This window comes from Salminus brasiliensis, chromosome 1, assembly GCF_030463535.1.
Source record: "Salminus brasiliensis chromosome 1, fSalBra1.hap2, whole genome shotgun sequence".
NCBI classification, from domain to species: Eukaryota; Metazoa; Chordata; class Actinopteri; order Characiformes; family Bryconidae; genus Salminus; species Salminus brasiliensis.
In genome coordinates, this window is record NC_132878.1 from 54,391,643 (window position 1) to 54,509,609 (window position 117,967).

Here is a 117,967-nt window from a genome sequence, read left to right on the forward strand (position 1 = left end):
ATGCATAAGCCAGTTTATACTGCATTTCCAACACTGCTATGCTGGACTGCCAGCACCACACCATTGTAAATCAGCGTAGGTTGCGTTTTGAACACTGCTGCGCTGCTCAACAAGCACCATGCCACCATCAGACCATTACAAATGGTCAAAAAACATCTTTTGCTAGAGCCATCCAGTGGTTGACGTCATGATATGTTAGCGCCAAGCTAGCAGTACATTTACTCTCCCACACTGGGTTCAGCACTGCCTGTATTTATGGCAACAGGTTGATCATGCTGACCGAGCTGCTTTGCCAGGTTGGTTATGCTGGTTAACCAGCGTGCTCATCTGTTCCATCACTTATGAAACATTTTATGTCCCAGTGATACAATTCCAGGTAAAGTTTTTCAGTGCAGATTTTTAAGGATGCACGCTGATCAGCCATGACATTGACACCACTTTCTTGTCTCTACCTTCGTTGTGCATTTTGTCAGCTTATCATATAAGGGCACTTTGTAGTTCTACAGTTACAGGTTGTAGTTCATCTGTTGATCTGCATACATTGTTAGCCTCATTTCACCCTGATCTCCAATGGTCAGGATGCCACAGGACCACTTCAGAGCAGTAATTATGTGGGTGGGGGTCATTCTCAGCACTGCGATGACACTGACCCGGTGGTGGCACGCCAGTGTGTGCTGCGCTGGCGAAGGCACGCTGCCAGAAAGTTTGGGACCCATGAAGAGATATTACACTGGGCTCCACAACTATATCCTCGGTTAATACATTTTTAGAGCCCCTGTCGCTCACAGGCCGTTAGAATCGTTCTCACTGTTTCCTTCCCCAGTGCGCTGGTATGAGTGGACCAGGCAAGGCAGTGCTTCAGGAGAGTTCCAACACTGACAGCAGTGCACCAACCAGAAATATTCAGCCAACGGTGTCCTGTGGGCAGCCTCCTGTGACCGCTGATGAAGGACTAATGCATGATCAAAACAAAATGTGCAACAACAGATGAGCTCTCTATCTGCCACGAAGCTAGGAGCATACTTTTTTTCTGACATAATTTAGTGGCACTAACCAGATTTCAACTAACATTTAATATGATCTGTCACACAAACACTTTAGATAGGGAGTTCACTAGCCTGTTGGCCATAGCTAACCATACACTACAAGATAAAAAAAAAATCTGAAAATACCTTTACAAGATTAAAGTCTGATGCCCTCTCGCATCTAAAGACATCATTTTGTTACTCACAGTGATAGACTATAATGTTGTAGACTGAGAATCTTGCAGTGTTCCTCTTTGCAAGACTGCAACTAGATTCCTTTTGAGATTATTTCCTTTCATGGTCCCTTTGAAAATTTACAAGGAGAGAGCAGTTAAAACTTGTGAAAAGCTCTGAAATATTCAAAAACGTTCCAGAAAATATTACAACGTTGGACACCAGGTGGTGATAATAGACTGTATATGGGAATGTACAGCGGGTAGTGCAGTTGGACATTTGGTGGTTGACGCTGGTATTGCAGATGGAGTTGGAGTTTTGCGTTGAGATATTGTGAACAATTTCTCAGGTGCGTTTGTTCTTAGATTGAAGCTGCGTGGACTTTAGCTGTTGCCCTACCTGCTCGGTTAGATGTATTTCTCCTATAGAAGTGCTGTCAAAGCGTCAGACTTGTTTTAGGCTGAGGGTCTTATTTAGTTTAGTAGAAGACACAGCTGTGACCAGTGTAAAAAGCGAGTGTGGAGTTCGTTATGAGTTGAACTGTCATAAGTTTTCGAACATGCTTTGGAACCTGAAGTATTAGCGATGAAGACATGACGATGGAAAGAAAGCTTAGTTGCGGAGGAAGTAAGTGGTCAGAGAAGAGCTGTCGTCTTTAAGCAGCAGAGTGCTCATTGACGTGTTTGGAAGATTCTGACCAATCACAAACAATCCTTCAAGACGAGTTCTTAAATAGGTTGCGAAATGACTATTTACCGCGATCATGGTGAGGAGTCCAAAAAAATCTTTTTTTCTTCCTCGCGGGTACAAACACAAGTCCAAAGAATTACATTCAACTACAGAGACATGATAGATTTTTTTTTTTTTCATGGACGGGAGCCCAAACAAGAAAGTTATTAACAAACTCTCCCTCATTCACTTACGAGACCTCCGCCCTCTGCCGCGCATGCGTGGTGCTGTGCTGGTCGACAAACATACAGCGCCGAACATGCATAAGCCAGTTTATACTGCATTTCCAACACTGCTATGCTGGACTGCCAGCACCACACCATTGTAAATCAGCGTAGGTTGCGTTTTGAACACTGCTGCGCTGCTCAACAAGCACCATGCCACCATCAGACCATTACAAATGGTCAAAAAACATCTTTTGCTAGAGCCATCCAGTGGTTGACGTCATGATATGTTAGCGCCAAGCTAGCAGTACATTTACTCTCCCACACTGGGTTCAGCACTGCCTGTATTTATGGCAACAGGTTGATCATGCTGACCGAGCTGCTTTGCCAGGTTGGTTATGCTGGTTAACCAGCGTGCTCATCTGTTCCATCACTTATGAAACATTTTATGTCCCAGTGATACAATTCCAGGTAAAGTTTTTCAGTGCAGATTTTTAAGGATGCACGCTGATCAGCCATGACATTGACACCACTTTCTTGTCTCTACCTTCGTTGTGCATTTTGTCAGCTTATCATATAAGGGCACTTTGTAGTTCTACAGTTACAGGTTGTAGTTCATCTGTTGATCTGCATACATTGTTAGCCTCATTTCACCCTGATCTCCAATGGTCAGGATGCCACAGGACCACTTCAGAGCAGTAATTATGTGGGTGGGGGTCATTCTCAGCACTGCGATGACACTGACCCGGTGGTGGCACGCCAGTGTGTGCTGCGCTGGCGAAGGCACGCTGCCAGAAAGTTTGGGACCCATGAAGAGATATTACACTGGGCTCCACAACTATATCCTCGGTTAATACATTTTTAGAGCCCCTGTCGCTCACAGGCCGTTAGAATCGTTCTCACTGTTTCCTTCCCCAGTGCGCTGGTATGAGTGGACCAGGCAAGGCAGTGCTTCAGGAGAGTTCCAACACTGACAGCAGTGCACCAACCAGAAATATTCAGCCAACGGTGTCCTGTGGGCAGCCTCCTGTGACCGCTGATGAAGGACTAATGCATGATCAAAACAAAATGTGCAACAACAGATGAGCTCTCTATCTGCCACGAAGCTAGGAGCATACTTTTTTTCTGACATAATTTAGTGGCACTAATCAGATTTCAACTAACATTTAATATGATCTGTCACACAAACACTTTAGATAGGGAGTTCACTAGCCTGTTGGCCATAGCTAACCATACACTACAAGATAAAAAAAAAATCTGAAAATACCTTTACAAGATTAAAGTCTGATGCCCTCTCGCATCTAAAGACATCATTTTGTTACTCACAGTGATAGACTATAATGTTGTAGACTGAGAATCTTGCAGTGTTCCTCTTTGCAAGACTGCAACTAGATTCCTTTTGAGATTATTTCCTTTCATGGTCCCTTTGAAAATTTACAAGGAGAGAGCAGTTAAAACTTGTGAAAAGCTCTGAAATATTCAAAAACGTTCCAGAAAATATTACAACGTTGGACACCAGGTGGTGATAATAGACTGTATATGGGAATGTACAGCGGGTAGTGCAGTTGGACACTTGGTGGTTGACGCTGGTATTGCAGATGGAGTTGGAGTTTTGCGTTGAGATATTGTGAACAATTTCTCAGGTGCGTTTGTTCTTAGATTGAAGCTGCGTGGACTTTAGCTGTTGCCCTACCTGCTCGGTTAGATGTATTTCTCCTATAGAAGTGCTGTCAAAGCGTCAGACTTCTTTTAGGCTGAGGGTCTTATTTAGTTTAGTAGAAGACACAGCTGTGACCAGTGTAAAAAGCGAGTGTGGAGTTCGTTATGAGTTGAACTGTCATAAGTTTTCGAACATGCTTTGGAACCTGAAGTATTAGCGATGAAGACATGACGATGGAAAGAAAGCTTAGTTGCGGCGGAAGTAAGTGGTCAGAGGAGGAGAGCTGTCGTCTTTAAGCAGCAGAGTGCTCATTGACGTGTTTGGAAGATTCTGACCAATCACAAACAAGCCTTCAAGACGAGTTCTTAAATAGGTTGCGAAATGACTATTTACCGCGATCATGGTGAGGAGTCCAAAAAATTCTTTTTTTCTTCCTCTCGGGTGCAAAGACAAGTCCAATAAATTATATTCAACTACAGAGACATGATAGATTTTTTTTTTTTTCATGGACGGGAGCCCAAACAAGAAAGTTATTAACAAACTCTCCCTCATTCACTTACGAGACCTCCGCCCTCTGCCGCGCATGCGTGGTGCTGTGCTGGTCGACAAACATACAGCGCCGAACATGCATAAACCAGTTTATACTGCATTTCCAACACTGCTATGCTGGACTGCCAGCACCACACCATTGTAAATCAGCGTAGGTTGCGTTTTGAACACTGCTGCGCTGCTCAACAAGCACCATGCCACCATCAGACCATTACAAATGGTCAAAAAACATCTTTTGCTAGAGCCATCCAGTGGTTGACGTCATGATATGTTAGCGCCAAGCTAGCAGTACATTTACTCTCCCACACTGGGTTCAGCACTGCCTGTATTTATGGCAACAGGTTGATCATGCTGACCGAGCTGCTTTGCCAGGTTGGTTATGCTGGTTAACCAGCGTGCTCATCTGTTCCATCACTTATGAAACATTTTATGTCCCAGTGATACAATTCCAGGTAAAGTTTTTCAGTGCAGATTTTTAAGGATGCACGCTGATCAGCCATGACATTGACACCACTTTCTTGTCTCTACCTTCGTTGTGCATTTTGTCAGCTTATCATATAAGGGCACTTTGTAGTTCTACAGTTACAGGTTGTAGTTCATCTGTTGATCTGCATACATTGTTAGCCTCATTTCACCCTGATCTCCAATGGTCAGGATGCCACAGGACCACTTCAGAGCAGTAATTATGTGGGTGGGGGTCATTCTCAGCACTGCGATGACACTGACCCGGTGGTGGCACGCCAGTGTGTGCTGCGCTGGCGAAGGCACGCTGCCAGAAAGTTTGGGACCCATGAAGAGATATTACACTGGGCTCCACAACTATATCCTCGGTTAATACATTTTTAGAGCCCCTGTCGCTCACAGGCCGTTAGAATCGTTCTCACTGTTTCCTTCCCCAGTGCGCTGGTATGAGTGGACCAGGCAAGGCAGTGCTTCAGGAGAGTTCAAAAACACACACAGCAGCGCACCAACCAGAAATATTCAGCCAACGGTGTCCTGTGGGCAGCCTCCTGTGACCGCTGATGAAGGACTAATGCATGATCAAAACAAAATGTGCAACAACAGATGAGCTCTCTATCTGCCACGAAGCTAGGAGCATGCTTTTTTTCTGACATAATTTAGTGGCACTAACCAAATTTCAACTAACATTTAATATGATCTGTCACACAAACACTTTAGATAGGGAGTTCACTAGCCTGTTGGCCATAGCTAACCATACACTACAAGATAAAAAAAAAATCTGAAAATACCTTTACAAGATTAAAGTCTGATGCCCTCTCGCATCTAAAGACATCATTTTGTTACTCACAGTGATAGACTATAATGTTGTAGACTGAGAATCTTGCAGTGTTCCTCTTTGCAAGACTGCAACTAGATTCCTTTTGAGATTATTTCCTTTCATGGTCCCTTTGAAAATTTACAAGGAGAGAGCAGTTAAAACTTGTGAAAAGCTCTGAAATATTCAAAAACGTTCCAGAAAATATTACAACGTTGGACACCAGGTGGTGATAATAGACTGTATATGGGAATGTACAGCGGGTAGTGCAGTTGGACACTTGGTGGTTGACGCTGGTATTGCAGATGGAGTTGGAGTTTTGCGTTGAGATATTGTGAACAATTTCTCAGGTGCGTTTGTTCTTAGATTGAAGCTGCGTGGACTTTAGCTGTTGCCCTACCTGCTCGGTTAGATGTATTTCTCCTATAGAAGTGCTGTCAAAGCGTCAGACTTCTTTTAGGCTGAGGGTCTTATTTAGTTTAGTAGAAGACACAGCTGTGACCAGTGTAAAAAGCGAGTGTGGAGTTCGTTATGAGTTGAACTGTCATAAGTTTTCGAACATGCTTTGGAACCTGAAGTATTAGCGATGAAGACATGACGATGGAAAGAAAGCTTAGTTGCGGCGGAAGTAAGTGGTCAGAGGAGGAGAGCTGTCGTCTTTAAGCAGCAGAGTGCTCATTGACGTGTTTGGAAGATTCTGACCAATCACAAACAAGCCTTCAAGACGAGTTCTTAAATAGGTTGCGAAATGACTATTTACCGCGATCATGGTGAGGAGTCCAAAAAATTCTTTTTTTCTTCCTCTCGGGTGCAAAGACAAGTCCAATAAATTATATTCAACTACAGAGACATGATAGATTTTTTTTTTTTCATGGACGGGAGCCCAAACAAGAAAGTTATTAACAAACTCTCCCTCATTCACTTACGAGACCTCCGCCCTCTGCCGCGCATGCGTGGTGCTGTGCTGGTCGACAAACATACAGCGCCGAACATGCATAAACCAGTTTATACTGCATTTCCAACACTGCTATGCTGGACTGCCAGCACCACACCATTGTAAATCAGCGTAGGTTGCGTTTTGAACACTGCTGCGCTGCTCAACAAGCACCATGCCACCATCAGACCATTACAAATGGTCAAAAAACATCTTTTGCTAGAGCCATCCAGTGGTTGACGTCATGATATGTTAGCGCCAAGCTAGCAGTACATTTACTCTCCCACACTGGGTTCAGCACTGCCTGTATTTATGGCAACAGGTTGATCATGCTGACCGAGCTGCTTTGCCAGGTTGGTTATGCTGGTTAACCAGCGTGCTCATCTGTTCCATCACTTATGAAACATTTTATGTCCCAGTGATACAATTCCAGGTAAAGTTTTTCAGTGCAGATTTTTAAGGATGCACGCTGATCAGCCATGACATTGACACCACTTTCTTGTCTCTACCTTCGTTGTGCATTTTGTCAGCTTATCATATAAGGGCACTTTGTAGTTCTACAGTTACAGGTTGTAGTTCATCTGTTGATCTGCATACATTGTTAGCCTCATTTCACCCTGATCTCCAATGGTCAGGATGCCACAGGACCACTTCAGAGCAGTAATTATGTGGGTGGGGGTCATTCTCAGCACTGCGATGACACTGACCCGGTGGTGGCACGCCAGTGTGTGCTGCGCTGGCGAAGGCACGCTGCCAGAAAGTTTGGGACCCATGAAGAGATATTACACTGGGCTCCACAACTATATCCTCGGTTAATACATTTTTAGAGCCCCTGTCGCTCACAGGCCGTTAGAATCGTTCTCACTGTTTCCTTCCCCAGTGCGCTGGTATGAGTGGACCAGGCAAGGCAGTGCTTCAGGAGAGTTCAAAAACACACACAGCAGCGCACCAACCAGAAATATTCAGCCAACGGTGTCCTGTGGGCAGCCTCCTGTGACCGCTGATGAAGGACTAATGCATGATCAAAACAAAATGTGCAACAACAGATGAGCTCTCTATCTGCCATGAAGCTAGGAGCATGCTTTTTTTCTGACATAATATAGTGGCACTAACCAAATTTCAACTAACATTTAATATGATCTGTCACACAAACACTTTAGATAGGGAGTTCACTAGCCTGTTGGCCATAGCTAACCATACACTACAAGATTAAAAAAAAATCTGAAAATACCTTTACAAGATTAAAGTCTGATGCCCTCTCGCATCTAAAGACAACATTTTGTTACTCACAGTGACAGACTATAATGTTGTAGACTGAGAATCTTGCAGTGTTCCTCTTTGCAAGACTGCAACTAGATTCCTTTTGAGATTATTTCCTTTCATGGTCCCTTTGAAAATTTACAAGGAGAGAGCAGTTAAAACTTGTGAAAAGCTCTGAAATATTCAAAAACGTTCCAGAAAATATTACAACGTTGGACACCAGGTGGTGATAATAGACTGTATATGGGAATGTACAGCGGGTAGTGCAGTTGGACACTTGGTGGTTGACGCTGGTATTGCAGATGGAGTTGGAGTTTTGCGTTGAGATATTGTGAACAATTTCTCAGGTGCGTTTGTTCTTAGATTGAAGCTGCGTGGACTTTAGCTGTTGCCCTACCTGCTCGGTTAGATGTATTTCTCCTATAGAAGTGCTGTCAAAGCGTCAGACTTCTTTTAGGCTGAGGGTCTTATTTAGTTTAGTAGAAGACACAGCTGTGACCAGTGTAAAAAGCGAGTGTGGAGTTCGTTATGAGTTGAACTGTCATAAGTTTTCGAACATGCTTTGGAACCTGAAGTATTAGCGATGAAGACATGACGATGGAAAGAAAGCTTAGTTGCGGCGGAAGTAAGTGGTCAGAGGAGGAGAGCTGTCGTCTTTAAGCAGCAGAGTGCTCATTGACGTGTTTGGAAGATTCTGACCAATCACAAACAAGCCTTCAAGACGAGTTCTTAAATAGGTTGCGAAATGACTATTTACCGCGATCATGGTGAGGAGTCCAAAAAATTCTTTTTTTCTTCCTCTCGGGTGCAAAGACACGTCCAATAAATTATATTCAACTACAGAGACATGATAGATTTTTTTTTTTTTCATAGACGGGAGCCCAAACAAGAAAGTTATTAACAAACTCTCCCTCATTCACTTACGAGACCTCCGCCCTCTGCCGCGCATGCGTGGTGCTGTGCTGATCGACAAACATACAGCGCCGAACATGCATAAACCAGTTTATACTGCATTTCCAACACTGCTATGCTGGACTGCCAGCACCACACCATTGTAAATCAGCGTAGGTTGCGTTTTGAACACTGCTGCGCTGCTCAACAAGCACCATGCCACCATCAGACCATTACAAATGGTCAAAAAACATCTTTTGCTAGAGCCATCCAGTGGTTGACGTCATGATATGTTAGCCCCAAGCTAGCAGTACATTTACTCTCCCACACTGGGTTCAGCACTGCCTGTATTTATGGCAACAGGTTGATCATGCTGACCGAGCTGCTTTGCCAGGTTGGTTATGCTGGTTAACCAGCGTGCTCATCTGTTCCATCACTTATGAAACATTTTATGTCCCAGTGATACAATTCCAGGTAAAGTTTTTCAGTGCAGATTTTTAAGGATGCACGCTGATCAGCCATGACATTGACACCACTTTCTTGTCTCTACCTTCGTTGTGCATTTTGTCAGCTTATCATATAAGGGCACTTTGTAGTTCTACAGTTACAGGTTGTAGTTCATCTGTTGATCTGCATACATTGTTAGCCTCATTTCACCCTGATCTCCAATGGTCAGGATGCCACAGGACCACTTCAGAGCAGTAATTATGTGGGTGGGGGTCATTCTCAGCACTGCGATGACACTGACCCGGTGGTGGCACGCCAGTGTGTGCTGCGCTGGCGAAGGCACGCTGCCAGAAAGTTTGGGACCCATGAAGAGATATTACACTGGGCTCCACAACTATATCCTCGGTTAATACATTTTTAGAGCCCCTGTCGCTCACAGGCCGTTAGAATCGTTCTCACTGTTTCCTTCCCCAGTGCGCTGGTATGAGTGGACCAGGCAAGGCAGTGCTTCAGGAGAGTTCAAAAACACACACAGCAGCGCACCAACCAGAAATATTCAGCCAACGGTGTCCTGTGGGCAGCCTCCTGTGACCGCTGATGAAGGACTAATGCATGATCAAAACAAAATGTGCAACAACAGATGAGCTCTCTATCTGCCACGAAGCTAGGAGCATGCTTTTTTTCTGACATAATTTAGTGGCACTAACCAAATTTCAACTAACATTTAATATGATCTGTCACACAAACACTTTAGATAGGGAGTTCACTAGCCTGTTGGCCATAGCTAACCATACACTACAAGATAAAAAAAAAAATCTGAAAATACCTTTACAAGATTAAAGTCTGATGCCCTCTCGCATCTAAAGACATCATTTTGTTACTCACAGTGACAGACTATAATGTTGTAGACTGAGAATCTTGCAGTGTTCCTCTTTGCAAGACTGCAACTAGATTCCTTTTGAGATTATTTCCTTTCATGGTCCCTTTGAAAATTTACAAGGAGAGAGCAGTTAAAACTTGTGAAAAGCTCTGAAATATTCAAAAACGTTCCAGAAAATATTACAACGTTGGACACCAGGTGGTGATAATAGACTGTATATGGGAATGTACAGCGGGTAGTGCAGTTGGACACTTGGTGGTTGACGCTGGTATTGCAGATGGAGTTGGAGTTTTGCGTTGAGATATTGTGAACAATTTCTCAGGTGCGTTTGTTCTTAGATTGAAGCTGCGTGGACTTTAGCTGTTGCCCTACCTGCTCGGTTAGATGTATTTCTCCTATAGAAGTGCTGTCAAAGCGTCAGACTTGTTTTAGGCTGAGGGTCTTATTTAGTTTAGTAGAAGACACAGCTGTGACCAGTGTAAAAAGCGAGTGTGGAGTTCGTTATGAGTTGAACTGTCATAAGTTTTCGAACATGCTTTGGAACCTGAAGTATTAGCGATGAAGACATGACGATGGAAAGAAAGCTTAGTTGCGGCGGAAGTAAGTGGTCAGAGGAGGAGAGCTGTCGTCTTTAAGCAGCAGAGTGCTCATTGACGTGTTTGGAAGATTCTGACCAATCACAAACAAGCCTTCAAGACGAGTTCTTAAATAGGTTGCGAAATGACTATTTACCGCGATCATGGTGAGGAGTCCAAAAAATTCTTTTTTTCTTCCTCTCGGGTGCAAAGACAAGTCCAATAAATTATATTCAACTACAGAGACATGATAGATTTTTTTTTTTTCATGGACGGGAGCCCAAACAAGAAAGTTATTAACAAACTCTCCCTCATTCACTTACGAGACCTCCGCCCTCTGCCGCGCATGCGTGGTGCTGTGCTGGTCGACAAACATACAGCGCCGAACATGCATAAACCAGTTTATACTGCATTTCCAACACTGCTATGCTGGACTGCCAGCACCACACCATTGTAAATCAGCGTAGGTTGCGTTTTGAACACTGCTGCGCTGCTCAACAAGCACCATGCCACCATCAGACCATTACAAATGGTCAAAAAACATCTTTTGCTAGAGCCATCCAGTGGTTGACGTCATGATATGTTAGCGCCAAGCTAGCAGTACATTTACTCTCCCACACTGGGTTCAGCACTGCCTGTATTTATGGCAACAGGTTGATCATGCTGACCGAGCTGCTTTGCCAGGTTGGTTATGCTGGTTAACCAGCGTGCTCATCTGTTCCATCACTTATGAAACATTTTATGTCCCAGTGATACAATTCCAGGTAAAGTTTTTCAGTGCAGATTTTTAAGGATGCACGCTGATCAGAAATGACATTGACACCACTTTCTTGTCTCTACCTTCGTTGTGCATTTTGTCAGCTTATCATATAAGGGCACTTTGTAGTTCTACAGTTACAGGTTGTAGTTCATCTGTTGATCTGCATACATTGTTAGCCTCATTTCACCCTGATCTCCAATGGTCAGGACGCCACAGGACCACTTCAGAGCAGTAATTATGTGGGTGGGGGTCATTCTCAGCACTGCGATGACACTGACCCGGTGGTGGCACGCCAGTGTGTGCTGCGCTGGCGAAGGCACGCTGCCAGAAAGTTTGGGACCCATGAAGAGATATTACACTGGGCTCCACAACTATATCCTCGGTTAATACATTTTTAGAGCCCCTGTCGCTCACAGGCCGTTAGAATCGTTCTCACTGTTTCCTTCCCCAGTGCGCTGGTATGAGTGGACCAGGCAAGGCAGTGCTTCAGGAGAGTTCAAAAACACACACAGCAGCGCACCAACCAGAAATATTCAGCCAACGGTGTCCTGTGGGCAGCCTCCTGTGACCGCTGATGAAGGACTAATGCATGATCAAAACAAAATGTGCAACAACAGATGAGCTCTCTATCTGCCACGAAGCTAGGAGCATGCTTTTTTTCTGACATAATTTAGTGGCACTAACCAAATTTCAACTAACATTTAATATGATCTGTCACACAAACACTTTAGATAGGGAGTTCACTAGCCTGTTGGCCATAGCTAACCATACACTACAAGATAAAAAAAAAAATCTGAAAATACCTTTACAAGATTAAAGTCTGATGCCCTCTCGCATCTAAAGACATCATTTTGTTACTCACAGTGACAGACTATAATGTTGTAGACTGAGAATCTTGCAGTGTTCCTCTTTGCAAGACTGCAACTAGATTCCTTTTGAGATTATTTCCTTTCATGGTCCCTTTGAAAATTTACAAGGAGAGAGCAGTTAAAACTTGTGAAAAGCTCTGAAATATTCAAAAACGTTCCAGAAAATATTACAACGTTGGACACCAGGTGGTGATAATAGACTGTATATGGGAATGTACAGCGGGTAGTGCAGTTGGACACTTGGTGGTTGACGCTGGTATTGCAGATGGAGTTGGAGTTTTGCGTTGAGATATTGTGAACAATTTCTCAGGTGCGTTTGTTCTTAGATTGAAGCTGCGTGGACTTTAGCTGTTGCCCTACCTGCTCGGTTAGATGTATTTCTCCTATAGAAGTGCTGTCAAAGCGTCAGACTTCTTTTAGGCTGAGGGTCTTATTTAGTTTAGTAGAAGACACAGCTGTGACCAGTGTAAAAAGCGAGTGTGGAGTTCGTTATGAGTTGAACTGTCATAAGTTTTCGAACATGCTTTGGAACCTGAAGTATTAGCGATGAAGACATGACGATGGAAAGAAAGCTTAGTTGCGGCGGAAGTAAGTGGTCAGAGGAGGAGAGCTGTCGTCTTTAAGCAGCAGAGTGCTCATTGACGTGTTTGGAAGATTCTGACCAATCACAAACAAGCCTTCAAGACGAGTTCTTAAATAGGTTGCGAAATGACTATTTACCGCGATCATGGTGAGGAGTCCAAAAAATTCTTTTTTTCTTCCTCTCGGGTGCAAAGACAAGTCCAATAAATTATATTCAACTACAGAGACATGATAGATTTTTTTTTTTTTCATGGACGGGAGCCCAAACAAGAAAGTTATTAACAAACTCTCCCTCATTCACTTACGAGACCTCCGCCCTCTGCCGCGCATGCGTGGTGCTGTGCTGGTCGACAAACATACAGCGCCGAACATGCATAAACCAGTTTATACTGCATTTCCAACACTGCTATGCTGGACTGCCAGCACCACACCATTGTAAATCAGCGTAGGTTGCGTTTTGAACACTGCTGCGCTGCTCAACAAGCACCATGCCACCATCAGACCATTACAAATGGTCAAAAAACATCTTTTGCTAGAGCCATCCAGTGGTTGACGTCATGATATGTTAGCGCCAAGCTAGCAGTACATTTACTCTCCCACACTGGGTTCAGCACTGCCTGTATTTATGGCAACAGGTTGATCATGCTGACCGAGCTGCTTTGCCAGGTTGGTTATGCTGGTTAACCAGCGTGCTCATCTGTTCCATCACTTATGAAACATTTTATGTCCCAGTGATACAATTCCAGGTAAAGTTTTTCAGTGCAGATTTTTAAGGATGCACGCTGATCAGAAATGACATTGACACCACTTTCTTGTCTCTACCTTCGTTGTGCATTTTGTCAGCTTATCATATAAGGGCACTTTGTAGTTCTACAGTTACAGGTTGTAGTTCATCTGTTGATCTGCATACATTGTTAGCCTCATTTCACCCTGATCTCCAATGGTCAGGACGCCACAGGACCACTTCAGAGCAGTAATTATGTGGGTGGGGGTCATTCTCAGCACTGCGATGACACTGACCCGGTGGTGGCACGCCAGTGTGTGCTGCGCTGGCGAAGGCACGCTGCCAGAAAGTTTGGGACCCATGAAGAGATATTACACTGGGCTCCACAACTATATCCTCGGTTAATACATTTTTAGAGCCCCTGTCGCTCACAGGCCGTTAGAATCGTTCTCACTGTTTCCTTCCCAGTGCGCTGGTATGAGTGGATCAGGCAAGGCAGTGCTTCAGGAGAGTTCAAAAACACACACAGCAGCGCACCAACCAGAAATATTCAGCCAACGGTGTCCTGTGGGCAGCCTCCTGTGACCGCTGATGAAGGACTAATGCATGATCAAAACAAAATGTGCAACAACAGATGAGCTCTCTATCTGCCACGAAGCTAGGAGCATGCTTTTTTTCTGACATAATTTAGTGGCACTAACCAAATTTCAACTAACATTTAATATGATCTGTCACACAAACACTTTAGATAGGGAGTTCACTAGCCTGTTGGCCATAGCTAACCATACACTACAAGATAAAAAACAAAATCTGAAAATACCTTTACAAGATTAAAGTCTGATGCCCTCTCGCATCTAAAGACATCATTTTGTTACTCACAGTGATAGACTATAATGTTGTAGACTGAGAATCTTGCAGTGTTCCTCTTTGCAAGACTGCAACTAGATTCCTTTTGAGATTATTTCCTTTCATGGTCCCTTTGAAAATTTACAAGGAGAGAGCAGTTAAAACTTGTGAAAAGCTCTGAAATATTCAAAAACGTTCCAGAAAATATTACAACGTTGGACACCAGGTGGTGATAATAGACTGTATATGGGAATGTACAGCGGGTAGTGCAGTTGGACACTTGGTGGTTGACGCTGGTATTGCAGATGGAGTTGGAGTTTTGCGTTGAGATATTGTGAACAATTTCTCAGGTGCGTTTGTTCTTAGATTGAAGCTGCGTGGACTTTAGCTGTTGCCCTACCTGCTCGGTTAGATGTATTTCTCCTATAGAAGTGCTGTCAAAGCGTCAGACTTCTTTTAGGCTGAGGGTCTTATTTAGTTTAGTAGAAGACACAGCTGTGACCAGTGTAAAAAGCGAGTGTGGAGTTCGTTATGAGTTGAACTGTCATAAGTTTTCGAACATGCTTTGGAACCTGAAGTATTAGCGATGAAGACATGACGATGGAAAGAAAGCTTAGTTGCGGCGGAAGTAAGTGGTCAGAGGAGGAGAGCTGTCGTCTTTAAGCAGCAGAGTGCTCATTGACGTGTTTGGAAGATTCTGACCAATCACAAACAAGCCTTCAAGACGAGTTCTTAAATAGGTTGCGAAATGACTATTTACCGCGATCATGGTGAGGAGTCCAAAAAATTCTTATTTTCTTCCTCTCGGGTGCAAAGACAAGTCCAATAAATTATATTCAACTACAGAGACATGATAGATTTTTTTTTTTCATGGACGGGAGCCCAAACAAGAAAGTTATTAACAAACTCTCCCTCATTCACTTACGAGACCTCCGCCCTCTGCCGCGCATGCGTGGTGCTGTGCTGGTCGACAAACATACAGCGCCAACATGCATAAACCAGTTTATACTGCATTTCCAACACTGCTATGCTGGACTGCCAGCACCACACCATTGTAAATCAGCGTAGGTTGCGTTTTGAACACTGCTGCGCTGCTCAACAAGCACCATGCCACCATCAGACCATTACAAATGGTCAAAAAACATCTTTTGCTAGAGCCATCCAGTGGTTGACGTCATGATATGTTAGCGCCAAGCTAGCAGTACATTTACTCTCCCACACTGGGTTCAGCACTGCCTGTATTTATGGCAACAGGTTGATCATGCTGACCGAGCTGCTTTGCCAGGTTGGTTATACTGGTTAACCAGCGTGCTCATCTGTTCCATCACTTATGAAACATTTTATGTCCCAGTGATACAATTCCAGGTAAAGTTTTTCAGTGCAGATTTTTAAGGATGCACGCTGATCAGAAATGACATTGACACCACTTTCTTGTCTCTACCTTCGTTGTGCATTTTGTCAGCTTATCATATAAGGGCACTTTGTAGTTCTACAGTTACAGGTTGTAGTTCATCTGTTGATCTGCATACATTGTTAGCCTCATTTCACCCTGATCTCCAATGGTCAGGATGCCACAGGACCACTTCAGAGCAGTAATTATGTGGGTGGGGGTCATTCTCAGCACTGCGATGACACTGACCCGGTGGTGGCACGCCAGTGTGTGCTGCGCTGGCGAAGGCATGCTGCCAGAAAGTTTGGGACCCATGAAGAGATATTACACTGGGCTCCACAACTATATCCTCGGTTAATACATTTTTAGAGCCCCTGTCGCTCACAGGCCGTTAGAATCGTTCTCACTGTTTCCTTCCCCAGTGCGCTGGTATGAGTGGACCAGGCAAGGCAGTGCTTCAGGAGAGTTCAAAAACACACACAGCAGTGCACCAACCAGAAATATTCAGCCAACGGTGTCCTGTGGGCAGCCTCCTGTGACCGCTGATGAAGGACTAATGCATGATCAAAACAAAATGTGCAACAACAGATGAGCTCTCTATCTGCCACGAAGCTAGGAGCATGCTTTTTTTCTGACATAATTTAGTGGCACTAACCAAATTTCAACTAACATTTAATATGATCTGTCACACAAACACTTTAGATAGGGAGTTCACTAGCCTGTTGGCCATAGCTAACCATACACTACAAGATAAAAAAAAAAATCTGAAAATACCTTTACAAGATTAAAGTCTGATGCCCTCTCGCATCTAAAGACATCATTTTGTTACTCACAGTGACAGACTATAATGTTGTAGACTGAGAATCTTGCAGTGTTCCTCTTTGCAAGACTGCAACTAGATTCCTTTTGAGATTATTTCCTTTCATGGTCCCTTTGAAAATTTACAAGGAGAGAGCAGTTAAAACTTGTGAAAAGCTCTGAAATATTCAAAAACGTTCCAGAAAATATTACAACGTTGGACACCAGGTGGTGATAATAGACTGTATATGGGAATGTACAGCGGGTAGTGCAGTTGGACACTTGGTGGTTGACGCTGGTATTGCAGATGGAGTTGGAGTTTTGCGTTGAGATATTGTGAACAATTTCTCAGGTGCGTTTGTTCTTAGATTGAAGCTGCGTGGACTTTAGCTGTTGCCCTACCTGCTCGGTTAGATGTATTTCTCCTATAGAAGTGCTGTCAGAGCGTCAGACTTGTTTTAGGCTGAGGGTCTTATTTAGTTTAGTAGAAGACACAGCTGTGACCAGTGTAAAAAGCGAGTGTGGAGTTCGTTATGAGTTGAACTGTCATAAGTTTTCGAACATGCTTTGGAACCTGAAGTATTAGCGATGAAGACATGACGATGGAAAGAAAGCTTAGTTGCGGCGGAAGTAAGTGGTCAGAGGAGGAGAGCTGTCGTCTTTAAGCAGCAGAGTGCTCATTGACGTGTTTGGAAGATTCTGACCAATCACAAACAAGCCTTCAAGACGAGTTCTTAAATAGGTTGCGAAATGACTATTTACCGCGATCATGGTGAGGAGTCCAAAAAATTCTTTTTTTCTTCCTCTCGGGTGCAAAGACAAGTCCAATAAATTATATTCAACTACAGAGACATGATAGATTTTTTTTTTTTCATGGACGGGAGCCCAAACAAGAAAGTTATTAACAAACTCTCCCTCATTCACTTACGAGACCTCCGCCCTCTGCCGCGCATGCGTGGTGCTGTGCTGGTCGACAAACATACAGCGCCAACATGCATAAACCAGTTTATACTGCATTTCCAACACTGCTATGCTGGACTGCCAGCACCACACCATTGTAAATCAGCGTAGGTTGCGTTTTGAACACTGCTGCGCTGCTCAACAAGCACCATGCCACCATCAGACCATTACAAATGGTCAAAAAACATCTTTTGCTAGAGCCATCCAGTGGTTGACGTCATGATATGTTAGCGCCAAGCTAGCAGTACATTTACTCTCCCACACTGGGTTCAGCACTGCCTGTATTTATGGCAACAGGTTGATCATGCTGACCGAGCTGCTTTGCCAGGTTGGTTATACTGGTTAACCAGCGTGCTCATCTGTTCCATCACTTATGAAACATTTTATGTCCCAGTGATACAATTCCAGGTAAAGTTTTTCAGTGCAGATTTTTAAGGATGCACGCTGATCAGCCATGACATTGACACCACTTTCTTGTCTCTACCTTCGTTGTGCATTTTGTCAGCTTATCATATAAGGGCACTTTGTAGTTCTACAGTTACAGGTTGTAGTTCATCTGTTGATCTGCATACATTGTTAGCCTCATTTCACCCTGATCTCCAATGGTCAGGATGCCATAGGACCACCACAGAGCAGTTATTATGTGGGTGGGGGTCATTCTCAGCACTGCGATGACACTGACCCGGTGGTGGCACGCCAGTTTGTGCTGTGCTGGCGAAGGCGCGCTGCCAGAAAGTTTGGGACCCATGAAGAGATATTACACTGGGCTCCACAACTGTATCCTCGGTTAATACATTTTTAGAGCCCCTGTCGCTCACAGGCCGTTAGAATCGTTCTCACTGTTTCCTTCCCCAGTGCGCTGGTATGAGTGGACCAGGCAAGGCAGTGCTTCAGGAGAGTTCAAAAACACACACAGCAGTGCACCAACCAGAAATATTCAGCCAACGGTGTCCTGTGGGCAGCCTCCTGTGACCGTTGATGAAGGACTAATGCATGATCAAAACAAAATAAATGACATCATGAGGAAAGTTTAAAAAACTTTATGTAAAAATACTAAAGCAATATCTCAAGACATCATTGAAATGTATTTAAACTTTTGATTTTGACAAAAGTAATAAAAATGACCTTAAAATCCCCTCTTTCATTATTCTGGCATTTAGTAAATAGAAGTAATTTTGTATTTGTAATCCTAATTTGGTAAGCCCCTCACAAAGCTCTGGATCACCTGAAAAGACTATGGGACATGGTGATTGGGCTGGGAGAACTGAAACCACAAGCCTAGCTTGGGACACAGGGGAAACTCGAACTGAAAACCAGAGCCGCTCTCTGGGTAAAAAATGGGAGAACCAGCTGCCAGACTAGAAAGCAAAGCAAGCCCAACCTGAGTATGCCGGTGAGCTGGGATCACCAAGGAGCATGAGCAAGAAGAGACAGGACAGACTGCGGAAAGTGCAACGTGCAAGACAGTAGTCCAGTCTAATGATTTAGTGTAGGTTAGATTAGCTTTAGTGTAATTTAGCTTCTTAGCCAGCTAACAAATTAGCGCCCATTCCACCAGTAGAGAAGTATGTAAATATAAAATTAAGAACTATCTGTCTATAAGGCAATTTTTTTTGGCTTTGCAGCTAACAAGTTAGCTCCTGTTCCACCAGCAGAAAACTTCCATACCCGATTCACCTTCCAGCTTTTGCCAAAATGACAGTTTTTAACCCCAAGTACCCTTGTGTTTCTGGGATGTGTGCTTTGCGGTGCGCTCTGCTAAACCTGTAAATAAGCCTTCAGTAACAGTGTAGGCATATAAAGAGCCATGTGGCTAGCCGTTTTAATCAAAAGTCTATATGCTATTTGCATGTTCTGTCTGCTTGAGCAGTGGGCGCTAACTTGTTAGCTGGGTAGCTGCTAAGCCTGCCTACATAAATAGATAGCATATATGTTAATTGTTTATAATTATATATTTATGTACTACTCTACTGGTGGAATACTTAGCTGAGTAGCTGCTAAGCTAAAAGAAACAGCCATATGGCAAACCATGTCAAAACGTGCTACTAGAGTGTATATTTGTAGATAAAGCTGCTTAAATAAAACACTAGGTCGGATATTTTTCATAGAAAATGGTTCCACCAGAGCTACAGCCAGACTATTTGGACTAGCTAAATCACTGTATCAGGGCAATTATAAGCTAATAGAGGTACTAAAAATGCTTATTATTTTTATTCAATTTGATTCTCCAAACGCACTTGTGTAACAAACAATTCTAGCTTTAAGATATTTGTCATTTAAAAAGAACTTTCGGCTTAAGCGTAAATTCAAAACATCTAATGTGTTCAACTCATACAATCACGTCCAAAAACCCTAATTTTTCTGTTCCAAAGTCTTATGGAGACTTTGACTGATTCTGCACTCAGGGCCCGATAATAAGGAAGTGAAAACAATTTTAGAAATGTTTGCATTGACATAAGTATTCAGGCGCTTTACTCAGTACTTATTTAAAGCACCACTGGCAGTGATTACAGCCTTCTGTCTTCTTAGGTTTGCACACCTGAATGTGGGGATTTTTTTGCCATTCTTCACTGCAGATCCTCTCAAGCTCTGTCTGGATGATGGGGACTATTGTTTGACAGCCATTTTCAGGTCTCTCCAGAAATGTTTGATTGGGTTCAAGTTAGGGCTCTGGCTGGGCCAGTCAAGGACATTCACAGAATTGTCCCTAAGCCAGTCCCTGTGTTGTCTTGTCTGAGTACTTTGAGGTCATTGTTTTGTTGGAAGGTGTACCTTCGGTCCAGTCCGTGGTCCAGAGCACTCTGGATCAGGTTTTCATTAAAAAAAATTTATTCAGTTTTTTTTTATTTTAGCACTTTCACGACAAATGTTGTCACAAAGCAGCTTTATAGAGATCCGGGTCTGAGCCTTTTCTGAGCAGGCCAAAAGGGACAGTGGCTTGGAAAAGCTCCCTCAGATCGAGAGGAACCTTGAGAGGAACCTTGAGAGAAACCAAGACTCAAAAAGAGGAGCCCATTCTGCTCTGGTCAACACAACAAATGACAAAACAAGAATAAAAATGGACAATAGTGAATTAAGAGCTGTAGCTAATGTGACATCAAGCCATAAATGCCACAAGAATGGAGCCTTTCATGGTCATCTAAGCTAAACAACTAGATGTTAGACACTGCTGATGTACTCATGTTGAGGTACAATTGCCCAAAGATGCTCTCATCCCCAACCTTGCTTTTCTCTATCTCTCCCCCCGTGTTTATGTGAAAGTGTTGACATGTTGAGATCATTTGTATCTTCTATCTTTCTTTATATGTGTCTGTAATGGTGAAACTTTTCTATGTGAAATGTTGACTCATGATCATCTTTTTTAATTGTGAGATTTAAACAGTCCTTCATTAGGACTGAATGTTTTTCTTATGGTTCCAGTTTTAATCTTGGTCTTCCTGTGGTATATTACCCAACAGTTTACCTAACATATAAACCCATTTTCTCAAAGAGGAAATTCATGTATTAATAATTCATGTATTATTTAGTGGAGAAAGGCTGTGATGGTAGCTTCTTCTTCTGAAATGTTGCCGTTTTCACTCTTTCCTCTGCTTCTCCATCTGTCCTGTTGTCTTCTCTCTTTCTTCCTTTGTCTCGCACTGCTCCACGGCTTTAGTTTGCAGCAACAACCTGTCAAACACACACAAGTACAACCTAAAGAGTTGTTCTACTTTTCAAAGGAAGCAGTGCTGTGTTTTGTAGCGTTTATAACATCATAAACTCAATTACAGTGAGGGCACAAACTGTACATACCTTCATGTGCTATTAATGACTGTACAGCATCGACATGCTGTTCACCCAAGCCTAGACCGAGTTCAGTCATGCCTCTTCTCTCCACGCAGTCGTCTTATAGTCCAGCAGATGTCCTGCCCTTTCTGTCTATGTCTCCCTGCATCTCCAGAAACTGCAGCCTGTGTGATCTGGTGTGATCCTGCCAGGCTTTATATAGTCGTGAAAGCCTGTCAAACACACACGCACACACACACACACAGTAATAATGAAAACTGAGAACATCTGGTCTGAGTATGTCTATTATGTGGTATTAACAAACGTGCAGCATCACCCAAGCCTAGACCAAGTTCAGTGTGGCTTCTCCATGCTGGTCTCAGCTTAAGACACTTACCTACTTCTTGTCCTGATGGAGAATCCAACTAGGCCTGCAGCTCTGTCAGTGTCTTGCATTGTGAGAGAGGCAACGTCTACTGAGGGCAGTGTGGAGTTTTCACCCTTTCCTCTGCTTCTCCATCTGTCCTGTTGTCTTCTCTCTTTCTTCCTTTGTCTCGCACTGCTCCACGGCTTTAGTTTGCAGCAACAACCTGTCAAACACACACAAGTACAACCTAAAGAGCTGTTTACTTCTCAAAGGAAGCAGTGCTGTGTTTTCTAGAGTTTATAACATCATAAACTGAATTACAGTGAGGGCACAAACTGTACATACCTTCATGTGTTATGAATGAATGTACAGCATCGACATACGGTTCACCCAAGCCTAGACCGAGTTCAGTCATGCCTCTTCTCTCCATGCAGTCATCTGATAGTCCAGCAGATGTCCTGTCCATCACTGTCTATGTCTCGCTGCATTTGAGAGTGATCGTTCACTGAGGCCAGTGTGGAAGGGGTCACCACATTTCTGAGAGACACAGAGACAGAGAGATTGGTCAATGTGTCCATGTTGATCTTCCAGGTCAAACATTAAAGGAAGAGTTATTGAAATTATTATGGAAGTGAATGGGTGAATGAAGCAGTGAAGGAAGCAGGATTTCTCCAGCAGATTCTTCACACTTCTTCCAGCAGGTTTTATCTATAGAGAGAGAAATTACAACACTCATTATCATTATCATCATCATCATCATCATCATCACAACACTTCTACAGATAGCAGTATGATCTTCATCTTTTCTGAACACCAACCTGGTAAGAATATCCATAGTCCAGGTTTCCATCGCTGAACACCAGATCTGCCTCCAACACTCAGACCTTCTGAAAACAGAAGAAGTCAGTCACACATCTCCTTCTTTGTCTTCCACACAGTGTCTCTACCAAAATGTGGCTGAACGGTTAGATGCTCCACCACTTTCAAAGAGCAGCCTGAAACATATTCCAGGAATAACTAACGGGTCACATTTATGGCATTTTGCTGACACTCTTGTCCTCAGGGAGGACAGTGTTGTTACTGCAGGTTGGGATGGTGGAGCTCTGAACCGGGCCAGGTATGTTTTTTTTTCCTTCTTCATTTTTGGTGTTGCACTGCCTCTCTGTCTTCTCTGGTGTTCTTGCTTCTCCCCTCTCCCTCTTACTTAGACAGACTCTGTCACATACAATATATCACCTTGCTTTAAACACAGTACACAACACCACAAAACACCACACAATCACCAGAATACACAAAAGCTGCAAGCATGTCCATCACCAATCCCACACACCTTCTTCAGGATCAAATTCTCCAGAAACTGCAGCCTGTGTGATCTGGTGTGATCCTGCCAGGCTTTATGTAGTCGTGAAAGCCTGTCAAACACACACACACACACACGCACACACACACACACACACACACACACACACAGTAATAATGAAAACTGAGAACATCTAATCTGAGTGTGTCTATTATGTGGTATTAACGAACGAGCAGCATCACGCGGCTTCTCCATGCTGGTCTCAGCTTAAGACACTTACCTGCCTCTCGTCCTGATGGAGAAATCCACTAGGCCTGCAGCTCTATCGGTGTCTTGCCTTGTGAGAGAGACAACGTCTACTGAGGGCAGTGTGGAAGGGGTCACAACATTACTGAGAGAGAAAGAGGGTGGTGGAGATGGAGGTGGAGAGATTCGTCAGTTTGTCAGTGTTGAAATTATAAAACAAACATGAAGAGAAGCTTCATTCTCATTATAATTGAAATCAATGGCTGAATGTCTCACTAGTCTGGATCTTTCTGGTCCTCAGGTGGAGGGCAGCGGAGGAAGCAGGATTTCTCCACCAAACTTTCCATCGTTTTTCCAGCGTGTTTTATCTGTAGAGAGAAACAACACAACAAACTCAGCATCATCTTCATCTTCATCACTACTACTCTTCTACAGATAGCAGTATGATCTTCATCTGTTCTTAACACCAACCTGGTGAGAATATCCGTAGCCCAGGAATCCATAGCTGAACACCAGATCTGCGTCCAGCGTGCAGACTTTCTGAAAATAGAAGAAAGAAGTCATACCTCTCTGTCTGTCTTTCACATAAGCAGAAAATAAAAGAATTCAATGTAATGTACAAATGTAAGCTTTACTTGATCTTTGAGCCTCAGATCAAACTGGTGAGAAACTGATGCTTTCTTTGGAAAAAGAACAAAAGAATGTTGACATTCTCATTACTGGTGATTGACAGGTGACAATGACTGGCTTAAAAGAAGACTGTGTACAGCTGTGAGAAGGAAGTGGGTCTTACGTTAAGGATTTCCAGCAGCTTGATGGTGGCTCTGCCCATGACTGTGGAGGCACCTGTATGAATATCAATGCAGATCAACTCCACCATCAGAAAACTGGAGCTCTCGTGCCCAATAGCATCTGTTTCGCTGATCTGCAAACACAAACACACAAGAAGACGAGCAGGATTTCAGATATCTTGGCATTTGTCAATGTACATTTGGCCCTCATTTTGGCCATGCAGTACCTGGCTGAGATTCAGTAAGGTAGGATTCATGTAGGTCTTGTGTTGTCTTTGTCATGTTCTACCAGTCGTCTGTTTGCACTAAGACAAACACACTGAATAGTAATGTTTACCTGGACGGAGATGTGAGTCCTCTCATCGATCAGCATGGGGTCATTGAAGGGCTGCAGCTTTGTGCTCCTCGTTACTTTCCCAAAAGTGACCCTCACAGTTCCTCGAGTGCCTTTCTTTATACGAGCTGGTGCACTGCTCAGGAAAACAGCCAAAGCAGAACCAGCACTATTGATCTATGCAAAAAAAAAAAACTGACATCCATACAAACACAAACCCAAACACTAGTCTCGCAACACTGAGATTGTCACACACTTCAAGGATACTGAATTTAGGGAAGTCTCTGCAACTCTTGAGGGTCACTGTCAGCACCCCTGCCTGTAGAAGCGAGAAGAACAAAGACCTGTATTGGCATCATTCTCTTATATTTCCACTAACCAGATAACTGTACTCCTCCATATGGAGAAGGACGCAGGCTAAGTGGGGAACGCTGAAGGGGAGAGGGATTTAAAGGAAGTCAATGAGACAAACCGGACGTCCGAGTGGCACCAGTGGATGTGGTGGGAAAGTTCTCTCCTCCTGTTCTTCTTCTTCTGAACCATGCAGAGATGAGGACCTGCAGATCTGCAGAGTAGAGACAGAAAGTGTAGCATAAGTACATACAGAACATCACTGAATGATGTTGCCTTGGCTTTATTAAACAGGTAAAACAGGTATTACTCAGTAAGAAGCAATAGGGCTCAAAGAGGATCCACAAGTTCAGCAGACTGGTTTTAACCCAGACCACTCTTTACCCCTAAATTCTCCTGAAGCTCACCTCCTCCACCTCGATGACCACTGCTGAGCCTCTGTCATGGCCAATCGGAGACTCCGAGGTCTGCTCTGCTTTTGCCTCACTCAGAGCCTGAGGCTGTGGGCCGTCCTCCTCAGGGTCTTCTCTCAGCGTCTCCATTTCCTGGAGGAGCTCCTCTTCTTTCTGCTCTCTCTCTCTCTGTGTTTCCATCTCTTCCATTCTCTCTTTTATTTCCTCCACCTGTCTTTTCAGCACTTCCTCTCTCTCTATGAATCCCTTAATCTCCATCTCTAACTCTCTCACTGCCTCTTCCAGATCTCTCAGCTCTTTCTCCCACTGAATCTCATCTACACGGGGGAGCTCTGTGCCACTCTCTGTCATACACTCCTGTCCCAACACACAATAAACAGCATTAATGAGAAACACTGTTTGAAGAGAGCTGTAAAAATCCAGAATCTGACTGTAGTCCAGTGTGAATCTGCAGTGTTTACAGTTTGGGCTAGTTCAATAACTGCAGAGGGAATGATCTTCTGTAACTGGCTGAACTGAGGAACAACAAAAGCTGCTACGAGACACAGCCGTGTGCTGTGTTGTCATTAAGTTTAGCGTCAGCTGGGTAATGCTGACATGTACGTTCGGGCTCTCTGTGGTGATCTGGGGAAATTATACAGATTCATTATCCAGTCAAGCCCCTGATATCCCAGAATCTCCTCTGGAAAAACGAATGCAGCTCCAATCGTGCTAAAGCCCCATGAAGCGTCTCCCTGACCAGTAACATTGTGATGAGTGAGGTCATGTTCCTTACCTTTTTAGTGGATTTCTGATCCTTATCCACTCTCTTCTCCTTCTTCTCCATCTTCTTCTTCTCTTTCTCATTCTTGTCCTTCTTCTCCATCTTCTTTGCCTTCTTATTTGTCTTCTCCTTCTTATTCTCCTTCTCCTTTTTCTCCTTTTTCTCCTTTTCCTCCTTTTTCTCTTTCTCCTTCTTCTCCTTCAGCTCCATTTCTGTCATTCTTTCTCTCCTCTCTGACTGAAGCTGCACGTCCTCTCTCTGGCTGTCCTGGACTCTAACCCTCCTACGGAAGAGGGTGAATCTGGGAAAGCAAGAGCTCCAGCACCCACAGGTTGTGGGACTGGGGGAGAGGTGCAGCTCTCTCTCCTGCTTCATCTTCTTCACAGCTGTTGATTTACTGTTCTCTTGTTATCTTCACAATCCTTATGCGCTGATGGGGAAAACCATAGGTTAGCAAATCCAGAGTCCTACAGGCTAATTTACAGCTACTGGTATATAGCCTCTTTCAAACAGTTGGGCCGCTAGCAGGAATTAGCATTGTGCTCCTGAATAAACTCAGGCTAATTATGAAGCACATTAAAAGATTCCTTTCTGCACAGCTAGCTCCTCACTTTATTCATTTATTTATTAAAACACAGAACTGAGCAAGAGCTGAACTGCACTAGATGGGCTTTCTACACACAGCTGCTGAACTGCTGATCTTGCTCCTACAATCAGAAGTGCAGAGACGGGAATAGTCACACTTACCTTTCAGTGTTTCTCCTTCGAGTGAAAACACCACTGTCAGAGAATCACGTGACGTCACCTCCTTGAAACTGACGTGACGTGTGCGTTCGGTGTTCTTCACAATGGAACGAGTCTCTCTATGACGACATCCAGCCAGAAAGGCGCCCGATTGGCTGAGCTGAGCAGCTCATTGTTTGTCCTGCAGTTTAAAGTGTTCAGAAACACGGAAACAGTGCGGAAGTGTTTTAGACAGCTCTGTCTCCAGAAAACGATCACAGGTGTCTGGATTAAAGACATGAATAAAAATCAGAGTAGGATTTTGAACAACAACTCCATGTGAAGCCATTCATTTAGGATTCGCTCTGAGGCGCCCTCTAGCGTCTGAACAAACCGGAAGACATCAGCAAGTGCAGTTCTCCTCACAAGCTCTCTGTCCGAGTTTGTCCCTCTGATCAGACCAAACAGCTAAATTACGATGAGTTTATTCAAACTGATGTAGTCTTGGTCAGTCTGGATAAGTGCTGAGGAGCCGGACACAACAGCACTGACCAGACCTTTAGAAGAACGGCCAGAAGAGGGCTGTAGAGTCCAGTGTTGTCCCATGTTTCTTATCAGGATGAGTTGTACATGTATTCTGAATATGCTACTTTTTTTTTTTTAAGTTTATTCAGTATTCCATATATTCAGTACAACTCTGAATGGCGTGGGGCTGCTTTGCTGTTCCAGGATCTTGGTGACAAATTCCTTGTATATTGTATGTATGTGTAACAAACTTGATTCTGATTCTGACTTGCCATAACTAACAGAACCACAAATTCATGGTGATCAGTCCATATTTTGAAGCTCAAGCGTAATTGGGTTATGCAGAAAGACAATAACCCAAAGCACAAAAGCCCCCCCCCCCCTCCAAAGAACAGTGGGCTGAAGGACTGATCTCTGATTATGGGAAACATTTTGTTGTAGTTTAGATAAAGATAAAAGTTTCAGATAAAGTAGAGACTAGTGATTAAGTTAGGGGAGGCATGAGTAATACACACCAGGTACTGCAGCGAAACCTTTCTCACTCAATTTACGAATTATTCATTTGAATTAATCAATATTTTAAAAAATAAATTGTTTCCTCATGATTCCCTATATTAGGTCATGTATGAGCATCTGAAAGTATATTTAGCATGACAAAAATAGTGGGACAGGGCATATGCTTTTTTCACAGCACTGTATTTACTGTGTGAGTTACTAAGTGCAATGTGGGAAGTTCCTGTTTGTGTGTGCACAGATGAAAATAAAGAACTGGATGTGCAGCATTGTGCAATGTGTGATGACACTAGAAACTCAAAGTGAATGATTCACTGTTATTGATCTGGTCAGAATCCACATTACAAAAACCTCTAAGGGTCACACAAATGCACTTTTTGGTGAGTTTTAATGGGTTACATGTCAAGCTGTGTGTTCATTTATTTTAATTTCTTATCACCTGAGTAATAGTTTCCTTCCTCGAGTCAGGGACTAATGGACTAAATGTTCTGTGTTATTTACTTAGTGACAGATTCAGTGTCCCTGAATGATATTCCAGTGATATAAGCCTGTGGAAAGGGCATTTAAAAGTGGACCAGGGACTGAAGTAACCGAATTTGAGAAAACTTCATATAACGGAGAGGTAAGGGCTCCTTTCAATGTTAGTTGACCATGGTCATATTGTATTGATCAAGAAAGATAAATATTAAGGATGTATGTGTTACATATGATGTGCAGACACAGAAGTAATACACCTTTGAATGTTAAGGGATTAAATTATAAAACTATAATTTTTAAGTAGCAAATGGATTGTGTGCTGGTGGTTGGTGTAGCCTACCTGGCTACAAACGGTACAAGGCATTTGGCTGACGGATTAAGAGATATGCTATCATGTACACTTAGAAACTACCATCATCTTTGTCCACTCACCTACTGCTTTATGAGTTTCATGTTTACTTCAAAAATGGATAATTACAGTGTCACTGCTAGGTTGAGAGTGTCCTCTTATTTCCAGCAGGCTTGTCAAAATGGGATTGTGGGTCCTCATTGTGCTCACCATAGTCATCTCCTCCAGCAATCATGGCGTCTTCTCGTGTCCACAACGGTGCACCTGCCACTTCAGCAGTAAAACCACTGAAGTGGTGTGTCCCGATGCCGCTCTCTCCCATTTCCCTAATGACAGTCTCCCAGGTAACACTACCTCCCTGACCATCCAGTACACCAACCTGGATAGCATCACTGCCCATGAGCTGAGAGCCACACCGCTCCTGCAGGAGCTTCATCTACCAGGGAACAGACTGTCCAGCCTCCCTGCAGATATGCTTATGGGCCTGCCTTACCTCCATACCATAGACCTCACAGGTGAGAGACTGTGTGTTAAAGCCTCACCACCACACCTCTTAAGTGTGTATAAGTTATACCTTCTAAACACTAAATAATACATCAGTGTTTCCCTATTCCAATATTTGGAGATGCTCAGATGGACCATTTTTTGTTGCTGGATTCCAGCTCCCAGCACATCTGCATCAGTTATTCAGTGTACTTAATTCAGGTGGGTCAGGTGAGCTGTAGCTGGGGTATACCAAACAGGTGGACAGACTGAAACATGCTACCAATAAAGCTGCCAGTTCACTGCCAGTGTACAAGTACACCCCATCATCATACTTCCAGTTATTTATCACATGGACTACGAATCAGGAAGAGCATAGTTTAGCATGAGATATTGTTCATGCCATGCAATCCTTTCCACGTCTGGCAGTTCCCATTACGTGGCAAGATGCTAATTCTTTACTCATTGGATATTTCAGAGTGGATGCTGTACACAGCTGGTAGAAATTCTGAATATGTTTCTGGGGCAGGAAGGCTCAATGTTTACAAAATTAAATATATGCTGGTACTGGTACTGTAACACAAACTCAATGGAACAGATAATTGCCCAGATAGCAGAGATTACTCTTAGAAGTATTCACAAAAAATGATTAATGTGTATAGATTGTTTTCTCCTCACTATGTATTCTCCTCTACTCATAGGAAATCAGCTACAGGACTTGCCCCCTCAGGTATTCTACCATGCCCCATTGCTCAACCTGGTACTCAAAGACAATCTGCTCACAAATGCCAATGCAGACTGGCTGCCCAGCAACAGCAGCCTCACCTGGCTAGACCTGTCGGGAAACAGACTCATGAAAGCACCCGTTGCTTTACTGAAGAACCTGGGCAGCCTAGAGACTCTGCACCTCTCGCAGAACCTCCTGGAGGAGCTCCCAGCCGACAGCCTCCACTCACTCACTGGCCTGGAGAGACTTCACCTGGAAAGCAATAAACTTCAGTCCCTGGATACCAAGGCCTTCAGCCACAACGCTAATCTAACTCACCTGTTCCTGCAGAAGAACAAGCTGGAGAGTCTCCCTGCCACGGTCTTCCATGGGCTTGAACGTCTGCAGTACTTGGACTTGAGTGAGAACAAGCTGCGGTTCCTGGCCCCAGAGACCCTCGGCTTGGGGATCAGCTGGGTGGAACTGAACCTGAACCCCTGGCACTGTGACGCTAAGATGGAATACTTGTGGAAAAGGCTGAACAAGCAGCCAGTGCAATCCGAGCCAACTTGCGCCTCACCTGAAAGTCTGAAGGACAGAGCCATCGCTACCCTCACAAGCAAAGAGCTGGGACTGGGAGATTAAAGAAGGAAGGAAGAAGGGATGAATGAAGAAGTGGGATGACAATGGAAGAAACGTGGCAGTGAAAGCTGAGGAACAAGCAGGCAAAACAGCAATTCACTACATAGATATTAAAGAAAAACCAATGTTTCTTGTTTGGAAGAATAGTTTTACATGATGATTTTTTATGACATATGAATTAAAATATATATTAATACACTAGAGTTGATTAGTCTGCACCAACTGATTGGATTATTTATTAGTTCTCCTTCTGTAAAGAGTGCTCTAGTTGTGTTTGTAGAAGCTGCTCTTTGTCCTAATTTAGCTTCAGGTTTGTTGTACTTCTGTTGGTGAAGGTCATGGTTTGGTTAGGGTCGTGGTCTCGCACAACTAGACACTGCCTACTGTTTACCTGGGGAGCAAAGTTATCTCTGTGTCAACAAGGCTCCAACTGCGGGGTGCCTGGGCAAGCATATACTTATGTACTCTGTGGATGACCAAAGAATTTACATGTTCAAGTTTTCTCCCAGTTGTCTCAAACGTAGACCAAGCATTTATGTTTGTGGCAGTATGTTCTAAATTGCAGAAATGTGAACTGGCTATTAACACCACTTTTATTTGATATAAGTAATAAAAACAAGCAGAATTTGCACTGTATAATCCACATAATATACACATTTAATATTTTGCACTCCAGTTGTTCTTTGCTGGTTTTGAGCACTCTACCCATTAAAATTGATATAATACAGAGGTTCTTCAATCCAACCCCAGGGCCCCCAGCTAGTAATATTTTGAAGCAACAGCAGGTTATCCTTGGAAATGGTTTGGTTCAGGTGTCTGTCGGAGGGATTTTGGCTTGGTGCCCTTGGTCAGCATGTAAAAGACCCCCCTCTCCCACCGTCTGCTGTTGTTGTGCAGTTTGTGTGATATGTGGTCGGATTGAGAAGCAGGGTGTGTAAATATAAAGGGTAGGAGGATGGAGAGGAGTAGTTTGAGGCGTGGTTAGGACACAACTCCACGGACAGAGAGTAGAACTGGTGATAGTTGACCTTAAGTAGAGTGAGGCAGTCCACTAACACATTTAGCAGACTGAGAGATGAGGCATTTTTCGACATTTTATTTGAAATGTTGAATTAACACAGGGGAAACTGAGCATCATGTTTGTGGAGATATAAAAGTTTTTAACAAAACTGTCCACAAAATGGCGTGGCACGACCGTCCTCATGTCTATACAAGGCTCGGGCATACCACTAACGCTGCCTCACACCGTGCAGAGGCATCACTCTGTTCAATAAATAAGCCTCTCATCAGATCAGAGCATTGAGTCATAAATATCAAGGCGTTTATAACATACTTTTTTTTGTTCCAAAAAGCAAATATAAATGTTATCAAAATCAAATAATACATTAGCCAAAAAAAAAAAAGATCAAGCAAGAAATGCAGAGACCCCTGAAGCAAATGATATTGGCAAAACAATGAAATTGGCACCAAATTAAATGTAGAAGGAAACAAAAATAAATGAAGACATGAAAGCAATCATGTGACTTTATAAATTATAGGCACTCATGTTTAAAACGAACGGTCGCAGTCTTACTAACGCATCATCATGCGTCGCAAGTGCCAATGCCATTCAAGCACTGGCAAGCACTGTTCTATTTATCGTCTCATCTGCGACTCTTTCACTGGGAAAACAGTGTGGCTTCTTCTTCGCTCAAAGTAGATGATGGTTGAAGCTCTGCCTTTAAGGCATCATTTCTTTGTGCTGTTGCTGGACCATGGACCTTAACGTACATGCATTTCAGCATTGAAAGGCTTTTCATTACTCTTCTTCGCATGTTTGTTTTTTTTAAATCAAATCCATAAAAGACCTGATGATGGGGACAACCACGAAAAGATAACACTCCATGATCAGCTTTTCATTAGATATTTTCAGTTACTTTTACGACCACGCTACACGTCACAATGTCATCTTATGACCCCTTCCCCTGAGCCAGAAACAGACCGATGGACTGGCCATCCATCACAATTTGAGTATGCACAAAAAAAATCTTTCTTTTCCACCAAATTGAACAATTAATGTTTAACATCTAACGGTCTACCATATTTCAACTGCCGAATGGGTATACAACTGCCGATACGATACACACACAATTTGGAAAGGGTTGCTTTGATTTGACAGAGAGCACTACCTATGATCCTCCTGTATTTCAAAAGAACACTTCATTATTCTACAACAAGTTTACACCTGAAACTTAGGGAAAAAAAAAACTTTTTTTGATTTGATCCTTTTGAATTGAAACACAGTGATGAAACAAAATGACAAGATGCTCTCAAACTGTGAAACAAATCCAGTCGCTTCATTAAGAATGCACTGAAAAATGCTTTGGAGACTTAGCTTTAAAAGTTGAGGTTTAAATATTAACATTCAGAACTTAGGAAAAGGAAGAAAATACTGAGACTGAATATTCATACTTTGGAAAGATGATTTTTAAATAGTGATTCTAAATAAATAATTGTCACAAAGATATGACAAGACATTCTGGGAGAAGGACACTGTCATGGATTCAGTCCATGCAGTCACTTTTTTTTGTTTTAAGGGTGTCCAGCAAACTCAGCATTACGGACAACCATTATAGAACTTTTAAAAGACTCTTCCACTCACACAGGATTGCAACAGGCCCGTTACAGAGAAAACGCATGTAACGATAGTCAAGGGTCTCTTTTTCAGGGTGCTGAAGCAGAGAGGAACAATAAAGTGTCAAAACACAGGTTCAAGGAGAGAGAGAGTAGGCATTCAGGCAAAGATAGCAGGTATTGGGTTTTAATCTGGTCTCTGTATAGGCTCTGTTTAGTTGGTGAGAGTGCCTCCTGGTGGCAGTAGGTTTCTTTGGCATTCTCGGATCTCCAGCCAGCCGTGTTTCTATCCCACTGAGATGAGAGTTTCCTTAGATGATGCTGATTGTATGGAGATGCTAAGAGTAACTCTCTTGTGAATATTCTGTCACCTAAAAAAACAAATAACAAACAAACAAAAAAACATGGGTTGGTAAAGTGCCAGATTTGACAGTCCATCTCTGTTCTGCAGGCTTCTAGGCATGCTCAGTAGCAGCCCTCCCTCCAGCTCTCATCTCTGATGCCGCTGTAGGTACGGGGAGCTGGTAGAGACCTGTAGGGCAGAAAGAAGGGGAAGGGAGACAAAAAACTCACATAATTAAGAATTAAAACACAATACAGTATGAAATCTACCTCAACATGCTCATATTTCCAAATTCAGTTTAATAGAGCATTAAGCATTATTTAGGTGGTTCTTTACAGAGGAGGGATGTTATGTCCTTATTGTGAGCCTGCTTTTATAAACTACATTACATTTATTACACTATAATCAGTAAAAAAAAAAAAATAGTCCCAGTTTTTTTGGAATGTACAGTTCCGTGTTTGTGCATACTGAATTCAGAGGCTTATAATAAACAATACATTAATAGTTAAGTTGATTGGTAGACACATGTACCATTAAATTGTTTTTAATAATCTATTAGTTTTATAATTCATTGCATTTTTTAATGTTGGTCTCGGACCACCGATTTGCCAGGTGTTTTCACAGAAACATTGAACCTTTCTTTCTGAAATCTACCAACTACCAGCTAAAACAACCAAACCAAGTAGGCTTAACCAGGTTAGCAGCTATTTTTTAGATAATGCTATTGAGCCCCCCAAAGTTGTGGGCTCAATCTTCTGTTGTATCTAAAAGATGAATTCTACAATAATCTTATTTTTAATTAAATCAATTATTTATTTATTTATTTGGTAATACTTTTGCTTGCAAGCAAATCCCAGACACCAAAATGCCCAATGTGGACCACTTTACTAACACTTATGCAGAGTGTGTGTGTGAGTGTGTACCTGCGCACTGGCTGCACCAGTTTGCTGCGAGGCACAGGTAAACCCCCGCCAACTGAGGCACTGGGGCGGGGCAGAGCACTGCGGGGCGGGGCTAGAGATCGAGTGGGTGTGGTTGTGCCTGAACCTGGATTAGACACAACCTTTACAGGCTGCCGCAGGGCCAAGGGCGAGGGGGCGGCAGGAGTCCGCAATTTACTACTGGAGGGCACTGCGGAGGAAAGAAAGAAAAGAGATGAGACAAAAAGAGACACAAAAAAAAACACACAAAAATAACAACGAACAAACAAACAGACAAACAAACAAAAAAAATGACAAAACATGCAGCCAAAAATGCAAAGATTCGGCTTGCAGTCAAAAGACAACAATGACAAAGTAGAAATATCATAAATGTGAATTCTGAACACCCAGCAGTCAAGCACTGTATGAAAACATAAAAGGCCAGCCAGAATTAATCAAATAATTGCACTACAAAATATATAAATGATTAAATACACACACAGAAAAAAAAATCTAATAAAAATAGATTGATGGTCTGTGACCTGAAAGCCCAAACTGATTGACACTGGATGGACATGAAAACTGAACCACAGGGAAATATAATCATCATCTAAGTGTAAGAAGTATGAACAGTTCATGTTCACGGATTCACGCACCAGACCAGTGTATACAAGCTCATCATTATAAACAAACAAGTAAATAAATAAATACAAAAACTCACAAGGATTCAACAAACAATGGATTCAAATAATACATGGGCGGATGGGTGGGCTGCAATGATCTTAGTCGGCGCATTTTACTAGCATACACTTCCCAGTAGACACACTGAGGGTGGAGCATGCAGCTCCTACTCCCTCTAGTGGCATCATACAAAATAATATTCATGTCACAAAACAAGCACAATCACAATCACACCAACCACGCCGCACACACACATACACACGCACAATAAAATATCACAACATGGAAAACAGCTGGATCCTCAGTGAATACTCACTGAAATCTCCCTCCTCTCCAAAGCAACACGAGAGATGAACTAAAGATAGAAACAGGAGATTCTTGGGGTTCAAATGCATTCACAGACATTCCTCAGCCCTCTCTTTCTCTCTTCCTCATAAAACGAACCTCAAAAAGGACCAGGGGTGTATGTGGGACGTAGATTAAGAAATACTGTAAATACAGACTTGGACTGAAACACACTAATCCCCTGTTAAAAGGTAAATTCTTGTATGATTAATTCACCTGAAATGCGAGTGACTAAACACTACAGAAGACATCAGTATTGGGTCGATATCAGCAGCAAAAGCTGGATGGGATGCCAGAGTGTGGGCAAATACATAAATAAATAAACAATTCTGCAATTAAAAAAAGTTTTAAATATTTAAAAGAAAACCTTTAAAAAATATATATATATAAAAAATAAGAAAAGTTATTGGATCAGTGTTGAGCTATACTCAAGCTCTGCCCATTGCAATCAGAAAAAAAGCACAGAATTCCCATCAGTGATTATGTCTAACTGATCCACTATTAATCCATCCAGACATTGCGTTGAAGTCATGCATCAGTCTTAAACAAGTAGAATGTCCTAATTGTGTGAAGTCACTGACTGTACATAATGGAATAAGATGGGTGTGGCTTACACATTTACACAAACAGACCAACATGATAGAGGAGGAATGGTGTAGTAAACAGGATCACAGCGCCACACATGACCTTCTCAAAACAAAAGCAGTATTGCTTATGGACATGTCAAAGATCATCTCCAGATCATCTACACAAAGCACTCCACACTCAACAAATCTCTCTGAGATGAGACACATTGGCTTTCGACAGCATCTAGAGCAAATTATATCTAGATCTTTTATACCGAAGCAGAACGGCTCAGTCACCTTACTTATACACAGTTATATAGGGTGTTATGAAAATTACCCTATGCTTAAGCATCGACAAAAAAGGTATATGGGAGTCCTCCATTATTATTGTTAGAGTTCCCTTTTACACAAAGACCTGAGAACCTTTAAGCAAACAATGACCTCTCGAGACCATGTGAACATGTGACCTCCATTCAGGATGTCCTATGGTAAAGCTCTTTTTTATTGTTTCTGTCAGCAGTGAAGATCCTAGAACTGTATAAATGAGGAGGCAAAGGCAATTGTAGGGGGTTATTGTGAACAAAAAGTCTAACAGTGAATGGGTTGCTTAACAGAAGTCTATTTTTACACAGACATTTAATACAACATTTAGTGCAACAGCTGGAGACAGTCAATTCTACATCTTTTAAGCTGGAAATTTTGAAAAAGAATTGATCCTTAAGGCATATGAATTTTACATGCACTCTCAGTAATTGTACCTCCACACACAGCTATAAATGTCTAAAAAGGCTCTGATGAACACTCAAAATGCTTGATAAATATCTCTGTATTGACAGAGCTTCTTTACTCATCGCTAGCTAAATAGGCTCGTCAGTTTGTTCACATATCAGCAAAGGTTAGCTAACTACAAAAGGTTAGATTAAAAAAAAAAAACCTTGGGAAATGCTGTAATGGTTTGACATAATAGGCAGATGAATCAGAACAGAGTAACTGTTTGAAATATTAATGTAGCTAAATAAATGAGAACAAATATTATATATGTGGATTCCTGGAAGTTGATGCAAGTGAAACATAATGCTACCTGGCTCAAGGAGGAGGGCTTATTTGTATTGCACACAGAATGCATTACAACAACATGTCTGTGTGTTAATTAGAAGCTCGACTTAGAGGTGGGCAATATGACCATCCTTTTTTTAATTGGATCTTGATACATTTTATTGTGGTATACAATATGCTGCAATATGGAGAATATTAACTGTGCAGTTAACTGATTAACTGCACATTGCAATACAGTGTAATTAGTCACTTTTATTAGGATGATGTGCAGCATATTTTGAATAACCATAACCAGACAATTATTTCACAAGACTTATTTAGCAAGGCTTATTGCGATACATGCAATGAGCCAAAATAGCTGTTTTGACCAGGTGTGGCCATTTATGATAAAAACTTGGCTAAAAACATTTCTTCCGTTCTTCACACTGAAAAAAAAGGATATATACATCTATGCACGCATTTCCCGTATTTAAAGTTTTACAACTCGACTGATCTGTCCAGACACTTAAGGTATGAAAAATGCTGAGAATTTACCTCAGACAGTGTCGCATTACCCAGCAGAGAAGGTGCTACATTTACTCGACCACATCAGCTTATTACTGCCTTGTGCTGCTCCACTATTACAGTTAAAGAAAGTAAAATATCACATGCACATTCTGATTAGAACAATATAAAAAAAATATTACAATAACAGAGGTCTGCATTAGCACTCCATCAGTTCTGTTTTCCCAACATGTCTATATGTCAAGTAATTCTCAACCTTGCCAACCCTCAACAAGGTTTTGAAAATGTGGTGGCAAGAAACCTGGACGATCACTAGGAGGCAGTGCCGGGCATGGCTGTGAGGGCTATAGTATCTGTGTTCAGCAGTACAACCAGCCTAGGGCTGTCTGTGTGCGTTACCTCGTAGAGACGTGGGGCTCTGCAGCCGCTCTTTGGGTTTGGGGGAGGCGCGAGCCGGCCCGGAGAGCCTTTGGTGCTGCGCTGCTGAGAAACAAGCAGACATCACTGTCTGATTCAGACTGGCCTAAGGTCAGCCATTACCTCAGCACCATCCACAGGCCTTCAGCAATTAATGAGACACTGATCCAGGATCAGCATATGACTAAAAGGTTAAAAGAGGCAGCCAAATGAGGGACAGCCAGCCAGGGTGGGGTCTTTCAAGGAAGCAAAGATCAATGTGTGAGCCAGCCATTTACTGTTATCCAGCCAAGGTATCACCAGCCACTAGAGGGTGCCACGGAAAAGGGAATGACCGAACCCAGAAAGAAAGCACCATGGCAAGTCCAGCACCAGTAATCAGCCAAACTACCATTACCTCAGCCAAGAGAGAGGAAGGTTCGGGATGGAGACAGCACTAACATGCAAAAAAACAAGAATAGAGTAAAGACATAAGAGCAAGACAGGGAGAGACAGAGAAACAAAAGAAAAAAAAAGAAGTTGCGATAATGCCAATAAGAACAGGAAGAATGCAATCTCTCTTCTAAATATCACAAATTCTACTTGTGCTCTTTCACAAATTCACCTTCCAAAATGCTAATCTGAAAATGAATGTCATTAGTTTAATGTTCACACAATGGCGTTCATTCATCACCAGCAACGTTAGCATTTTAGGTTTTTTTTTTCCTTTTTTTTCTTTCTCTTTTTTTTATTTTTTTATAAACAGACGCAAATTCAAATGTCTAATGCTTACTAGGTATTTAAAAAATCCTCACTAGGGATGAGACTCTAAAAATAAAGTGAATGCCAAGAGTGAGTAAATCAAAATGGAGAACACAGAAAAAAGAAAATCCCATTCCACCAAAGCCAAGGCACCGAGAATGCAGCAGTGTGCGAGACAGATCGCTTAAAGTGCTCTTTACTGTCTATTACAATACTGCAAAACTCAAACAGGAAAAAGGATTTGCAAGACAGACAAGGTCTGTTGAGTAAGCATATATGTATATACGTCTGACCACTACCAGACTGAGTGTGTACATGCATTCACTTGCACTGGCTAGAAAAGGGTAGCGTGTATGCCTCCATACTCACTAGCAGCCTGCAGTAAGTTGTGCATTTCTATCCAGCAACTGGTGTACAATTCTTTACAGGCTCACAAACCATAGACATGTGAGAGTGTGTACTCACTGGCTGACTGGCTCTGGTGTCGTGGGGATCCGTTTGGCACTTGCAGGTTGGACTCACAGCTGCGGCTGTTTTTGACCGGTTCAGCAGCAGGGCCGGAGCTGGAGCGCGTCAGGTTGGGAAGACTCCGCCGCAATTTTTCTGCAAGCGCACACAGACACACGATAAACATTTCACATAGGCTCCTAAAACAACACTCCTTATTTTGACACTGTTAGTAAGACGCATGTAATGGATGAGGTTACGGTGTCCAGAGAATATAGGTGTAAAAGTTTCCATTCCAATGCCAAAAGTGGCACAGATGCCCTAACAGGCTGCATACAGACTAAGAAGCCCCTCTTTCAATATTCACGGCACCTGTTGCCCACTTGTAACCCAGTCAAGCAAATTAACCCTTTAATGCCCCAGAGAACACTGCTTATATTTGAGAACATAAACAAGCTAGAACTTCTGCTGAAAAACCTGCTGATTTGCTAGTTTGGTTTGGTTTCACAGGCTATAACAGCTACAGCTTACTGTGTAAAATTCCCCTGCATGCTGCTACTACTAATTACAAGCCACATGTACTTTTATTTTGTGAGCCTTAAAGCCACAGACTACACTTATTTTTAACCATCCAACCTGACAGAGGCAAACTATTGCAGATTCCAGTCAACTCAAGACTGGTAAGGTCCATCATCAGACATCATTTGGCCCCATTTGGCCTACCTTCGTTCTTAATTGCGTTAGTCGGCTCGTGGGCATGGCCCTGCAGGGAGAGGCGGGGCTGCTGAAGTCGGCTGATCATTGGTTGAGGAGAGGAGCGGGTGTACTCCAGTGAGCGGGCTGGGGAACGCGATCGCGGAGAGTGGCGGGGGGAGACGCGGGGTGAGGGGCGAGGAGAAGGGCTGAAGCGGGTCGCAGGTGCGTGGTGCAGCGCTGGGTGAAGGGCCTCTTCCTCATCCTCCAAGCTTTGAGCATCCAGCTCCTGGTCACTGAGCGTTCCCCGTCGGAGCGACTGGCAGGAAGAGCCGGAGCTGCGCCGTGATGCTGTAGCAGCATAGTCCTGTCTTAGACCTGGAAAAAGAAAGTAGGAGGCTTACTACAGAACACTAACATGGAGATTGAGTAGGAGTTATGCGAAGACAACTATATGACAAAGAAGCACCAAAAGCTATTTAAAACAAAATCCAGATATATGACAACTACCAAACATATTTATGTTATAAAGTACAGTAAGCTACTAATCCTACAGGGATTTATTAGAGTAAAGTAACCTAGCAGCAATGCTAAAATACTGCATCCAGCTGCGACAGATTCTTTCTTCTAAAGTGTTTTCATTGCAGCAAATTTCAAAACAAAGGTTTTTCATTTCTACACCCAGCTGACAAATACAGCTCGTCGTTCTCCATTTAGATCAATTGATCAATCTGCAATATCGATCAAGGGCAGGGCTGGATGCTACATTAATCTTTCCAGGCAAACTTGTTGTCTCTAAAGATATGTACTGTACTTTTTTCGAACCAACCACACCAAAGGGGTTGTGGAATTCAGAGCAACTGAATTCATTGGGGAGCAAAAAGTGGAAACACAACTGAAAAGGCTGCTTATCTAGTGATTGTGGTGTTTGTTAGCTCTGCTGTGTTCTGATACTCAATATACTGAGTTGGATAATGGACTCTTACAAAAAAGCACTGAGACAACTAGTTCTCAACTGACCTCAGAACATCTGGGGTTTAACAGAATAAACTGCCAGCTGTTTATTTCTGCATGAGACTGCCATCTCAGAGTGACTTTTTCTACAGAAGTACGTGTCTGCAATGTCTACTAGAGGCTTATATAGAATGTGCAGTCATCTCTAAAACACCACAGAAGGCCTTATATCAAAGACTATAACAGACGACCACAGAGAAATCAATGAAACAGAGCATATGAACTGACCACAGAAGAGACTGCTGCAAAGCCACAAGCACACAGACATGTACAAGAGGCAGACAGCAGGTCTTGGCAATGAGCCATGCCTTTTCATGCCAGAGGGGAAATCCCTCTACATAATCTTAAAAAAAAAAAAAAAAAAGAGGCGTGTCCCAAAAATATGCTGCTCAAGGCATAGCTAATGGATCTGTATTGGCTACATTACCTTTGATCCAATTGTAATGCTTTGCTAAAGTCTAATTCATCCTCCATATCACCGTCATACAAATGGCAAAACCGAGAATTAGTCACAACAGGGGGAGAATAATACACGCTAAAACTACTTGAAATATGAAACTCAGAACAAATAACCAAACAGATCAGTTCAGACCCACAGTGAAAGAACACACTACAAACATTCTATTTAACATCATAGTTATTTAACTGTAGCTTTTTAAGTAATTGGTGGCCTAACCTCTAGTCTTCTCTAAATTGTTTAGTTTTCACTACTTGTTAACTAATGCTAATGTAGTAATTATGTAACTAGTTAGTATATGCCTGACTCTGACTCAGGACTGACAATACTCAATACACAAATGAGTCATTAAATGAGTCAGAATGGGATTTGGGACAAAAACTGATCAGGAGGTCTCTATTTAAAACACATGACATGAAGTGGCACTAAAGCCAAGACCTCTTAAGCAAACACCAGATGGCTGAATTCTCTCAGGCTGAATTCTCTCAGCCTGAAGCCTTGGATACACTACACAACTTTTACAGATTATAAACAGACTGGGTGTCTCACTAACCCACTAGTTCCTGCTAGGGCTGCACAATGTATTGTTTCAGCATTGACATTGTGAAGCGTGATTTTTTTTTTATTTTTTTTTTTTTATATATATATATATATATATAAACATGGAAAATGTTCTCATACATACACAGAGAGCATTATTAATACCATGACATGTTGGATCACTGACTCTTAAAATTGTGTTTTCTTTGGCTGCTGCTGACTAATTCACATGATAAGATCACATCCCAAGTCAGGTCAGTAAAAATCAGACGTTTTTCTATACTTCGACCACTTCAGCAAAAATCCTAAACTTCTCTACCCACTCTCTACCTCGACTGCCTCAAAATCAGCAGACTACTGCCAACCGTTGTCAGCCACACTGAGCAAAAATCATGCAAAAGCCCTGCTGTTGAGATACTTACTCTCCTCCTGCATGCGGGCGAGGATCTGCACATCAGTGACGTCATTGAGCTTGTAGGTGGTAGAGGAACCCACAGAGTCCTCGTCCATCTCTGATGTGCTCAGCTCACTGTCTACTGATGACTGGGGGCTTACTGCTGGAGGGTTTCTGTCTGATGAGCCCCGCTGATGGCCTGCAACTACAGAGACACACCCAAAAAGATGAAGACAAACACACACAAAGACACACAGTACAGAAGAGAAATACTTTCTGAATACACTTTCTGAACAAAGAATGCAACACCACTCATTAGTGCAGCAATTATTTCAAAATCAAAAATTAAAAACAAAATGGGCTGTGACTTTTCTACTGCTTAACAGCAAAGTAAGAGGTTACTACTGAGACAGGTTCCAACCTGCATTGCCAGGCAGTACTAGTTGCTTGATGACAGGCACTCTGGAGGGAGTGGAGCAGGGGGAGTTGAAGCCGCTGCTGTACGGGCTGTTGGCTGCATTTGGACTGTACTGGCTTCCGTAGCCCACCTGAGGGCTGTAAGTGCTGCCATACAGACTCCTCCTCTTATTCGCTACAGACAGAAAAAGAGGGATATTCAGTGTGAGTGAGACCTCAAATATTACTTTCTAATAATTTATTTGATTTAATATAAATGATTTAATGAAAAAACATAACCAAATAGATGGTTACACCGCTATTCTTCAACAAAAACTTTGCAGGCACAGTGAGGCAGTGTGTAATGTTGTCGTCAATTAAACAGAGTCTATTTTAGCATATGGCAATGGCACGTCTCACACAGAAAGCCTTTATTGGTCAGCACAGAGAGATAACAATACAATCTATTCAGCCTGTATGAGCACACTGCTACTTCTCTTTCGGCCTCTCGCTCTTTCTCTTTCTCTCTCTCTCTCTCTCTCTCTCTCTCTCTCTCTCTCACACACACACACACACACACACACACAAACATACACAAACATACGCCTTGTTCAACAGTCATTTAGCAGCACACACACGCAGTCCAGTGTCCGCTTCAAATGTAGCCATTCAGTATATAAGAACGCTCCATAAAGCCATGGTTACCTACTCTGCAGTTTGTAGGTAAAACTCCAACTACAAAAGCCGCTGATAACCCTCAGTTCTGTGGTGTGTGTGATTGACAGCACACGGGCTCTACCAATACACAGTGTGGCTGATTAAGTTTTACACTGGAATGAGCATACAACCCATGAAAAGTTCAAACTTTCCCACTTGCAAATGCCAAACTGTACAGTAAGACAAGAAAAACGTCAAAAGCCAACAAAACTATCAAATATTCAGAGACGCTCCATCCACCTTGAATGGCAATATAGATCCAGAACTTAACAGTTACATGGGTGGAAGTTAAGCCTAGCAAAGTTGGCATGGCTAAAACAACTATAAGGCTATAAGTAAAGCCAGGATTTATTTGGAAATGCAGCAGTTATCGGTTACAGATAAGAAAAAAAACACCTTGCTTTTTACCCTGCTTGTGTGTGCATTTGTGCAAAATGGGATGTACCAATAACGTTCCACTGGCACATCACTACATTATATATTTCAAAACAAACACTTTTTCTATCAGGTTATCCCCATTTCCACAGTTCCTTGTCCTGCCATTTTGCAGCCTTGATAATCTACTACTGAGACCAGAGCTGGTTGATTGGGGCTGGTTGTTGTGTGTTGCGACCGCATGAAATATCATTACAAACAGAATTCCCATCCTCAGCAATGTTCGTTTTCTCCTAAATGATCAAACATTCACATTAACGCTAGGCCCGTCACGATTACTAGCTTTTGTGGACGATATATTGTTCCAGAAGTAACTGTGACAGTGGCAGAAAATTGTCTTAAAAGGACTACAATGACAATGTAATAGCATAGTAATGTAAATGACACCCTTTTAAAAAGGACAAACCTTTAAGAATACAGAACATTCAGATATTGGAAATGGAATATAATAAATATTTAAATATCGCACATAAACAAAACTCACCATTCAGAATGTAAAAAAAGGGATTGCCATACAAAGATAGATGATTTTTTTGTGTTTTGTGTTGTTAGTGGTGTTCCGCCCCTTACTGTTCTGAGTGGGCTGAAACCTCTCTGTGTGCATCAGGTTAGTTGTGTTAAAAGTCTTTACTCTGCTTCCCAAAAGCTTTGTTGGTTTTCACTGCATGGTCCCAAAATATTTTACTTCAACTCGCTAAAGCTGCTGTAAAATGTGTAAAACTAACACTGTGGTTCTGCAGGTGTGCACGAGGTCTGATGCGGGACACACAGTGGTCCGCAACCCTTCTGCAATGCTCGTTTTACACCGGATGCAATACACGCACCACAAGGCGAGGTTTTTGTTGGTCTTGCATTGGAAAACAAGCTGTGAGAAAGACTCCAGCAGCAGTAAAACTGTGTCCTACACTTTATGGTTAAACCTTAGCAGGTAATCTGGGGTTCCTAAGGTTATTGCGACAAGCCTAATTAATGCACATGGTCACATTTTCACATTGCAGTGTCAACATTCTGAAGCACTGCTATACACCTAGATTCCTAGATTTGACAGGAGCACATTTCTCTACATGATTTATAACTAAATGAGCCAAGTTCATGGTGAGGAAATCATGTCTCTGAAGTGACTTTCATGGCACTAACTGTAAAGTCCCATGTTAGCCTATAAACTGTTGGCGTAGAGAATCTGAGCTCTCTAATGATGAATATCTGTGGTGCTGGGCAGGCTGATATTTAGAGCACTACTCTATCCCGCGGGAGCACTGAGAGGATAATGGAACAAGCTCCCTGTGGATACAAACTCACATGATCATCTGTGTCTATGCACACAGCTGGATATTCAAGAGGCCATTAGAGTCCGCTGCTCCCTGACCTTGTTTTCCTTTCCTCTCCATCTTTCACGCTCCGCCTTCTTCCTCTGGTCTGCTGTTCACCCTCTCAAGCCACCTCTTTGTCTGTCTGCATTATTTAGGAAAAAACACCATGCATTTTCCATCGCATTCCCTTAAAGTCTACCACAGAGGAAAACGTCAACACCACACCTAAGCATGCTCGCTCACTCTCTCTCACACACACACACACACACACACACACACACACAAACACACACACACACACACACACACACACACACACACACACACACACACACACACACAAATCCCCTGTAGGCCCAGCTTTGCTGAATAGCAGGAATGGCTGGCTCACATAACCACGTTATTTATAGAGGTCAGCATTTAGGATGAGCTATACATTCTACAGCTAGAACAGACACCTTCACTAAACTTTAGGGTCAGTTTGTGTCTTGGACTATTGAATGCTTGTCGTCATAGGTAGAGCCCAGCTGATCCTGGATCAGCAGTTTGGCTGCCAGAAGTCTAATACACTAATACATTCGCATTTGGATGTGCTTCTTAAGTATATCCTTGATTTTCACACCAATTAAAACAACCCAGAAGCACACTCCGCAACCCTAAAGCAGAGCCACATCAGCCTGCACTGCAGAGTATTTCAGGACATGACCTTCCACCCCCAGCTTAATGACAGGAGTGTGTGTTGGGGTGTTTTCAAAAGCAGCCAAAAGGAAAGTCTGTTCTGATTCAATCAGACACTGACAGATATTAGGACTGACAAAAAGAGACCCTATCTGCTACATGAGAGAAGGTCTGAAGGTACTAACTGAAAACTACAGCACACTCAAAGAGATGCAGCATTAAAGTTGATAGAACACCGTAGAAGCGAGGCGTTGAGGTGAGAACATAAGCTTGCGATAGAGGACAAATGAACTGAAGAGATGGGTCAGTGCACATGTGCTGCTGTACATTAGAAAGGTACAGATGAAAATAGACTCGTCCTTAAAACCTGGCCTAAAACAATCTACTAATAGCATGCTTATACCATCCCACCTTTCCTCGAGGCTGCTGCCTTCTAGTTTGTTCACTACAGGGTCTGCCAGTTTGTTCACTTAAATGATAAACCCTGATAAAGGTGCAATCTATGAGGGAGATAGCAGAAACATTGTGAGTGGTCAACTAAACTATATGATTGAGTAGCAACTAAACCACTGGTAACACTCAAAAACAGGAAACTACTAGAAACCATCTAAAAGTCTACCTTGTCCTCGAACAAAAGATTCCTTAGACAGATGAAACATATATTAACTTAAATGGAATAGAAAGAAGGAAAGGAATGGTTCATTATTTTACTTTCAAAAGCGTACCATGTCATCTATCAACCGCGGTGGAGGCACTGTAAAGGGTATGCGCGTGACAACATAGGTGACGGGAGTCACTGCGGGCACGTCCCCTGAATGGCAGTGTTAGCACTCAGTGTGAATGGCGCCAACACAAGAGCTGCTGTGCCATTGACTAACAAACCTGGATGAACCACTATATTAAATGAGCCTGAAAACAGTTTAAAAACAGTTGAAAACAAGACCATTCACTTCACTTTGTGGAAGGAATGTTCACAAAAGCATCAGTCACCAGAACTCAAATGATAGTTCAGACTTCAAACAGTCCGGGACCTACATCCAAGATTTAAAAACTCATTTAATAATAAAATAAAATGGACAAATATAGAGAGACTGGGTAAAACATGTCTACAATGCCTTAACTGTTAATGCAATGTTTTTGTTAAGCAGTTGTTATTATAGTTATAAGTCTGCACTCCAATCCTCACCCTGAATACTTTATATATACAATACTTCAAGGGGGTGTAAAGAAGCCAAATACTAAAAAATTCTGTCACTGTTCAAATATGGATCTGACTGTATACAGAAAATGGCTAAAATCCTTAACAAAAACTAAATGCAGCCAACATCAAGTGCAAGCCAAATTCCTATAAGAAAAATGGCTACAGAGAGACCACAGATGTAGAAGGGCAGAATTAATGGCCTTTCCATTCCAGTGCAGCTGATGGTTTGGCTCATGAAGGGACATTTTTCCATAGACAGTACAATACACTGACTCAGCCTATTCATCACGCTGTGTGCGCATGCAATAAGGAAAGGACAAAAACATGGAAGAAGCAGTGAGCCTTCTTATATTACTACCATATCTCTACCAACACTGGCTAGAATCATTTGTCCGATTGTTATCTGAATAACTAACGTCAACTAACTGGAGCTGTTCCCTGGTTAGCTGTAGTACGGCACAGCCCTGAATGTGGGCTAATAAGTCTGCCGAGCTCTTTAGACGATAATAGCCTGGCCTTCTTCCGCTACCTTCCGTCTGTCAATCCCTCCATTAAAGCACTACCTACATAATGTACGACAGACAAATGCACAGATATGCTAGCCATTAGGCTCGGTTTAGCTCTGGCATCACAATTAGGTTAGTTGCATAAACAGGAGAGCATCATTTTGAAAATTCAGCAGTCACTGGGACTTGATAAGTTGTGCTGTGGAGGTTATTTTGGGGGTAGAACTGACAGTGACTGCAAAGAGCAAAGAAACCCACAAGCACAAACAAGGCTGAGGGCAGTTCACATGAGTAGAGGAACGGGAAAGGGGGCAGACTGTGTGAGAAACAGAGGAGCAGGAGAGGAAACCGAGGGTATGAGGCAATGCAGAAGCAATGGGGAAAAAGAAGGAGAGTGGAACAGATGAAGAGAGGAAAAACAATCGAAATTGGAACAAGTGCAATAAAAAAGGGACAGAAAGAGCGAGAGAGCATACATTTTTTGCCCCACAGTGCAGCAGATGCTCAGTATTCTTAGTAAACGTGATTCTATATGACCTGTCTGTCTGTCTGACATTTTACAAAACTACTGCACTTTTAAATTGAGGCTCTTGAGATGAAAATCGAAAAATTACAGATATCAAAGTCCTGAACACTGTTTTTATATAACGGTGTCAAACTGACAATAATTTCTGCCAACAAAGTAGTTACACCACATGGGGCAACTACGGTTGTTACTTAGCAACTGGTGGTCAGCAGAATGGCAAAAAAAAAAAAATCTAATGTATTTGGGCCACTTTTACCTGCAGTGTGGACATAGCCTTTCACAGGAAGGGCCCATTTCATAGATATGCACAATGACCACCAGTATACATTTTGGGCAGGGGATTAATAATAATAATAATAATAATAATAATAAAAAGAGCTGTCACACACAGACATGCGGACAGCCCGCATAAGAGCATTTTTTCAAAACTATGTCTTAGAAATTTCTTCTCTAATAAATCTGCTGGATTTTTACCAGAATTGCTCTCCTCTCTATGGGGAATAGGCATTCCAAAGAGTCCATCAGCACACCCCTGACCAATGGCTAACATGGCTGGACCCTATCTTTGAGTCTGAGCACCCTGGAATGCTAAAGCTAAAGCTAAAACATGACTGAGAGAGCGGCTGTCCGCATGCCCCGTAGTCCCTCGCGTCCCAATGTAACTATATACGGGCTGGCAATGCAGTTACAGATATTAGAACCTCAGTAAACCCTAAAGACCTGTAAAATCCCAGCAGCAATCTCCCCCCTCCCCCCCCCCCTCCCTCAAAAAAAACCCATCATCATCAAAATGTGTTCACAGGGGCTTCAAGTGAGGCTCTCAAAATCTAGGCTTCAGTTGAGAAAAGATGCATCCTCGGTAGCACTGTCCTATGAATTCTCCTTCTTACAGGCCTGCTAGGCTGAGTTTAATGACTACAAGATGACACCATTGGAAAGATGATGTTTAGTTCCTGAATAGTAGCATCCTGAATAAGAGCAACCTCAATGTCAAAACATAGATTAACAAATGCATAAAGAAATGAACGACTCTCCAATCACTACATAAGGTGAAGTTACTAAGCAAGCACAGTTGTTGCACAGCACAGTGCACTCAAAGAAGACCGCTTAAACACTGGGAGCAATATCCTGTAATGGTAAAAACAAACAATGAATAATTCATATTAAGCTCAAGGTCCAAAAACATGGAGGAATCATGTAGTGCACTAGTAAGCTCTAGGGCTTGGTTTCTGTCTCTGTTCTGTCCATCTCCAGTGAGTTATGCAACCATGGTGCTTGGAATAGCACTGTGCTATTGTTTACATTTCAGACAGAAGTGTAAAGAGAAGGGATTGGTTACCATGGACAGACAACCAGAAACAAACACACACACACACACACACACACACATACACATACACATACACATACACACACACATACACACACACATACACACACACATACACACACACATACACACACACACACACACACACACACACACACACACACACACACACCTCCCTTATTGTTTTGCACTCCCTCCTGGGACTTCATAGCAAGTTTATAGCACAACTGTCCGGTAAAGTTCAATTTAGATGAATCTGCTTCTGCTGTTTTTCGCCCTCTTGTTCAGCTGTGTTGGAACCGCTGCACTGAAACTGCCGGATCCCCTGCTGTCAATACTTCAAAATGTCTGTTGTCAAGTGAACTGCGCAAGATCTGCAAAGTCACAGCGAAAGAGCTCATGAACGATTCCTGAAAATGACAGGAGTAGGACAGATCCTTCTCTCGCCTTTCACCTGTCTCTTGTATTTCTCTCATGCATGCACAGCCACTCTCTCCTGCCCTATTCACATTTCAAAAAGATGGAAGAGATAGAGAGTGCACAAAAAAAGGCACAGGACAAAACAGAACTCACTGAAGGGTGTGTCCCTGAGGACGCAAGACAGAACATGCAGCCCACACGTCAAGCACACGCCTTTGAGAGTTCTCCTGGATGCCCTGGAGGTCCTCCTGGGAGCTGGCGTGACTCAGGCAACTTGCAGGCCTCCCTCCAGACCTAGCACAACCAGGCTACCCAGAGCCTTTGCATTAAGCTAGCTTTACTGTTACGCTGTCAGGGACACTTAGTAATCCATTGTTTGCGATTTCTCTCTTACTGCTAAATCAATAAAGGGTCTGTTAAAGTGGGTAACATGTTTAATCATCAAGTAACAAAGATTTCATCAGTTCATCAGAGGTTTCATCATGCCTTAACCCTATTACCTTGCACATACATACATACATTATCTGCAAGCCAGCTGTTGCTTGGTAGCCACGTTGGAAACAAACACAGACAGGCCTTGAACTGACCATGATGTTGTGGATGCACCCATGATGATGACTTTATATCCAGATCATGTCAGACTAGAACATGGATCTGCAATTGGACCAGCCTCAAACATGCCCCATTCCTGGCTGGGCTTTAGAATTACAGAAGTCTGATCCAACAAGCCCAAATAGAGTGTCTGTGCAATATCATGAATCACCTGGAACGCTTCCGAGGTTGGTCAAGGTGATGTCATGGGCCAGCTATCTGCAGAGCAGAGAGTAGGCACAGTGCCAGCACTTGGCTTTTGAGAAAGGGATCTGCTTTTTTCACAAGCCTACAGTGCAAACGTGGCCCTCTGCAGTGCAGTGAGATAGTAATGGCTAGTAGTCACCTGCCCTGACTTTTATTCATGCGACCATGCACTGTTTAACTGGCTTGGAAAGTGATATCACCATACCACCAGTGCTGGGAGGGTGACGGCACTCACTCTGACTAGCATCACACTGAGTAATGGGGGGAGAGGGAGGGCCATCCTACCCACCTAGAGAGAGCAAGGCCAATTGTGCTCTCTGTGACCCCCGGACATGGACGGCAATGAAAGCCTATGTACCTTTCTGCAACAACTGTCCACATCACCTCCAAGCTGAGAACAGCTGGTTTGAAACAGCGTGCTTTAAGGGATTCTGGATGTGCTCACATGTATTTTAATAGTGTGTGAACACACAGGGTGAAGAGCTCTGATGCTGGCTGGTAACCACAGTGTTGCTCAATTTGAAGCTGAAGTCATATGAGCATACCTGAGCAAAAATGGCACTGACCCCTCAATATAAATCCCACTGATCTGAGCCTTTCCGGAAAGCTTTCCCTATAATTAGCATGAGGGCACAAGCGTGCACACACACACACACACACTTGAAGACACGCATTCCCGGATGTACAGCCCAGCCTCTCAAAGTCAAAGACAGGGCCCAGAGAGCTGCCAGCCCACATGCTGAACACACACACACAAACCCAGTGACAGCCGGATCACAGTGTGGAGAACAGGAGGAGAGAGTAGGAAAAAGCCAGATCGGAGGGGATAAAGAAAGAGTGGAGAAGGGACAAGAGACTATACTCTGTGGAGGAATGTGAAGACAGCCAGGAGAAGAAGAAGAAGAAGAAGAAGGGAAAAAAAAGAAAAGAAAAGAAAATGGAATGAAAGTAATGGGAGCTGAAGGAGCTGGGGCAAATCACTGCGAAAGAGAGCGAGATGATGAAAGCAGAGTGTACGTGTGTGTGCATGCATAGATGGGTGGGTTTAATACCGGACATGGTGAGGTCGAGTCTGTGGAGGAGGGAGCGTTTGGCCGACTCCATGTCAGGACTGGGGTTGTCCAGGGCTTGTCTGCACCACACAATGGGGCTGAGTGCTTTTTGCAGAGGACTGTTCAGCTTGGCCTCATACAACCTGCAAAAACACGCACATACACAAGAAACACAGGATGTTACAGGATGTACACCTGCAATACATGATTTTAATGCCCACAAGCTTTGTCCCACTACAGATGTAAGATTAAAGCCATGTTAAACAACAAATGGTTTTAAAGCAAACTGATTAAATAAGGAGAGATAGTTTAACCCCTTAAAAAAATGGTCCACCGATGGGCTGAAAATGTTATTACAAACTTGTATTACCAAATAATAGTCCCACCAGTTTATACAGATGTCCCTGTAGTGTGTAATAAGCTTTGCTGCATTAAGGGGTTAATAAATAAGGCAGGCAAAAAATAAAAAAGAACAACATTTATTATTATATATAAAATACAATATATATATTCATGGTATACTCAGACAACGCACGTTGTGGTGTTCTGTGATTAAATCTGTGAACACACATTTTGCCTGGCATCTGAATCTGATTACTCTTCTTGCCAGGGCATCAACTAAAACACATGGGTGGAACCAGAGAGGGGGCGTACTGTACTGTGCAAAAGTCCCATTACCAAAGGCCTGATGACCAAGTGTTCTAGTTTATCTACCATCAGCCACAAGCTACACAGAAAGACCACCAATCATGGAGAGCTGCAAATAAACAAGTGAAGTAAAGATGGAACTAATGGAAATGGAAATAATAAATAGCATGAATAAACCCTGAGTCAGCAACTGTGAGGTAGCGTGAGGTAGAGAGCGAGCGAGCCAGAGAGTGAGGGGAAGAGAGAGCAAGGTAGAAAGAGCAAGGCAGAGAATAGACAGAATAAATGGCATTAAAGAGAGAGAAAGAGAAACGGGGAATAAGTGAGTGACTATGGCATGACTATGAGAATGGCATGACTATGAGAGAAAGAGAGGAAGTGACAGAGAGGTAGAGAGAGAGACAGAGAGAGAGAGAGAGAGAGAGAGAGAGAGAGAGGGAGAGACAGAGAGAGAGAGAGGGAGAGACAGAGAGAGAGAAAGTGTGAGTGACAGTGAGCAAGGTTTCCATTTTCTCCAGAAAACAGCGCTGATGATTGTCTGTATGGCTCGGGTAGGAACTGTAGGAACTGAGAACCTGCTGCTGCTCGACACCCACAGGTGCTCCAACAGGTCTGGAAAAATCAAACAAGTACCATGACTGTTTGTAACGGAAGCCCTGTGGGATATTTCAAGTTTCGCTGCACACACAGAGACACTTCCTCAAAAACGGTTTCACAACTAAACCAGCACTCCTGCCTTGTGGTGCATTTCATCTACAAAAGGCTTCAAGCTGTCATCACTGCTACATCTCACTAGCCAGACAGCAGCACAACAAAACTGGCTAGTTTCAGAACCTCAACTACAGCTAGAAAGAGGTACTTCTGATTACAGGAGCTTTTCTGCCTTCTGGACAGCAGCCACCTGTCTGTTAATCCAGCCTGGTGGTATAATTCAGGATTACGCCAGGACTCAGTGACAGAGACTGCCACTTAGGGTAATCCCACTACTCCGAGAGCATGTGTAAAACAGAGAGTGATAACACTGAGATTAACGTGTAGAGCTGTCGCAATCGCTTCATTTACCTTCTCAGTTACCTAGTAATGACTCACCAGCAATTTCTATGCTAGAAACACACCGCAGTGAACAATGCAGTGCTGACCACATGGCTTTTTAAGGCCTCATCATTGCAGCAATACACCATCCCATATTAGTGACTGCTAATCTCATTCACAGGGTCGGTCCCGACAGCTTGCTGGAATGAACAACCATGCCATTGGTGTTGGCCACACGCTGGGTCACAAAGAAGTGACCTGAAGGACGGGCTGTGGAACTAAAACACTCAAATCCATTGCAAGATGATCTGGCTCTATTCTCAGTGCAAAATCATTACCATCTACACTCTCCTAAGCGTATTACACTGTTTACCAGCGTCCTTTACTGGTTTCATTTAACGACAAGTGATCATTGATTGTGCTTTAACTGATAAGATCACCGATTGTCTCATTCTCGGTTAGAGAACTCATCACGTCACACTGATAGCAGCCTTGAGGTTTTAAATTTCATCACTGATCTCATCGGTGATCTCATCGCAGAGTCTACTGCTTCATCAGCTCTGACCACAGCAGTCCAGCTGCTGCAGGGATTCCCCAGAGCTCCCTGACGTTCCATGCCGTTTCAGCCCAAATCCACCCAGACAAGCTCAAGTTTCAGGATTACTGCTTTCTAGAGGGAAGAATCTGTGTAAAGTGTGCTAAGCCTCAAATCCTTGCAAATACAGCCAATGGAAAACACATAGCAGTAATGCAGGCTAGGGCTGCACAATCCAGATGAACGACCTCATACTGCTATATACACTGACTGTGATATTGGAAAAAATATGTCCAAAACAACAACTTATTCATTATCTTTACAGAAACTAAATGCCCACAGCTGCATATTCAGCCTACAGCAGATTAGATCCATACATTTAATGAAGCATTACACAGGGCCTCTAACCAAAACAGAGCTCATTTACATGCCAATCAGACCTGAAGGCACAGTAGCAGAAACAGCTTATTTAGAGCTAAAAAAAAATATGGGCATGTAAAAATGACCAAAACGGTGAATAAAACCTCACACATGTGTTAAGGGGCATGTGGGAAATGGGAGAAATATAACATCCAATACAAATGCAGAACACTGGCTCTTTACTTGGGTATATCAGCACTTTCAGAACAGGCAGACCCCTCAAACCATCTGAAGCCCACTAGTGAACGTTTTGTTGGCCCCACTTTTGCATGCATGTGTTTTGAGCACAGTCATCTCTGAAAATGTCACATGCTGGAGGACCTGGTGACCACAAAGAGCACCTGCTGTGCTCCTGACCTATCCCTGCCCTCTGTGGCAGCACACCCACGGCCAGCTCCAGGACAGGACTGTCACAGGTGCTGCCATCACAACAAGAGGGTCCCTGAAGAAGCTCCCCCTGTTCTTTGTGAACAGGTGCTACTGTGAACTCTGGCCCACACACTTTCAGAGACCATATGCGGACACACACACACACACAAGCTTGGGCACAAGCAATTGTGCAACAGGCCATGCAACAACAGTCTCCTGAAAATAGCAAAAGGGGTGCTGCCAGTTTAGGACGGGGTTGAGCTGATAAAGGGGGAGGGGGTGAGAGCAAGCAAGATTCAAATGGTGTGTTAGTGGTGCATAACACAGCTATTACTGCTTTCTAGAGGGAAGAATCTGTGTAAAGTGTGCTAAGCCTCAAATCCTTGCAAATACAGCCAATGGAAAACACATAGCAGTAATGCAGGCTAGGGCTGCACAATCCAGATGAACGACCTCATACTGCTATATACACTGACTGTGATATTGGAAAAAATATGTCCAAAACAACAACTTATTCATTATCTTTACAGAAACTAAATGCCCACAGCTGCATATTCAGCCTACAGCAGATTAGATCCATACATTTAATGAAGCATTACACAGGGCCTCTAACCAAAACAGAGCTCATTTACATGCCAATCAGACCTGAAGGCACAGTAGCAGAAACAGCTTATTTAGAGCTAAAAAAAAATATGGGCATGTAAAAATGACCAAAACGGTGAATAAAACCTCACACATGTGTTAAGGGGCATGTGGGAAATGGGAGAAATATAACATCCAATACAAATGCAGAACACTGGCTCTTTACTTGGGTATATCAGCACTTTCAGAACAGGCAGACCCCTCAAACCATCTGAAGCCCACTAGTGAACGTTTTGTTGGCCCCACTTTTGCATGCATGTGTTTTGAGCACAGTCATCTCTGAAAATGTCACATGCTGGAGGACCTGGTGACCACAAAGAGCACCTGCTGTGCTCCTGACCTATCCCTGCCCTCTGTGGCAGCACACCCACGGCCAGCTCCAGGACAGGACTGTCACAGGTGCTGCCATCACAACAAGAGGGTCCCTGAAGAAGCTCCCCCTGTTCTTTGTGAACAGGTGCTACTGTGAACTCTGGCCCACACACTTTCAGAGACCATATGCGGACACACACACACACACAAGCTTGGGCACAAGCAATTGTGCAACAGGCCATGCAACAACAGTCTCCTGAAAATAGCAAAAGGGGTGCTGCCAGTTTAGGACGGGGTTGAGCTGATAAAGGGGGAGGGGGTGAGAGCAAGCAAGATTCAAATGGTGTGTTAGTGGTGCATAACACAGCTAGCCCATCAACAACACTCACAAGATCTCATGATCATCATGATCAACACAGGCTGCTAAAACTTGAGAACAGGGCTGTCTGAGGTCAGACCTGGACCACCAGCGCTGGGTGCTGGTTCAGACCCCGTTCAAAAAGTATCTAACAGTCCTGACGTCCGTTAGACAGCAGCAAACGGCTAGCGGCTAACAGCAAGCCGAAAGGTGGAGTAGAGGGTCTTACACCCTCTCAAACTGACAGTGCCCCCCCCCCCCCAGTATAACCCAGCGTTTTGTCGCATATGTCCTCATGTTTTAGTAAACAGTGGCACTAAGCGCATTCCTCCGCGGGGCCACGAACACCACTCACTCCGACCGGCCTGTCAAACTTCAACCCTCTAGCACTAGCTTCCACACGGCCCACAACCTCCAGCTTCCCCCGCAGCCCCGTGACACAAACACGGCCGTCCTCACTCACCAACTGTCCTCGTCCTCGTTCAGACAATCCATATCCTCCAGGTCGAGGATCTCCACCTCGTCCAGCACCGAAGTTTCTCCGTCCTCGATGAAATCCACCACCGCGTCTCGGTAACGCGAAGTGACGCCGATGTTGTTAGCGGTTGAGGCGGTGTCGCTGTCGTAGCCCCCGTAGGATCCATGGTAGGAGCGCCGGGGACTCATGCAGCGCGAGTTTTCCAGCAGCGCCCCGAAACCGAAGCCCCTCGACCCGCCAAAGCCAGAGAGAGCAGACGCCGCGCCCGTAGACAGGGATGACTCGTAGCCTGCGCTCAGCGGTCTGCCGTTGGCCCCCGGTGTGGCCCCGGACGAGGAGAGCAGCGCCGAGCGGGTCCGGAGCTGCTCGTTCTGCTGTTCGAGTTTCTTGACCAGGTCCTGAAGCTTACGGACCTCCAGATCCGCGTTTATGTTAGAGTTGATGTCCTCCATGGCCAAAGACCCACGGACCGATTCCAGCGGCGGCAGAGGAAAGAGCGAGGGGGGGGGGGGAACGAACAGCCAGCCGATTCCTGTGGACTTCCACCGAGCTGACAACTTCTCGAGTGCTTCTCTGGGCGTCTCCGGAGTCTACGCTGTCAGCGCGGCGGCTGTAAAGTAAGTTGCTCGGCTTGTCGTCATCGTCATCTTCGCCGGACTCGCGTACACACGGGCGGCTCCGCCGCCATCTTTACCAAACACCACCAGGGGGAATGGAAGAAAGGCAAGGTGCGCTACGTCATCACGCGGGCCGGCGGGCACGAGCACGTTATGGGAGCGACCACTCTCGCGAACGCGCATTCTTTTGACCACGAATAACTTCGTGCGACTTTGCGGCGGGGTGTTGTGCTATTAGCATTACTGAACCCAGTCAAAATAATTTACAAATAAATTGGAATCGCACACTACTGACAGTTTTATCACTGGATATCGGTGTCAAACATTATATTTTAATTATTTTTATGCGTGTATTTATTGCGTATTTTTGCTGTATTAGCTACATAAACTGTAACCAATACACTGGTCCATATTCGTATTATAATGTTACCGGCCATAAACACAGAAAGGCTACTCATTTACATCACTTTCTACTTTTTTTATTTATTTATTTATTTTTTATAAATCTACTGCAAGGGTACAAGTAATCAAGACCACAGATACTGCTTTTAGGACCGTTTCCCAAAAGCTCCATCATTTCTTCTTCTTCTTTGTCTTGCGATACTTCAGCGATCCGGCTTCTTGTGGGAGGAACATGTGAAGAATTGGGGCAGATACCTGAGCGCAGGCTGTTAGCTATCTAGCTCAACGCAGATGGAAACCACACAGCTAACCACGTCTTTGTTTCTTAGCCTCTAGAAAAGTGACCAAGCCAGCTGTCCCCCTATATCTGTGCTAAACTGTTGTCAATATATATTCTACATGCATTTTGTGTTAAATGGCATACCTGTATTACATAAACTATAACCAATACCCAGTGGAAGCGTTTGTCAACCCTGGTCCTGGAGGCACCATGCCCTGTACATTTATTGCCCTCCCTTTTCCATTCTCTTAACTAATCAATTCATTCACTTTGAGTCTTTTCAGGGCTGCAGTGGGTGTGTTAAAGCAGGAAAACCACCAAAATGTGCAGGACAGTGTCCCCTTGACCTCTCCTGGAAACACTGACTGGTGGAGGGGATTTCAGATGGTTGTATGGCACGCTGGCTTAAGGCATGCTGGGTGTTGTAGTGAGAGAACACTAATCGATGAAGGCATAAAAAAAGAGGGAAAATGGTAAATTCTGTCAAACCGATGAGTTTGAGGATGTCATGCCGCAATGCTGAATATTATAGCATAAACAAAAAAAACATACGTTGGTTTCAGGCCAGAATCTCCCGGAATAATTTAAGTCAAACTGTGTGTAATGATTTGTTAGAATGCCATAAAAAACAACAAAAACAAAAACAACCTCATCTATGCCTTGCTGTGGTCCTCTGCTGTGACCACTCCATACTGCAACAAATACACTAAAAGCACAAACCACGAGAACCAAGCATGTTCAAAACCGCACTTTATTCTCAAAGGTAGGGCACTCGATTTCAGTCAGATTTCAGTACAATTGTTACAAAATACTTGCAATACTTTACTTGATCTCAACTGGTCATCGCTGAGTAAGATGTTGGTATGTTTAAAGTCCAGTGGGAGTGAAAGGTCATAGTGTATCAGACGCTGACGTCTGTTCCAGGGTGACCCATGACCCCTCCCCCGTTTCCCCACATGCCTCTGCCTTTCTGTCTCCATCTGCTCCTGTCGCTCTCTGATTGGCTGGGGGCTCCTCCAGCCCATCCTGATCTGAGCTGATGTCCTGCGACTCGTCTGCCCGCTCTTCATCCTCCTCGTCCTCCACGTCCATCTCAAACACGCGGATGTGCCGCAGGTTTGAGCTCAACTGGTTAAAAGAAGTTAAAAACGCAAAGCATTCGTTTGAGATATCAATATGAAAAGCAGCAAATAGGTGCCAAAAACAGGACCACACTGTAACCATACCAACACCAGAACATAACACAGCTTTCCAAAACAAGAGGAAATTATGTCTTGGCTACAGAACAGACAGGAAAAAAATTTGTGTTCAAGCTCACTCTAATAGCGGTAATGGATTCATGACGGATTTGTAGAAATCCTTTGTTCTCAACTAATCCTTTCAATAAGATTAGCAAACAGATTAACTAAATAGGCTTGAGTAAACTTAACAACCAACCACAATGTCTCCATGATTCTAATGTCAAATTCTCTTTGAATTAAAGGAAACAGAAGAACTCAAAACCAACTCAAATTCATGCTTTCTTTGTTCTATATAAACAAGAACTGTAACCAATGAACACGTCAGTAATCTCCATTCTCAACACGGAGATGGCAGAGATGCCTGCAACATGTCCTTTTTTAAATGGAAACACTGATAGAAAATGCATGTCTCTGTAGTCCCTTTATGGTTCGTAAGATCCCCAGTAACTATGCATTTCTCCTCCTACACTTTCATTCTTGTTTATAATGGTTTCCTTGACTTTCAGTGGCACAACTTTGGTCCTTGTATTAACAGCAGATGCACTCTCCAAAGGCTCCAAAGAATTAAGACTAGATGCTGAAAACCTTACTATACCTGCACTAATTCAGACCCCAAATGTAGTAAATTTAAGTGCAATGCTAAAGATACCTTGCTATATACATTTTGGTAGAGTCCTCTTACTCTGCCTTTTTGGAAATACATGATTGACAGCTTAAGAGACATTACTGGTATAACCCTAAACCTAGATCCTTGCTTACTCCTATTAAATGACGATTTAGCCTACCAGTATTCCTTAACCCCAAAAAGATTACTGATGGCTGGCTTTACTGCTGCAAGGAAAGCCATGTTGCAGATCTGGATATACAATTAAAAAATTATTTTGAATGGCCTATAACATATCCTATTATCCTATAACATTGCCTGCCTTGAATGTAGTATAGGAAGGATAAATAAGGTCAGAGCCAGAGGGTTGCTGCTTAGTGTGATGTACTTCAGGCATTTAAACAACTCCTTTAACTGTAGATCAGTTAATATAATCATTGTTCGTCTATATGCAGTTACCTACAGCTGCCATTTATATATATATATATATATATATATATATATATATATATATATATATATATATATATAATGTTTATTTAGTTTTTGCCCCCCCCCCCATATAACCATATAATAAAAGAAATACCTGCACTACTGTAGCATTTAAACACATGCGAAGACCTATGAGTAAAATGTAAATGTGTAGTTTACATTCAGACATGCTTAAAACTGTAAAGTACAGAAGTAATGGGAATATTAGACGGACACATTTTACAAAGACAGTAAAATTGCAAATGTGCAAGTATGCAAATGTCAATAAGATGTCGCAGATGACTTTATAAAGTGTGTACAACATGAAGCATCAAAATCTGACCTGCAAAATTGTAACTGTGAAATTGCACAGAAACTGGCATGCAACACCACATCACCATGTAAAACCAGCCTAAAATGCAGAAGCGCATGCTTAACAAGAAGACTGCTCTTACCACACATGCTACTTTGCGGATGCCATTCACAGCCACAAACTGGGCCTTCATGTTCTCCAGATCTCGGCTCTGGTTTCCCCAGGTAAGCCCTTGTGCAGGGATCCCCTCACTCTGCTGGTCCAGCCTGAGCCAGAATACAAGAGACAAACAGAGTAAGTCTGGGTGTCAGTGTTTCTTCAGCTTCAGTCTATTTAAAGTTGCTGCAACCCAACAGAATGAAAAACCATCACTGTTGTCTAAAGTAGTCCCTGTCACAGACAAAAATAAAAAGACATTCTGTTTTTTTGGGTGGTACCTGAGGGTGGGGTCCCATGTAAACACTTCCTCACATCTGAGGGCAGAGCTGAGGGGAAGCTGGGCAAGAAGGCGGAGCCTGCTCTCATCATCCTCTTGGCCTTGCAACACCACTGTCAAGGTCTCGTCGTCATAGAGACGGGCATCAAGACAACTATAGGAGCGGTCACTACAACACAGTAACATTGATCAAAAAAATCAATTTATTTTGAACACATTAGTGTTATTATTTCATTCCATTCCTTTCACTCCTTGTCTGCAAGATGTTGAAGAAACTTACACAGACTCTGCTTCTGGTGCTTCATCATCAATAGTAGTGCTCAGAGGAGTGTTCAGGTCTATGGCCACCAAGCAGTTAGAGACAGATCTAAACACGCACATACACACAAATATGTAAGACACACCCCTCATACACCATTCCTCTTCTTTTCTCACAAATATTGTCAATGCCATTTCACACCCACTAGCTTTGTCACACCCTATCATACAATGACATGTAAAGCCAGCCAAGCACATCTTTCTGAAAGGCCAACGGGTCATCATTGGACAGCTCAAGATGCTTGGAGGAGAACATTAACTGCCAATTCTATTATGTCTCCTAGCCATCCCCGGGAATCAAACTCTCAATCTTCCGGTCACAGCTAAATGGTTTGGCCACAGATTAACTAGGAGAACCAGAAGTGTGCTTGACCATTCACTGGTATATAGGTTTCTTTTTCATTATTCAAACTGCATATGACCTGAAGATAAAACCATGAAAAACTCTCCTGTCTAGTTATCTTTGGTTAGAGTCGTATTTATTAAAAAGAGAGTAATTATTTAAAAAACATTTAAAAAACAAATACCTGTTTGGGTCTGTTGCTCTTCTTAGGATGTAGATTTTGGAGGGTAAGATTTCTGGCATGCAGAACACTACATAGTGCATACCAGCATTCTTATCATTCCATCTGCAGGATGAGGGAAAAAGAACAGACCATTTCCCACTGACTTCTCATTTACTGGGACTTTTTTCAGCTTAAATTTATTTTTGTTTTTATTAAAGTAATATTTAATTAATTATTTCAATTAACAATCAGAGGACAAACATACAACATAATTTAATTAAATCTATGTTGAATAACCTTGAATGAGTTTTGTGTGTTCAGGCATTTGTTAAGGGGTTTAGGTGATACGCCTCTACTCACAGTGAAGGAAGCTCAAACAGCCGAGGTGTGTCCTCCGAACTGTCAAAACCAAACATTAACAACTGAGTGAGCACCCTACCTGAAACACTTATTCAGCACTCTGAAATCACTCAGTACTCTTCAGTGGTGCAGTTTACCTCTTAGACACTGAGTACAGGGGTAAACATACAGCCTGCTGTACTGAACTCCCGATTACCCCCTGAAAAAGAAGACACATGCACACAGTGGATTAACATAAAACACATACATGCAGGAATGTGTGTACACACACACACACACACACACACACACACACACACAAACACACACAAACACACACAAACACACACAAACACACACAAACACACACACACAGCCACAGTGACCACAGGAGTGGCAGCGAGAACCAAATGGCTGTAGGTAAGTGCTCTACTGTTTGAAACTATTTGAAATGATTTGGGCAGCAGGAGAGCCACAATGTGTGTAAGGAGAAAATGTACTACACATTAATGACTGGCTGGTGCTACATAGGGAAGGATTTTTTTTGGGGGGGGATCTAAATCAGGACTGTCAAGAGCTCACACAGCAGCGAACCCGATTTATTAGTGTGGTTCTGCTAGAATTCAAAGAGTGGATTTATACATACACACACCCCTGACTCAGCAATAAGCAACTAAACTCTAATAACAAGACTGAAGACAAGAGTATGTCTGTAACTTGGGTCTTTAACAAGAAAAATAAGCAGAATGACAACCTCTTTATGAATAATTATTATATTAATAAATTCTTGGATTTAACCAATCCAGAATTTATGAATAAAAATTACAGAGATTACAGAGAGCAGGTGAGAAAAGCTGGGTGTGTTTTTGTACTACAATCTCGGACAGACATGTTCTCACAACAATAGGACAACGTGAAACATTCGCTTCTGAAACAGGCTGGTTTTAACTCCTTTAGGTAAAACTAAAAGACCAGAAAGATTACAATTAAGGTAAGCATGTTAGAGTTAAGATTAGCATCACTAAGGCTATGGTTAGAGTTAAGAATAGCATCGGTAAGGCTATGGTTAGGATTAGATTTAAGATTAACATCAGTAAAGCTATGGTTAATCTTAAGATTATGGTTAGAGTAGCATTATTTGTCTACAATAATACACAAATTAATGGCAGTCCTCAACAAACAAACATGTTTGTTGTGCGTGTGCATATTACAGACTCACAGCCGGTTTCTGCAGACAGAGGTCGATAGTGCTCTCCATCATCCTCTTGACAAAGTGCAGAGATTTTTGCGGGTAGGTGGGGAACAGCAATGGACTCTCTGCATCACATCACATAAATATACCAGTATTTCCAGTTTATTATCTTGTACCTAGCTGGCTATTTTATTAGATACACCTGACATGTAATCCATATTTAGCGTGTACAACTCTTACACCAACCCATTAAGGGAAAAGAGGCTACCATAGGACCACCAATGGCCAGATTACTTTGTTCAGGCATATGGAAATGGCATGCTAGCGTGTGGTGTGGTTTATGTAGGTCACAGCAGTATTTTGTTAAAACACTGTGTAAACACACTGGTCATTTTATTAGACATTTCATCTGGTCAGTTGTTTACACATTTTCCATCCCCTGTTACCACTGGTCAGTTTATGACCACAGGACTGCTGACTATCGATATGTGTGACTATCAATATAGAGCTGGTGACTGTGGATGAAAGAAAGCTCTACCTTTGAGGTGTGTACTCTGCTGGACAAATGTCACCCAGTGGTTTCCCTCCATATTGGGTGGAGACACCAAGTCTTCATCTTCATCTTTCAGGTACTGGAAGGACCAGGATGGAAAGCATTATATTTGGTGCACACAGACAAACAAGAGACAGACACAAACAAACAACAAACAACCCCTTACCTGTCCCACTCGTTCCACATTGAAGTACTTCCCTTTCCTATCAAACAGCTCCTCATTCTGTCAGAACACATGGTTAACAATGTGTTGGAAAGAAGTTGCATCATTTCATCAGCATTTGATTTGATATTAGTTACATTTACTCACAGCACTGAAATGCTCAGAGAGGAAATCTGCGACAAAGGCGAGGTCCTTCTGGGTCATCTGGGAACACAATCACCATAATGAGAAAGTCAAAACATACATTAAACCCCCTGAATCAAACACTTCACACTAATGCGTACACTAATACATGTTTTTTACCATCCCATTAATATCCAATATATATTTTTGTACCTATAGCCTTCACCCTCCAACCCGCATATAGACACCCTCCAACCCGCATGTGTATACCAAAAAAAACAGCAGTCAAGCCAAAAGGAACGCAAAAGGATATTCCATCGTATCCATGTCCAGTCAATACGGTATATGTATTTATTTATTATTTTATTTCCTGTAAACTCTCTCACCTTGTTCAGCTCTGGTGGAACATGGTCCTCTGACATGCGAAGCATCGCTTACAAGGAAAAACAAAATCACTATTACAGTGAGGCCAAGCTCCTTTTAAATGTCACTCAAGCAAGAGTACAAAAAGACCCAGTCTCACCAACATACAGCCATCGGAAAAAGGCTTTAAAATTCTTCATACTTTTATCAATCACTCTGAGGAGGGGGGCACAAAAGACAGATCAGTGCTGAAAGATCTCGGACACATTATGCACAGCAGATGTTCATGTGGTGGCCATATGTTTAGACTTACTGTAAGAGTTCACTAGCCTTTAGCGTGAAGGAACCAACTGCTGTGATGGCATCTACAAGAAACACAAAGTCAGCAACATTACAACCTCTAGAATAAAAACAAACACTCACAGATACTCCCCTTATTATGCACATTTATGTTTAAATGTCCTGGTTCTGTAGCCATTTCAAAAAGCAAGGTTTCTCAATTAGATCGTTGCAGTCTAAAGCCAAGTCTGTCCAATAAAAGGAGAGATAACCTTACTGGACAGCCCTGACATTGGCCACCCCACAGAAACACATTTACATGGGCCTGATTGAATAAAGGATTAGGAAACACCGTATTAAATCACTATATTAAATTACTACAGAAACACAAGCCTAGATTAATGCCAATACGTCTGAGGTGTCAAGGATGCTATGAGGATGCTAATATCTCCTTTACCTTCTATAGCTGAAGGGTCCAGACCCAGGGGCTGAAATTTCTGCTTCCACAAAGCCATGCCCTTCACCTCACTCAGATGATACAGCAGAGCTTCTGAACCACTAAGAGAGAACGACTTTTAGTAATTAACTTAAATAAATAAATAAATAAATAAAAACAACATGCAGGCACTTTCACTGCAAAGTGGAAACAAGTTTCTAATAAATGGACTAAAATTTTGGTGATTGCTTACTTGCAGTCAACCCTGAATAATTTGTACTGATGCTGAAGTGCTTGTACACTCACTTAAGCAATAAACATTTTTCACTTTGCACTTTAAGTGCTCCTCTGTTACTTGAAGATGCAGAGAAAGAAAAAGAGAGAGAGAGCAATCCCATCATACCTCTGTAAGTGACTGATTACCAATTTCTGGATGCTTGAGTAGGATGACTCAATGGACTGGCCCAACATCTTTAAGCCCTATAAGCAGAACACAAATGAATGAAGTAAGATGAGGCTTTATCAACCCTAACCCAAGATGACTTAGTATCTACAGCTACTAGAACTAGTAAATCAGTGAAAAGGTATTGTGACTAATTCAGAAAAGGAACTGAAAACAATACAGACTTACTTTGACTGTCAGCTGATTCATGAGAAGAGCTTGCAGTTCAGGGCTGGAAGCACAAAAAGCAGTTCAGCGGCTAGACATTTTAACCACTGAAAACTATTGGTTGCATGGAGCCCCCTGCTGTATACCTAAAGCTAATGCAAGCTATGAGCCCAACATTAACAACAGATTAGAAGTGATTGTGATTACGTTTTGTACCATATCTGATGTCCACTGTAATCCAAGTTCAATAAAATGCATCAGATCTATGATGCTAGTCTGATTTTCGCGAATTGGCACAATCTGCAATGGGAATCTAGCCTATTGCGTAGGCAATTCTTTTTTCAGTAAGTCTGTTTTGCTTGTAAGAACACCATATATCATTGAAATAGATCATAGATCAGAAGTAAACATAAATATACCAAAAAGTAATACAAATTTCAAATAGATTCTTCCTTGACGCACCCTGCTAGCACATGGATTTGTTCTCTTCCATCACCAGCTCACCCGATTTAACATCATTAAGCATTGATTTACCAAACCAGGTGTTTGATGATAACTACAAATAATATTACACACTCACGAGGACCGCTTCGGAGGTGTTTTAGCATTAACACAAAAACCTTGTAGCTCGGGTTTTCACTTTTTTTTTTAATGTACGTTTTCGTTACATTGTATTAACATTTTATGATGAATGGATCAATCAAACTGATCCAAAAGATTTTGAAATAAAATATTTAACATTTAAAGTTGGTTTTCCTCTATTGTAAAGTTGGAGACAGTGATGATATATAGATAGCAAAGTGCATCTGGATTATGTACTTCACACACCTTGCATGTCCCCACAGCAGCAGCTCCAAGAACTCATCCTGGACCTGAGTGCTAGTATTCTTCTCCTGCAAAATGACAGCAAGAAACCTCTTCATACCAAATGCCCTTAATCTGCCCTAAACATGCATCAACTTCAACAAAATGACTTGCGCACACCTAGCTTTCAAGCTACTTATACGAACCAGTCATGCCTAATTATCTATGACTAATCAAATATCAATCACAGCAGCAAGGAAACAAGCTGTTATCACTGCATCAGAGAGCACATCTGAGGTGGGCCGTGTGTGACTAATGAAGATTATAATGACCTCTAACCTGGACAAACTTGGTGAGGCGGAGATCCATCTGCATGAGTATGTCCTCCCAGGCCTCACACATGCATGTGAGAGAGAGACGCAGGTACTAAAAACAACACAGACACGCTTAAGCACAACAAGCAAGTACATCTCATCTAGTGTCTCAAACACATGTGTGCAAGAACTATTGCCATGGAGACCTGTAGCAGGGTGGAGATGTGTGTGAATTTCCGAGCCATTCTGGTTAACTCCGGAAGACAGGAAGAGAGCAGTCCTGTGTCCAACTATAGGTGAAGAAAAAAAAAGACTATGGCATTAAACAGCCTCTAATAGCTTTTCCATGAGGGTTGGCTTAAAGACACAGAAGACAGAAACGCTCACATACACATGCGTTTTTTGTCTTACAATCTCTAGAAAGTGCTTCAGCTTAGCTATGGTATATTAAGTATGTTTAGCTAATAGACCATGTGGTAATTACACTAAGCCTGTTATAAAATGAGCTCTCTGGACTCTTTTCTAAATTAATAATCAGAGTAAAAACGGAAAACAGGTAAAATGCTGGTAGACATCAATAAAGAACTTCCATTCTTCATCTAATTCCAGAAAAGTATTTTTGAGAATTTCAGGAAATCTGTTTTCAGGATCAAATGGAATTGAATTTGATTGTCTTATTGTCTCCTCTTATCTACTACACAAGTAGTTTGTAAGCAAACACCACCTACCTGGACATAGTGGATCTCAGCATTATCTTCTGGAGATCTTACTTCTGTGATAACGGACAGGGACTTCAGGTCACTGGAGAGGCAGAGACTGCGACAAATCCCTGTAATCTAAGAGTGAGGGAGAGAGAAAGATGTAGTACTAGTATTTACATGATACACCAGTGCCACACCTGTCTCATCAAAAACAAGTCAGTGGAAGTGAGATATAGATGTGAGAAAGATAAACACTGACAGACCAAGAGGGTCTTTACTGTAGAAGCAAATACTATCCAAACGGTCGGGGGAAGCTTTTTATTGGTCTATTAATTATAATATTTTGACACAGTATAAAAATATCAACTGCCAGATTGACCTATTTCATGCATCTTGAATATCAGGATTATATCTAGATAAGGCCAAAGCACATTAAAATGCAAGTGTAAACACACCAAAGACTCATTTAAACCAGTTATAAATTCAATCACTCGAACAACTTCAGGAGGTGGTCTGAGATGCATTTGCGCCAAGTTACAGCAGTGTAAACAACCGTCTCTCCAAGACGCAATCGACAATCAAAACACCTGTACCAACTGCCATGCATCGAGCAAATTTGCATATTCTGTCCCACACAGCGGTCAGATTTCAGTCTGACTAACTGACAGATGCACCAGGAGTGAAAGAGGTCAAAGAGATACAAGGTTTTTACACAACAGCAACAGTATATACAAAGAGAACCCTATTAGGCTAATATTGCTCTTGTGGGCACACATTACCCACCATGTACAAAGTATGAACCTTAAATTACTTTCCAATTACCAAAAAATTACATATTTCACCATACTTCATCAATGTAAACTAGGAGTTCTTACAATTGCGTACTGTTTACATAAAGAGTACAGTCACCAATCACAAGTTCTGCTTATACAGCTTAAACTACACTATGTGTTCAGCACTATTTCAGCATCAGAGAAATCTGGAGGCCAAAAGCTAACTACAGCCCTAAAAGACCTCATTCTATGGTTCTTCAGTAATGTGGTGGTTCTATAAAGAAGCATTTAAATGCATTAAGGGTTTGAATGCATCTTTGCTGGTAAAACAGTTCTTCAAATACAAGGATAAACCTCTTCGTGTTTCTTTACAGAGCTGTTTTAAAAGGGCTGTCTATATGGGACTAAAGAGGGTTCCACTATTGTTATGACTCAAAGAACACTTTCTTTGTAGAGAGCTTAAGGTAACCAGTATAACAAAATTAACAAATCAGATCCCTGTCTGGCTCTTCCACTCATTGGTCTTTCGTTCATTCTTTCTTCTATCGGTTCGTCCATAGCTAAAGAGATTTTGCCCTTTGTGAAAGCAGCAATTTAGAGAAAATTAGAATATTAGGTCACACCTGTCATCCAGACATTTCTCAGACAGACTGCATTTTGTAAGTAGCATGATCGCACTTCTACACTGATGTCTCTATACAACCCACCCCCCACTCTCCCCCCATGTGCCACTACTGTTTTGCTGGTGCATGTCATCTATTACCACTTGTTTGTAAACCTCAGAAAACATTAATACTGTAATGCCCGTTGACGACCCTTAAAAGAGGGAAAATGAAAGTCTTACCTTGTTTAGTGTGGCTATCTTGTACAGGCCATATGCATACAGCTCCACAAAACCAGACTGCCCCCCTACCACCAGGATATTAAGCCTGTAGTGAACATGGAAGACACCAATCAAAACATGTAATCTGACTGCGATCTGACCCATCTATCAGGTGTACTCCTCAAGTTTGAGATGAATGGATACTGTAGCCAGGTGTTAACCTGGTATATTGCCCAGATAATTACAGATAACTACAGCTATGAACAAGTGCTGTCTCTGTTGTTGCCCCATGTTAAACTGTGCAGAGATATGCACTAGTCCAGAACACAGGACCAACCTCCTGAATTTACTTTCTTGCTCCCACCCCACACAGGTCTGACCAATAAGCAAAGAATCACATGGCTTGTTGTGGCACATTTTAGTTTGGTCGAATTTGTGTGGAAAAAAAAACAAACAAGGGGTATAGGTGTGAAAATACCCAAAGACCAAAATTTAGTTTACCCACTGACCTCACTTCCCCCAAGAGGTTGGTGACTTCATCTGATTTTTCTTCACTGCAACGCAAGAGAATACACATACACATAGGAAAACTGTCAGAAATGACAAATGAACACACACATGAAATACTTCTGTAGCAACATTACTCACACCTACCTGAATATCTTTGATGTGGAGCTGTAGCTGAAAACACACACACAACACTTTGAGTGATGATCACACAACCAACAAAACAATGCTTCAGTTCAGTCTGCCAACTCTCGACGTAAACTTCATATTTAAAAGCTTTCAGACAGCAGGGGATGAGGCGGGTATGCTGCACACAACACGTCCATTACCTCCTATGCTGCAGTTTGCTATGCTGACTTGTTCAGAGAATATTTCAATTTTAAACCTGTGTGTTAAACCTAGCCGAGGAACCTGTTAGCCTTCTTCTGAGAATGTGTCAATTACATTCTGTAATGTTTTACAAAACTATGGTAATAAAACCTGTAATAGTATAAAACCACCATTAGGTGTGTGAAATCTGACAAAATCAGGACAAAGGGATCTGAAGACAACTGCTATCTAGTGGTCAGAGTTTAAACACAACACTGAGTGGTCTGCCACCAATTTTTAATTAGTAAATCATCTTTATCACACACCTATCTTTACTAGGCTTGACCTAGACCGGGTCGTAACAGTAAAACAATCATTATAAATCAATACCGTGTTTTTGAGAACTGATACAGTATCACAAAACCTATCAAAATACATTAAAATACTGATATTTTCTTACACTCCTATGTTCTACACTATACGCTTACCATGTAAACAAACAATCTGCTAAAAACTGGAGAAGCCAACTTCAGGCTTGTGTTAGACTTTCATTAAAAAATGTTAGTTATTGTATTGGCAAAGACTATAAACAACATCTGAAGATGAATCAGAACTGTCCATAAAAATAAATGATAAGTGCATCTCTAGTTGACCAATCCTTATTCCAGCATTTCCAGAGTTCGAGGGTATTAATAAAAGGTTTGTCAGTCTCTGCTGCAGTAAAAGCTTCTGCTTTTCTGGAAAGACTTTACACTAGACATTAAATAAATAAACATTGCTGTGTGGTTTTGAGTGCATTCATCCACAGGAGCATTAGTGAGGTACTGATGTACAATAATCCGTTCACAATCAGGATCACAAACTCCACTCCAACTCGTCCCAAAGGTATTAGCTGGAGCTCCATGACTCCAGAGAGCAGTGCTTCACAGCTCCACTGTCTCACAGCCAAATGCTGGGAGCAATATATCCCTCTGGCTGATTGGTTGGGCGTTCGGCACAGTGACCTTAGGCTCATGGGTTTGGCTACTCCACAGCAGCCCATAAGGACAGGGAATAGAAGTGTTCGGTTGTAATAGTAATTATGCAGAACTGGATCATTACTGATAAATGTAGCTGTTTTTCTGTCCCTCCCTGTATGCACATACTCTAGTCCCGGTTTTATTTGTTTTTTGTTTTTTTTTAACATAACAGACAGCAGGGAGTGGCCTGTGCCCATCCTATTCTATTACACATATCTACATAAAATGTGTCAGCAATGTTTTTTGCCTTAAAGAAGCTAAACTGACTGATTAGAATGCCTGTAATAAATATATGAAAAATGAAACACCACTGACATTATATGCAAGATTACCGACAGCAGACTGAGCTGTAGGATTTAGGATGTAGGTACTAACTGACCTTTTTGGTAATGTTGGCAACTTGGGCAGGAAACGGTTGGACTCATCCTCAGAGTCAGTGAAAGATGATGATGATGCGCTTTAAATCAAGAGTGAAAGCAATGAAACAAACATACAGAAAAAAAAACAACCTCTCTTGTGAGTTGAATAAATGAAATTAAACATACCTGCTGTCGCTCTGCACCTCCATCCAGTGCATGCAAGACACAGGGTAGTCCACAGGAAACAGGTGGAGGATCTCTGCCTTCTCAGCATCACACAGAACCACCTGCTTTGTGTCCCCCAGACTAAATGCCAACACTGCCAACAAGACAAGTCCATCATTTATAGGTTTGCATGAGTAGGTATTCTCAGATGTTAATAGCATGATTTGGCTTACTTTTGCCATCAGGCCTCCAGGCCAAAGATGTGATTTCTTTTCCTGTATTTTCATTGGGAGCTAAGGTCCACACACGCTGGAAATTGGCAAGGCGGTGCAGCAAGAGCTGAAATTGAGGTTTTTAACACAAAACATTAGCATATCAAATTGGTGCTTATCCAGCATTTCCCAAATGTTCTGCAGGATTGCAATAGTCGAGAAAGTCCTTGATAATAAGTGGTTTAGGGTAAAATTGGTGCATTATAGACTAACTAATGAGTACATTGTAAATGTACATAAATGGCAGTAGTAGGTATTTCCTAAATACACTGTATGCCAAAAGCAAAAACCAATGTCTCAGATGTTAGTCAGCACATTAATTATCATTAGTATAATAGCTTTCCATGGGTTATCTTTAACACCACCTCATCCCACCATCCACTGTCTAGCCTCTACTATCCTGTGCTGAATTCATGCTATATATATATATATATATATATATATATATATATATATATATATATATAATAAATCACTGTTATTGTCTTTTTTAAAGAATTTGTAGCCTTTATAGATTATATTTAATGTAAACTTGTTTTTTTTTTTTCACCTCGCCAGCACTGTTGACCAAAGCGATGAGGTCCCTTTTTGGAGACCAGGCCATGTACAGAACCGGGTTAGGCAGCTGCTTCTCCCCCACTTGTCGGAAAGCAGGCATTGTGAAGGCCTGTCCTGTCTAAGCCTGAGGATGGAAAGAAAGACTACAGAGATTATGTTAGCCTTGCAGCTCTGAACAAAAACAAGAAGCAATCTCCAGACACCAAATGAGTTGGATGATCACATATGCTTCAGCTTTTGGTGAACCATTTCTTTAAATAGATACATAGATACTACAATAGATACTAAAACAATAATAGTATACAATCACCATTAGGTGTGTGAAATCTGAGTAAAAGAACATCAGGACAAAGGGATCTGAAGACAACACCAAGTAAAACACTGCTATCTAGCGATCAGAGTTTAAACACAACACTGAGTGGTCTGCCACCAATCTTTACATAGTAAATCATCTATCTAACACTTATCTTTACTAGGCTTGACCTAGACCGGGTCTTAACAGTAAAACATTCATTATAAATCAATACCATGTTTTTGAGAACTGATCCAGTATCACAAAACTTATTGCAATACATTAAAATATCGATTTTTTTTTATAAACATTACGTTCTACACTATACGCTTAACATGCAAACAAACAAAAAACACTAAGCTGAAGTTAGCTAGTATTGGCAAAGACTATAAACAACATCTGGCCAATCTGCAGTTGAATCAGAACTGTCCATAAAATAAATGGACAATAAAAAAGACTATAGAGATTATGTTAGTCTTGCAGATCAGAGCAAATCAAGAAGCAATCTCCAGACACCAAAATGAGTTGGATGATCACAGATGCTTCAGCTTTTGGTGAACCATTTCTTTAGATAGATAGATAGATAGATAGACAGATAGACAGATAGATAGATAGATAGATAGACAGATAGATAGATAGATAGATAGATAGATAGATAGACAGATAGATAGACAGATAGATAGACAGATAGACAGATAGATAGATAGATAGACAGATAGATAGATAGATAGATAGACAGATAGATAGACAGATAGATAGACAGATAGACAGATAGATAGATAGATAGATAGACAGATAGATAGATAGATAGATAGATAGATAGACAGATAGATAGACAGATAGATAGACAGATAGACAGATAGATAGACAGATAGATAGATAGATAGATAGACAGATAGATAGATAGATAGACAGATAGATAGATAGACAGATAGACAGATAGATAGATAGATAGATAGATAGATAGACAGATAGATATTTTATTGATCCCAAAGGAAATTTAGCTACTGCTAGACTAAACAGAATCAGAAGCCCATGACAGCTCATCACTCCTCTCACACTGAAGAAAAGTGCTCACCCACCCTTCATCCCAAATAACAGACGTGTGTTGATGCTGCTACTGCTGAATACTAACTTGTATTCATTGCCTTTAAAACCTTGTTTACATTAGCAATGCAAATGTGTGACTGGTAACCAATCCATTAAAAACGTTAGGTTAGAAAAGCTGTCAAGAATATTAGACATTATATCTGTGATAGCTACCAGTGTTGTTTTTCTGACATTAGGTCTTACCAGAGAGCTCTCTCAAACTGACAGCGTTTCAACAAGCAAGCTAGCCTGACACAAAAACACACAGCATCTGAAAAAGCAAGAATTTTCTACCAGTACAAAAAGAGGAGAATGGAGAAATTGAGAATTTTGAAGCCAGGCAAGCTGAGTTGTGTAAATAAACAGTGCAGCTAAATAACGTAGCTATCTATCCTAGACACCTGTACAACTAGCCAGCTAGCTCTGTGCGAGTGCTATAAAGACTCCGACTAGCTACTTACTTCAATGCTTTAACAAAGATCATCAACTGTCATCAGATATGCTTGGTTTGTAGCTCTGAATCCCACAAACGAGCTCACTGGATCCAACAATGCTGCAAAATCTGCTGTTTCGGGTGAAGTAACAGGACACACCAGTATCTCACCAAGCAGCCGCCTCTACTACCCGCCAGTGAAATGTTAGCTACGGAAAGCCCAACGAGACAAACCGGACGGCGAAAGCAAAACAAGCAGGGGGGGGGGAGTGCAGTGGAGAGGCTGCCTTCAAGTCGTGTGGAAAACGCTGTATTTACTAGATGAACCCACATGAACACCAATACAAAGTCGTATTTACTAGTGGGCAACTCGATGGTCGCGATTTGTTAAAGTTACTAAAATACCTGCCTTTTTAAAACCACTTACACACTTTTCATGACGATTCTGACAATCACCCATGTTTAAAAACTCATGATGAATCTTATATAGCTATACCTCTCTCCGTTATAAATTCAGGTGAATTTATAGAAGACTTATGAAGATATTGGTGAATGAGGCACCACTGATACTTGTCAATTACTTTTAATGGGCTTCTGCTCAACTGCTGGACTCAAATCCTGGACCTGTATCAATTAATTAAAATACACTCCAATGGATTTTAATTGCTATAATCTCCGATATTGATTTCTAAAAGCTATTTTACATCACCTTACTGCATTACTGTAATCGAGCACTGTTACTAGATGTAACTCGCACATTTAAGTTGTGGCATATTTTACATGGCAAATATATAGTAAATAAAAAGCCCGACCACACCCCTTGTCTCAAGACTAACCTGACCAATCAGGAGACAGGAGTTTAGAAATTATTTAAAATGCAGCATAAGATAGAAAGAAAAAAATCGCTGGACTAATATAATAATAATAATAATAATAATATATTTTTTTTTACATTTTAACACTTAATCATATTTTATGACTTCTTTTTATATTGATGTTCGTTCAGTGAGTGCGAACAAGCAGTGAGCGGATCAGCTCTTGTTAGTTGTTAGTTGTTAAAAAAGGAAATATACAATATTTTAATGTAATATGTATTTTATTGTATAAATGTATAGAAAATAATGCCCTTAAAGAAAGGTTGTCGATTAACCCTATTTAGCACTATAGCTGCTAGAGATACCTCTTTCAAAACGACTCGCTCGGAAGCGCCCTCTAGTGTTTCAGTCATTATTTGTTATATTAAAAAAAGCCAGGCTCCACAAAAAACTATTTTTTTGTCCAAATTTCGCCTGCAAACCATGTTTTATTAAAAATATGAATATGCGAATTGCTGCGTTCTAGTGTAGCTTTTACGCAGTAATATGGAGCCGAATGTCTCACACCTTGTATCATCGTTATTGTATCTATTTGTAGTGACTTGTGTCTCATTATCTCCCTCTCTGTACTCTAAGGAGCACCTCCAACTTTTATTTTGAAGGAAAACATTTCAGCTGGCTCTCCGATATCACCTGACAGGCGTGGTGCTTGACGGGAATTAAATCGATCAGCAGGGGGACTATAGAGTCCAACATGGCTGCAGCGGGCTGTCAGTAGGGGGACTTGTTTTTAACTCTGAAACGGTTCCCTGTTCTCGGTGACACGCACACGCCCGAGCCTCCCGGTTCTTGCTCGGACTGCCCGCTGGAGCGGCGCCATGGCCCAATGCGCCCAGTCTGTGCAGGAGTTCATCCAGGACTCGTTTGTGCCGATGGTGGCCGTCCTGTGCAGCGAAGACGCGGAGAGAGTGACCCGCAAGAACAACCTGAGTTTCCCCGAGCTGCTGCGCCCTTTCTGCCGGCTGCCCTCGGAGGGTAAGAGCCCTGCCTTCTCCCTGGACCTGTCAGTGAGGACACGGCGGATGGGTGTCGAGGGGGGTGCAGTTGTCGCGCGGAGCAGGGCCACACTAAGTTGGAGTTAGGCTGCTATGCTAGATAGAGAACTAGCAGGCTGCTAGCTCCCCCAGTCGGCCAGCTGACAGGAGGAGCCTTTTCCGAGTGCAGGGCCCTCTTTCTTTTCCGCCCGGTCTGCCGGTTACCTGAGCGATTAGGTTACCCAGCTCGAATGTCACCTTTCGCTTTAATGACCCCGGCTGCCTTGGTTGGGTTCCGACTGACTGACTGACTGAGCGAGCGGGCGAGCGGGCGAGCTAACGCCGCTGGCCGACAGGAGCTCCGCCAGCACTCGCTAGCTACGTAAACCGGTTGTGTTCGGGCGTTAGCCGCTAAGCTAATCGCCCGGCTACACCCTCTTTAGCTCATAAACACTAGCTAATCCCTAAGGAGCAGAGTTCACTCCTGTAATGGTACCGAACAACTGGCTTTTAGGAAAGAATCGTGACCTCTGGGCAGCTTTAATGTCGCCGCATTTGCACATTATGAGCAAAATTAAAACGAAGCTTTTATATTCATTCCTTTCAAATCTGACTTTACTGTTGGGATCGACGGCTGGTTGCATGCTGCCAGTAACCACATATTCAGTACACACCCAAGATCAGATCAGATCTGGCAGAATCGTGTGAGAAGGGGTCACCCCATTGTGCTGGGCACTGGCCCCTGGCCCCTCCAGGTACAGCATCGAAGACCCTCCAGCCTGCCATACAATAATTGTATTTGTTTGGGTTGGGAGGCTGGGGTTTTGACCCTCTAGGTGTGACAGTGTAATTTGGGGGTCCTGTACATGTGGGGTCACCTCAAGATTGTCATCCTGGACCCGTTGCCCATGAGCTTTGGCAGCTGTGATCTATCGGAGCTATATCCCAGCTTAAGGAAAATGAGAACATGCTCAACCCAGTGTGCTGCGATGTTTGCTACTAGCAACAAAGGTCATTACATGCTAGAGCTGGCTCACATGTCGTGCTGGTGGCACAGAAGACCGCTGTGTGCTGTCAGGCTGCTAGTGGGCTCTGTGTAGGGATGCCCCTTTAGCCTGGAGGTAGCTGCTTTTTATCTTGTCCGCACTGATGCTTCACAGTATTGGGTCAGACAGCATCTCAGCCATAATACACCATCTTTCTAGAGCTCCGAGAACAGTTTGTTCACCTGATTACTGCAAAGTAGACTGCATGTGCAATTCTTGGAAAAACCCATCGTTTCGTTCCACAGAGGGCACTTTCTCCAAAAACATCCCCCTCTCTCTCTGTGTATGTGTGTTTGTCTCCTGATAATGTAATTGGATTTATTTAGGAATGTTTTGGATCAGTTGGATCAGACAGTAGAGAAAAGGGTGAAATGTCATTACATTATTTTCTGCTTAGTAGCTGAAAACATGCACAGATGTGTATTTTGAGAGCAGACTTCGCTTGTCACTGTGTGCTATATAGGTGGTGGTCTGCTGTAGGCGTAACTAGTTCCAGAAGGCTTGGCGTTTCTCTTCTTTATGGATGATTACTGCACGGGTGCAGCCAGAGCAATAGTGTTCCAGCCTTTTTTAAGAGCATGTTTACTACTTTTGGGTACTAACAGCCAACTACCTGTGAGTGTTGCGCCCTACCAAACCGAAAAGCTGTCCTGTACATTGTTATTCTCTATTAAAGCAATATTTAAGAAAAAAAAAAAATTAACGAGTAATCACTCCCCAAGATGTTTTGTATCTGAAGTTTGCTTATTTAGAAGGGAAGATATAAGGCTGTCATCTTTAACTGGACTTATGCTGTTACCAATTTAATCTCTAGTCTCTGCACCCAAAATATGTCTCTGTGCACCCAGATCTTCATGTGTTTAGTCACTAGGTGGATGGAATTGATGCTCCCTCAGTATGATCAATGTTTTGGGCCACACCAGCTGTGTTAGATGCGTTTTTCCTTAGGCGAAGCAAGTTTTGTCTGTCCTGCCATGTTTGTTTACCCACTGAGTCAGTTTTATATCTCTTACTTTAAGCCTAACTCTACTGAAATGAATTAAATCGGCCATTAAAATCAATGTCCCACTTATATTCGTGTAAATTAGTGTTTAAAATCATGATCTGCTACAGTTTTTGCTCCCGTTGCCCTCAGTTGCAGGGAAACTACTGCACTGTATTAACAGTGGCTATTTTTACACATGGCCTGGTAATCTGTTATTAATTAGAGTAATAGCTAAATCAGAATAGAACATGTTTATGTATACATCACCTTTAGAGAAGAGTCAACAGTTTCAGTCCAATCTGCATTAGTTTTTATGAATAATCAATCAAATACAAGAGTAGTGGCCATGTAAACAGTTGTCATATTACTTTCCTAGATCATAGAATGTTCTGCAGTTGTGCATATGCCCCATGATGGAAATTACAAGTTCATCATGACTGCACAAAAATTGGTCTTCAAAGGAAACAACCCTTATGCTTCGGACCTTACAAGACTTAATAGTTAGCTGGCTGAATGGCTGTTGTTGTCTGCAAAAGTTTAGGTACTCTTTAAAATGACCTATTTTGTCATTACATCTTCAGTAATCCAAACATAAAGCATTGCATAGACTTTGGGTTTGGCCTGAGGCGTGTAATTTAATCGTCATTGGGACCCAACAGCCAAATCTACGCTCACCTACCTTGGGCCGAGCATTTTCAGCATTGCAGTTGGAAAGGTCAAGATGAGCTCTGGAAAATCAAGAAAACTGGGGGGTGGCATGTAATGAAAAGAACACCTTGCCAACTGTGAAGCATGGGGGTGGAAAGGCTATGGTAACATTGTATACCTGTGGACTACCTGAAGAGACACAAAGACTTTTAGAATGGCCTTCACGTTATTCCGTTATTAATTAAGTATTTTTAACCTCAATTTGAAGAGCCCTTATCCATCCAAATATCAACATCAGATCATAGCTTTTGCCAAAGCACCCTATTCATTAATTTTTTGAGTGAAGACAAATAAACGCATGCTATTTCTGTCTGAAGTGGTTAGGTGACAGCAGTATAGATTGGATGGATGGTCTCTTGTGCTTCCCTTACTCTGCCTTTTTTTTTTTTTTTTTTGCGGCTGACGTGTCCCTTTGGGTGTGAATTGAACCACTTCAACCTGCAGAAGGTCTTATTTTCTAGTTGGTTAGTGTCGGACGCATTAACGCAGAGAGAATATGAACGCCCAAATATGAAGCTTAGGGATGCGCCAAGACCAGTGGCAGACGCTTAAGCAAAGGATGAGCTTCTTCTAATTGGTAGCTTTTTTTTGTCTGTCATTCTTATCTCCACTGCAGGTCACTTGCGCGACCCCAATAACCAGGTGGTGGTGGTGAAGGGTCTGCGGATTAGCGTGACAGGAGTGAACACTCGGCCACCGAATTCTGGCGAAGTCCGCAAAGTGCTGAGCCAGGCTGTGTCCGCCTGCCAGCCTCCTGAAGGGCTACCTGCTAACGTCATCACTGCTGGAGACTACGACCTTAACATCAGTGGTGAGTCACATAGAGAGACGACGGCAGCGGCCGCGGTGGTGAGAGTTGGCTTGGCTAAGGAATCAAAAGTGAAAGTTCTGATGTGTGTGTGGGGGGGGGTTGGGGTTTTTTTTAACTTTCTTTTTTTGTGCTTCCAGTGTCTTACTTGGTAGTGAAAGGTCGACCCTTTATTCACAGTATTGTGAAGAATAATGCTTGTTAACCTTTAGCAGCTACTATGAATAGTTCTGTGATTACTGTGGAATTTGTATGTAAAGTATATATTAATAGGGATTGACCGGCTGATAAGGTTAATTACAAACTGATAGCCCTAATTTATTGACAAGACAAGGTGAGTTTCATGTAGTTTTAAGGGCTTTCAGAATCTTGAAACAGAATGTTTTTAAAAAGCTTTGTGTATCTTTGTGTTACCTGGGGAGGGCAGCAAATCCCTGTAAGGCAAGTGTGTGTGAGTGAACGTAAGCCAGATAAAAGGTTTATTTTTGTTTCTCATTTTGCTTTTAATTTCTTTTTTTCCTCACTTGTCTGATTTGCCCCTATGTCTTATCTTTTTCTTATGGATTACCTGGTAAGAACTTACTATCACACATACACTTTCCCTAAGCGTGTGTGTATTAGAACAGTTAACTCTTGTGTTAAAAGGCATATATCCTGCATTTATACATACTTTATATTTTGTTTTCCTAAGTTGTATAGAATATCTCTCTATCCCTTACAACCAAACATTTTTACTGTGATTTTAAGGCTTGATGTACATCACCTCTATTCTGATAAGATGCCCTGTGTTGTGCCACATTTAGAAGCACATCTGTGTAAAATGTAAAAAACAGAAGAGTGTAACAGCTGTGGGCTAAGTAGACGACTACACTGGCCTTCATGACCTCACTAAACCAATTCATTTAGTGCTTATTGCAGTATAGTTTCTGATAATGGGCATTAGAGTCTGGGATGAGTAGTACATTTTGAAACCTGAAAGTGTATTATTCATGATATAGGCCCTTTTAACCTCCTGCAGAGTGTGTTTTTGAGTGTGTAACCCCCCCCCCTTTCCACAGTTGCCCTGTTTTCAATGGGCCTTTGAGGCCATAAACATAACTCTATGCCTAACCAGGTCCCGAGACAGTGCCCAAGCTCTCCAGTGCTGCGGTTAAAACCTGCTTTCCTTATTTGATGCGATGCAGCACACATGGTGGGCTGGGTCCTGGTTATCTGCCTAGAATTGTTTCAGTTCCAGAACAAGCACAGACAACTTTGAGCATCTTTTTGTACTTGAAGATAGTCATCATTTGATGTATTTGGCTAGATTTATTTAGGAAAGCTGTGTGATTATTATTATTATTATTATTTTTATTATTATTATGGGTACCATATCATTGATACCTGGTTGTGTCCGTGGTTTTGCAGAAGTTGTGTGTATACATATACTTACTGATTTACTATATTTATCATTGATGGGGATGTTAGTGTCAAGGTTTCATGATTAGTCTCTGTGTGATCAGTGGGTTACCTCACAGCCAGCTCCTTCTAAATAAACTTAAATCCATCCCTATAGTTCTAGTTGCTTTAGCTAGTAATGAGTGGTACCTCAGTCTGTTAGCTGCGACTCCGAATGAAAAAATCTCACATTTAAGCAAAGTGATATACATATACAAATCCATTTTCATTAAATATAAGCCAATCTTTTCTGATTTTATAGCCTACATCATCAGACACAGCGTTAAAACTCAACAATCTGTAGCTGTTGAGCTGCGCTTAACTTGTTTAAACTCAAATGATGGCTGTTTTCAAGGGATTATATTACATCATCCTTTTTTTATGCACCTCCTTGTGTTTCTTAGCACTGTAGAATACTGTGGAATGCACAGACAGGATCCAGCCCACTAAACCCATGTGTGATGAAAGTGTGTGTGACGTGTGTCTGGAGTTGACCGCAAAGTTCCTACTTTTGCAGGTTGGCGGATGACCGTTGTGTTTATGTCTAGCTGGATCTACTGTTACATTTGAGAAGTGTTGCTTTGCTTCAGATTATTATACGCTGCCCCACTTGTAGTGTACTGCGCACTGCTTGACGGAGCATTTTTAGAGATCCGTGGACAGTAAAATCTCCATACCCTTATAGTTCTTGTTTGCTCTGCAAGTTAGTGTAGTTTATTCTAATATTTGGTAAGTGTTGAATTTCGCCTTGAAAGCAAACAGGTTGTGATCCACATCTAGCCCACACATTCGTCTGGCCCACTTATGCCATGGAAGGACTAGATCTAGAACACGGCCAGCTCTGGCAGAGTTGGGCCAGTTTTGTCCCAAAATGAATGCACTCATCATGGTCCTGAATGTCATGGCAGTATTGGGCTTTTCTTTGAGCTGTTCTATTTCTGAGGCAGACTGAATATACAACACCCATCTTTAATAGAGGAAAAAGCATTTGGTGCATAAGTTGGCATATGTTTTTTTGGAAGGTTCCTTAAATAAACATGGGCAAAAATTACACCTGCGCGCACCTGGCTTATTAATTAATTGATGCTAAAAAGCCTCTTCCTTTTAGTAATCATGATTGACTACTGCTACTGATTCCTTTTTCTGTGCTCACCTGAAGACCGTTTGTTTGACCGATTGCTTAACACACAGGTCATTGGGAAAGTCCAAGGAGCTCTAAAAAGGATAGTGGTAGATTTTACTCAAGTGAAGGCAGTTGAAGCCATAGTGACTAGAGGGGTAAAGGTGAGGTATTCAACCCCAAGAACACTGTACCAGCTGTTACTCATGGTGGTGGTAGCACCATGCTCTTGGGTAGTTTATTAACAGTGGAACTAGTAGATTGCACAAAGTAAATGGAATAATGAAGAAAAAGGACTACCTTCAGAATGGGCTCAAACCATAGGTTGGAACTGGGTGTTGCAGCAGGACGATGACCCCAAGCACACATCAGAGATGGTTGTGGTATGGATGAAGCATTTTTTGGAAAGTCCTGGCCCTAAACCCTATTGAAAATGTTGACTTCTTCCAGGCATCAAGGTGCGACTTACTAAGGGACATTTAACCAGACATTAGCTGTGCTGCATGTATGTTTTTGACCCTGTTTTTTGGGCACCGCATAAAGAACATTATGCCTTAAAAGCCTAGCATTGCTGTGACATTCAAGTCCATGACGAGTGTATGGGAACTTCACTTCTAAGCGCAACCTTAATACGCCTTGGCCACTGTGACACTGTAACTATGGTATTTTTGCCTTTCTTATCACACTGTGAAAACGTCAAAGTATAACATCCCTATGCTGAGGCTATGTGCCTCAGTTGAAGCAGTTTGAAGTGTAAGGTGTTCTCAGCTACTTATGAGCTAATACACTAATGTCCATCTTTAGACGCAGCCTCCTGCTGCCTCTCCAGCATTTTTTGACAGGAGTTGGGGGTTGTTTGGGGTGGCGTTGTTATGGTGTGGGTCTCCTCACCCTCTCTAACTGGTCTCTCCGGCTCTCTACCTCTTTCTCCCTCCCCCAGACCGTTCGGTCAAAGCGAGCGTTCCCTGGTACTCTGACTGGAAAGAAACGCTCACCCAGCTCAGCTCCTCCAAATACTACACAGGTACTCACTTCAGCCTGCGCTCTGGGTGGGAAGGCGGGGAAAAGAGATTGTTCTTCTCCTTTAGCTTCAGTCACCTTCTCCTCATCTTTTCCTGTTTCTCTTCGTAGCAGATTGTAGCAAGCTCTCCTTTCTGGTTTCCCAGTTCTTTTCTTCTTGTCTGTAAAGGTGATTGTGGTGGTGGTGGTGGTGGTGGCGGCAGCAGCTTTGGTGTGTGGTGAAAAAAAAAAAGTTACTGAGGGAAATGACTCATTGTGCAAATGGGAACAATAGTGATGTCACTAATGGTTTTGTTTAGGACAGTAGTTCTAGTCTGCTGTTTCTTGAATCAAGACAAATAGCTTTAATACTCTGACTTTGCAGTCTCATCTCAGATTGAGGTGAGTTTAGAGACTTGCTAGAGTTTATAGACTGCTTTAAAGGAAGTCTGTTTAGGAGTTCCCTATGCTTGAGGTTTCAGATTCCTCATGAGTCATTTTACTCATTCTCAGATCCCCTCTCTGTTTCTTGGCTTTTCCTCTTTCGAGATGTTGCGTAGCTGCTTTTATGTTCTGCTGCTGTCAGTGAATATGTTTGGTAATCACAGGCTGAACACATCTGTGATCTCTTCTTGGGATGCTGATAGGTGAATGGCTTACAAGCCAGGAAAATTACATTTATGAACCTGTACTGAGAAGGACTCTGATGTGTTCAGGCCTTTTGTTCTTGTATTAACTGTTTTTGTATTGCTTACTTCAGGCTGTGTACACCTTGCATTAACATGTTCACTGATCACATCATGATTTGCATTCATGAAAAGTCAGGTGTAAATACACCCAGCACTGTGAACGGATAACAGTTGGATTACTTGAACCATTCAGAGGTGTTCAGTAATGGAGATTTAATTCATTGAACACGCTAACAGTAAGCTGAGTGTTTTGTTTTTACTATCTCTATATTTAGATATATATGTCGATATTGATCTATAAAAAACCTACATACAGTTACCTAATGGCCACCATTTTTCACTAATTGAAGAGAATTAAAGGGTGAACATGCCACTATACTCAGAAGGGTGATTTAAACTCACCACGCAAAACTGGCTGCGAGATGTTGCAATGACCTAATCCAGCCAATAAGAGCAGAGCTATTTTTTAGTTTTGTTTTTCACTTGCCCACCATATAAGAAAAAACAGTGGATATCATTCTGAGGCAAAGGGAAAAAAGAGGCAAAAATAGTTGTATGTGGGTGTGCAAAAATTTCACTTTTTCACTTAAAGTTACAAACTTACTACTTTATGCATCCCAGAACCACTGACTACTCTAGAAATGCCTTCTAAGCCCCTTTAAATGGAAGTGTCTAGTGTGGAACATAAAAAAGACTGACAGTTGACCTCTACATCCAAAGCTGTAGAGACTTTCCCTTTCAACTATTTTCCTTTGCGGAACGCTAGCTGTGAGTTTTCAGCCCTAAGTTAAAGCACTGGGGTGCTACTATCTGTAGTGCTCTTTCAGTGTTGTGTGTTAAAGTCTCTTCTCTCTTGTTTCTTCCTCAGCCATGAGCAGAATTCAGAATTCCTCCCTCTATTTAATGAGTGGTTCCTCTCCTCCTTTCTGGACTTCCAGTGTGCAGTTGGGCTTCACCTTCTGCCATGCTTTGCTGAAATGTTTTACGTAACCTATGTATGTGTGTCTGTGTGTACTTCACAGCAACAACACCATGGTTTGAGGCATACAGGGAGAACTTTCTACAGTCCATGCCTGCAACAGACCATGAGTTCCTCAACCACTATTTAGCCTGTATCCTTTAATTCTTCACACATACAAAGAGTACCCTCTGAATGTATTGGTCCAATAAAATCTTTTGAGGTTTGAATTTTGAGCATTTATACAATACAGGACCCGAATTGTATTACCAGTAAAGCCTCCAACTGTGCCTTGTTATTGTACATTCTCTAGTGGTGTCATGGATGGTAGATGATCCGTGATCCGTACGGTCTGCCCCCTAGGGTTCAGAGTACTGCAAATTATTTGACGAGGTTCAACCATAACAGTGTAACAAACTGTAAAATTAGTGTGTCGGCCCTGCAGTCATGAGTTTTGTGATCCGTTACACCGCTAGTGTTCATATGGTGTTTATAAATTACACATTAATTAACATAATATTGAAAACATTAGCTGACCATTCACTTTTCAGAAATGTGTAAACCTTTTAATTCGTGAGACAAATCATTAATGATGAAATTGTGATTCTGTGCTCACAGTGGTTCATGTAAATGCATATAAACTAATTGTCTCCTTCTGTAGAAGTGTGTATATTCCTTTACTGCAGTGTGTGTAGGTATGTTGGTGGTGTCTTCTCGTGAAGCCGTTCCCACAGAGCAGTTTCTGAAGCTTTCTCAGGAGCAGCACAGGATCCAGCACAGTGGAGAATACACCCACCCTAAATGGTTCATACCAAACACCCTCAAATACTACGTCCTGCTTCATGACATCAGCGATGGAGACGAACAGAGGTGCGTGTTGGTGTGATTTTTTTTTTTTTTTTGCAGTTTCTTGATTATGTAGAAATGGGTGTAGATTTCCTGTGTGTGAGAAATATAAATGATTTTGTACAATTTTCTCTGCAATTATAAATCCCCCACTCACTTGCTATGTCTCCCCGATCTCAGTGTTAAAAGCTAGAGGGTAAAAGCTAGAATGTGCTTCCTCTGAATCGAGTCATACAATTTACAAATGTATTAAAAGGCGTTGCAGTCTACTCATATTCATGGTGTCTTTATCTAAGGATCTTTTCTTGGTGGTTGAATTAGATCGGTAACACAACAATAAACTGTGTGTCTCTATAGTGTTTATTTAGAAAACTCTTCTAGTCTGGTTCAGCCAGCTAAACCATTTTCTTCACATTCACATGAGTGCAGATCAACTGGCAGTCTTAATAAATGCTTTCTTAAAATGAGGATTTATGTTAAGAAACATTTTATAGTGAATTGAATTCCCTGCATTCCTTTCTCAGTGACCTGAAGCTATGCACCATTACAGCCTGTTTTTTTAAATAGATGTTTGAATGTGGTGGGCCTCTGTGTATCTAATCCCTGTGCATGTGTGTGAAAATAAAGTAAAACAAAGTTGCTCAGCCTGGACAGCAATAGCTTTAGGTTTCTTTAGCCCCTTGTAGACTTTCTAGGTAACCTAGAACTTTTCCGGACATCACCCGAACTTAATCCTCTAGGCCCCATGGTACAGAGCCTGGGTGATGTGCTAGTAAGCCCTTCTGAGAATAGAGCAGGTAATTTTCTGGAGAGTTCAAAGTGTGCGTGCCGTGCCTCTTGCGCACACTACACAGGCGCTGCCCCTTGCCTAAATCATGTGGATCATTTCATGTATAAATGCATGAAAAGACTTTCTTGCACAAAAAAGACTTTCTTGCACATTAGGCTACAAAGTCTTTGGTTTGAATGATTTTTTCTACTTTGTCTTATTCGTTAAACTTATTAAACAATTTATGAAAGATTTCATCCATTACAGAGTCTTTTGTCCTTGTCTTGTACTAAAGCGATTTTGCAACCTAGCTAGAGTACTTCAGAAAGTAGAGAAAACCTTTATTCTATTAATTTCATTTAGATAAGTCTGTTTTTCTTGGGGAAGTAAAAAGTGCATTGATTGAACTTGAGGCCTGTATGTCTGATGCAACATGCTCTGTTGCAGTTCTCTAGGCAAATACCAAATTATCTGAATGTAAGAGGCAATGAGTTGTCACTACAGTGATAATACTTTTGAGAATAAAAGCCTCTCATTATAGCTTCCACTTCCTTTTATTCATTTATTGTGTCCTGTTGTTGTCCCATAATGACGTCTCCTCTCTTGTTCGTTTGTTGGTTCGTTCTTGTGTTCATTCTGCTATGCAGGGCGGACTCCGTGTATGAGGACATGAAGCAGAGGTATGGTACTCAGGGCTGCTACCTGTTAAAGATCAACTCCAGAACAGATGCTGCCGGACCAGATGAACAAATGCCTGACCCCTGGAGTCAGTATTTACAGAAGACCAACTTGCACAGCCCTGTGAGTGCCTTAACAGCTCATTTACGAGCTCAGTATAACCATGCACGTGCAGCCTCATTTTGTAGAGCGGTTAGCTGACCTATGTGTTTCATGTCTTGCAGTGTGAAGAAACCATGTCGAATAATGTTTTGGAGAATAACATCAGCTCTGAAATGGATGGATTTGACTCCTCAGGTGAAAAATGGATTATATAGCAGACTGGAGTGTTTTGACATTAGTACAAAGTACCAAAGTAATCAGAAAAATGGGGCTACAATATTGATGGGGGATGGGGGATGCTATTTTATGCAAAAACCACAAATGATACATGATGCATGTGTGGGATGATGTAGGCATATAGTTTGTAAGATGTTGATTGGCGGCGTATACGTTTTCCTTCTCTTGGCTACCTGAGTGTGATTTAATTGGGAAATTGTTAAATTCCACTTTGGCCTATGTATTTTATTATTTTTTCTTTGTGCCATCTGGTGCTATCCTTGCTATTTCAGACGGGGTCTTGGAGTCCCATCCGCTCAAACTGGATCAGCCAGCAGACACTGGTTTCCCTGGCAACCCCAGTGAAGCTGTGAACAGTGCGGACATGGCAAAGATGCAGAAACAGGGCGTAGTGACGCCAGTTGCTGCCCCAACACCCCACGGAGCCTGTCTGACCCTTAATGACCATGACCGCATCCGTCAGTTTATCCAGGAGTTCACCTTCAGAGGGCTACTGCCTCACATAGAGAAAAACATTCGCCAGCTTAATGACCAGGTATTTACACATATTTGCACACATTCACTGCCCATGTCCATTATATCTTTGCTTTGCTGAGTCTCGCTCTCTCGGTTTCTCTTCTGTTTAGCTGGTGTCAAGGAAAGGATTGAGTAGGTCTCTGTTCTCGGCCACAAAGAAGTGGTTTGGGGGAGGGAAAGTTCCAGAGAAGAGTATTGCTGAACTAAAGAACACTGCAGGATTACTGTGAGTGTGCTGATGCTGCCCATTCATTTCTTTTATTTCTTTTATTTCTTTTCCCTTTTCTTTTCCACACACACACAATTATGGTTTGTGATGCCCTTTCACTTTAAAGTAAGCAGGAGTAACTGTGGTGGGAGGCTGATTACATTCTGAGCTTTTCCTAGCTATAGCAGTTTCTTATATAGCAGTATCTTCATAGCTTCCAAACTGTTCTTACATGTGCCTTGAAGTACAGCACCAGAACCACCATATTATTCCACAGAATTAACAGAGCTTGGCTGTGGAAATGATTGCGTTATACTTGAAAGCATACACAAAGATCATTGATTTGAGGTGTACTCACAGTGGGTGATCTGTACAGTACACGTTCCCCACCCTCAGAATCCGGTTTGATTGACTAGCGTAGTCCATACCGTGCCCGAGGACTAAACTTGAGCATGACGTCAGTGATGCTACCTCCGTACAAAATCTTAGACGAACAGCACGATTTACAGAACCTCGATGTGTTGCCTAATCGATAAATTTATAGGGCATGTAAGAGAGTTCAGTATGGGCACACCGAAAAACTATTCCAGGTACGCCGCAAAGTTAATATAGTCTGCATTCCCTGTCCGATCTGCACCGGTGTTAATTTATCATGACTACTTTTTTTCATTTTTGTAATAAACTCTTTTTGATGGAATGAGACAGGAAGTAAATGAAAAGACGGAGAGCAGGGAGCATTCCAGTACTGAGTACACAGTACTGAGCTTTGCAAATACACTGGTTTTGGTGTTTACCCTTTAATAGTTTAACCAGAGGTGATGAATAAGGGAGGGGGGGGTGGTGGTAGTAGTAGCTTGTTGTTAAAATATTTGCATTGGGATTAACATGCATTTTGAACAAAATAGCTTTTTAAATTGTGGTAGTGGCATTATATGGAAAAAGAAATGGTATCAAATCCCTCGTCATTCAGAATACATGTCGATCAGATCGTCATTGGCCTGACTGATTGTCAGGCCAACGGCGCAGATCGGATAGTGGCACTTCGCTTCAAAAATGCTTTGTGTGTAAATGATCATTGTTAAAAATCATACATCATATATCATATCATCTCTGTCCTCCCCTCTTTCTCCTCGGTTGATTGTGCACTATTCGGGCTAGTCGCTGGGGCCCAAGCACCGAATGCCATGTTGTAGCCAGTAGAACAAATTAAGACTGGAGGATTTCACAGTGTTGTATATTTAAAACAAATGGATGTTTGACAGATTTCATATGACAGATTTCATGTGACAGATTAACAGGTTACAACTACTACACAGGTATACAACTACTTTACTAAATGCTGATCTGACGCGTGACCCTTCTGACCCCAGATATCCCCCAGAAGCTCCGGAGCTGCAGATCAGGAAGATGGCTGATCTGTGCTTCCTTGTTCAGCACTATGAGCTGGCCTATAGCTGCTACCACACTGCCAAGAAGGACTTCCTCTCTGACCAAGCCATGCTGTATGCTGCAGGAGCACTTGTAAGACATTGTTAGATGTAGGCAGATGCACGAACACTGATGCACTCTGGCGATGTTGCAGGCAAAAAAAAACCTCTTTTCTGTCTGTGTGTGTAGGAGATGGCTGCTGTATCTGCGTTTCTGCAGAGCGGTGCTCCCAGGCCGTACCCTGCACACTACATGGAGACGGCTATCCAGACCTATCGAGACGTCTGCAAGTACGGACCCTTCTGTCTGTCTGTCTGTCTGGGGGGGTTGTTGTTGTTTCCCCCCCTTTCCATTTATATGTTTAGCATGCATATGCACAGCTGTTGCAGCAGGTTATAGCTGGATTCCTCTCCTTTTGTAGCTATCTTACGAGATTACAGACAGACAGAAATTATTTCTCTATGAACATAGCACATAACATAGCACCCCCAAATGCAAACTTATTTAGTGTTTTATTTATTTTTTTGTAACTGACTTTGTAACTTCTTTAGTAACTGACTTTTTTCCCTAATAAAAATCAAGGGATAGCCGTTTTAGTTCATGTGTCGGCATTCCTAAAATCTTTTCTGTCCTTTCAGTCAAACCTGCCTCTCAGCTGTGCTGAGTGTTTTATGTCCCAAACCACAAACTGCTACACAAACATTTAATGGTGGTGTGATCTTTTAATCGTGTAGTGTGATTATGCATGATTTGGGATGCAGCCTTTCTGTTCGCTAAAAGAGGAACATCGGCAAACTTTTAGAAGTACTGAAATGTTTCTAGCCAAAAATGCTTTGAATGGAAACATGGCTTGTGAAACATCCATGCTCTTCTGATCAGGCAGAGAAGTGGACTTTTTCCAATTCTATATTATCCTGTTATGTGTCAGATTTTTTTAAATGCTTCCAGTTATTTTGACACCCAGTTTAGAAAAACTCAGTGCTGTACCTTATGATTCAGTCTAATGGAAGTGTAATCCCAGTTAACCTTTAGCATCGACTTGGTGTGGTTGGTATCGTGTTGTCAGCATTTTCAGGAAGCTGCTTTTGTCCTGGCCGCATGAGAACCTTTGAAAATGGCGTTTTCAAAAACCTCACTTTTCAGTGACTTTGAATCCCGGTATTTTCTGGAGGGGATGCTGAAAAACAGGCCGTTTTCACACCCACGGTTGGCTTGCTCTGGTCCGAATCAGTGAAAGTGTGTAAACGTGGAGCGTTTTCCCCTTGGTTTGGTTTGTTTCGCACCAGATAAAATTCGAACATCCCAAATGTCACAACAAACCATGTGAGTTCAGACATTTCTGGGATGGGAGCAAGAAAGTAAATACAGAAGTCCTGGGTTCTAGACTAATATTTCTATTTCTGTGCAGTTTAACATGGAGCAATGGCAGAGATTGCGTTTGTTCGTAGCTGTAGTAATTATATGAGCAGTATGGGAGCCTTTTAGCTTGACCTTTTAGAGTACACCTGATAGTTGGGACATATCAAGGTTGGTTGTTTTGGTCTGCATCCGAGTGCAGTTACTGTGTTCACACCTGGCCAAAAGAATCACACCAAGGGAGAAAACAAACCAGAGTCTGGTTGAAACAGACTAAAAAGTGCAGGTGTGAAAATGTCCAAAGAGGAAAAGCCCACCCCCCCCCAAGGAATTGAATTGGGAGAGCACGTGCCTTGACTGCTTCTGTTAGCCATGTGCCGACGCTGCAAGCTATTAAGTGTGGGCGTGTGTCTGTTTGCTACAGGAACATGGTCCTGGCTGAGCGCTGTGCTCTGTTAAGTGCCGAGGTGCTGAAGAGTCAGACCAAGTACTCTGACGCTGCCACTCTCCTAATCAAGATGACTAGCGAGGTAAAGTGCTTACGTGTGTGTACGTCTGAGAGACTGTGTGCAATAGTTGTCATTTCTGTTTCTTACTCCAAAAGTAAAGCACAATGCATGCTTGCAGTGTATATATCCTATAGTTTTAATGCGGCTCCTTTTTTTTATTCATTTATTTATTATTAAAGGGGTGTGTGTGTGTGTTTGTTATTAAAATTTGTTTGAATTCCTAACCTTGTCTCTGCAAGGATTCTGATCTGCGGAGTGCACTTTTACTGGAGCAGGCAGCTCACTGCTTCATTAACATGCGCAGCCCCATGGTAAGAAAGTTTGCATTCCACATGATCCTGTCAGGCCATCGCTACAGCAAAGCCGGACAGGTAAGACCCAGCCTTTTGTTCTCAACCCTGCTATACTGTTCTTACTTAACCTTGGTTTTCTAACTCCTAAATGACGATTTTTAGCCTTTATTAAAGTACCATTTCTGTGTATGTGTGTCTTACTGTCTGTAGAAGCGGCATGCGTTGCGTTGTTACTGCCAGGCGATGCAAGTATATAAGGGGAAGGGCTGGACTCTTGCTGAAGACCACATCAACTTCACCATCGGCCGGCAGTCCTTCACACTGCGTCAGCCCGAGAACGCTGTGGCCGCTTTCCGGCACATTCTCATCAACGACAGCAAGCAGACGGCCAGCCAGCAGAGCGCCTTCCTCAGGGAATACCTCTATGTCTACAAGGTAAGGGGCTTACACACCACGCACTTCTCACCTGCTGGTGGGAACGCATAGTAAGCCGCTGGATTTGCAAGGTTTTCTGAGAACTGTAGTGAATATGGGGGTATTGTTATGTAGTTTTGTTTAAGATGAACAATGACTCATCAGTAAATGAATGTTTAGTTACTGACGCATATACATCAGGCTGTCCTAGATGCTTGCTAATCTCCCAAGCTAGACTTCGTGACTTTGTAGGATTGGACCGGTGGAAAGCCAGTCCTGTATGAAATGCAGTGTATACACGTGGCCAAGCATACAGCATTTGTAATTTACTAGCTTCTGACTAACTGATCTAAGGACCTGTGTGGAAGCACCATTACAGAAGACTAAAACACTTCTTCAGACTGGTTATAGTTTAGTGTTTATTTTGTGTCATAAATGTAGATGCTTCACAGACAGCACAAATGCTTAGCACTGATGTGTTTCTAGCGACAGCAGGCTAAAAAATATATAATATAATAATTAGCCTTATTATAATATTATAGCCTTATAATATATATATATATATATATATATATATATATATATATATATATATATATATATATATATATATATGTATGTTCTCACATGTTACACATTTAAGAGCCAGGTTTCTCACTTTGCAGTAGAGCTCTCCTTTGACAGGAGAGGACTCTTCTTTTCTATGACACCTTTGCAATACCCTAAGTGTGTGTTTTTGTTTTTGTTTTTTTTCCCTGGAAAAGGAGAATCTATATTAAAAGAAAATTGAAAAGTGGGCTGTGAGAGAGTGAGTCAGCACTCTGAAAACTGACCCACTTCATTCTCTTTTGTTGTTCTTCCTGTACTCAACCCTACATATATGTTCTGTGTGACTGACTATTGTAGCTGTAAAGGGCCATCTGCTGCAAATCTTGGGAGGGGGGGTAGTATTTTCATGTTTCACATTTTCATCAAGCTTCTTAGATCTCTTTCTGTCTGTACAGCCATAAGTCATCCTAGATCAGAATGTGATACAACACAGGCCTAGATGATTACATTAGCAGCCGCTAAATTATTTGCTTATTTATTATTGGACATTTTTAAAGAATAATGCCATAAAGTGAAGATCGGTTTTATCTATTGACCTTGTTGCTCATTATTGTTTCTTGTTGCGTCATTATTTATGACTAGGACACTGCTTAACATGCATGTGCCTAAACAATTTATTTTTTGCTAGCTAGCATCACTCAGCTATTTTAAGTCTAGGTCATTTGCTGTCAGTTAGGAGAACAATTGTACATGTTTAGCACTCATGAATGAGACATAGGATAATTTATAGCATTTACTATGTTCACTTGACTTGGCTGTAAAGCCATTATTTACCTCCTATACCAAAATGTTACACCTCACAATCCTGGAAAATGGTGGAAACGTGTGTTTTCTTGTACGTGTGGTGTCTTGAAACAATTTGTAATTATTCAGAGGGTGAGCGAGTGTTTTTATGATTAGTCTTTTTGTTAGGTGAACTACAGTGACAGGCTAAGGTTTGCAGAGGTTTGTACCAAAGGTGTCCGTCTCTGGTCTGTAGATAAATATGATGCAGGGATTTGACTCTTATGTGTACTTTAGTGACTAAGAGGGTGAGACGCTTGGTCTTTATTATATCTGACCTGTAAGTGCAGTAGTGTATGACAGCTGTATCATAGCGGGAAAACGGATTAGTGTGATGAACTCTAGCCCCTGGATGAAGCAGCCATTAAGATTCTACACAGCTCTCACACAGGACAGTGCATCTCTGTAACGCTTTACTGCAGGGTCAGTGGGTTTGTCCCATGGCGACAGCCCAACCAGCAAATAGTCCTTCATGCAGTGACACACCAGACAGATTTCATTACTCTCTTACACTTGCTTCAGCACGATACCTTCACTCTATCTGAATGCGAAAGGCTTCCAGATCCGACATACAGGATGCTGCGTTGGGCATGAGCGAATGGCTTTGGATGTATAGAGACCACACGTCAGATGGGAAGATATTAAAAATCCTGTGAAGTGAAAGGAACATGCTGAAGCAAGAAAGGAATTAAATGAGGGGACCGTCATAAGACGCATTGTAATGCATAGGGACATTTTTAAAAATGCACACGTCTCCTGGTAGAGAGGGGGGGAAAAAAATGGGCATAATGCAGAAGGGCAGCCAAAGTGATGTGCAATCTTGGACAACTTACCAAGGTCTCAGACCTTATTTAGCTTTTTAGTGCTATGGCGCTTCCCACAATCCTCGTTAGGAAAGGCCAGGGGATGCAAATTTCTCTGACTCTTCTAACCTTGTCCCAACAATCAGCAGCCTTGGGCTCATCTACACAGCCGTGTAGCACTCCTGCCAACAAAGCAGGAGAAGACTATGTGAAGATAGCCAAGCGTTTTCTGGTGGTAGTTTCCTCTTTTCATAAACTTTTAAGAAATGTCAGTTAACAGAAATGGTGGAGGTCAAGTTGAGGTCTGAAAGACCAAGAAAAGTTTTAGAACAGCTTATAGTATTTCAAAAACTTTCTGAAAGCTCATCTTCTACTCCTTTAACTATATAATAACATAACCACGGTCTGCATATTTCTATCTCTGACACATTAACTGTCTTCGTCCCTCTCTCACTCCCGACAGTACTGCCAGCTCCTTCACATAAACAGACCCAGCCAGACTCAGATCTTTAGTCTGTAGCTTGCTCCCTTTTGATTTTATTATTATTATTATTATTATTATTTTGTGTGGTGACCTTGAGTCCTGAAAGGTGCCTATAAATAAAATGTTTTTCAAATAAAAAATAAAATGTATATTTAAACATTTATTATTATTATTATTATTATTATTATTATTTGTCACTATGTATTTTCTATAATTGTTCCATCTTTTAATCTATATGTTCTCAGAGTGTGAGTCAGCCATCCAGTGAGGGTTCATTGCCTCAGCTCCCGCTGCCTTGCCTTCATAGTGCTCAGACACGTGTATTCTTTGGCCATGAGCGCAGACTTGCAGAAGGTAAGAGCACACACCCTGCACACGATATATCCTAGTTTCTTTTGGAACGCCCATAAACCAAAATAAAAATCTCCAGTGTTTATTTAAGCCCAGCTGGACAAAAACAAGCCAAAGTAGATTTGACTAGCTATCTTACTGTGCATGAGCAGTCAGATCCAGGCAGAAAGTGGCATTAGTTTCCTGCAGCTTAGTACAAGCACAATTGTCAGTCACTGGACATGCTGGCCAGTAAGCAGGAAGCAGCAGCTATTTATAGACATCAGTGTACCTTTTGAGTTTTTAATTTGTAAGAATGAAACTTATTAGGAAGCTGGAAGCTGATTGCTTTTTTTTTTATATTGTGTTGTGTGCTTTAACAGCATGTGCTAGGTTCTAGGTCAGCATGTGCACAGAGGAGTGAAGGAAATAATTCCAGCTACAAGAACTGAAAGGCCACTCATGATCTGTGATTTTTGCCAAACTGGTTGTTGGTCCAGGCTCTGTAAGGTGTCCAGACTTTTGCACAGAGCACTGGAAGACCACTAAAAGTCTCAGATGGTGGATGATCTTGATGGGATGTAAAGAGTTTGCCATGTTGGTCGAACAATGATCATACTCTGGGGGGGGGGGGGGGCTGTAGGATAGCATTTTTTTGAAGGCTTAATGTACCCAAAGTTCTGTGTTCTATATATCTTACTCCATTCCTGCTTTGCCAAGCTTCATCATATGCTGCAGTAATAGTGAGCATTGTAATAAGATATATATATATATATATATATATATATATATATATATCTCTCTATCTCACACACACACACACACACACAGGCGCTGTACTTCACATGGACTGGTTTATAGAGGGGATGCATCTCATGTGGACATGTTAAAGTTAACCATTTGAGTTGTTTATCTCCTTTCCCTGTGTGCTACCACAGCTCATTTTATTTCTCTTTTAAAATATTTTCCTTCTGTTGCTTAAAGGGGAGGGGGGGGGGGGGGTTGGGGGAGGTCTGCCTCAACTTCCTGTAAATGGTTTGAAAGTGTGTACCATCAAACAAGTGTTTTCGCACTGCAAACAAACCGGATGATGGTTAAACTTGATCTGCAGCATCTTTTTACACCTGCTATTTTGGTTCAGGCCAAACTAAAAAAAAAACTGTAGGTCCGAAACAAACAAGGTGCATGCGTATGCATATCAGAACCACATTAAAAAAAACAAAAAACAAAATCAATTTTGAGATTGCCTCACAAGTTGATATAAGCTGTGCTATGATGATTTTAGGTATAGTGAGTTATTGGTATATGGTACAATGCTAGTCTGTGTTAACCTATTTGCTACATTATCCTTGTATCTTTATAGTCATGTCTTGGACACTTGGTGTATGGACATAAGTCTCATTTCTTTCATATTGGAATTAACTGAATGTCTGCATGTGTGTAATAGGAGAAAAGCAAGCCGCCACCCACGTGTGGCTGGATCATGCTTATGACCGGGATCAGGCCCAGTTGTGGACTGAACTGGAGGAGCAAGTGGTGGCTGTGGCCAACAGGGGGAGCGTGCCTATCAGCTTCCAGCCCACACAGTACTGCCTGAGCAGCCACACGGACAACCTGCGCTACCCTCTCGCTGTGGTAGAAGGTACGAGTGCACTTCTTTCATCCCTCCAGCCACCACTAGCTCTGGGAGTTGAACTTTCTTTGGTGTTTGTGTTTTTGTTTCCCTGAGGCGCTCATTTGCATAAGTTGGCTTTTTTATTCTGTCCATGTTCTTCAATACAATTATCAAATATTAATATTAGCTAGTGATGTTAAAGGTCATACGCATCTGTGTTCAATTTAATATTGCCTTCAGTACATTTTCCTTTAACACACTGGTTTGGTAATAGGAGCATGGTGATTATTTCTTTCTGTCAAATGGGATTTGATGTCCCATAGGGCTTTTTTTTTTTTATTTATTTTTTTTTTTAATTAGACTAAAATAAATAATTCCGTCACTGCACATGTTACAAGCCATTTCCCCCCAAAAATATGAAAACTAATAAATTTGAATGAGCCCATGGTTTTACCTTACTCACTCTATGGTTTACTCACACTATCTCTAGTGCTTAAGCTTCCCAGTGGTCTCACTGGAGACTCATTAAATGAACTCTGCGGTCTCTGAATCATTAGAAGGCTAGTGTATCAGATTTTCACAGCAGGATGGGTGTGGAGAGGGGCTTTTGTAGTGTAATGTTAAAGGAGAGTGAACTAATCTTCTCTCTACTTTTTGACATGATTCGGACCTGGTTCATTAACACTGATTAGCTTCATCTACAGTGGCATCTGTCAAGGAGTAGGTATATTAGGCAGCATGTGAGCTGTCAGTCCTTGAAGGTGATGTGTTAATGCAGGATGCAAGTGGGCAAGTGCAAGAATCTGAGCCATTGTGACTACTGGGTCAGAGCATCTCCAAAACATCAGGCAGGTGTTGAGGTGTTCCTGGTATGCAGTGAACCTGAGACAGCCAGTGAACCAGCCAGTTTATGTTGGAGATGGCACAATAACACAGATGCATTCTTCTTTAAAAATGACTGACTAATAAAATATATATTTTTTAAACTTATATTTGTTTTTATACTGAAGTTCTACATTTTTTTAAGATGCACATCTAAAAGCAGTCTGTTACAGCCTTTCTGTGCTCTGTTTGTGACTGGTTAAATAAATAAATAAATTTGTAAATAGTGCTGCCAACACGTCTATTCTGTTTTCTTGTTCTGCTTCAGAACCCATCTTTGTAGAGGTGGTATTCCGCAACCCTCTAAAGGTTCCGCTGGCTCTGTCCGACCTGTCCCTTTTGTGGAAGTTTACAGCAAAAGACTTTTCTGGACCTCAAGGAGGCACGCTTGGAGAAACGATCACCAACGAGAAGGAGGCAGCCGCAGGCAAAGTAAGACCACTGCAGCTGTACAACCAGGTTTGGAAGCGATGAGTGTAGGTTTTCTCCATTTTAATAAGCTGTGGTTATTTAAGCCTCCCTGTGTGGTACTTGTGTTCCAGGCCACAGCGCTCAATGATCTTATTAGCACTGAAGTCATTCCAGAGTTCACTCTCGGTCCGGAAGAGACTAAAGTGGTGAGAGTCTTTTTTTGTTTCTTTTTTTTTTCTTCTTCACTGGTTGCTGGTTCACTCTGTTTAGAGAGTTTGTTTGACCCACAAATTGCAATTTTATGTTTATCTTTTTAATGTTCTGTTATTGTCTAATTTTAGTGCTCTATTTCTGTGTCCTTCAGGCTCGACTGAAGCTGCTCCCACATAAAACAGGAGACCTGCGTGTTCTTGGTGTGGTTTACAACCTGGGCACTCGAGAAGAGGACAACAGCACTAGTGAAGGTACGACACACAAACCAAGCCAAAACAGTTAAACGGGCATGCTATTAATCTGAGAGCTAGAAAATTCATTCCTGGAATCATCCTCATACGGAGGTGAGAAGATTCTCTTCAGGACCTTGTTCCTACTGTTTGGAGAGCTCTGCTTTGACCCAACAAGCTGTCCAGGGAGGTGGTCCAATTGCTGTGGAGGACTTTTACTTTCGGGACCTAAAGAATTTCACCTCTGCAAAATGCTTGGAGGAATCGTGTCTAGCCATGTCAAAAAGGCTTTTTGAACAAAGAACAATACAGGGGATCCATTGAGAACATGGCTTATTTACATGCATAAGTCTTAAAGGCACAGTAACAACCGCAGAACAAGTAATTCTTAGGCAGAAGGGAGAGTTTGGCAAATGGCCAAGTTATTTAGATTTGGTGCATAAACATATGAAGGTATAATAAGTGAACCTTGATATACCAGAAAAATGTAGTTTGTGGGCCATTTTAATAACAACTTCCTCTCTCCTAAGACGAGACCATATACAAAAAACATAAAACACATAAAACCATATACACCATTTGTGACATTTTCTGACCCAGATGGAATTTGGCTTCAGCCTTTAACCTGTCTGTGCAGTGAAACACACACAGTGGACAGTAAGCACAAATGCCCAGAGCGGCGGGCAGCCATTGCTGCGCACCTGGTGGGCGAAGAGAATAAAGGGCCTTGCTCAGGGGCCCAATAGTGGCAGCTTGCTGTGCCCAGGTATCGAGCCCACAACCCTGTCTTCAATAGATCAGAGCTCTAACCACCACTGCCCCCCACGTCATTTTGCCGTCTGATCAAGATTAGAATTACTTTGTGTAGCCTTTTACCCAACGGATAAAGATAAGAGCAATGAAATTAATACTTAAGGATGTGTGCAATAATCAATCATCTAAGTGTAAATAGCATTCCAATTAGTGGAGCGTTCAATCAAGCATTGTTTGTGTCTGTTACTGGTTTGCTGAAATATTCTCTCTCTGTTTCCACTCAGCTGCTCAGTTCTGTTCTCGTTGTATTGTGTTTAACACGTCTGCATTTGTGCTTTGTGTGAACTGCAGGCAGTCAGTTGATGTTTGTGCGCGGGCGGCAGGACCTGGAGATTCAGGGGCCGAGACTCAACATGACCAAAGAGGAGAAGACCTCTGTCAGACATGGACCAGACCGGCGCCTGGACCCTGTCATCACCCCTCCGATGCCCTTGCTGGAGGTATGTAGGTTGGGAGAGAAGAGATAGGAGTGTGTTTAGGGGAATGTGTGAGGGTGCTTTGAGCCTTGGTGGATTCAACAGTGAAGATGAGCAGCAAAGACTCATATCATTGCTGTCCAATGAAAACCATGTATCTTCAAATGATTTTTGATTTTACAGGAGAAGGCAAAAATTTTCTTTACTTTAAATGGAAGTCAATGTAAAATAAGAGTTTAATCTGAGTAATTTAGAGCTTTTCTATTGGTCCATTCATCCAGAATTATTTGTGCAGTGTACAGAGCAGATACAGGGTTCAAAAAGGAGAAAACCAAATACTGGCAAAAATGCCTGTTTTTCATTAAACAGTAGCGATATTAGTATGTTCAGTTTTTTCCTTTACAATTATGTGGAGGTTCATTTACAGGCTCTTCACACTTCGCACATCTTATTTGAAAAATGTTTTGCTCAAAAACCTTCATTAAAATATTACTTGAAGGTACAGAAAGTAGGCTGCATGCAAGGGACTCTTATTAGTATTCCACAAACTTTTGGACACAGTATTAGATGGACACGGATACACAGGCATTCCTTACTATTAATATTTATTTTGTATTATTTTATATTTGTCTTGGCAAATTTACTGCTTGTATAGTGTATGCTGTAATGTTTAAAAATAGTCAGCCACAGTGCAGTGACATTATTTAGTGTCCCATGTATATCTGCCTTTTTTTTTATTAAACCACAATAACCCATTTCTTTAGGGTTCAATATTAATATTCAGAAATCCAGTATAAAGAAATGCATGTAATATTTAAATGTTCAGTGACTCTGAAAATATATATTGTAATTTGATTATTGGCCATATGAGCCGTCCATGCCGTGTATGTGCGCAAGTGTGCATAGCCTAGAAGTTGGTCAGCATTAAGCACGGCCCCTGCCACAGTTACGGCAGCCAGACTGTATCAGTGAGGCACCCATTACAGCAGGCAATGATGGTAATGTAGAAACTTGTCTTCCCCTCCTTGTTCTCATTCTCTGTCCCTCTCTCCCTGCCTCAGGTGTTCTTCATTAATTTCCCTTCGAGCTTGCTGTGTGGTGAGATCAGGAAAGCGTGGGTGGAATTTGTCAACGTGAGCGCGGTTCCTCTTGCTGGGCTGCGGGTGGCCTCCACGCACCCGGAGTTCTTCACCTTTGGCAGCGCTGCCTCTGACCTAACTCCCAATACTCCCACGGCTGCCGAGCATTGCTCTGCATACAAGACTATGGCCACGCCCCCATCTGATGCCACGGTGACGCTAGTGTCCCCGGCAACATTTGGCGTTAACGGGGGCGATAGACCAGTGGTGGTGGATATTCCTTTAACAGGAGGGGTGCTGGGACCAGGAGAGGCGCTGCAAATCCCACTGTGGCTCAGAGGACCTGACCGAGAGGGAGTGCATGAGATCCACTTCCTGTTTTACTACGAGAGTTTGGAGAAAAATGCTAAGCTCAGGTATGTGCACCAAAAGGAACGGTTATGTTATGATTAAGGCCAGCGGTTTCCAGGCTTGGTTTTGGAGTCTTACCCTAATTCTTCTTGTCAGCTTTTCCCCATTTATGCACTAACTGACTAATACACACTAACTTAGGAAGGGCTTATTACTAAGCTGATTAGTTTTGACAGGTTTGTCGTTCCTGCCGATGTCCGATTTCAAAGGGTTTTTAAGTTAAAGATTTATATTTAATTTTAAGAATTTAAGAACCTCTTAAGGTAGTCTGTTGTCTAATCAGAGGTGTGTGTGGGATCAGTTTCCTGCTGTAGAGGTTCTCATCATCTTTTTTTTTTTTTTTTTTTTTTTTTTTTTTTTTATGATTATTTTTTTTTATTTAAACCCATTCTTCCCTGTACCTAGATGTTCCTTGTTTAGAAAAGTTCTGCCGCTGAATTTAGTGGGGAAGATGCAGGAAAGGTTTACGTCTAGCAAACCTGCGAGCAGTTCTCTAGGAAAAATCTTCACTTTATCTAAAAAAAAAAAAAAACAATTCTTTCAAAGCTCAAAACTTCTTTGAGCTTTGAAGTTTCCTAATGAAGTCATTTTGTAAAGGTCTGAGAGGTGAAAGTTATGTGAGCTCCTATCTTCTGTGGTACTCAAACATTTGCAAACCTTTTCTACCCTCTACGCTGATCTTCTCTAAAATGTTGAACAGAGCGATTCACCTTTAACATTGTGCCTTTAGAAGATCCGTTCATCTTTTACTTGCTTACGTTTTCAGTGAGCTTTGCCTTCCACATGAATTGCTCATGCATTCCTTAACTATTGAGGACGCGCTTTACCCATGCATTTCTGGACAAGCTGAGGTGCAACAATAGTGTCAACAATAGTGAAAGTAGCAAGTGGACTGAGGCGTATTATGGCGATACATAGTTCTTGCAGGGGTTTTTTTCACAGCATTTTAATTACAAAATGCTAATGCTTCAGCTTCCTTTTTTTGTAATTGTTTTTTATTGACATGAGCTGTAGGTGTGCTGTAGTGCTTCACACTACTGTGTAGAGACGTTAAGTGCTTGATTCATGGTTAAGTGAGTGAGCTTTCATCTGGAAACATGCTTTATGGCTTTTACAACATAATTAGCTTGTAACATCATTAAGAGTTGGAAAATTACTTCCAGAGCCCACATGCTTAAATGACTCGTCTCACATGATGCAACTTTCTCTCCCTCTCACCCCCACCCCTCTGTCTGTCTCCCTCCTTCTCGCAGTCACAGAGTGCTACGTCACACATCCTTTATCTGTGCAAGCCGTTCGCTCAGCGTGAAGGCGACCGCATGCCGCAGTAACACGCTGCCAGGGAGAGGCAGGAGGGAGGAGAGAGAGGAGGAGCGGAGCGGCAACATGCTGGTGTTTGTGGACGTGGAGAACATTAACACTGTATGCTTATTCATTCACCTAGGAGGTTTTTGTCTTGCTGACTTAAATCTTTGTCAAGATCTCATGTTTTATTTAAGGAGGACGTTCTTTACTGTATGCGCCTAACAAACGTATGTGACCGTCTCATGAGACATAAGTCACGGCCTCATAATAAACCTCAACATAAACTAAAAAGCTGGATATTTGCCAACCAAAAAAAAATCGCTGTTACATCCTCTGGGGCATGGAGAGAAAATAACCCTTATTCTCTAGAAGACGGCAGAGGTCTATGAAACAATAACAAATTAAATGACCAGCACAACACACTCTGATTAAAGTCAAAAATTTATTTTTGGTGAGAAATTATATTAAGGAGACCTGTTCATGTTTGGGTGGGCTAAAGCCAAAGACTCCCCACTCACAAACCATTCTTCCCTTGACCAAAATAAAATACCCCAAAAGAAATAAAATACAGTTGCCTTCCTTACATACCTAGATTGTTCAAAAAAGAAAGGAATCAGAATTAATGGCACTCACTTCTGTGATTTATATATTGCAATGTTATTAAAAATGCACTCTGCATACTCATGATCAGAGTGCCTCTAGTAGATCTGTCATGAAAAATAAGACCTGTGCATTTTTGTTTGTATCAAGCAAGTTGTAGCATTATGGGTATTATTTAAGCAATCAGTCCCTGGGTTGTAAACATCATAACTCTGTCTGTTCTTAGAGTGAAGCAGGAGTTCGGGAGTTCCACATTGTGCAGGTGTCCAGCAGCAGTAGACAGTGGAGGCTACATAAGTGCATAAATCCTGCAGAAGATAAAGGTATGAGACACAGATTTTTGAGCTTGTTTCTTGCTTCCTGGCTGGTGGAACCATTTCTCTTTCTCCTTCCTTCCCCTGCTAGACCTTCCATACCATTTTGTGTGTTTGTGTGTGAGAGACCATTCTCACTCAGGCATTCCCTCGCCTGCCCCTCATTTGGCTAATTCCCAGATCATCCTAATAAAATGCTTCATATGCACTACTATTGAAGCAGTTTGGTTTCTAAAGAAACTATGGTTCTGTCCAGGTGCATTAGCCTTACCCCCCCCCCCCACACACACACACACACACTGGGTATTTAATATTGTTTACAGCAGTTTCGGCTATAATAAAAGGTGAGTATGAAGAGGGGAGGCCTATTTATAGCCCATTGCAAAAACAGGAGTGTTCCTGTATGCTCACACAAACACACATGAACACAAAGGGTGTAGTGACACTTGGCTGTTTAAACAGAAAAAATTGGGTGGGTCACAATGCCTTTCTGATGACTCGTCATTAGTGCTGACACACTTATTCGGTTGTTAGTGAAAGTTGCTTGGAGCTGCAGATACAATCTACAGCCCCTCCCACCACTTCAACACAACGTGCTGTCATACTTCAAGGTTGCCATGTACTTGTGCGGCAGTGGTGGTCTAGGAATTAGCCAATCGAGGGGTAGATGAGTGAATGACTGAGTGAGCATGTTTGTACACACAATGGGATGGAGGGTGTGGCAGGGGATGTGGAGAGGAGAAATGGTGGGGGGTCGCTTGAGTACATGACAATAGGGAAAGTTGCTGAGAACTGCAGATATGCTCTACAGTCCCTCCCACCCCTACTAGACAACCTGCTGTCACACTTCAAGGTTGCCATATACATGTATAGAAACACATACTCACGCGTGCACTATATGTCCAAATGTTTGTGGACACCCCTTTCTAATGAATGCATTCGACTACTTTTAAGTTGTAACGATCGCCAAATCTGTGTGTCTGTAATTGCATTTGATTAAGCTCTGGAGTGAGCAAAAGCCATCAGAAAACGCTAAACAGAGATAATCCTGAACTGTCGGATCTAGAGTCTGGAAGAGTTATTGTGAATAATGGGCTATAGTAAAAAAAAAAAAAAAAATTAAAACCAATGAGCGAGACATTGTCTCCAGTCAAATGCTTAATTTGCACAGCTCTTAACAGTAAGCCCCCAAAAAAGTGCGTCCTGTGAGCACACAACCTGAGCATGTGTAATGAAGCGGCTGCATTATTTGTGTTTATGTGCCTGCTGCACAGGATTGTGCCTGCAGGGCAACTAATCAACATTTATGTGTTTGTATCTAAATGACTGTGTAGCCGTGTCTTCCCATTACAGTCTCATCAACTGCATCCGTTTTTAATGCCCCATTAGATGTCATGTTGGAGCACAGCCTTTAGAAAAACATAGGAACATCTTACCTTTCCAGTGTGTCAACAAGATTTCTGAGAGCATCCCGGTTCATTCCAAGTTAAAACAAAAGTGGCCCTGGTACACAGCCATGTAAATTGTTCATGGGTTAAAGTCTCGAAATAGGGCTATAGCAATATTCATGCTCAAAGACAACGTAGCATTTAATGAGTAATAAAATTATATATATAATTATCTTCATTATTATATCATCCTGAAGAGAAGTAATGGCAATACAATAGGACGCCCTGGAGCAGATAAACATGATCCTATCAACACCATGCTTAATGCCAGACGTGGGGTAGAGGGGTAGAGGGGTATATGTATGGGATGAGTTGGATGAGAAGCGACAGTGATGAGTGACCTCACTGCGCCCTTGTCGCAGAAGGCAATCAAATCCTCACAGCTAAAACTGTAGCAGGAAGCCTTCCCTGGACAGTGCAGACAGTTAACTCAACAGAATCATGAGCTCCACAAGACATGGACAGCTGATTATTTTTATTATTTTATTATAATTATTGTGTAGTTTAAGCTATAGTAGTTCTTTTGTGGGTTTTAGACTAGAAGGACTAACTTTGACAAGCCACTACAAATTGGCTCTTGTCCGAGTTCAGCTAAGATCAGTTTTCCTGCTTTCACTACATCAGTGTCTGTTCACTTGCTGCCTAACATGTATATCCCACCTCTTGACAGGTGCAATTGTAACTAGTTAATCAGTGTTATTTAAAATAGTATAAAATTTAGAAAGAGAGAATCTAAATCTTGTATCGGCTGGTGTTTTCCGTTATTGGAATTTGTAGCTCTTTAAGATCAACATGGGTGTCTGCTACTGGTCTGTTTAAGAATGGGTGGCAGAATGCAAATGTGCCCTCAAGTAGTCCTGTTGTCTTGTGCTTCAGATAAAAAACAAAAAAAGCTATCTCCGCCCCTGAACAGACCAAATATGTTTGAGCCTAAAGTGTGTGTATGTGTGTGTGAGAGTGAGCACATGTCTAAATATTTTATCCTTTTGATCTGGGGTACGAGAGAGGCTTTTCTAAAAGAGCTGTCATTCTCAGTTTAGACCCACGTCAAGGTTAAAGATGATGCAAACCTCAGAATGGCATTTTGGGCTGCTAAACTGCGAATGAGACACAAGGGAGGAGAAGTAGACAAGCTTTTAAGCCATTTTTTAAAATCTTTTATTTATTTATTTATTTATTTTTGTGTTCTTTTATTTGCAGACTCCAAGTTGGCCAGCAGGGAGAGGGGGAAGCTGTGCTTCAGGGCAACTAGATGCAGAACACAAGAAGGTGAGACACACATGCACACGCATGGTGCCATCAATTAAAGATAATCATACTTCATCAAATTTATCTGTCAGCTAATTACTGTTCCCTCATAGCAGGCATGTTAGAACCCACATGATTACGTTTTTGCTAGTCGATTCACATCATAGTTCAACTGCTCCCAGTTACAGATGTCTGCTTACAGTTAAAACTGATTGATGCTCATCAATCACAATTGTTTGTTAATCAGTGCCCTTCACCATTTAATTCTCTCTACTGTTAATAGGACCCTTTACCTTTACCGCTGCCAGCCGTTAGGAACAATAGCAGTCAGCTTATCTGACTATTGAAGTGGTGTAGTCTATATAGTGTATATAATACTATATGCGAACATCGTAGGTTGGGATTAGCATAGTAGTGTTTTAAATATGCCGGATTTCCCCAACTGTCCCATAGTTGCCATAGTTTGTTTGAGACATTAAATTGACCCTATTGGTGCCAATGGTTCTGCCTTAGATCAGGTTAAAAAGAATTACTGTGTGTAATAAATGAATTTAGAATACTGGAATTATGGTCAGAAACAGCATTATTTGTTGTAATGTAGCACCAGCATGAAACACTGATTAACCAAACCAGTTATTGGATAAAAACTACAAATAATACTGGGTTGCACATTAAATCAGTACTTAACGTTTTGTAGTTAATTCAATATTAGGGTGTCTCTGAGCATTTAAATGCTTTTAAAATGTAATCTTCTCAGACTGTAGTATGTATTTGTGCGCTGTCATTTCAATGTTTGATATTAATGCCTTTCTTTTAATTTTATTCAGGTACTAAAATTGTCCTATTTGCATTTGTTGTATCTTCACCCAGTTTCCAGATTGACCCCTTAAAGTTCTTAGTTAGGAAGGCTGTACTTTAATGTGCTTTAATGTGCACCAATATGAAACTGCTTAATAATTCGGTATTATATATTCCATTTCTGCAGCTACCTCAGGCGCACTGGAGAAATACACTTTTGCTGACCTAAATCTCGGCAATGAACAGGTATATTAAGCCAAATATGTTGCCTATTCATTCAAACCAGTACTGGACTGAACAGGTCTTGGCCTCAGATGTTCTTTTTTTTGGGCACTGGTTTATCGTCCAAACCTAATTTTAATATTTAAGCAATGTTTTCAACCAGGGCTATATACATATCTCGTTGAACTTTTGTTTGCTTATGTCTCTCGTTCCTTTTTTTGCCTCTTTATAGATTGTGAGTTCTACAACTCCGTGTGCAGACTTCTTTTTCCGAAGAGGTCCTCCCTCTGAGCCTAGGAAAGGGGGTGCGTTCACAGCCGGAGCCCTCATGAGGAGACAGAGCCTCACGCCAGCTAGCTGCGCTGACGAAACCATGACCAGTATTGTTCGCAAATGCAGTGAGGTGGAACTCGACATCATTGTGCTGTGGAAGGTGATGCAGTCCTCTTCCTTCACGTCTGTGTGTTTTGTTTGTTTTGTTTTTTTGTACCATTTTACCCATTTTTAGGCCTTTGTTCCACCGCTCACTGCATTTCTTTAGTGACCCATAGTGAATCTTTTTTATTTTTTATTATTCCAACCCACTGTCAGAGCTGATACTGAATATAACGTATAATATATGACAAGCAACTCCATGTGTCCTTAGAATGATCAGATGAGAGTTTGTAAACATCCAGTGTTTAGAAACTGTACGTATACTTACACTTTTAAAAGTTCTGTTTTTCTCAGAACAGTGGACTGAACAGTCCAGACCTCCAGTACTTACAGAAAATGCTCCTACTTGTAAGACTTGTGGACTTTACTAGTGTGATGACGTTGCAGATAATTTTTAGTTATTGAGGCTTTTATGAAATTGTGCATGTTCCTTGACACGGAAAGATAAAGGACTTGCACTTACCTGCTTTGAGGGGAAATTCTAATGAAGGGTGGCCTTTGGACACCGTTGCACCCACTGTATGCTGCTTTATTTTCTGACATGCTGTCCTTTGCAGGCCTATGTGGTGGAGGACAATAAGCAGCTCATTTTAGAGGGACAGCTTCACGTGGCTCTACAGACCATTGACAAGGAGGCCTGCTCCCTCTCCCAGAAAGAGGTATCCGTGCTCAAACACACACACTTTCACCTGTCTTTCTATTGACTAAATTAGAGTGTTTTCTAATCATATGTTAAAGGCTAATGGTCTAGTAGTGAGCAGAGTGGCTACAGATGAGCAGAGTGGCAGCAAAGTCTTTAGGGAGCTGAGGAGATCATGTGCTAGTGACCGCTGCATGCATGCGTTTCTTTCTCTGTATTCAAGTGATTCTTACATTCCTTTGCTGTGGGATGTTTGTATATACTGCACTCCATATTCATGTTTTACTGATTTATTAATTAATCACTTAATTGTAGTAAAGACTAATCTTTCTCTTTAATATAGTGGGAGCGATTGTGTGTGTATGGGTGTGCGTGTGTGGAGAAAACACTTGGGCATCATCATCTGTGCCTAGCCAAGGGCACAAAGGTGTTCTCATTGAAATGCAGGTTAAGTGCTCAGTTGGAGGAGTGCCAGACAGCTTGGCGGACTATAGATCCTTCCCTGGCGTCTCTAAATACAACACTTCATTTCAGTCAAATGCATTTTTATGGTGGACACGTTGCAGGGAAAGTGCTTGAGAAGTGGTTCCAAGGCAAGTCATCAGTGTTCCACTTGTATTTGTAGCTATTGGCACATTGTTAAATGGTCCTTACCTCTACTGTCCCCCTTGTCAGGGAGAGAACACACAAGCGCTGTGCCCTAATTGTCTGCCTGTTTGGACTAAGAGCATGGTGAGGCCCTAGGCTGAGATCAGAATAACAAGCTATTTGAGACCATTTTCCTCCAAACTTACTTTGCCAAATTGCCTTCTTTTACATACTTCATGTTTTGCCTTGATTTGTACTGATTATGCTGATCAGTAGGTAACACACTGCTGGTTTGAGGTGCATAATAAAAATCTTTACTACGTATGAAAGCAACATCAGCAACAGTTGTTCCAACTCACCAGACCAGAATACCTATACCTGACAGTCGAACCCTTCACCACTCCCTCAGTGTTGTAGAACCGATGTCCAGGTCAGCGTCAAGCAGCTACCTATGGCAGAGCAAGAATGTTGGTGTTAAAAGATTCTTGATTCATAGATTGCACTACATTAGCATAACGGTGTGGAATAATTATTTTGCATTGTTTAATTAAGATTATTAATAATCTCTTATTAAAATTGTTGTTTGGAATGAATAATGTTAAGAATGAATTTTTTTAGACACCCAAAGTCATACATGTTGCTGGATTGAGACATACAGCCTGGACTACTATCTGAGCCCTGTTCCGGTGGACTGTTGCATACTATGTTTATTTGCAGCCTGGGCTGTGTTTCCTGAAAGCACCTTGGTGCAATGATTCTTAACTGGTAGAGAGAGTTTTAAATTGTTGCTTGTTCTGCCATTTAAGATGTTTCTTTTGACCACCTGGGCCCTGAACAGTTTGGACTTAAGTCATGTTGATTTCATGCAAAAAATCTCCAAAATGATCACTTTACAGGAGAAGGGGAAATCTTCTTAACTTTTACTGGAAGTCAATGTAAAAATATTTTTGTTTTGGAAAATGTATTGGTTTATTTGTCATGTGAATAACGGCAAAAATGGAGATACAAGGTTAATAGTTGTGGTATGCTTCAGTTCTCTTTCAGTCATTCTAGTACAGATTGATGTTAATTTCATCTGTCCAAGAACATTTATTTTTTTTTTTTTTGGGTAAGCATCTCTTTGGGCCACATCTTGAGATTTCTTGTAAACAGCCGCTTAATCCTAATGCAAAACTTAGAATCAACTGTAGAGCTTTTTAATTTGACAAAAGTATGATTGGGTATTACCTGATTACCTGATCATGAAACTGCTCATCGGACCAACTGGCCTGTGGGGACTATGGAAAAAAAAAGTTACCCCCTGAATGTTTAAAGCAGTATTTTAATCACATCCTGACTACTGTGTTTCTAACCATAGCAGTGGTGAGAGAGAATTACAAAAAACAGTCACTGTCCAAATAGTAATAAACTGACCTGACTATATGTCCATGATAACATTTAGAAAGCTGTAGGAAATGCTGTACGGTTTTGCCACTCTCAGACATTGCTTCTAAACCTGATGGATAACTGCCTGCTTCAGATTGGTTTTAGTGAACAGGTATCCCTTCTCTCTTAAATGTGGCCTTTTGTAGAACTTTAGGAAAACAACTTTAGGCCAAGATTTTAGAGCATTCTTCTACCGTAGAGCACAATATGCACAGATTGAGCTTCTCTGAGCATGCCTTACACTTTTGAAACTCTTGTCCACAAGGGGGCAGCATTGTGAGGAAGTTCCATTGGCCAACTGCAACGAATCCCTGCCAAAGCACTGTGTGTGTGTCTGGAGGGTGGTGCAGTTTGAATTTCACTTAACCTGCAGCAGTGTAAACCCCCTTGTTGCAGTCTCGTGCTGGCTGTTTGAGCCAAATGTAACGTGGGAGTGCTGTTGTGACGTGCTGTGTGGCGTGACCGAGCACTTATCGTCTGCATTCATGTTTCTCTGCGGAGGGAGAATTCCAACACGACACCCGACAAACCACTTTTTGAAATGAATCCATGTGTGTGAGTGTATGTGGGCGCACCTGCATCTTTTTTTGGGAATCCATATCTGCTTGTGTGTGGGTTTCTTCCTGTGGGATTTTTTTTTCCCCACCCCCAGAGAAACACTGACTCTTTACTTAGTGATGTCCTGAATGTCCATGTTCCCACTCTCTCCCCCACTTTTCTCTCTAACCTGCTTCCTCAGTTCGTTATTTCTGAGTCTGTGCCCGTCTTTTTGTCATCCCCTTCTTTTTTTATTCATTAAACCGTTTGTCCATTCATTAGTTTTCCTCCTTATTTTTTCATTCATGCAATTATATTGTTCGTTCATTCATTCGTTCTCTTCCTCCCTCCCACCCCTTTTGGTCCAGGCTACATTTTGGTCCTCCACTTTTTCCTCTCTGCACACTGTTGCATAGCAACAGTCGCCGTAGACACCCCCGTTCACAGCAGAGGAAGTCCCTCACGTGAGGGAATCACGTCACGCATGCTGTTCCAGTCGTGCCACGTGAGCCGCTGCAGTTTCATTGCTCGTTCGTCACACACACGCACGATAAGCAGCATCTTGCTCTTTTTTTCTTTTTTCTTATTTTTTTTCCTCCTCTTTTTCCTGAGCAAAACCTACTGAGCAGATTTTGTTGCAGGAGTATATGCTGGTAAATGTTACACTGGCACTGTAAATGAACGACGGCTGTGAATTATCTTCTTTATTAATAATTGATTGTTTTATTCTGTGTGGAGGAGTTTGCCTCACTACTCTCAATAAAAACTTGGATGCAGATGGTCATTAGATGGTATTAAAGCTATTCAAGCGTACTTCAGTGAGTGAAAGTGTTTTTCTTTGCAATGTTTGTACGGTGTAGAACATCACAGCCCAAAAATACAGACTTACTGTAGTGTCTGTACTGTTGATATTGATTTTATTTTGTGGATGTTCCGTTTTTCCATATAAAGCCTCTCAATTACTCTTAGGATTAGGGGTATTGAATTTTGCCTCACTCCACGCAGAATTCCTTGAGCTCAGTGACATTTGTAGACCTTTTGAGCATGAACCAGCAGGTCCAAGAGCAACATGCCAATAGGGTTTAGGTCAAGGCTTTGATTAGGCCAGTCCCAAAGTATACAGCTTCCATTTTTAAAAATAGAAATTAGGTAGAATTGTACATGTGCATCCTTCTGATTGAGGGAACTAGGAATTCGGCTTCTGATTAGAGAATCAATGTTAACTAGGCATCCAGGACCTGATGCACCAAAGCAGCCCCAAACTATCATGCTTCAACCACCATGCTTCACAGTTGCTATGATATTCTGACGTGGAAAGCAAAGTTGTTTTTTTGTTTTGTTGTTTTAGTTTTTGACCCTGATTGTGGCACCTTCTATGTAATAAAATGGGCAACCGGGAACTTGACAACAGGGAGAATATTTATTTATTTATTTATTTATTTATTTATTTACTTACTAAAAGTGAAAAAATGATGGTTCTTCCTCCAAATGCAGTAATTTGAGGTCAGAAGCAATACATTTTTTTTTTCTGTGTAATTGAGGTGTTTTTCCAACTCTCTGTATATATTGTATGTCTGTTTCAGGAAGCTCAGGAGATGGTGCTGCTGAAGTTCAAGCCTGATCTTCCTCCTCCTGTCAGCAGACCCACGCTGGAACAGCTCTCTCATCTCATCAAGACCTGTCTGCACTACCCTGAGTCATATGACCATCCATTCCCACAGAAGAGGTGACATGCATGCGTGCACACACATCAGCTCTCCAAACACATTTGGTCTTACGGATATGTCAGTAAATTTAACACTAAATTTAATCTGTTGATTCTATGAACACTGAGAAATGGAATGACTGTGTTGAGGCATCCTGCATCACTGTGCCGTTCATGTCTTTCTCTTTCCAAGTTGTCCCATTACATTTTTGGGTAGCAATCATGCTGACATACATTAGCTACAGTTAACTGTAACAGGAAAGCTACAGCTACAGGGGAAGTTCTGTGTGAGGTTTGCAGATGAAAACTAAGAGCAAATATAAAATAAGATGACCTACGTTGTTGCAGTCATTTTCTTAGGCTCTAGCATTAATAAGCAGCCCACCTAAACTGTATGAGTTTTTGCTTCTGTGATTTTAATTTAAGTTATTATGAGGATGTCACTATTGTACCTTTATGTCCATTAAAGGGCAAATCTGGTTCAGCTTACAAGGAAACTAAACTTCCTTAAATTTCCCTTTTCACTCAAACGTGTTTTGCCTTGTTAAACAACACAAATCTGTCTCAGCACACAGTCAGTGACCAGTTTTCTTTGTTGTGTTTTTTAACAAGGTCTTTTTACTTTATATTATTCTTATCTAAGATGCCTTTATACTTCTAGGAAAATTCCTAAAGTACAGTTGTTAGAGAAAGAACCTCATCTGGAGCACTGTGTGTCTGTGATTTAGAACAAGCTGTTTGTTTGACACTTCAGAAAAGAGAAACAATGCATGCTGTATTATGTATCACATCCTTCATATAGAGAGCCATGTGAACCAGCTGTTAGATTGTTTACTAGCTTTTGTTTGACTCTTTATCTTTTTGTTCGTGTCTGTGTCCCTTTCAGTTTATGCATGGTTCCAGTTACCTTGACATTGTCCAACTGTTCCTTGGCTCAGGTGGATGTCATTATTGACCTGCGTCACAAAACTACCAGGTAATCTGTTTATATAATCGTATATACCAGTAATTTATAAACTTTGAGCATTGTTAACATTGAGCAGTGATAAAGTTCATAAACCAAATCCCTGTTGTGGGCTCTAGTGAAAATTTTAATGACTTACATTAATATTCCTGTGCATTGTGGTCTTTAAGTGTACCAGAATACAGTCTTTTGTGCGCAACTGGATCCATCATAGTGCATAGTGCTTGGACCCCGATGTTACTAGCGGTTACTAGCGACTACAGCAGTCCTTGGAAATCTGTGCTCCATTAATTTCTGACTAAAAACAATATTAGCTGCTGGTCTTGGTTACTAATAATGGTAAACTACAAATATAAATACACAAAAACCTGATTGTCTTTATTCATGTTTTGGTTGACTGAATAATGACATGAGCTGCTCATGTAATATTTAAGGGAGAGAAGGAATTTCAGTCAGAATGCTGGCGGCTTTCCAATAATATATCTAATGTACACCGTCTGTAGTTTTTTCTTTTTTTTTTTTTCTTTGAGGGTTTTCAAAAAACGTATTAAAAAGAATAGCTTGCCTCTGTAACAATGTCACACTCTGTACATGTAATCCCTGCATTTTAATTGCTTTAGTTTAGTTAGCATTTAAGCCTTTTATTAGAAGAGAATTGTATGGGAAAGAAAAGTAAGGAATACGGTTTCATACCACATCATCTGTCAAATGTGGTGGAGACACTTTTGGGCATACTCTGCAGCCAATGAAAGAATTACTGGGGTTTGTTGATGTGACTGCTGATAGACGTAGCAGGATGAATTCTTGAGTGTTTAGAGCTAGACTTTCTGCTCCGATTCGGCCACATTCATCAAAACTGATAGGTTGTGGCTTTTCATTTACTAAAGATAAAACTGAAAGCAGAAAGCTCCACAAATAAATGGCTGCAGTAAAGGCCTGGCAGATCATCTTAAGAGTAAACTCAGCATTTTCAGGCATTTGACTACAAATGGTTTGCGTCTAAGTGGTGCGTTTTATCAAGCATCTCTGAGTAAGAACGTGGATCAAAGGTCAGATCTTGCCAGGTCATGTAATTATGTTCTGTGTTGTATAAAAAGCATTATAAAAAGTCTTGGTGTGCGTGCGCGCGTGTGTGCGTGCGCGTGTGTGCGTGCGCGTGTGTGCGTGCGCGTGTGTGCGTGCGCATGTGTGAACCTCTCTGACTGCCAACTCTTCTTTCTTTAGCCCGGAGTCGCTGGAGGTGCATGGCTCGTTTACCTGGCTGGGACAGACGCAGTTTAAGCTGCAGCTGCGGCCACAGGAGGTTCATCGGCTGTCCCTTAAGGCCTGCTTCTTCCAGGCTGGTGTGTACAACCTGGGCACACCACGGGTATTCGCAAAGCTGGCACAGTCAGGAACGATGTGTGAGACCAGCCAGCAGAGCGCCATGCCTGCCCTGATCATCATCAACAGTGTGTGAGCCACACCGCCAGCGCTGTGGCCTGCTGCTCTCCCAGCATCAACTCTCCACTTTCCACTCTCACCCCGAATCCTACAGCATCCAGACTGCAGCCGTTTTTTTACTTCGTTATAATAAAAAAAGAAAAGTCTGAACTGGGAAAAAAAAAGTTTCGGTTCAGCACTGCATCTGACGAGCTTGTGAACTCTGGTGAGATGGTTCAAACTAAATAATACTCCTAGCTGTTTTTGTCTTAAATGCAAAGAATTATGGACTGAAGTTCAAAAGACTTTTTTTTTTTTTTTTTTTTTTTTTCTCCAGGAATATTTATCTCATGTCAGCAGTTTTTTCTTTTTTTAATAAATTAAATGTTTTTCTTTTTTTCTTTTCTTTTTTCCCCCTCTTTTTAAAGAGTCCTGATGGATTATTTACCCAGATCAATGCTCAAAAGTATAACCCTGTGTATGAGCGTTCTAGTAGGATGTGTTCGGTCTCCTCACACCGCCCATGCTTAAGCTGCAGTGCTTTGTTGCCACAGTAACAAAGATCCTCCTCTCCACACGGCATCCTAAACCTGGATAATTAAAGACGGTAACCTGTTGAATGTCTCCAGAAGTAGTTGTACCTGCTTAAAAGAAGGACCAGAGGACATTTCTTATCCAATAAGCCGGCCAGCACAAGCTGTTGGTGCCACTGAGGAGCGGGCGGGACGAACATGTGCGCGTGTGTCTCTGTGCGTTTGTGTGACCAAGTGAGAAAGGAAAGGAATCTGTGGCACTCACTGCTGAAGCAGTGAGACCTTGGCCCACTGAAGCAGTATAGAATACTGAGAAAAGTGGAATAGGCTGAGAGACACTGCCTGGCCTGTGTGTTGGTCATTTGTCGTGTGCGTGTGTGTGTGTGTGCGCATGTAGGTAGGTGGGCTGGGCTGTTTTCACAGGAGAAAAAGATTAATTTTCTACAAAACCAATCATCTTCCCCTCCCTCCACCGCTCACTGTCTGCCCCATCTGATCCAGCTGTTATTTAAATGTATCTACGTGACTGCTTTTCAGACAGAAATGATGTATTATATTTATAACAAATTACTGTACATAGAATAAAATAACCAAATAACCACGGAGGAGGCCTGTTTGTGTTGTGTAAATACATGTACACTCCTGTACCAACCTGTCCCTCTCTCGCTTTCTCTACCTTCCTATCTCAATCTCGCTTTCCTGTCCAGCTCTGCTTCTATCCTCACACACTTGTGCTTTCTCCCTGTCTCTATCCATCACTATACTCTAACTACCTCTCTACCCCATCTCTCCTGCCTCTATTATCTATGCCGATCTCTCCTTTTCTCTCTCTCTGTCCAACTCTGAATCTATCTTTTCACACTCTTACGCTCCACCACCACACTCTCGCTAGCTTGATCTGTCTTTCCCCTGTTAGATCTACTGTCCATATCTCCCTCTCCCTCTCTCCCTCGATACCCTCCATCTCAATTGGCCATTGCTGAAAAGCGATCAACGTACCAGGAGTGGTAGGTGAGGTGGCCCAGCATCTCTCTGAGTTCAAGCAACTGGTGTCTGAACAGGAGGAAATATTTGGTTAGTTTATTCCTGTTAGTGCTGTAAATAAACCTAGAGTAATTTTAGTGCTGGAAGGAGGTGCTAGCAGTGTAATGCATTGCGTTTCTGAAACCTCTAGACTTCCAGCGTGCTTATTGCTGGAACAAACATTTAGGAGTTTAACTGTGGGCGTTAGGGTGGGGGGCTTTTTAGCATGCGCTTTTCACTGTTTTATTAATGCTTCATGATCAATAACTGTTGACAGTTTTAAGGTCATATTTGACGGCACAGTTTCTAATTTAACTTTGTGTTTATCCTCGCAAGTAATGACATTAAAGGAGGAACAGGTCTACGAATTAGACGCCAGCTTACTTTCTTCTTCACATTAACCTTCCTCTTTTTGCCTTTTAGTTTAGTGACCCAGGTGTTTTATTTTAATAATGAAACTTTGATTTACAAGAACTTGAGGCTTAATGATTGATATATCAGTTATGTTTTTTGTGAAAGTAATCCAGACTGCAAATCTTGTTAAAGTTGACCCAGCAATCAGACTCTGTGGTGCAAGACATAGTATAGTATCTGTTTAATGACTGGGAGAGTTGGATGTAGGTGTAGATGCAGGTACATATAGACCAGTTGTGGCTTTCATGAAATCAATGTGAAATCCCAGCTCTCTCTCTCTCTTTATCTCTATCTCTATCTAAGCTCAGACTTAACATTTAAAAGTCCAAGTAAGAAAATGGCTTACGTTACTCTTGCATTGCTGAGTGACCATTACAACCAACACTACAGCAGCCGTCTGTGTAGTACTTAATTAGTGTGATTCCTCATTCCTAATGTCAAAAACTCTTGTATCTTAGCTGTTTAAACAAGAATGCCCTGATTCTGTTCTGGTGACACTGTGGAAATGGCATGTGTGTGTTTGAAAGAGAGAAAGAGAGCGAGATATGCGGTTGTAAGCAAAACCTTTTAATCCCCTATATGCAGCCATTAGCTAATTATTCATAAATCTTAAGGCTTGGTCAGATAGCTTACCTTCAAGTCAGCTCTCACTCTCTTGCCGTAAATATAATCCATAAAAAGACACAATGATTACTTAGCATTGTTAAAGCATTTCCACATCGTCAGGTTAAAGCAGTGGTTTGAATAAAATTCATCATTTCTATTTATTCCATTTGTGAATAGTCTTCTTTCAGTTAGGTGAGCAAAGCAGGCTGCAACAATGCTTCACACACTTTCAGTAATCCAACGCAGTAATCCATCCTCTGCAGGAGAGTGGACATGGATATTATTCATGAAAACACTCATTCATAGAAATGATGTCAGTGCTGCTCCTCTGTTACAGTCAAACTCATCCTCACAAATCAGGCTTAAAAAAAAACATGCGATGATGCCACATGATGCCACCAGACAGGGGCTAACCTATTCTTTCTCTGGGCTGAAAACGTTCTCTGAGAAACCTGGTGTTCTTTATGCATTGTCCACAAGCCTTTCAAATATGTAAATACAATCTGTTCTGATTGGCTGCTCTGCATCATGCCTTGTTCAGAAAGCAGCCTGGGTAGACACATACTTTATAACTTTAGCATGAACTGTTGCTGGCATCTGTGAAGGGGTGAGATGTTAATATTAGGTAGTAAGTGAACAGACGAAAAAAATGACAAAAAATGGTCGACCATAAGGATCTGACCGGGTCAGGGCATCTCCAAAACATCAGGGACATCTTGTCCCTGAATAGTCAGATCAGTGATTAGCGCTCCGGGCTCTTGATGACAGGGTTGTGGGTTGGATACCCGGGCTCGGCAAGCTGCCACTGTTGGGCCCTTGAGCAAGGCCCTTCACCCTCTCTGGTCCCTGGATGCCACAGCAATGGATGCCCACTGCTCTGGGCATGTGTGCTCACAGTCACTGTGTG

General features: G+C 42.0%; 5 protein-coding genes across 12 annotated transcripts; 2 read left to right on the forward strand and 3 right to left on the reverse strand.

The window, feature by feature from the left end:
* Positions 1-19,741: 19,741 nt before the first annotated feature.
* On the reverse strand, positions 19,742-26,354 carry LOC140549894 (uncharacterized). Its single transcript, XM_072673695.1, has 16 exons — positions 25,836-26,354; positions 25,055-25,417; positions 24,769-24,861; positions 24,564-24,615; positions 24,300-24,424; positions 23,965-24,096; positions 23,807-23,851; positions 23,643-23,711; positions 23,448-23,539; positions 23,206-23,316; positions 22,956-23,037; positions 22,444-22,512; positions 21,971-22,333; positions 21,656-21,848; positions 21,286-21,491; positions 19,742-21,162 (listed from the first exon to the last, which is right to left on the reverse strand). The coding sequence occupies exons 1-12, from the start codon at positions 26,196-26,198 to the stop codon at positions 22,504-22,506; spliced, it is 1,536 nt and encodes a 511-aa protein (XP_072529796.1). The 5' UTR covers positions 26,199-26,354; the 3' UTR covers positions 19,742-21,162; positions 21,286-21,491; positions 21,656-21,848; positions 21,971-22,333; positions 22,444-22,503.
* Positions 26,355-28,591: 2,237 nt separating this feature from the next.
* On the forward strand, positions 28,592-30,244 carry LOC140576729 (uncharacterized). Its single transcript, XM_072696289.1, has 2 exons — positions 28,592-28,925; positions 29,595-30,244. Exons 1-2 carry the CDS (start codon positions 28,592-28,594, stop codon positions 30,242-30,244), a joined length of 984 nt encoding a protein of 327 aa, XP_072552390.1.
* A 1,078-nt stretch (positions 30,245-31,322) lies between these two features.
* Positions 31,323-56,926, reverse strand: slain2 (SLAIN motif family, member 2). 5 transcript variants are annotated; one of them, XM_072682690.1, is made up of 9 exons: positions 56,121-56,924; positions 51,342-51,484; positions 42,394-42,564; positions 42,001-42,177; positions 39,598-39,945; positions 38,893-39,030; positions 35,115-35,153; positions 34,121-34,328; positions 31,323-33,386 (listed from the first exon to the last, which is right to left on the reverse strand). In XM_072682690.1, the coding sequence occupies exons 1-9, from the start codon at positions 56,585-56,587 to the stop codon at positions 33,320-33,322; spliced, it is 1,758 nt and encodes a 585-aa protein (XP_072538791.1). In that variant the 5' UTR covers positions 56,588-56,924; the 3' UTR covers positions 31,323-33,319. The 5 variants fall into 5 exon arrangements, with proteins under 5 accessions (XP_072538791.1, XP_072538790.1, XP_072538789.1 ...); XM_072682689.1 differs by lacking the exon at positions 35,115-35,153 and adding an exon at positions 37,669-37,749; XM_072682688.1 differs by lacking the exon at positions 35,115-35,153 and adding an exon at positions 37,669-37,752.
* Positions 56,927-58,167: 1,241 nt separating this feature from the next.
* On the reverse strand, positions 58,168-82,945 carry anapc4 (anaphase promoting complex subunit 4). 3 transcript variants are annotated; one of them, XM_072682686.1, is made up of 29 exons: positions 82,785-82,945; positions 71,978-72,109; positions 71,389-71,494; positions 71,177-71,309; positions 71,011-71,088; positions 69,451-69,477; positions 69,306-69,350; positions 68,818-68,902; positions 67,228-67,335; positions 66,706-66,789; positions 66,525-66,611; positions 66,210-66,274; positions 65,403-65,445; positions 65,175-65,251; positions 64,793-64,893; positions 64,370-64,421; positions 64,217-64,272; positions 64,080-64,126; positions 63,718-63,774; positions 63,574-63,630; positions 63,393-63,486; positions 62,882-62,979; positions 61,821-61,882; positions 61,684-61,722; positions 61,345-61,446; positions 60,780-60,866; positions 60,501-60,668; positions 60,206-60,329; positions 58,168-58,562 (listed from the first exon to the last, which is right to left on the reverse strand). In XM_072682686.1, exons 2-29 carry the CDS (start codon positions 72,083-72,085, stop codon positions 58,326-58,328), a joined length of 2,427 nt encoding a protein of 808 aa, XP_072538787.1. In that variant the 5' UTR covers positions 72,086-72,109; positions 82,785-82,945; the 3' UTR covers positions 58,168-58,325. The 3 variants fall into 3 exon arrangements, with proteins under 3 accessions (XP_072538787.1, XP_072538786.1, XP_072538788.1); XM_072682685.1 differs by lacking the exon at positions 82,785-82,945 and adding an exon at positions 73,828-73,982; XM_072682687.1 differs by lacking the exon at positions 82,785-82,945 and adding an exon at positions 73,828-73,982 and having other exon boundaries at positions 71,978-72,128.
* Positions 75,325-115,620, forward strand: trappc8 (trafficking protein particle complex subunit 8). 2 transcript variants are annotated; one of them, XM_072682681.1, is made up of 30 exons: positions 75,325-75,649; positions 79,004-79,198; positions 82,693-82,776; positions 84,463-84,552; positions 85,094-85,268; positions 86,661-86,814; positions 86,916-86,988; positions 87,303-87,565; positions 87,657-87,772; positions 89,125-89,275; positions 89,372-89,472; positions 90,963-91,068; positions 91,287-91,418; positions 91,551-91,775; positions 94,679-94,787; positions 96,211-96,405; positions 97,529-97,692; positions 97,803-97,877; positions 98,036-98,135; positions 99,219-99,367; positions 100,405-100,838; positions 102,087-102,255; positions 102,965-103,061; positions 105,701-105,769; positions 106,734-106,792; positions 107,001-107,201; positions 107,761-107,862; positions 111,977-112,119; positions 112,985-113,074; positions 114,287-115,620. In XM_072682681.1, the coding sequence occupies exons 1-30, from the start codon at positions 75,493-75,495 to the stop codon at positions 114,519-114,521; spliced, it is 4,413 nt and encodes a 1,470-aa protein (XP_072538782.1). In that variant the 5' UTR covers positions 75,325-75,492; the 3' UTR covers positions 114,522-115,620. The 2 variants fall into 2 exon arrangements, with proteins under 2 accessions (XP_072538782.1, XP_072538783.1); XM_072682682.1 differs by lacking the exon at positions 82,693-82,776.
* The last annotated feature ends 2,347 nt before the right edge of the window (positions 115,621-117,967 follow it).

Bases quoted from the DNA above. Each gene is read 5' to 3' on its own strand.
- anapc4 (XM_072682686.1), bottom strand. From the start codon at position 72,085: ATGCCTGCTTTCCGACAAGTGGGGGAGAAGCAGCTGCCTAACCCGGTT. The intron at 61,723-61,820 runs GTAAACTGCACC...TGGTTTTGACAG, and splicing joins CTGTACTCAGTGTCTAAGAG to TTCGGAGGACACACCTCGGC. The intron at 60,330-60,500 runs GTACCACCCAAA...ATTCTGGCTCAG, and splicing joins ACATGGGACCCCACCCTCAG to GCTGGACCAGCAGAGTGAGG.
- slain2 (XM_072682688.1), bottom strand. From the start codon at position 56,587: ATGGAGGACATCAACTCTAACATAAACGCGGATCTGGAGGTCCGTAAG. The intron at 51,485-56,120 runs GTGAGTGAGGAC...GTGTTTTTGCAG, and splicing joins AACGAGGACGAGGACAGTTG to GTTGTATGAGGCCAAGCTGA. The intron at 39,946-42,000 runs GTAAGTATCTCA...TTCTTTTTCCAG, and splicing joins CGCCCGCATGCAGGAGGAGA to GTCTAAGACAGGACTATGCT.
- LOC140549894 (XM_072673695.1), bottom strand. From the start codon at position 26,198: ATGAAGCAGGAGAGAGAGCTGCACCTCTCCCCCAGTCCCACAACCTGT. The intron at 23,852-23,964 runs GTAAGACCCACT...CTTTTTCCAAAG, and splicing joins AGCTGCTGGAAATCCTTAAC to AAAGCATCAGTTTCTCACCA. The intron at 23,540-23,642 runs GTTGGTGTTAAG...TTCTCTCTACAG, and splicing joins GCTACGGATATTCTCACCAG to ATAAAACACGCTGGAAAAAC.
- LOC140576729 (XM_072696289.1), top strand. From the start codon at position 28,592: ATGGGATTGTGGGTCCTCATTGTGCTCACCATAGTCATCTCCTCCAGC. The intron at 28,926-29,594 runs GTGAGAGACTGT...CTCTACTCATAG, and splicing joins CCATACCATAGACCTCACAG to GAAATCAGCTACAGGACTTG.
- trappc8 (XM_072682681.1), top strand. From the start codon at position 75,493: ATGGCCCAATGCGCCCAGTCTGTGCAGGAGTTCATCCAGGACTCGTTT. The intron at 86,989-87,302 runs GTGAAAAATGGA...TTGCTATTTCAG, and splicing joins GGATGGATTTGACTCCTCAG to ACGGGGTCTTGGAGTCCCAT. The intron at 89,276-89,371 runs GTAAGACATTGT...CTGTGTGTGTAG, and splicing joins TGTATGCTGCAGGAGCACTT to GAGATGGCTGCTGTATCTGC.